The 143,185-nt window shown below is 35.0% G+C and overlaps 10 protein-coding genes across 19 annotated transcripts in view; 6 read left to right on the top strand and 4 right to left on the bottom strand.

The window, feature by feature from the left end:
- Positions 1-21,945, top strand: part of LOC306887741 (COX assembly mitochondrial protein homolog) — a 23,078-nt gene extending 1,133 nt beyond the window's left edge. The window contains exons 3-5 of one of the 4 annotated variants that reach the window (XM_079445735.1): positions 6,031-6,121; positions 7,944-8,088; positions 21,423-21,945. In XM_079445735.1, coding sequence (XP_079301861.1) covers positions 6,031-6,121; positions 7,944-8,064 — 212 coding nt within the window. In that variant the 3' untranslated portion in view covers positions 8,065-8,088; positions 21,423-21,945. Of the gene's footprint in view, positions 1-6,030; positions 6,122-7,943; positions 9,163-9,886; positions 10,441-14,948; positions 15,546-21,422 lie in introns of those variants that run through there. The other 3 variants (XM_079445737.1, XM_079445736.1, XM_079445734.1) reach the window with 3 other exon arrangements.
- Positions 11,689-27,995, bottom strand: LOC306887732 (5-azacytidine-induced protein 2-like). The gene is given in 9 exon segments (XM_079445723.1): positions 11,689-13,489; positions 13,491-13,621; positions 21,446-21,576; positions 22,049-22,110; positions 23,351-23,493; positions 24,514-24,613; positions 24,700-24,816; positions 25,980-26,202; positions 27,887-27,995. Coding segments are annotated over 8 exon segments (1,062 nt in total). The 5' UTR covers positions 26,196-26,202; positions 27,887-27,995; the 3' UTR covers positions 11,689-13,327.
- A 3,157-nt stretch (positions 27,996-31,152) lies between these two features.
- On the bottom strand, positions 31,153-35,954 carry LOC306887737 (nuclear receptor coactivator 7-like). The gene is made up of 6 exons (XM_079445728.1): positions 35,803-35,954; positions 35,536-35,664; positions 34,660-34,812; positions 33,788-33,883; positions 33,581-33,654; positions 31,153-31,864 (listed from the first exon to the last, which is right to left on the bottom strand). The coding sequence occupies exons 1-6, from the start codon at positions 35,869-35,871 to the stop codon at positions 31,729-31,731; spliced, it is 657 nt and encodes a 218-aa protein (XP_079301854.1). The 5' UTR covers positions 35,872-35,954; the 3' UTR covers positions 31,153-31,728.
- Positions 35,955-57,367: 21,413 nt separating this feature from the next.
- Positions 57,368-68,529, top strand: LOC306887726 (cytosolic non-specific dipeptidase-like). The gene is made up of 12 exons (XM_079445715.1): positions 57,368-59,096; positions 59,184-59,291; positions 60,370-60,513; positions 60,611-60,773; positions 62,140-62,228; positions 62,309-62,506; positions 63,437-63,521; positions 63,590-63,750; positions 65,653-65,817; positions 66,685-66,826; positions 67,904-68,051; positions 68,130-68,529. The coding sequence occupies exons 1-12, from the start codon at positions 59,094-59,096 to the stop codon at positions 68,200-68,202; spliced, it is 1,479 nt and encodes a 492-aa protein (XP_079301841.1). The 5' UTR covers positions 57,368-59,093; the 3' UTR covers positions 68,203-68,529.
- A 1,113-nt stretch (positions 68,530-69,642) lies between these two features.
- On the top strand, positions 69,643-86,351 carry LOC306887714 (WD and tetratricopeptide repeats protein 1-like). 3 transcript variants are annotated; one of them, XM_079445686.1, is made up of 17 exons: positions 69,643-69,881; positions 71,117-71,250; positions 72,423-72,506; positions 74,173-74,219; positions 74,297-74,408; positions 74,496-74,683; positions 75,958-76,140; positions 77,323-77,417; positions 78,660-78,775; positions 78,858-78,933; positions 80,073-80,157; positions 80,267-80,440; positions 82,510-82,745; positions 82,836-83,004; positions 84,163-84,355; positions 85,331-85,507; positions 85,608-86,351. In XM_079445686.1, the coding sequence occupies exons 2-17, from the start codon at positions 71,185-71,187 to the stop codon at positions 85,632-85,634; spliced, it is 2,028 nt and encodes a 675-aa protein (XP_079301812.1). In that variant the 5' UTR covers positions 69,643-69,881; positions 71,117-71,184; the 3' UTR covers positions 85,635-86,351. The 3 variants fall into 3 exon arrangements, with proteins under 3 accessions (XP_079301812.1, XP_079301814.1, XP_079301813.1); XM_079445688.1 differs by having other exon boundaries at positions 80,270-80,440; positions 85,331-85,663; XM_079445687.1 differs by having other exon boundaries at positions 85,331-85,663.
- Positions 86,352-90,193: 3,842 nt separating this feature from the next.
- On the top strand, positions 90,194-96,521 carry LOC306887740 (transmembrane protein 222-like). 3 transcript variants are annotated; one of them, XM_079445731.1, is made up of 7 exons: positions 90,194-90,348; positions 90,879-90,963; positions 91,043-91,074; positions 91,709-91,805; positions 92,028-92,158; positions 93,926-94,011; positions 95,968-96,520. In XM_079445731.1, exons 1-7 carry the CDS (start codon positions 90,230-90,232, stop codon positions 95,982-95,984), a joined length of 567 nt encoding a protein of 188 aa, XP_079301857.1. In that variant the 5' UTR covers positions 90,194-90,229; the 3' UTR covers positions 95,985-96,520. The 3 variants fall into 3 exon arrangements, with proteins under 3 accessions (XP_079301857.1, XP_079301858.1, XP_079301859.1); XM_079445732.1 differs by lacking the exon at positions 93,926-94,011 and having other exon boundaries at positions 95,968-96,521; XM_079445733.1 differs by lacking the exon at positions 93,926-94,011 and having other exon boundaries at positions 90,199-90,348; positions 92,099-92,158.
- Positions 96,522-99,999: 3,478 nt separating this feature from the next.
- On the top strand, positions 100,000-102,706 carry LOC306887852 (trophoblast glycoprotein-like; the record flags this gene model as incomplete). Its single annotated transcript, XM_079445851.1, has 2 exons — positions 100,000-100,244; positions 101,095-102,706. 2 exons carry the CDS (start codon positions 100,000-100,002, stop codon positions 102,026-102,028), a joined length of 1,179 nt encoding a protein of 392 aa, XP_079301977.1. The 3' UTR covers positions 102,029-102,706.
- A 3,246-nt stretch (positions 102,707-105,952) lies between these two features.
- Positions 105,953-113,192, top strand: LOC306887731 (keratinocyte differentiation factor 1-like). Of its 2 annotated transcripts, XM_079445722.1 has the most exons (5): positions 105,953-106,203; positions 107,024-107,128; positions 108,852-109,894; positions 110,388-110,465; positions 112,517-113,192. In XM_079445722.1, the coding sequence occupies exons 3-5, from the start codon at positions 108,871-108,873 to the stop codon at positions 112,567-112,569; spliced, it is 1,155 nt and encodes a 384-aa protein (XP_079301848.1). In that variant the 5' UTR covers positions 105,953-106,203; positions 107,024-107,128; positions 108,852-108,870; the 3' UTR covers positions 112,570-113,192. The 2 variants fall into 2 exon arrangements, with proteins under 2 accessions (XP_079301848.1, XP_079301847.1); XM_079445721.1 differs by lacking the exon at positions 107,024-107,128 and having other exon boundaries at positions 105,962-106,203.
- Positions 113,193-116,357: 3,165 nt separating this feature from the next.
- LOC306887736 (nuclear receptor subfamily 0 group B member 2-like) lies at positions 116,358-118,025 on the bottom strand. The gene is made up of 2 exons (XM_079445727.1): positions 117,514-118,025; positions 116,358-116,788 (listed from the first exon to the last, which is right to left on the bottom strand). The coding sequence occupies exons 1-2, from the start codon at positions 118,016-118,018 to the stop codon at positions 116,547-116,549; spliced, it is 747 nt and encodes a 248-aa protein (XP_079301853.1). The 5' UTR covers positions 118,019-118,025; the 3' UTR covers positions 116,358-116,546.
- Positions 118,026-126,709: 8,684 nt separating this feature from the next.
- LOC306887715 (polyadenylate-binding protein 1A-like) lies at positions 126,710-137,038 on the bottom strand. 2 transcript variants are annotated; one of them, XM_079445690.1, is made up of 16 exons: positions 136,726-137,028; positions 136,399-136,610; positions 134,640-134,833; positions 134,445-134,560; positions 134,002-134,141; positions 133,460-133,554; positions 133,237-133,374; positions 133,056-133,151; positions 131,504-131,776; positions 130,602-130,692; positions 130,384-130,494; positions 129,456-129,604; positions 129,091-129,175; positions 128,272-128,402; positions 127,139-127,234; positions 126,710-127,042 (listed from the first exon to the last, which is right to left on the bottom strand). In XM_079445690.1, exons 2-15 carry the CDS (start codon positions 136,589-136,591, stop codon positions 127,145-127,147), a joined length of 1,902 nt encoding a protein of 633 aa, XP_079301816.1. In that variant the 5' UTR covers positions 136,592-136,610; positions 136,726-137,028; the 3' UTR covers positions 126,710-127,042; positions 127,139-127,144. The 2 variants fall into 2 exon arrangements, with proteins under 2 accessions (XP_079301816.1, XP_079301815.1); XM_079445689.1 differs by having other exon boundaries at positions 136,399-137,038.
- Positions 137,039-143,185: the final 6,147 nt, after the last annotated feature.

Genomic DNA, 143,185 nt, shown 5'->3' with positions numbered 1-143,185 from the left:
ATGCCATCAGCCCATTTTGTGTCATGGTATTTCTGCTGCTGCATGTTAAATTGGACATTAGGCCTTGATTTTAGAAAAGCCAACTTTTAAGTAAATAGATCTCTCATGTGCATACATGCTCTTTTTTATTCATAGTAAGATGGCAGTGATGCACAAAGGGCAAAGGTTATATAAAACTAGAAATTGTAATGCATAAGCAGGCACATGTGAATAGTTTCTCAACGGCACAAAAAAGTTTCTTGTGTGCATGCAAAAGTCACTTAGAGAACATTAACGTAAAAAATAAAAATATTTACATATGACTATAATATATACCAAATATAAAGCTGAAAATAATGCTGCATGAATCATGTATGTTAAATATGGTCTGAAAATCTAAAGAGAGGTTTGGAAATTTGACCCTGCATGACCCCTGCACAAATTCATCCTCACCTGACATCATCTCGCTCGGGTTTCCTCTCATTCTCACCGAGCTAAACTCCACACATAATAGCAGGAAACGGGTGACGGGTCACAAACCAGCTGGCTCTGATGTAGTAGTTAGTGAGCTGCTCGCTGTCTCGTATGAACCCTCATGAGAGTGTGTGAGCGTCTGTGATCCCTCAAAAGGCAGCTGATGAGGTTTCAGAACAGAGCGTTGGGTACTAAATATACAAACATAATAATGCATCAGGTGACTTTATGGGTGTCTGTCTGAGAAACAATGAAAAACACTTTCCGTTGACCCAAAGTGACCCTAACTGGATTCAATACAATTCACCAAAAATCACACTATGGAAAACAAATTAGAGACTTAAACAAGTAAATCCAAATCTGGGTTTAGAAAATTAATCGTAAACATCTTTAGTTTTAATTTTATATAACTAAACCTGGCTAAACTATAGAAGCTGACATGGCCGTAAAAAAGGAGAGAGAATTTGTTTTAAGAATAGGTATATATATATATATATATATATATATATATATATATATATATATATTAGTGCTGGGCAACGATTAATCACGATTCAAAATAAATCCAAAATAAAAGTTTTTGTGTACATAATATATGTGTGTGTACTGTATATATATATATATATATATATATATATATATATATATATACTTACTTACTTTACTTTACTTTTGTCATTTAGCAGAAGCTTTTGTCCAAAGCGACTTACAAATAAGAAAAAGTAACTAAAACTAAAAAGTTACAACTCTATAAATACTATCTACCCACATATTTAAGAAAATAAAGAAATTAAATAAAATTAACACATGCATATAACAACAACATTTCAATAATAAACATATCAATGAAAAAATTAAATAAAAAGCGATACTACTATCCCTTGGTGGAGTCGCACGGTAGAGTTGATGGTCTTCACACTAAGAGGGCTTCACACGACGACTGCTGCGACCGCTGCCGCGGTATAATAACCTTTATTATACCAAACCAACAAATGATCATTTCAATTCAGCTGGACCCACTTTCCTGTTTATCAACTACAAATGGCCAAGCAAGTGCACACACTGACAAGATACACGAATACATATATACATACACTTGCATATACACCAAACACCAGTGACTTGTACATAAGGGTACTGTCATTTTAGACACGTCCAAAACTGTTGCAACAGATGGAAATACAGTTTGTAAATACATGAATTATGCTTCCATCTTTGTTGCCACAGTTTTGGACGTGCCTTCTTCTGTTTTAAAGAAGGGGGTGTCCCAACACTTTTGTCCTTATAGTGTCTATACAAGTCATTGGTGTTTGGTGATGAGTTTTCGGCTCAGGGTCTGCATTTAAAGTCACACCGGAGGTGTTCAGCTGGGATCAGGACTTGGCTTTCTGCAAACCAGTCAAGTTCTTCCACACTGACTCAATCAATCATGTCTTTTTGAACCGTGTCTTATACACAGAGACACTGTCATGTTAGAATAGAAAAGGGTTCTGTCCAAACTGTTGCTATAAAATTAGAAGCACACAATTCCCTAGAATACCATTATATGCTTCAACATTAAGATTTGTGCTCATAGAAATTGCTAAAGTAGTCAAACATGTTCATTAGAAGGGGGTGACCCAATACTTTTGGCAATATAGTGTATATATATATATATAGAGAGAGAGAGAGAGAATATCAAGAACCATCTAACAGTATATGTTACAATACAAATATTTATGTCCTAAATTCTGCACTTTCAGATGTTCAAATTCACAGGCTTTAATTTTGGCAGAATATTGGCCGATAATAAAACATTTTTCAACTATGAATTCCATTAGTTTTTCAATTTGCTGTGTTTCGCCGGGCCACGTAGAAACATAGAGCTGAGTATCATCAGCATAACAGTGAAAGCTAACACCATGTTTCCTAATGATATATCCCAAGGGTAACATGTAAAGCGTGAACAGTAACGGCCCTAGTACTGAGCCTTGAGGTACTCCGTACTGCACTTGTGATCGATATGATACCTCTTCATTCACTGCTACGAACTGATGGCGGTCAGATAAGTACGATTTGAACCATGCTAATGCACTTCCACTAATGCCAACAAAGTGTTCTAGTCTATTTAAAAGAATGTTGTGATCGATAGTGTCGAGCGCGGCGCTAAGATCCAGTAGAACTAATAAAGAGATACAACCACGATCAGATGATCATTTGTCATTTGTAACTCCGATGAGAGCAGTCTCAGTACTATCATACAGTCTAAATACTGACTGGAAATTCTTACATATACCTTTTTTCTCTAAGAAGGAATATAATTGTGAGGATACTACCCGAGTGTGTGTGGGGCAGTGTTTGCTCTCAGTGACTGTGATTGTGACTCTTGTAGTGGAGTATTTCTCCTCGCGTGCGCGCGCGCGCGTGTGTGTGTGTGTGTGTGTGTGGAAACCCCCTCCTGACGTTTGTTCATGGCTTTCACACCTCTGCGCCGCAGTGCTGCAGGGACGAGTGTTAGCGTGTTCTGCACATGCATGACAGTCTGATGAAAGCGCTGGCTGGAGTCGTACTGAGACCACAGCGAGAACAAGCCTCTTCATTCTGCAGAGCTACTTTACTCTCAGAGATTCAGATGTTCAACTGCCACATTTGATCATGAGCTTTGATCAGGCAAAGTCAACATGCGCTCATGAGAGCATTGATTGTGTTTAATACACTCATGAACTTATTGATAAGGTTACGTTGTTCCAAAGAAAATCATGTTTAGAATTTTTCATCAAAATGCGATTAACTTGCTCTGAATGCTTTTAGGGTCATTCAGTGTTGACTCAACCAGAGGTCTCTGGCTAAAAACTTAAAATATGCATGGAGAGAAATACATAAAAATAAACAAGATTATTAAAATATTAAATGTTGTATATTTACTGAGTAATCCACTGTTTTGTAGAGGAGGGTCAAAATGACCATTTTCACTTGGGTCATTCCGTGTCAAATCAACCACATTTCAGAAACTTCCCCGGCTCAATTTTTTTATTTTGCTAATATTTGATTTTGCTAATATGTATAGTGATGAAAGCCAAAATATTAAATGGCATGGATGAATATTTAATGAGTAATCCACTTTTTTGTAGAGGGGGATCAAAATGACTATTTTCACCTGAGATTCAGAGCCAAATTATAGGGGGTTAAAATGACTTCAGAAAGATGGCAGCATCATAATGTTATTTTTACACAGAGATTAGTAGATCTATTAGTAAAATCTGTTGACTTTTGCAACCTTTGTTGCATTATGTGCCAATGGTGACCATTCAATAATGGGGAAACAGCACATTTCACGTTTTTTTTCTCCTAAGTTTGCAGGCCTGTAACTCAAGAAGTGTTAAAGATATCTTAATGCCCTTTTAGATATTGTGTCTTAGCAAACTTCTCCTTTGGTATCTTCATTTTTAAAGCCCTAAATGGTTCGGTTCCAGAGATATGAGGATCTCAATGCAGCTGTATGTCCAGATTTTTTCATTTGACCCATTTTCATTGGTTGAAAACCAAATGTTGGTCACATTGCACACAGCTGATACTTTTTGTATTCAAAGAAGAATATATAATGTTGAATTAGAAATGTAACACGTTTCCCTCAATCAAAACAACTGCATACAACATGCCTCTCTGAGTGCCAAAGTTTGCATGGCTGTAACTCAAGAATTATTAGAGATGTCTTAATATCATTTTAAATTCTGGGTTCTTTTGTAATTTTCATGTTTTATGCCCCGTATGGTTCAATTCCAGAGATATTGGGATCTCAAGGGGGCAACATGCAGTTAATACTGAACTCTTGGTAGCTTCAGAAGCTGTTAAAATGAACAAAATCCCTTCTTCCAAATATCCCTGAAACTGATTCAAATACAGAATCACGAATAGAATGCTGAGAGCAAGTTAATGCGCTTCAACCTGACCATTTCAGTGCATTTTTAGCACTCGGCGAAGTCTGTTCTATGCAGTCGTTTTGATACAGGGAAACAAGCTACATTTCTAATTTCAACATTATTAATTCTTCAGACATTCCCCTTCAAATATAATAAGTATCAGCTGTATATAAAGTGAACTACATGGTTTTTTTCACCATTGGGTAAAACTCAACAATTTAGACACAGAGCCGCGTTGAGATCCCCATATCTCTGGGACTGAACTATATAGGGCCTTAAAAATGAAGATTACACAAGAAAAGTATGCTTAGAAAGAGCACCTGAAATCATAATCATATCATCAGCTTTGGAAAACTGATATTTATGGCACTTGGACAGGTGTGATCTATGCTATTTTTTGACAAAAGGAAAAAGATACATATCTAGTTTAAACATTATTTGTTCTTCAGACCTTCACCCTTTAAAGAAAATAATTATAATCTGTGTGCAAAGTGACCCACATTTGGTTTTTGACCTCTGAAAATGTGTACAATTTACTCTTTTGAGCCATATTTAGATCCAAATATCTTTGTAAATGAATAGAGCCTTAAAAATAAGGATATAAAACCTATAAGATATTAAGATGTCTTCCTTCAGAAAAATAATAATAATTTTAACTTTAACAATGCAACGATTTATTAAAATTTTAACAATAATAGTGTCCGATGAAACATTTTTTTCAGAAATTCTTTGTCTCTCTTTTTATATATTTTGGATTCTGTGTTTGCATAAAACGTTAATAGTTTAATTAATATTTTAAAAGGCAATCAGTTCAGAATTCAATGATAATAGTGATATTTCTTAAAGATATATTGTCAAGACTAGTGACTAGTTTTAGTAAATTATTATTATAACTCATCAGTAATATGTGGCGCTTAATGCCATATTTATTTTGCAGGTGCGGTTATGAATTTATAACATTACATGTATACATGTAAATGTATTTTTAGGACATAAATATATATTTTATTTAATTTTTTATGTTAAAACAAAAACGTTTGCCGCTTGTAAATTTTATTTGTGAAAATGGCATGAGATTTTTATGTCAACAAATATTTTTTTATTGTTTAGGCTATATAATTTAAAAATTATGTATTGTTTTGTATGCAATAATCAAATTTACACATAAAATAGCTGATTTGAAATCCTGATTTTACATATGTAATGAATGCTCACTAAAATATTTAAATAAGCATAAATTCCAATCAATCTGCAAATGAGCCAAACGCTGTTCAGTTCTTAAGGATTGTTTTCTGGATTTGACCGAGACCGCCTGTGTTTTACCCTTTATTGTAGTGAGGGACAGAGACACATTAATATCAGCTGAAGTGAGTCGATGGTCTCTCAGATGAGTCTTTATCTTCATGTTTATGCATCAGATGATCTTCATATGTATCAGATTAGTCTCACGCTCCTGCTCTCTGGAATTGGTTTTGCTGGATCTGCTCTGCATGCAGATGAAAGCAGTAATGACAGAGATGTTTGGTGAGCTTTGAGACACTGGAGAGCTAATTAATGTTTGACAGGAGCAGACCCTGATAACAGAAACTGCAGCAGCCTTTTCACACACCTTCATTCAATCAATCAATCAATCAGTCGAAGGTGTTTTGAGAGAGAATCTTGTGTTGTGTGTTTGTAGAGTTCAATCGCTGCTGTAAGGACGCCGGCTTCTTCATGGTGTTCCGGTGTCGAGAGGAGAACGCCGCTCTGAGACAGTGTCTGACGCAGCAGTGAGTCTCTTCATCATCAATACAGCACAGCTTCTCATCATCAACTCTTTCAGGGGAAAAAGACACAATGGTCCCGTAAAAACAAACAAAAACATTGTAGTGTATCATATCATTTTGTGCCTATTTTATATTTTTGGCACTGAAATGTAAAAAAAAAAAAAAAAGAATTTGATATATATACACGTTTTGTTTAGTTTTTTGCATGTAATACATTTTATTATAATATAGCTGGATATAATTTATTTCTGGCCCACACCCACCAAAGTTTGGGCACCTGTTGGTTCAGAGATCCTAAAAACTGGCATGGTTAAGAATAAACTGAAATGTAAAAAATAATTTAAGTAAATGTGATTGAAATTATAAAAAAAAAAAAAAAACTAAAATATACATTTCAATATAATATAGAGAATTTGATTTCAAAAATAATTAACATTTTGTTGTTGTTTTTAAAACATTTTAAATTCGTCCCACAATCAAGTTGATTTTTTGATGTTGTATTAAAAGGTTTGGGCATTTCTGGTCTAGTTGGTGTATTTATCCAGAGATCCTAAAACATTTCTAAAACAATATAAGTGAATTTGATTACAAAATATTTTTTTAAATAAATAATAATAATTATTATTAATAATAAATACTAATTTAAAGCAATTTTATGTAGTGTAATATTTTACATTTTAAATAAGTACCTTTGGTCTAGTTGGTGCATCCTAAAAAATAGCATTGTGCATCATTCACAGGCGGAAATATTTGCAGAAAAATTATTTTTTATTATTATTTTTAGTATCAGCTATTTGTTACATAGTTTTATTATTTTAGTTAAGCATTGGAATGGCTTTGTTTTAAAATATGAAATATTTGAAAAGCTTTTGTCTGCCAAATTGAAGTTGAAGATCTTCATAATTGTGTGCCGAAGTTTCTTAAAATATCTGCTATTTTGGCCTTTTCTGACATGACAAGGTTCAGGTTGACACGTGGTGGTTTAACAAAAATATATAAAGATAATTTCATGATTTATTCATTCAAAAATATATCTACCATAAAAATCAGGTTTGAAAACATGGTTTATTTAAACTAAATCCTGAATCTTTTTATATCAAGTTAAAATGGTCCAGTTGGTTGATCCTAAAAATGCCTTATTGAAATTGCTAAAAGTCATTAGTTTTGTGTAATGTATTATTTTTTATTATTTTCATGATGTTTCAAAGTCTCTCAAAATATCTGGTATTTTTTGGGCACATGGTCATATCAAATAAAAATTGAGAATTTCATTTTTATTTTTAAATAAAATTTCATTTTTATTTTTCAACATTCATGAAATTAGTAACAAATAAATAAATGACCATGCATATTATGTTTGATGGTTCATTTAATCATAATCTTGAAACAAAGATTCGTATAAGTGTTTAGTCTAGTTGGTGTATCATCCAGAGATTCTGAAAATGCATCATTAACAGGTTGAAATTCTTCCAAGAAAAAAAGCATAAAGCAGTTTTGTATAATCAATGTTTTATCAGTGATTTATGTATTTTATTATGTTATTAAAGCATTAGCTGGGCTTTGTTCTAAAACATAAAATGATTGTGATTGAAGTTTATATTGATTTATATTTCAATGATATATATTTAGTTGTAGACACAAATATTTAAATATTTATGACAATATATTATTAAGGTAATTTCATGTTCACAATTTAAAATTCAAGATATTTGCAAAAAAGAAAGAAAATTTGGCATGAAAATCAAATGAGAAAAAGGTAAATTTGGATAGAAATGTGTTTTCTGATGTGTGGTTGTGTTCTGAAGCTGTTTGTGGTTTGGCTCAGTTATCAGGATCCAGCGTTCTTCGAAGAGTGCAAACAGGAGTATCTCAGAGAGAAACAGGAATACGTACAGACAGGGATTCCAGCCAAGAACCGGAAGCAGAAGCTCCCCACCAGCATGTAGATGCACGTGATGAAGAACACTGCGGTGAGGATGATGATGAAAATCATTTCTGGACGTTTTTGGAGACGCTGTTGTCTCCGATGGACGTTCTCTATGTCTTGTTGGTTTATATTCATGATTAGCTCTCATAAATCATCACTGGCACCTAAAGCCTAATAAAAATTCATAGAGAATGTTTTTGAATCACATCAGATGTGTATCGTCCCACCGACCCCCGGGGAATTACTGCCTCAACCTCAAATCAGACGGCTGCTTTTTGTTTGTTTTGTTTTAAAATACAACCTCGGAGTTATTCATGATGCTCGTGTTTGGATGATTTTCAATCAGTTTGTGCTTCAGATTCAGGAAATCAAGTTATTCCTGGAGGTTCTAATTGAACGAGTGTTCACTTTCTGTAGTTGAGTGTCTAGCACTGTAGCAACACTTTATTATTTTAATTCAAAATATAATCATATAAAGAACTGGTGATATTGTGAACGTTTGATCAAATATGTTAAACATATATATATATATATGTGTGTCCCTGCAGCACAAAAGCAGTCATGAGTAACACAGGTATATTTGTAGCAATAGACAACAATACATTGTATGGATCAAAATTATACATTTCTCTTTTATGACAAAAATCATTAGGATATTAAGATCATGTTCCATGAAGATATTTAGTAAATTTCCTACAGTAAATATATCTAAACTTCATTTTTGATTAGTAATATGCATTGCTAAGAACTTCATTTGAACAACTTTAAAGGAGATTTTCTCAATATTTAGATTTTTTTGCTCCCTCAGATTCCAGATTTTCAGATATTGTCCTATCCTAACAAACCATACATCAATGGAAAGATTATTTATTCAGCTTTCAGATGATGCATAAATCTCAATTTAAAAAAAATGGACACTTATGACTGGTTTTGTGCTCCAGGGTCATATATATATAAAATTTGAGGTCAGTAAGATTTAATGTTTTTAAGAAGTCTGTTCTGCTCACCGAGGCTGCATTTATTTGATCAAAAGTACAGTAACAAAAATTGTAAAACATTTATACACTATATATAACTGTTTTCTATTTGAATGTATAATATATTCCTGTGATGTGCAGCTGTATTTTCAGCATCATTACTGCAGTCTTCAGTGTCACATGATCTTCAGAAATCATTATAATATACTGATTTACTGCTCAACAAACATTTCTGATTATTATCAATGTTGAACACAGTTGTGCTGCACAATATTTTTGTGGAAACCGTGATACATTTTATTTAGGATTCACAGATAAACAGCATTTATTTGAAATAGAAACCTTTTTGAACATTATAAATGTCTTAAATTGCTTAATGCATCCTTGAAAGTATTCATTTATAACCTTCCTGAAAATAGTATAATGATAATGAAGCCATATATATAATTATTAACGTTAATTGTTTATGAAAATGTGATCCCCATAAAAGCTTGAAATATTCATCTGGATTATACAGATGCAGATGTTATACGGATCGTTTAATAAACCGTGTGCCATATGAATATGAGACAAGAAACAATCTAACACTCAAAAATAATAGTTTGTTGGTGCTGAAGGTCATAAGAGCATCAGATACAATTAATATATTCATCCTTCAAATGCAAAGTTACAATAATTACATAAGTTATCATCACAGAATCACATCTCAACCCTCCACAGATACAGTAACATCACATCAGACCTTTTAATAACCTTCACCCTTAAACTAAACGTTCACATTAATTCATTTATTGAATAATTTCAAACTTTTCAGGATTAATAATCCTAAAAATAATCTACTGTACATTGCATTTTGGTTCACAGATCTGTCGCAGTAGAGCCGAGCATGTTTCATGTCAAATCAGAGGTTTCCAGAGTCCATCTGCGGATTGGCTCTCCGTGATGAGGATTGTGGTCACATGACCGCTGTCAAATCAAATCGGCAAATGCATTACAAGCTTTTAAACACAAAGTCTGGCCTGTAGCACTATTATAAGTTTATATACACATACAATCGATTTTTCATCATCTTTGTGCTTCACATTTCTTTGAACATGACAGAATGCAGTTGGTATCAAGATGAAACGTTTTACTGTGATCTGTGACAAACCCTCGTCCGTCTTTAGAAACACAGGCTGCTTGTGTCTCTGCACATTATTAATGCCTTTAACATCTCAGATTTGTATAGATTTAGAAACATCTTTGAATGCAAAAATTACTTTAAATGATGCATCAGTGCGCATTATTATAAAGAAAAAAAAGAAACATTGTTTTTGTAATCATTCATCAACACGGAAAATTTAGAAGAAACCCAATCAGATTTGATCGATTTCTGATTAATAAAATCCAATTTTCTTAATAAATACTCATCGGATTACAGAAGTAAAATGGCTTGTTTCATGTGGACTTTAAACAGGGTTCCCACAGCTTTAGTTTCTGATTTTTCAAGAATTGCGAGAATTACAAATACAACGTGGAATGAGGAGCTAAGCAAGGCAGCGAGCATCAGATCAAACGCAACAAGTGATTAAAGACATTTTAAGAGAATGTCAGTCAACATAGCTGAAAAAAAATTAAATGCAATCACTAGTAATATGATTTAGAGGTTTATCACTTTTGACCACTAGGTTATCAAATTGATGTGGCATAGTCAGTGTGAGGTGACAATGACACACAACATTTGGTGTCAGTATGCCGAAGCTTTGCAGAGATACAGCCTCAGATGCAGTTTGGCAAGATGCCAGCAAATTCGTTAATGCGGTAAACGAAAACCATTCTGTCTATCGACACAAAATCCATAAGCTTTTGCCAGCACAACCTGAAGATGATCTGACTAGAATTTGGTGAAAATCAGACCATTGGTCTAGGAGGAGTACAAAAAATTTTTTTCAGAGGAATTGAATATGGCGGACAGGAAGTTCGGCCAATTATGGTATAAACGTTCTCAGCATAATCTAAGAAATCTATCAAGACCAGTAGGCAAAACTATTCAAAAGTTAATAAAAAAAATTTAAATTATATTATAATTGCCCAAAGCTTTCTGAGTACCTTCAGGTCATGATAACGATGACTTCATGAACACACCAATGCATTCGTAAAAAACCCCCCAGTATTTTACGATAAAATTCACAATAGGTGATATGGGTATACTGGGTATCTCTCAATTTGGTATGTTGTCATGAAAGTAAAAAAGTCTTGTGATTTTTGGCCAAAACGTTCAGAAGTTATAATCAAAAATAAAAACTCCTGTCCACTAGGCGGCGCCCTGCAAAAACTGTGCAGGTAACCTCAGATCATTGTTGTTATAACACCAAGTTTGGTTTAAATATGCTAAAGCGTGGTGAAGATACAGCCTCACGTCCATTTTGGCATGCTCTTCGTGAAACTCGTTCACACGTTATTTTAGAACGGTTTACTAATAAATCATAACGTTTTGTCGACTTGGTCTGAAGATGATCAGGTACAAACTTCGTGAAAATTGGAGCAATGGCCTAAGACGAGTTAGAAAAGAAGAAGATCTTTCAAAATACTCAAAACGGTGGGAAAATTTCCAAAATTACTTCATATGGTGCAATCAAATCGGCATGAGCCAAGAAATCGGAGGATTTTTTTTTTTTTTTGAGGAATTCTGAGAAATTGATTTTTTCAAAGAAAAACAAATGTTTCTAGGCCTTTTATTCAAAAATGATTAGCATAAACACGAGTGCAAATTTGAGCTGTTGGTTTGAGTTAGAGACTCCAAACTTAGTGTGATTAATGTTGAGACTGTCCTCTATCTTTGTGCCAAATTTCACATCTTTCCCACAAGACTTCCATAGCGGAAGAAGAAAGAATATGAAAACTAACGGATACAACAAGTGCTTGGACCCTAAAAAGAGCAAATCATTTACTACAGAAAGACTCTTTAACAGAGAAATTTCCAGGCTGACTGTGAGACCCTGTTTAAAGCTAAATAACTTGCACATACACACCTGCCGCCTACAGATCGCTTATTGACTAAATCTAAACACTAAAACATAGTTTTCTCTGATTTGAACAGCAGTATGGTACGGGCATCAACACACGACAGATGTGTTTCTAAAGAAACAACCTTCGAGGAGTGCTTGAGCTACTAAAACCTTCCCTTTACACATTCATAAATACAAGACAGGATCCGTAACGCTTAATAGGATCGACTCGACCCAGGAGATGGACACAAGCCTATAGGAGACAGTGAATCACAATTTTAGGTCAGGAATAGGGTTGGGAATCCAAAATCAATTCCAATTCCAGAATCGGATACTTCAAATCGATCAAAATAGTATCAATTCCTGTGTGTGCATCTTTTTTTTTTTTTTAAGGTGGCGTAAAGGTGCTGTTAAAAATGTATTTTTCTTTGAATCATTCATTCAAGAGATTCATTCAAAAACATTGATTCATTCAGTAATGAAACAAGTCAACCTTGAGTGAGTCATTGAATCATTCCATTCATAAATTCCAAGAGATTTTTAGTTGTCTAAAGTTTTTTTCTTCAGAATTGTGAGACAACCACAACCTCCATTTAAGAGTTGCAATTTATCCAGAATCATGCAGCTCTATTTTGCACACAAACAACTCTTAATCAAGTCCAGTTTTTGCAAATATATCTGACCCTGCAGCACAGAAGCAGTCATCAGTAACACAGGTATATTTGTAGCAATAGCCAACAATACATTGTGTGGCTCAAAATTATACATTTCTCTTTTATGACAAAAATCATTAAGATATTAAGATCATGTTCCATGAAGATATTTAGTAAATTTCCTACCGTAAATATATCAAAACTTCATTTGTGATTAGTAATATGCATTGCTAAGTTCTTCATTTGAACAACTTTAAAGGTGATTTTCTCAATATTTAGATTTTTTTGCTCCCTCAGATTCCAGATTTTCTAATATTGCCCGATCATAACAAACCATACATCAATGGAAAGATTATTTATTCTGCTTTTAGATGATGGATAAATCTCACTTTCAAATAGTTGGCCCTTTTGACTGATTTTGGGGTCCAGGGTCAAATATATGTTTGATATCTAAATGTTTGACTTCATTTTTGGAATTGAAACTGGGAATCGATGAGAATTAATCGGAATGAATAAAATCCAAACGATACCCAACCCTAGTCAGAAACGCGTCCGCTCAAGGGTTTCTCCGTCCCAGTCTGCTCGAGGTATTTGCTCATCCGGGATCATCCAGAGAGGGATGTGTGTGTTAAGGCAGGCAAGGTGTGGAGGGCCGGGGCCGGGATTCAGTAGGGTTGGGCCCAGTCGCCGGCGGGGCTCTTGGGCTTGGTTTGGTCCCAGAACAGAGCATCGCTGAGTCGGGGAGGGCTGGGGAAGGACCAGGAGCTGTCGTCCAGCGAGCTCATGCGCAGAGGGGGATTGAGCCGCAGGCCGGGGCTCCCCAGCGGGGGCCGGACGTGGCATGGGCCAGGGCTCCTGGGGGCCGTCGGGGGCCGAGGCCAGCGGAGGCGCGCTGGGAGGACGAGGGACGCTGCTCCTCTGCACATCATCCAGGCACTGCACTGGAACAGTTGAAGCAGCTGAAACCGACAGTCTCTGGATTTATTACACAACTCAGAAACTCCCACAAATACACTACAGCTTCAAAACATGCTGCCTACTGAGTGCACTCACAACAGCCTGACTAACTGATATCAAAACATGCAAAGTACAATGAGCATTTTAGGTAGTAGTAGCATGATATCTAAAATAATAAACACACACACAATTGTTTATTTTATATATGTTCAATAAATAATTTGATTTATATAACACATTTACATATTTTCATAATTATGTCTTTTATACATTAGTTTAAATTATAGGTTTGTATCTATCTATCTATCTATCTATCTATCTATCTATGTATGTGTGTGTGTGTGTGTGTGTGTGTGCGACCCTGGAGCACAAAAGCAGTCATGAGTAACACAGGTATATTTGTAGCAATAACCAACAATACATTGTATGGATCAAGAATAAGTAAAGATCATGTTCCATGAAGATATTTAGTAAATTTCCTACCATAAATGTATCAAAACTTCATTTTTGATTAGTAATATGCATTGCTAAGAACTTCATTTGAACAACTTTAAAGGAGATTTTCTCAATATTTAGATTTTTTTGCTCCCTCAGATTCCAGATTTTCAAATATTGTCCGATCCTGACAAACCATACATCAATGGAAAGATCATTTATACATCAATATTGTTATATATCTTCACTTTATTTATTATTTATCCTTTTTGTATTATATATATATATATATATATATATAATCTATTATTTCCTCCTACATATACATTGTACCTTATAATATACATAATAGAAAATAATAGATTACATAAATGAAGTCTTTTTTATATATATTATTTTATATGTATACTGTAATGTGAGAAAACAATAGATGATGCACATAACAAAAATATATTAATATATATATATATCTTATATCAAAATGTACATATAAAATGTAAAATACTTTGTTTACACACATATATATATATATATAAATAAAATTTAAAAAGTTGATTTTAATAAAAAGTAGTTTATTTTACATGTATACTGTAATGTGAAAAAATAATAGATTATGTAAATGACGTAAATATATACACACAAATTTTTATTTTGTTTATATAAGCTATTAGCTATATAGCTAACATATCTATATATATATAGATTACAATATGAATCAATTATCTTTTTTACTTTATTTAAAACAGATTAAAAGATAAATACATTTAAATAATATATAACTAATTAAAAATTTACTATTTTATATACATAAAATAATAGATTATGTAAAATTGATTATGCCTCAAAACAGGCTTAAATTTGTTTAGTGAAACATAATTTCTTCTTTTCTTGTAGTTGATGATGAAGACTCACCTGGCTATAAAGATTGAAATCAAACCAGATCACCAGTGAGAGCGAGCACTATTTTTACCAGCACAGATGGCGAGTGCAGTAACATAAACACGGCATGCATTACTGCGGCCGCTCCTCGGAGACGCACAGATTCACACACATCACTAACTCTCTGCTTCTCATCTCAAGAAACAACCAGGGGCTCATTTGAAAACTGATTATGTTGCTGATCTCTCAGAGGAATATAAGGGCTATATCTTAAAGAAAAGACACATTTCCTCACGCCGCCGCCCGCCGTCTCCACATTCAATGAAATAAACATGGAGCTCTTCCTCATTTTTAGCACTCATTCTAATTTGCACCTCTTGCTTTTCCTCTGCGACACACAGAGACTACCAACAATCCCAGACAGACGAGAAGCACACACACACACACACACACACGATGACAGTAATATAAAGCGCTGACCTCACACTGAATCTACAACACATGTAGTTAAATGATCTTGTGATGTGACTTGTGCAAATCAATACAGACAGATAGCAGAAGTGTTTATTCTTGAAGTCTGAAAAGTGCATTAAAATGGCCTTTGTTTAATAGCTCAGGTGTGTGATGTATGTATATCATCCTGCCTTATACTTTTCATCCTTTTACCGATATGCTACCGATATTATAGATACACTATTCTATAAAAGTTTGGAATGATTGAAGATCATGTTTTTGAAAGGAGATTTGCTGCTCAAGAAACATTATTATTATTATTAATGTTGAAAACAGTTGTGCTGCCAAATATTATAAGGAAACCGTGATACACTACCATTCAAAAAGTTTGATACACTACCATTCAAAATACATAATTATAATAAATTGCAATTCTGAGTTTATATGGTTACGAGTCTGACTCAGAAATTACAAGTTTCTAGAACTGTTAACTTGCAACTTTGAGAAAAAAGTCAATTATGAGATGAAAGTTGCAATAACCTTTCATTTTTTTCAATTCTGTGGCTGAAAAAAAAAAGTGTAAGAAAAGGACAATTGCAATATGATGGCGTTTTAGTGCCACGTTAAAAAATAAAAATCTAAGATTACGAGAATAAAGTCGAAATGTTTCGAGAATAAAGACGAAATTACAAGAATAAAGACAAAATTACGAGAAGTGGAAATTTTTCGAGAATGAAGTGGAAATGTTTCAAGAATGCAGTCAAAATTACGAGAATGAAGACAAAATTACGAGAATGAAGACAAAATTACGAGAATAAAGACAAAATTATGAGAATAAAGACGAAATTACAAGAATGAAGACAAAATTACGAGAATAAAGACGAAATTACGAGAATAAAGACAAAATTACGAGAATGAAGACAAAATTACGAGAATAAAGACGAAATTACGAGAATAAAGACGAAATTACGAGAATAAAGACGAAATTAGAAGAATGAAGACAAAATTACGAGAATAAAGACGAAATTACAAGAATGAAGACAAAATTACGAGAATAAAGACGAAATTACGAGAATAACGACGAAATTACGAGAATAAAGACAAAATTACGAGAATGAAGAAAATTACGAGAATAAAGACAAAATTACGAGAATAAAGACAAAATTACGAGAATGAAGAAAATTACGAGAATAAAGACAAAATTACGAGAATAAAGACAAAATTACGAGAATGAAGACAAAATTACAAGAATGAAGACAAAATTACAAGAATAAAGACAAAATTACGAGAATGAAGACAAAATTACGAGAATAAAGACAAAATTACGAGAATGAAGACAAAATTACAAGAATGAAGACAAAATTACGAGAATGAAGACAAAATTACAAGAATGAAGACAAAATTACGAGAATGAAGACAAAATTACGAGAATAAAGACGAAATTACAAGAATGAAGACAAAATTACGAGAATAAAGACGAAATTACAAGAATGAAGACAAAATTACGAGAATGAAGACAAAATTACGAGAATAAAGACGAAATTACAAGAATGAAGACAAAATTACGAGAATAAAGACGAAATTACAAGAATGAAGACAAAATTACGAGAATAAAGACGAAATTACAAGAATGAAGACAAAATTACGAGAATAAAGACGAAATTACGAGAATAAAGACAAAATTACGAGAATAAAGACGAAATTACGAGAATAAAGACGAAATTACGAGAATAAAGACAAAATTACGAGAATAAAGACGAAATTACGAGAATAAAGACAAAATTACGAGAATAAAGACAAAATTACGAGAATGAAGACAAAATTACGAGAATGAAGACAAAATTACGAGAATAAAGACGAAATTACAAGAATGAAGACAAAATTACGAGAATAAAGACGAAATTACAAGAATGAAGACAAAATTACGAGAATAAAGACGAAATTACAAGAATGAAGACAAAATTACGAGAATAAAGACGAAATTACGAGAATAAAGACAAAATTACGAGAATAAAGACGAAATTACGAGAATAAAGACGAAATTACGAGAATAAAGACAAAATTACGAGAATAAAGACGAAATTACGAGAATAAAGACGAAATTACGAGAATAAAGACAAAATTACGAGAATAAAGACAAAATTACGAGAATGAAGACAAAATTACGAGAATAAAGACAAAATTACGAGAATGAAGACAAAATTACAAGAATGAAGACAAAATTACGAGAATGAAGACAAAATTACAAGAATGAAGACAAAATTACGAGAATGAAGACAAAATTACGAGAATAAAGACGAAATTACAAGAATGAAGACAAAATTACGAGAATAAAGACGAAATTACAAGAATGAAGACAAAATTACGAGAATGAAGACAAAATTACGAGAATAAAGACGAAATTACAAGAATGAAGACAAAATTACGAGAATAAAGACGAAATTACGAGAATAAAGACAAAATTACGAGAATAAAGACGAAATTACGAGAATAAAGACGAAATTACGAGAATAAAGACAAAATTACGAGAATAAAGACGAAATTACGAGAATAAAGACAAAATTACGAGAATAAAGACGAAATTACGAGAATAAAGACGAAATTACGAGAATAAAGACAAAATTACGAGAATAAAGACGAAATTACGAGAATAAAGACAAAATTACGAGAATAAAGACGAAATTACGAGAATAAAGTCAAAATTAAGAGAATAAAGTCTAAATGTTTCAAGAATATAATGTGTAGACTTTTTATATTGTGAAATCTTTGTCGTGAAAAACATTTTTTCTTGTAAGTTATTTAAAAAAGTTAAACTTTCATATATTTTAGATTCATTGCATGCAAAGTAAAACATTTCACAAGTTTTTTTTATTAATTTTGATGATTATAGCTTACAGCTCATGAAAGTCAAAAATCAGTATCTCAAAATATTAGAATATTTACATTTGAGTTTCAATTAATAACCATCTCTACAGTATAAATTCAGGATATCTCTTGTTCTTTGAAACCACAATAATGGAGAAGACTGCTGACTTGGCAATGATCCAGAAGATGAACATTGACGCCCTCCACAAAGAGGGTAAGTCACAGAGGGTCATTACTGAAAGCTGTGGCTGTTTACAGAGTGCTGTATCAAAGCATATTAAATGCAAAGTTGACTGGAAGGAAGAATTTGGGTAGGAAAAGGTGCACAAGCAACAGGGATGACTGCAAGCTTGAGAATACTGTCAAGCAAAGCTGATTCAAACACTTGTGAGAGCTTCACAAGGAGTGGACTGAAGCTGGAGTCAGTGCATCAAGAGTCTCCACGCTCAGACGTCTTCAGGAAAAGAGCTACCAAGCCACTTCTGAACCAGAGACAATGTCAGAAGCGTCTTACCTGGGCTGTGGAGAAAAAGAACTGGACTGTTGCTCAGTGCTCCAAAGTCCTCTTTTCAGATGAAAGTACATTTTGCATTTCATTTGGAAATCAAGGTCTGGAGTCTGGAGGAAGAGTGGAGAGGCACAGAATCCATGTTGCTTGAAGTCCAGTGTGAAGTTTCCACAGTCAGAGATGATTTGGGCTGCATGTCATCTGCTGGTGTTGGTCCACTGTGTTTTCTGAAGTCCACAGTCAACGCAGCCATCTACCAGGAAATTTTAGAGCACTTCATGCTTTCTTCTGCTGACAAGCTTTATGGAGATGCTGCTTTCATTTTCCAGCAGGACTTGGCACCTGCCCACACTGCCAAAGGTACCAAAAGCTGGTTCAATGACCATGGTGTTACTGTGCTTGATTGGCCAGCAAACTCGCCTGACCTGAACCCCACAGAGAATCTATGGGATATTGTCAAGAGGAAGATGAGAGACACCAGACCCAACAATGCAGATGACCTGGAGGCCGCTATCAAAGCAACCTGGGCTTCCATTACACCTGAGCAGTGCCACAGGCTGATCACCTCCATGCCACACTGCATCGATGCAGTAATTGAAGCAAAAGGAGCCTCTACCAAGTATTGAGTGCATATACAGTAAATAAACATACTTTCCAGAAGGCCAACAATTCACTAAAAATGTTTTTTTTAATAGTCTTATGAAGTATTCTAATTTGTTGAGATCGTGAATTGGTGGGTATTTGTTAAATATGAGCCTAAATCATCACAATTAAGAGAACCAAAGACTTAAACTCCTTCAGTCTGTGTGCATTGAATTTATTTAATACACGAGTTTCACAATTTGAGTTGAATTACTGAAATAAATGAACTGTTCCACGACATTCTAGTTTTTTGAGATGCACCTGTATCTTACAATAATGTGTTTTTTCATGCTCTTTAATGTGGCATCACAGATCGCTGTATTCGCTTCAGTTTAAGTGAGTCAATCATCTTTCCGATTACAATAACGAGACATTATTTTCATTATAAATTAGGCTATAGTACTCTTTTTTCATGCCTTCTGATTTTCCTTCACGTTTATATTTTGCTATAAACTTGAAATAGAGGAAAAACATATAATTTGTATTTTGTGATAAAAATGACGGAATTTGAAAGCTTATATTGAAAACAACAAAGCACTATATTATTTTCAAGCATACTGTCCCCGCGAGTATGGCACATGGTATGATTTCTGCTAATAATCCCACATATGTTTATAGTGTATTAAAGAGTTAAATAAGAGAGCTACAGCGCCCCCCAAAGGAAGGTGGATTGAGTGTGTGAGCTGATGTCAAGACAAACAGTTCCTGTTCAGTCTGTTAATAAATATCATATTCTTAATATTAAGCTGTTCCTGTGAGTCCTTAAAATTAACTCTTGCCTTTATTCTCGTAGTACTTAGACAATTTTTTTAACGTGGCACTAAAACGCTGTCGTACAATATAAACGCACAGTTCTCAAAAGATAAATCTGAATTGTGAGATAAAAAAAAAATAATAAAAAAATTGCCTATAACATTTTTTGGCGTAAAAAAAAAAATAGAATTGCAAGATATTAACTTCTAAACAAATTCTGAGGATAAAAAAAATCTGAAGTATTAAGTAATCACGATTACAAATGTACTTAAAATTGCAAGATATAAACTCACAACTCTGAGAAAAGAAAATAACTGGATTGTGAGATAAAAAGTTGCAATTACAAGTTTATATCTTACAATTGGAAAATATAAAACAATTCTCAGAAGAAACATTCAAATTGTGAGATAATTTTGGGATAATTTCCTTATTTTTTTTATTCCGTGGTGGGAAAAAAATAAAAAACAAAAATGCAAGAAAAATGAAGAATTATGAGATCTAAACTCACAAAGTTTATGATTTACAACTACGAAACTAATGAGAAGAAACATCCAAATTGGAAGACATAAACTGAAAAAATGTCAAAACTGAGAGATAAAAAGACACAATTACATTCAGTTCTTTATTCTGTGGCAGAAGCAAAAAACTATTTTATATATTTTATACTATTTTAGATAAATAAATGTATAAGTGCACATTAACACACATTAATCGCGATTAAAAGTTTGTTTACATAATATGTGTGTGTACGGTTTATATTTATTATGTATATATAAATACACACATGCATGTATATATTTCAGAAAAATATATTTTTATACATTAAATAGATTTATCTATAATATAAATTATATGAATATAAATATAGACATGTAAATATTTTCAAAATATATACTATGTATGTGTGTATTTATACATAATAAATATACACAGTACACACATATAGATTATGTAAACAAACTTTTAATCTGCATGTGATTAAATCTACTACTTATGCATTTATTTATCTAACACACATACTTAGTTTACATTTCGAATTTGCGCATAATATACCTGTACATACAAAATTGTCAATTTGTATATTTGTATTCCCTATTTACCTGTTCTACTTTTATCCTTTTATTATCCTGTCACACTGTGGAAGTTTGTCACGAATAGAATTCCTCGTATAATAAACATACCTGGTGATAAAGCTCATTCTGATATTGTTATTCTGCTGCAGAAAGCTTCAATGACTAACAGAAGTTCTCTGCTTGTTCTTATGTCAGTGTAAGAGCGCTGGTGAGCTCACCTCGTCTGAAGACGGGCAGTGCTGGTCTGTCTCTCATCTTCCTCACCAGCTCCGTCTGAGACCGAACGGCCGACTGCAAACGGGACACTTCACTGAGGACGTCCTGATACGACCGAACGATGTCCATCGCCCTAAACACAACACAAATCAAGCTTTTACTAATAATACTCACCTTTATGCTTTTTAAGTTGAGCTATTGTTAACGTGATGCAGCATGCTTGTGTATGTAAGGGTTATTTACAAATGTCTATATAGTTTTTATTTTTTATTTTAGTTAGTTATATAACAGGTTTTACTATACATATGAAATATTTAAGAAATACTTAAAAAAAAAAAAAAAAAAAAAACTTTTGACTGGAAGTGTATGTCTTCACTATAAAAATGCCAAGAAATATAGAAAGAAAAAAGTGTTTCTATAATTGTAGGAAGCCCTCCCTTGAGTTACATTGGTGAAAATGAAATATGTGCCCATTTTTTGAATGATAAATGTCATTTCGTTGATCATCTCATTTTTGTTACAATCACCCCCTCTAGTGGACACCTGCAGCACGGCAAACACCATAAAACAGGAAAAAAATCTGCAAAAATTAATGTCATAAATACCTGACGTCTGTCAAAACTTCATGAGACTGATCTTCATCAACTACACAGTTTTCAGAAACATCCTGTAAAGAGAAGAGTACCATGACACGTGTTATTTTAAATAATAAAATGTATATATAAAAAAAACATTATTTTATATATAAATATGAGCCATTTATTTACAATGTTACACTTTATTTAAAATAAATTGTATTCATAAAAACGTAAAATAAATTTATTTTATATATATATATATATTAAGATACAAATAAATGTACATAATGTATTATTTTAAATATACATTTGCAACTTGTTATATTTTATTATATATATTTTATTATATTTATTTATATTATATATATTTTATTAAATAATAAAGCTTGACATTAAATTCAGCATGTGACGTGCCTGTTTCAGCTGCAAACATGAATTAGACTTTTCATCATGCGATTTGTTGGTGAGACAAACTTTGATGTTGGCATGACAAAAACCTGCTCTGAAAGTCTGATCAGCCATGAGCGAAGGTGTAGCGCAGGTGTAGCAGGGGAGTAAGATAGGTGTAGTGCAGGTGTGTGGGGGGGTGACAGGTTTAGCAGGGGTGTAGAGTAGGTGTAGCAGGGGAGTAAGATAGGTGTAGTGCAGGTGTGTGGGGGGTGACAGGTTTAGCAGGGGTGTAGAGTAGGTGTAGTGCAGGCGTAGCGGTGGTGTAACAGATGTAGTGCAGGTGTAGTGGAGGTGTATCACAACTGTAGTGCAGGTGTAGCAGGTGTGTAACACAGGGTTAGCAGGGGTGTAGTGCAGGTGTAGCGGTGGTGTAACACAACTGTAGTGCAGGTGTAGCAGGTGTGTAACAGGGTTAGCAGGGGTGTAGTGCAGGTGTAGCAGGTGTGTAACACAGGGTTAGCAGGGGTGTAGTGCAGGTGTAGGGGGTGTGTAACAGGTGCATCAGGGGTGTAGGGTAGGTGTAGTGCAGGTGTAGTGGGCGTGTAACAGGTGTAGCAGAGGTGTAGGGTAAGTGTAGTGCAGGCGTAGCGTGTGTGTAACAGGTGTAGTGGAGGAATAGCGTGTGTGTAACAGGTGTAGTGCAGGTGTAACAAGGGTGTAGCATAGGGTATTGTAGGGTAGTTGTAGCGGGTGTGTAACACGTATAGCGGGGGTGTAGGGTAGGTGTAGTGGAGGTGTAGTGTGTGTGTAACGGGTGTAGTGGAGGAGTAGTGTGTGTGTGTGTGTGTAACAAGGGTGTAGTGCAGGTGTAGTGTAGGGTATTGTTGGGTAGTTGTAGCGGGTGTGTAACACGGGTGTAGCGCAGGGGTGGAGACGCACCTGTCCGGCCCTGCAGAGCTTGTGCAGTGCATCGTTCTCTAACTGTAAGCGCTCCAGCTGCTCATGCAGAGAGTGGATCTTCATTTCACTGCCGCGTCTGTCCACCTGCCAGTAATCGGTCGTATCCGTCAGACTCTTCATCACTGACAGGAGAAACACAGCATTATACCAACTGCTGAACTGCAATATTCAGTGCAACAGGCCATACTGAATATACACAATATACTATGTGTTAATAATTTGTCGACGTCATCACAGCCTCAATATGTCATATTTCATTTTAAAGTACTTTAGTAAAAATGTATTTGGCTAGATCGTTACGGTTTTATGCATGGCTATACCAGAATAAAAATGATTAAGTATAATTTTTGTGTTCATTTGCTGAGAAAGTTAGTTATTTAAACTAGGTTTTTTACTAGTATTAATACTTTAATATTATTTTACTAGTAACATATAAAATTTAATTAACAATTCACAACATAACGTTTTTACTAGCCACTCTTAATAATTTAATAATTCAACAACATTTATTTTACTAACAACAATAATTTAATAAGTCAACAACATAATATTTAATACTTTAATCATGTAATAATATTTAATTAAAAATAATAACATTTAATTTTAATCATTTTAAATTGATTTTTTTTATACCTTTTTACTAATTTTATGCATTTACTGGGAAACATCACCTAATTCCTACCCTATTTTACAACAAATATTTAATATTTTACTAGTAACAGTTCATAATATAGAAATAATTTATTAATTCAACAATCTAATAACATGATATACCTTAATATTGCAATAATAGTTGATGATAACTGAATAATACTTAATTTAATATAATTTAATTTATTGAGAAACAGTGCAAAAAACATACCTTAATTATTTTAACTTAATTTTTTACTATATTTTACAAAGAATATTTAATATTTTACTAGTAACATTTAATCACATAAAATAATTTAGTAATTTAATAATATAAGAAATATTTAATACTACTACTTAATCACTTAAAATGTACTATTATTTAATAAATGGATAATACAGAAAGCATTTGCAGCTACATTATCCAGGGATTTTGTACAGTATGCTCTTCAGAAACACTCGTGATTGTGTTCTATTGACTCAATAAAGCGAGATTAAAGGCGAAACGTCACCTTGGCTCGTCTCCATCTCTGATCGGAGCTGCAGAAGCTCCAGCTCTTTGGCCTGCAGCTGCTCCGTCAGAATCCTCTCTAAATCCAGCTTCTCTTTTTTCTGGAAGAAAAGGCAGGAATAAGTTTATTATCTGCACTCGTGAGGGTTTGACTATCAAACATGAGGAGGCTGAGCAGCTGAAGTACCACTTTATTGAGCTCCGTCTGTAAGTCCTCCTTCTCCATGTAGATACCGCGGTACGCACTGAAGGCTTTGTTCATGTACTGTGGTCCTTCAGACGGAGGCGCTTCAGGACGGAAATGCTGTGGAAAAACACACAAAACCACTGAAAGCCTGAGAGCCGAATCAATGCAAAACAGATGATTTAAACACATCACAGCAGGAATAAACATCTTTTAGTGAATGATCCACATAAATGCTTGAACATGCTTTATAATAATTCCAGCTTTATATTTCAGTTTTCAGACCCTTGTGATCACTGGCTCCAAACATGTCAACTTTTGCTTAACTAAATAAATAAATATTTGAACTCCGTTTTATGGTATTTTACTAGTAATATTTACTAGTGACATTTAATAATATAAAATATTTTGATAACTCAACAATAAAATATTTAATATTTTATTAGTAACATTTAATAATTTCACATAATAAAAGTAATTTAATAATTCAACAATATAGTAATACTTAATAATTTACTAGTACCATTTAATAATATACAATAATGTAATAATTCAATATATTATTTAATATTTAACAAGTAACATTTAATGCTAAAATAATTAAATCTGACAAAATAGTCATATTTAATCATAAAAATGTAACAATTCAACAATAAAAATAAATATTTTACCAGTAAGATTTAATAAAAATAATTCAATAACTGAACAATATAATAATGTTTTAATTAATAAAAGTACTTTAATAATTCCACAATATAGTAATTTTAACATTTTACTACTAACATTTAATAAACTAACATAATAATGCTTTTTTTATATTTTACTAGTGATATTTCATAATTTATACAATAAAATAATTTGATAATATTAATAGGAATAATTCTGATTATTATTTCAATAATAAAATATTTAATATTTTACTAGTGACATTTAATAATGTAATAGTTAAATCATTGAAAATATAATTTGTAATATTTTAGCAGCATAATTTATAATAGTATAATAACAATTATTTTAATAATACAACTATAGCTATTTTAATCATGTAAGAATTTTTAATAATAGCATATTCAATGTTTCAATAATAATAAAAATACGTAATGCCATGATATTTATCTATTTAATAATATTATAATTATTTAATCGTTCAAAAATGCGATACACTCCACAGCAAAACAGATTCTGTGAATAGCTCGTGTAAATGCTTCTCTCTCCTCAGTTTCTAACTCTAATCACTGGCTCCACAGACGTGTTTCATCACAAAGCTTGACAGCGAGACAGACCTTGTCCTCCAGCTGCTTGACTCTCCGGCGCAGCAGGCCGTTCTCCTTCTCCGTGTCTCGGAGTCTCTTCTTGATGTCCTCGTAGGCGGTGACCAGAGCGAAGTGAGACGCCACCGACTCGTCTCCAGAGCACATGGACACGGGGCTCTCGGGCGGCCCATACGCCGTCTCATGCTTCAGGATACAGATGTCATCATCCACCGCTGGAGACTCCATACCAGAGCTGAGGAGCAGTCCAAACACATCGCATTAGGCCTGCATTCACTCGCATTCAAAATAAACGTTTGTGAACCTGGACCACAAAACCAGTCATAAGGGTCAATTGAGATCTATACGTCATCTGAAAGCTGAATAAATAATCTTTCCATTGATGTATGGTTTGTTAGGATCGGACAATATTTGGAAATCTGGAATCTGAGGGAGCAAAAAAATCTAAATATTGAGAAAATCTCCTTTAAAGTTGTTCAAATGAAGTTCTTAGCAATGCATATTACTAATCAAAAAATGAAGTTTTGATATATTTATGGTAGGAAATTTACTAAATATCTTCATGGAACATGATCTTAATATCCTAATAATTTTTGTCATAAAAGAGAAATGTGACTGCTTTTGTGCTGCAGGGTCATATCTGTGTGTGTACTGTGTTTATTTATTATGTATATATAAATACACACACATACATGCATATATTAAGGAAAAACGGTTAGATTTATATATAAAATACTTATGTTTACATATAATATACATTATATACAAATATTAAATATATGTATGTATATACACAAAAAATATATTTTTAAATATATACATATATGTGTGTGTATTTATATATACATAATACATATACGCAGTACACACACAGATATATGTAAATATAAACTTATTTTATTTTGTCACATTACATACACAATATCCACCAAATACACAAACAGTGTCTTTTATATATCAATTTAAAAAACTAATTTCATGATATTACAGTAAATATTGAGTAAAATATGTGTGACTTATTTATTGATTTGCAATTTTGTTTAGGTCTTGTTAATTGTATTATATATTTTTTATTCTTGATTTAATTCACTTTTTATGTTTTGTGCTTTGAGCTGCATTTTATGCATGAAAGCTATATTTTTATTATTATTGGCCATCAGTTTAGAAAGTTGTGGCTGATCACTGAACAATATTAATACTGTAATTGTTTGTATTATCATCAAGCAATGGATAAAACATTTATTAATATTTCTAAAGAACATGTAAAAACATTTGTGTTACACTATAATATTATATCACGCACCGAAACATGCTTCAATAACAAGAGTTTACAGTAATGTGTCAAACATTTAATGCACAATTATTATTATTATTATTATACTGGCTGTTAGTGCTGATATTGATGGATCAGATTAATAATTAATATTTGTACTATTTTTAAAAACAATCATTCACAATTATTTCTACAGAACATCGTTATATTATATTATTATGAACACTTTAGTTTGGCTGTGCCACATTTGACTAAATGTCTGACCTAATCTAGCCTATAATAATAATTTTGTAATATATTAATTGTATAATGCCTTAACTATGAAATATACTCCAGTAATATAGTACTATAATATAGTATTGTGTAGTACAGCATTATGAAACTAATCATAATTGCTAACAAAACTGATATCGAGTAAAATATGACAATATTAGCACACATAACATGTTAATATGAATATAAACTATGAATATAAACTAGTGTCTTTGGTTAAAGTGAAACAGAAACCGCTTTGAAAGCAAATGAAAATAAAACCAATGTTGAGATGAGATGAAGAGAAAGCAGAATATTCCTCCGAATCCGCGTGTTTCTGCTCATATGCTGCTTTATGATGATGTTTGATGTGAAGTATGAGAGCAGCACTCACCGGACAGCAGTCAGCGCGGACAGCAGACACCGAGACGAGAATAAAGCATGATCGAGACAGAAAACACACTAAACAACAAACACTCTCCAGGAAGTGCTTCTCTCCGCTCACTGGACTTCCGGCGGAAACAGATCTGCGAAGCCAGACGCTTGATCCGTAATTCCGAGAAAATCGATTTATTTTAATGATAAAGTGATTAATGATGAGTTTTTTTCAGCGTGCAGTTACAGGAGTTTGAGACACAAATAAATAATCAATAAATAATATAAACAGTAAATACAGACATAACAGATTTATAAAAAATAACATTAAATAATAAAACAGTGTAAGTTTGTTGCGAGGAAACAGATAATCATGATAACTGCTTCAGTCTTTAGGTGATTATGAAAGACACTTTATTACATATTAACTAGTGCTGTCTAATTCATCAAGTTTACATAGTGTGTGTGTTCTGTGTATGTTTATTATATACACACACATACAGTAGGTGATATTCATATAATTATATTTCATATATAAACATAACATATTTTTCTGAAATATATACATGTGTGTATTTATACAAAATAATAATAATTAGTAATTCTATAATAGTAGGCTAATAATAATTTCTGTTCAATAGTTTGTAATATTTATTGTGATATTTCTAGTCTACTGTATTTGTTATAATGTGGAGCACACAACACTATTATACATTATTTATTTAACACACATATTTATTTACATTTCTAATTTGCACATAAACCTGTACATGCATATCTGTATATTATTATTTCATTACCTGTGTCCTGTCCTGTTTCTGTCTCTCTGTTGCACTGTGGAGCTTGTATGTGTTAATAAAACTCATGCTGATTCTGATTCTCTTCTACTTCTAGTGACTAGCAGGTCCCTTTTAACCACGAGGTGGCGCTGCACACAAAACAAACAGCCATTAAACCAATAGTTTTGCCAAAAATGTAAATGTGCTGTCCTTCAGTTCATCTAATTATATCAGTTCATCTAATAATATCAGTTCATCTAATTATATCAGTTCATCTAATTGCTGTCTCAGCAATGGATGCTCTGCAGTGAATGGGTGCCGTCAGAATGAGAGTCCAAACAGCTGATAAAAACATCACAATAATCCACACCACTCCAGTCCATCAGTTAACATCTGGATGTGTTTGAGCTTTTGTGTTCTCCAGATGTTAACTGATGGACTGGAGTGGTGTGGATTATTGTGATGTTTTTATCAGCTGTTTGGACTCTCATTCTGACGGCACCCATTCACTGCAGAGCATCCATTGCTGAGACACTGATGCAGAGACACATCTCTACAAACCTGATGAAGAAACAAATGGCCTAAGAATGAACACATTTACTATAATTGTTGGTTTTCAGGTGAACTGTTCCTTTAATGGCATTGTCAATGGTTTCCCAACACACATTCTTCACAGGCTCACAGTTTCATAAAACATAAGAGATTTATTCTGACATAGTTTGTATGTTTTGCGTAAGGGTGTAATGCACCTTATGAAACAAACTCAAGCTCTGAGCCCAGTGTGTTTGTTAATAAGCCTTCAGAAGCTCAGAGCTGCTTCTTCCTCTGAATGCTTTCTTAATGATCGACTGATGTAGGGGTTCATTGGCATATAATACAAATTAAAAATTAAATGACAGCAAATGAAATGAACACTTATTTTATACCTTTAAAAAAAAATCATAAAAATAGAGTTTTATGCCAAAAAGTTTCAAATGTTAGTGTTTGGCGGATATGGTTGATACCTTTAAATATAAATAATTTCTGCAGTTAAATTCATATCTATTATACAAAATATTTACTAAAATAATTAATAATAAATCACTTTCAAAAAGTCACTTTCACTTTCAAATGAAAATGATTTGAAATAAAACAGATTGAAATAAATAAACAGATTTATGCTTTGGATTAAGCGTTTTTCAAAAATAAAGATGGATAACATTTTATTTTAAGGTGTCATAATACAGAGTAATTACCTAATTAAGTACTTACATCTACATAATTACAGTAATTATGCAGATGTAAAAAGCAGCTACTGTTACACACATGTATCAGACTGAGTGTTACACAGATACTTCTGTAACCAAAGGATTGTTACATATGTGTTGCAGACTTCATACAACATCATTATAAATGCACAGACATAAGCTACATAAGCAAGTACTTCATTAGGTAATTACTCTGTATTATGACACCTTGAAATAAAGTGTTACCTAAAGATGTTAAAATCATGAATCAAAAGAAAGTAAACTCAGTAATCTGCTAAATCTGTGTTTACTGGGAATCATAATCTGCTAAAGAGCAGGTAATGCTAATCTCACATACACCTCACAATAAACATAATTATATAAATATAAATATAACAGAAAATGGCATATAGTGCTGCCTCAGATCTTCAATGTTCCCATTAAGTTATAAAAATGCCATTCTGAATCTTCAAAATGTCCAGTTTTTAAATGTTTTTCAATGTTATCATTTTGCAAATGTTACTTTTTAAACAAGTATATTATTAAAAAAAATGTTAGATGAACGTCCAACTAAAATGTTCCAGGAAAAAAGTTATTTGAATGATGTATAAATGATGTTTAATGTTTTAAAATCTGATAACTTTGAACAAATATTCTTTAAGCGTTACTTTTGAGAGAACCTTGAATGTTCTCTGTTTGATGGGAAGAGTTTGAAATCAAGGATTTAAAGTTATTAAGCGATATATTGCTTAACCACTACATCAAATATTGTTCAATTTGGGAACCAAAAATGTAGGGTTTTTCCCCATTAAAATCAATTAAAGGTAAAGTGCATAATTTACTCTTCCTCAAGCTGATCCACACATTTATGAGTTTCTTTTTTCTGTTTAACATTAAAAAACTATTTCTGGGAGCCACTGTAAAAAAGCTAAAGTTAAGAAAACTTAAAAGTTTAAGGAAACCAGCTTCAGCAGATTTTTCTCAACTTGTTTGTCTTCAGTTTATACAACAAAAAGTTGAGAAAACTCAAAAATCTGCTGAAGCTGGTTGCCTTAAACTTTTAAGTTTTCTCAACTTTTAATTTTTTACAGTGTATATATGGGAAAAAAAATACTATGGAAGTCAATGGGGACCAAAAACTTTTTCAGTTTTTCTTTTTTTGAAAATTCATATTTACATGAATGCATTTGGCAGACACTTGTATCCATTGCATTCAGTCTATATACGTTTGATCAATTCATGCATTCACTGAGAATAAAACAATTACTAAACCAGAAAATCCAAAACAGACAGAGTTTAATAAAAAAACACGTTTTATTAGAAACCCCAAACCTAGAAATGCAGCACCAGCACTGCATGACCAACACAAAACCACAAAACAATTCAACATGTGATCACAGATATTAAATAGAGTAAAAAACAATAAGTAGTAGTACAATCACAATCATAGAGCAAACCATTTTTCCTTTTCAAATCCTTTTTGGACACAAATCAGTAAACCATTCATCCTCTAAGTGCATTTTAAAACACAGTAAAGACACTAAAGTGTCAGTAGTACTCAAGGGCTTTGTTTCAAATCTAGTGTGCTATGTTGTCTACATAGGTAGCATGCTTGAGGAATGTGTTCAGGTCCCATCAGGCCCCTGGAACACTTACAGTTACTGGAAACGGGAACTGAAGCCTCGACTCCTGCCTCAACATGTCTTCTTTATTTACTGTTCCTTCATTTAGCAGAAGCTCAGAAGCCGCTCGCAAATGAGGAACAGATCAGGTTCTGTTGAGGTGAACAGACGAGTCGCGGCAGCTTGGCAGCTGGAGCGTGTTGTTGTTATCAGCAGTGTTGAACTGGTTTGAGCTCAGACGAAGCTCCACACCTCCAGATCCCGAACGGTGAAGTCGTGATGGAGGCTGAGAGGACGGTTGCAGAAGGTGCTGCATGAGTAACTGGAGCCGCGATACAGATCAGAATCCAGCCACAAGCCAAACGGACCCCTGAACACCGAAAAACAACAGAGCATTCATGCATTTTGGTAGATGCATTGCATTTAAACTATATGTGAATCTGGAGCATCAGTAGCACAGGTATATTTTTAGCAATAGCCATTGTATGGGTCAAAATGATCGATTTTTCTTTTATGACAAAAATCATTAGGATATTAAGTAAAGATCATGTTCCATGAAGATATTTTGTAAATTTCCTACTGTAAATATATCAAAACTTCATTTTTGATTAGTAATATGCATTGCTAAGAACTTCATTTGAACAACTTTAAAGGAGATTTTCTCAATATTTAGATTTTTTTGCACCCTCAGATTCCAGATTTTCAAATAGTTGTATCTCAGCCAGATATTGTCCTATCATAACAAACCATTAAGCTTATTTATTCAGCTCAAATTGACTCTTATGACTGGTTTTATGGTCCAGGGTCACATATATGCTCATGCATTCATTGGGAATTTCTACATAAACTAGTCATATTTAAATAATAAGTTTATATACGTTTTTTTTTTTTTTTTTAATTGCCCCAGTTTCACAGACAAGCTTAAACTAGTCCCAGACTAGAATGCATGTTTGAGCTGTCTCAAATGAAAATATCTTGCTCTGACAGATCTTAAAATATGTCAGTGTCATTGTTCTGTGTCAAGATGCACACCTACACACTTTGCTTTGAAGGCATTTTTGTAGAAGTTGCTTAAATGTCTTAATTTAACTAAGGCCTAGTCCTGGCTTAAGATAAGCCCTGTTTGTGAAGCCAGGCCATAAACTCAGAATTCTGACTTTTTGCTATAAATTCCTAGTTTATATCCCACAATTCAGATTTTTTTTTTCCGCCACTGAATAAAAAACAAAAAAGGAAATTTCAACTATTTATCACACAATTCCGACTTTTTCTTCACAATTCTGAGTTGACTGTATATCTCACAATTCTGTAAAAAATAAATAAAATAAAATAAAATGAGAGTTATAAACTCAGAATTGAGGGGAAAATGTTGCAATTACCTTTTTATTTTATTTTATTTTATTTTATTTTATTTTATTTTATTTTATTTTATTTTATTTTATTTTATTTTATTTTATTTTATTTTATTATTTTATTTACAGGCTTCCATAGATATGAGCCTGAATGCTTTTTTTGAGCTCTGTAGTAAAAATCTTTAAGTTTTGTTTTCTAAAAAGCAGAAGCTGAGATATGATGTAATATTGTGTTCAATGGAAGGAACACAGTATTACACGTTCCAACATTTGAGGTATGTATGATTTAAAAAAAATGCTTTTATTCATCAAGGATGCCTTTACACTGATCAAAAGTAACATTTTGTTATAATATAACATCATAATGTTATAGTAGATTTCTACTTCAAATAAATGCTGTTATTTTGAATGTTCTATTCATCTGTGAATACTGAAAAATAAAATGTATCATGGTTTCCATTCAAATATTAATGTTTTCAACATTGATAATAATCAGAAATGTTTGTTGAGCAGTAAATCAGTATATTATTATGATTTCTGAAGATCATGTGACACTGAAGACTGGAGTAATGATGCTGAAAATACAGCTTTGATCACAGAAATAAATTACAGTTTAACACATATTCACATAGAAAACAGCTGTTTTAAACTGTAATAATATTTGACTATTTTACTGTATTTTTGTTTAAATAAATGCAGCCTTGATGAGCAGAAGAGACTTCATTCAGACTCACCCTCCTCCTCCCATCTGCAGAGAGTCCAGGAATCCTCTCACAAAGTAGGAGTTTTCTCCACTCCAGCGGAAGATCTGCAGAGGAACCAGAACCAGACTCAGAAACAGAACCAGACTCAGAACCAGAACCAGAACCAGAACCAGACTCAGAACCAGAACCAGAACCAGAACCAGAACCAGAAGCGTACAGATGATCAGTAACTCATACCTGAAACTCTGGACTGAAGCTGTAGAGGAACGTCTCTCCCGTCCCGTAGCAGTAGCTGCTGACTTTGAACGGGTCGGAGGAAAACGCTCCAAAAACCTGAGGATTCACAGCAACAGATTGTTTTATCAGATCAATTTAAGTAAATTAAAATTTATTTACATTTTACATTACGTTTTAGTTTAAAATTTTGATTTATTCTTTTTTAATATGTCTATAAACAGTAGGTTTTATTCATTTTATTTCAGTTTTACTTATAAGCACATGAAGTTAAACTAAACAACATGAGACAATTAATTTAAAGTAAACAAAAAAAGATAAATTACATTTTTAAAAATTGTATTCATTATTTATATTTATTGTATTAATATATACTTATTTATATAACATTTTTATCATTTATTTCAGTTAATAATTTTTTTAAGCACTGCAATTCTATAATAGTGTAATTTTATTTAAGTATATTAACCCTGCTTGCAATGCCAAGATCATGGGTTTGATTCCCAGCAAATTTAAATTCTTTGGATAAAAGCATCTGCCAAATGCATGAATGCAATGGTTAAATGTAAGATATATTTTGTTTAGCATTTATTAAATACTGTAAATAGACTTGGCTTTTCTCAAAAAATAAATAAATAAGTTCCAAAACTATAATTGCTTAATACTAGATGAAATACTGTTTTTGTGATCTTAATTTATACAGTTTAAACACAGTTGAAGTGAATTGATATAAATGCACATATTCTCAGTTTGATTGATGCTGCGTATTACATGCATAACACATGTGCACCTGTCTTCTAATAAACCTGCCATTGCATCACACTCTATCGTAACTGCTTTAAATGCATGAACGTAAATGCATCTCTTGGCTGTACCTGGTTGTCCGTGTCTTTGATGACCATCAGGACGGGTCGGTCTAACTCTCTCATCTGTCTGTATAGTGTTGTCAGGCTGGTGCCGTGCTCCGCCGTGCTGTACATCAGCTTCCAAGAGTAACCCTGCGTCCGCGCCGGGATGTGATTCATCAGCTGTGAAACACACATCAGCCGATCATCAATTACACTGATGCATCAGGCACTTTCAGTACATTCATTTCATCAATGCATATTTCAGTGAATTCATCACATATACACATTACTCTCATGCATTGGACAACGTGACATACAGTTCATTTTAACAATGCATGCAATGCATATATGTGACCCTGGAGCACAAAACCAGTCATAAGGGTCACTTTAGAGAAACTGAGATTTATGCATCATCTGAAAGCTGAATAAATAATCTTTCCATTGATGTATGGTTTGTTAGGATCGGACAATATTAGAAAATCTGGAATCTGAGGGAGCAAAAAAATCAAAATATTGAGAAAATCTCCTTTAAAGTTGTTCAAATGAAGTTCTTAGCCATGCATATTACTAATCAAAAATGAAGTTTTCATATATTTACTGTAGGAAATTTACAAAATATCTTCATGGAACATGATCTTAATATCCTAATGATTTTTGTCATAAAAGAGAAATGTATAATTTTGATCCATACAATGTATTGTTGGCTATTGCTACAAATATACCTGTGTTACTGATGACTGCTTTTGTGCTGCAGGGTCACATATTTCAATTCAGCTGTGAGCATTCATCACATATACACATTATCAATCAGTTACTCTCATGCATAACGCAACACACAGTGGATTCATTTCATCAGTGCATGCAGTGTATATTTCAATGAATCGTTTCATAAAAGGCACTTACTTGTTCAAGATGATGCTCGGTCAGAATCTGACTGTGGTCTATTAAAACGGGCAGCAGGTCATAAGACTCAGAGTCTGCGGAGCTACAGACGCTCGGACGCCGCTTGTTCTGCTGTTTCACAGTCACGATCTGGAGGCAAACAGAGGAGAAACATCAGTTAAAACGCATGCATGTTCCTTTAGTTTCTCTTTCTCTATCAGAGCGGCACGTGCTCGTTTCCCATTGAATCCCACAGGGATTATAAAACACTCATTCTTCAAAGCTCACCTCCACAAACGGCTCCTCAGATTTATTGGCATAGTATAAGATCTTAATGCTCTGCTGCACTGGCCTCATGTTGACTGATCTGCTGAAGTCTCTGGACTTTCTGAATGTGTTTGACAGCAGCCGTGAACAGTGTGTTTCTACAGTGTTTCTCCACCCGTGGGTTTGCCCCCAGCTCACATTTCAACTGAACTCTCGTTTTACAGAAAGAGCGACAGAAGAGGAAGACATGCCAAATATGGGCTGATAGAAGTGTGTCGCTGCTCGCAGGAGAAAGTTTTTACCTCCACCACTGGAAAATACTTCATCGCTCACAAAATATCATGCATTTTCTGTGCATTCGTGTTCTTTCTCTGTTTTCTTTAATTGGAAATAATGAATGGAAAAAGACTCAAACAGTAGAGAACGACTCTAACGTCCAGTGATACTGTAGCATCATTGAGATACTATTAATAATATATATATATAATATAATATATATAATAGTATACTACAATATCACTGGATCTTTTATATTTTCTGTTTTAATTTTAGTTTTGACAAATTAGTATTCTTATTAGTCTTTTAATAATATGTCTGTATAGTTTTTATTAATTGTTACTTATGAAAATGAGAAATGCAGTAGCTGAAGAATTTGTTTTATTTTTTTATTTTATTGCAGTTTGATGAAAAAACATGTCGCCGCTCGCATTTAGGAGAGGTTTTCTTCCTCCACCCATGGGAAAGTACACGCAGTAATTCATCTTTTTAATATCTCTAATGTCGGTGATGATTTGTATTTCTATTAATGCATTAGAGGTGAAAGATCAAAAAGCTGGGTCGTTCTATGTTTTAACACATTTCTTCAGAAATATTATCTAACACATATATTTTGTGCACCATGATTTTCAGTTTGCTTGTAATTGCCTTTATGTCCTGTATATTACTGTTTTTACAGAACTGAGTCTCAATATGTCAAGATTATCTTATTTCTACAATCTAAATACCTTAGAAAAACCGACTGTTTAAATCAAATTTTCTTTCGAAAAGGAAAATATTAAATTTTATTCATGTGCAGAAACATTCTGTCAACCGTTAGTAACCAAACACAAAAAAATGCTTAATCACAAAACCATATGACAACCATGAACAGTTTCTTTTAGGATTTTGTGCAAATAAATATACAAATTTGAGGTTAACCTGTCAGGAAAATGACTTTGATTGGCCAGACAAGGCAAAATGGTGAAATTTGAACTAAATGCATGGCTGACACACTCGATTATAATTTTTAGTTTAGCCAACTTGAAATTTTAAGTTACTCAATGTTAATTTAAGGGACAACTGGAATATTTCAGATGACTAAAAAAAAATGTAGGCAGCGGGGGTAACAAATTATTTTAAGTTGAAACAACTTTTTTCTTTTTTTTTTACGGTGTGTGTGACTCCACCAAAACACACATTTAATGAAAGAACATCTCTGAGCAATACTGAACTGACCTCAATGCATTTCATTAAATGGAACTAAATGTTGACCTGTGTAGTTGTTTTATCATGTTCCTTTGCTTTTATTATTGCAACAGAAGGAAATCAGCTCAAACCCATGCTTCTGAACGGTGAGCATGCAGCATAAATGACTTACCTCCCAGTTTTTGGAGGCGGGATTTCTGAGGAAAGAGTCGATCACATCTGCATGGACCCTGAGGAAGTCTGGTTTGCTGCTGTGGATGGTCTCTGGAGACGACCGGCTGAAGAACGTGCACAGATGTTCCACACTAAAGGGAAGCAGAAAACACGCTTGAGAACCCAAGCTTTGGTTTGCTTCATCCACAAATCATACAAGCGTTCACTAAGATGCAATGCATGCAAAGCCGTGTGTGTTTTTCTGACACAAACCGACCAAATGCATTGACTCTGACCTCAAAAGCTCTCATGTGAAAGTGCTATCGGTTCATGCATTTAGTCGAAAAATGAACGCTATTACTGGAAGTTTACAGTGCATGCTTTTACAGTCAGACTTGAGTTACGCAAGTCCTGCTTTCCCACTGTTACTGTGCCAGCACGCATGTGAAGGAAAGAGAAAGCAATCCACAAATAATCCACATGCTGTGTGAGAAACCGTAACTGAGGCCTTCACTAGAATTCAGTGGAAAAGAGCCAAAAACTGTACGTAATGCACATCCGAGCCTATTCATAGCGCAAATGCAAAGATTTCAAAAGAAGAAAAGATAGACAGTGTGTGCTGCCATGGTTATAAAACAGAATTTAAGAAGTGTGAATCTGAATTGAATTTTAAGTATAAATGAGTTCATATACCACTGAAACAATTCATTTATTAAATATAATAATAATAATAATAATATAATGGCTTTTAGATACAAACTTCAAATAGATTTCTGGAAATACCTTATATATGAGAACATGTTTATGGGTAATTCAAAACAAAACACAAAATGCAGTATGAAAAACTGCACTTGCAGAAGTTACAGTAAATTACTGTACTGTCCGTAAATTACTCACATGACACTTTTAAATATAAAGGTTTCAAAGGGTGTTTTTACAGTTTCGGCTTCAGATTTTCCTGCTTTCATTGAAGCTCAAGATGCGAAGAAAGACAAATACTGAGTCATTCTCAAACCAGTTGTATTTTAGTATCACTTATATACTATTATAGATGTTTTTATTCATTTTATTATTTTTATTAAAAATTAATTTTATTTATATATTCTCAGTTTATGTTTAAATTTGTTGCATTTTTAATGTTGATGTTTGTTGTCATTTTTATTTATTTAATAATAATAATTTATATCAGTAATATTTGTTAGTAATAATGAATAATTACATTATTAATTATTAATAATAATTATATAATTATTAATAATATTATTATTATTATTAATAATGATTATTAATAATCATTATTATTGTTAATTATATTATTATTATTATATTTCTTTACATATTTATTTTATTATTTATTTATTTAGTTTAGTTAGTTTTAGCTATTTTAGTACTTCAAGTTACAGTTTTTGCCTATTGCTTACACACTAAAACCGAATGCTTAGACCAAAGCCTCAATACCTAAACTTCTTGTAGCATAGCTTAAACACAGTGTCAACTTTGCACTTTGTTTGCAATTCTATAATACACTTACTGCGAAACACTACACACGTTTTCTTACATTAGACGCTTTGTTCAAAAATGAAATCACCTGTTATCATTGGGAAAACACTGTTCAAAATGCAAACCTCATCTGGCAATTGTAGGCACTTACATACACACCTGAACACACTTGCACAGGAAACAGATCACCAATCGGTCTGAGTCTTAGCACTACAAATAGGCCTCAGGTGAGCCATTTTGAGAACTTTGTAAGCATGGAGGCAATGAGAATCAGAGTAAGAGGAGGACAAAGAGAGAGAGAAGCCAGACGTGGAAGAGGACGAGGACCAGTGCGGAGACGTGTATCAGATGACATCAGGGCTACTCTGGTGGACCATGTGATAAATCATGGCCTGTCCAAAGAGTCCCCCCTAACCTCAGTAGCACCGATAATAAGGACATCCCGACTGGAGAACAGGTATATCTTCAAGTTTCTACTCCAGACTGGACCTACTGCATGTGTCACATGATTCTGTATCATATTACAGTATTACTGTACTAACTACACTATACAAAAATAGGTAGTGCTGTGAAGTATATGTAAAGGAATACCATTGTGATGTTACAGTGCTGTGTACAGTTTGAAAGTACAGTATGTGAAAAAGAACCTAACCAATGACATCTTGTGGTAGCATTTTCTACAGAATGGTTGGACGACCTCCTCAAGGTGGAAGGAAACGGCTCTTCACTCAACAACAAGAGCTTGCCATCTTTGAAATGGTGCGAGAAAATAATGCAATCCGACTTCGTGAGTTGCAACAACGCATAATTGCAAATAGAAATGTATTCAACAATATCAACAGGGTCAGCATTTCTACAGCAAGTCGCATCCTACAGAAACATAACTTCAGAATGAAGCAGCTGTACAGGGTGCCATTTGAGAGGAACAGTGTCCGGGTCAAGGATCTGTGCCATGATTATGTGCAGGTATGTGTCACTTTACTTTACATACTATATACTGTGATGTGGGAATGAGGGTTTATGCTGCCACCTGCCTTGCCTGTAGCTTGTATACTGACCCAACCCAGCCCCTACTTGTGTGAAAATATAGATATTGTAGTTACTGTATGTGTTTTCAGGAACACTATTCAATATTTTCTGTTACAGACAGTTCTGGATTTTGATGCCGGCGAACTGCCACATGAGTAAATGTCCCTGGGCAGCGTGGGGGAAATATCACCTTGTGTGCTTCAATTAGTGTCCAAGGAGTCCTGCATCACCATGCCCCTCTAGATCCCTACCATACAGGACAGATCATTGCATTTCTAGATGCACTACATGCAGGACAGACCACAGCAGCCCAGGTTTGTTGTCATCTGGGATAATGTTAGCTGTGGTCGGAGATTGGTTCAACAACCATAACCATGTCACTTATACCTGCCCCCTTACAGCCCCTTCCTAAATGCAATCAAGGAATTATTTTCTGTGTGGTGGTGGAAAGTATATGATCGGCACCCACACGCCTGCATGACTCTTCTGCAAGCAATGGAAGAGGCATGCGGAGACATTGAGGTGGGATCAATCCAAGGGTGGATTCGGCACACAAGGCCATATTTTCCCTGATGCCTATATAGCCCGCGAGGACATCGCCTGTGATGTTGACGAGGTCTTGTAGCCAGATCCAAACCGAAGGAGGGATCCATAAGCCCCCCACCACACACACACACACACACACAAACACACACACGCACACACACACACACATACACAAAACTAGTATATATATTTTTTTTCCCCAATACCAATTTATCCAGTAATTGTTTTGTTGCTAAATTTGATGATTTGTGATTAAATTTTTCTATATTTCTGTAAGAATGATTGTTTTTTTTGTAAAAACTCTTGTTTGATTACTGCAGAAATTCTGCTTTTGAGTTTTACAGAAGAATGAGTCTGAGAAAATGACAATAAAAATAGAAACACAAAGACTGCAGTGTTTTATATGAAGCCCATCAGTGTGTTGCTGGTGATATGAAAGAGTAATTGATATGGTGCTTGTGTGTATGGTTTTGTTGCAAGACTTTCATTTTTAGAAAGCAGTGTTAAGTTTTGATTGCAGTGTTTCAGTTTGGCATAGATGTGAGTTGTTAATGCCTCAAATTGAACTCAACTTCTGACAAAATAGAAGCATTTTCACTCAGAATGTTTGGAAACAAAGAAATACAATGAACACAGAACTTAATTTCTTGATTTCCCCAAAGAAGCTTTCAGTGAACAGCTCTTAAAAGAATCAGTTTTTATTAGTTTGAAGAGCACTTTAATGATTGAAAGATTCTTCTTCCCCTGTAAAGAACCTTTAGTGCAGTGAAGAGATTTGAATGGATTTGTGGAATCATCAAAGCTGATAAACAAGCTTTATTTTGGATTGATTTTGGATTGCACAGTGATTGTCGGTGATGACGATGAGTTACTTACTCTGTCACGCTGTACACGGCACCCATGCTGATCAGAAGAGCTCAGACAGAAGATGATGTAAATCCACACGGCCTCTCGAGCTCAGCGCTGGCTTTTATACCTGCATCTGAGCTGAGATAAGCTGCTTTCTCACAAAACCCTCCCAGAAGGTCCTTCAAGGCCAGTCCATTTCACAACTGGGTTAGAAGAGCGGGTCACACATTAACTCTAGCGGCCAAAGAGATAAAGTCCTATCTAACGTAACTCCACGAGAAGGAAATATCAGCTACTTCTGAGCACATCATATTTCATGTCAACAATAAACACCTGATTAAACACTGTTTGCAGCAGCGGTTTGTCCTCAGCATGTGAGTCCTGCATGTGCAGCATTCTCCATTAAACCTGGATACAGATGGAAAGCTGCAGGATTTGAACATTTGAAAACAACAAGACGTTAAATGAAGAAGGTAATCAAGCAGATAGCGCTCTTTATCTGTGATTAATCAGATGAGTTTCACTGATCATGTGACTATTTCTACAAACACTTTCCACTGAAGCTCCAGATGCGAGACACACTTTATGTTATTTTAGTATCACTGATATGCTAATATAATATATATATATTTTAAATATTTTGAATCATTTTATTACATTTATTAAATATTATTTTTATGTGTCTTTTAATTTTAGTTAAATTTGGGTTTTTTTTGTCATGAATATTTATTCACATTTTTAAATTTATTAGTTTATTTATTTTTAATTATTTTAGTACTTCAAGTTAAACTAAATGAAAATGAGAAATATCGCCTTGAAAACTAGACAAAGAAATATATATATAAATATATATATTATAATATATATAAATGTATTTATTTATTTTATTCTTCAACTACATATGAATTTAAAAAAAAATGCTAAATAAAAGTATACTCACTGATGGTCTCAAATTACAATAAAAACTTAATTTTCCTCTGAATGCAAACATTTCATTATAATTCAGAATTTTTAGCAACATAAATCAGTTTTTGGACTTTTCTCAAGCAGAATTTTTTAGCTAAGTGTCGATTACATTATATGTTTTATTTCGGTTAGCTTTATTTGTTTCAAGTAACACTTTTTTTAGTTTTACTTTTAGTTAAATATAATCTATGCTCATTTTTAAACTTCTGACAAAATTGGTCATTTAAATACGGCAAAAGAGAAGCATTTTCACTTGCGAGCTCGAATTTTTGAAAATAAACAAATGAAATGAATTCAGCATCACTACCACAAGAAAAACATTCAGCGCTTCCTTAACAGTAAAACAGTTGCATTTACCTTAGGAGACACCGCTCCATTATTACAGGATGATGATGCCTTTGGGATTTACAAGAAATAGAAAGTTATCAGAATGACGTCAGAGAAAAATGAAGGCAGTTTGGCCAAACCCTAATAAGACTTCAAGGAAAACCACAGTCAAAACCTGCTAATACGCAATCTTTCGAGATAAAGGATGTGCGCAGGTTTATTTTTCCAGATTACAGCCTCAGTGAAGGCTCTTGTGTTAATGCTTCAGAAACAGCATAAGTGGGGAATTTCTGCAAACCTACACAAACTGACAGAAAGTGCAGATATAACACAACACAAACACACACAGACTGATATAAAAACACACACTAGAGCTCAGATACACATTTCTCATGAACAAAAGCATTAGAAGTGATGTGAACATGGTTGATCACATCATCAAAGAATTCTGTGAAAGTTGATGTGAACAACAATTAATCCAGCAATTAAGATGAGAACATATCATTTTCTTGATTTTCTTTTTAAAACACAACCAATCAAATTGCCACACTAATTCATCAGTGCTTCACACTAACTCCTCACATGTGCAAACACTCTACTCTTTACTTAGCACCAGCCAATCATGGCTTTAGAAGGTCAATTTATAGGTTTTGAAGAATAGCTGCAAACAGAGCAAGGGGTGTTGAAGGGAGAGCCAGAGGACGAGGAGGAGGAGATCAAAGCGGAGCAAGGAGAGGAAGAGGATGAGTCGGATGGGGAAGGTGACGAAGAACAGGAACAAGATGAGATTAGGGTTACTGAAATTGATCATGTGATCAACCGCGGTTTAATGATGAGAGAAGCTGGACAGACAGTCGGGTATAATTCAAATCTTTAGAAATGAGAACAGGTATGTACAATCTAATATAATGTAGACATGTTCTAATGTACCCATAATAGCTATTTCAGCATAACATAAGGGATACTATAAAACATATATTTTAGCATTTATTTGGCCACAGTCTGGTGGGATATCATACTGCACAACAGTAAGAACACATTCTGACTATATTGTATAAAATAGTATATTATACTGCAATTTGTTACAGATTCACCTTTTTCAAAATTATGTTTGGTTTCTGTCCATCTACAGATGGTTGATGTATTTCTTTTCTTTCGTACTGTGTGTAATACTGTATTCACAAATGCTTACAGTAAAAAAATTAATATAAATAGTTTGGTTTCAGTCTTGCTTTTGTGATTACCGTGAACTTTGCAACATCTCTCTGCCAATTACTTTTAATCTTGTACAGAAATGTCCATAGGAGCTCATAAAAGAAGAGCTTTAGGTTTTGAAGAACTGTGTATATGACATATCCAAAAATATATTATTAAGGCTAAAGTGTTTGCAACGTAAGACAGATGTTTGCTTTTGAGATGTGTTTGTGATCTTTTGACTGCAGTGAGGCATTTTGCATTTTGTGTGTGCAATTCTTGGATTTGTGTGTTAAGTTTTGAAAAAAAGAGGTACATTTTAGAAAATGTGTGTAAGCAGTTGAAAAAAAACTGTAAATATTAGGGTAGTAAAACCTGAAAATTTTGATATTGTGGAGACTGGCCTGCAGCCCCCACGAGAGAAAGATGATTTAAGAAAGTAAATGATGTTTATCTGAAAGTGTAAGAATGCAAACAGGTTTTCTGTAAGGGTTGGGTTCAGGGTTGGGTTAGGGGAGAGAAAATATTGTTTGCTCAGAATAAAAGTAATAGAAGAGTATGAATTCACAGAAACCTAGTGTGTGTGTGTGTGTGCGTGTGTGCGTGTGTGCGTATCTGTGTGTGCGTGCGTGTGTGCATGTGTGCGTTTTTGTGTGTGTGTCTGTGTGTGTGAGTGTGTGTGTGTGTGCGTGCGCGTGTGTTTGTGCGTTTTTGTGTGTGTGTGTGAGTGCGCGCGTGCGTTTTTGTGTGTGTGTGTGTGTGTGTGTGTGTGTGTGTGAGTGTATGTGTGTGAGAGAGAGAGTGCGTGCGTGCATGCGTGTGTGTGTGTGTGTGAGTGCTTGCGTGTGTGTGAGTGCGTGCGTGTGTGTGTGTGTGTTTTAATATTGCTGGCACTGCCATATTCACATTTCAGAGACAAATAGGATCAAGTGGACATGCCAATACATATGAAATATGACTCTTGACGCACTGACTCATGTCTGCTGTTGTAAAGAGATGGAGTTAGAAAGAAAATTTGATGACGTTTATCTATGTTTAACATCTGCTGTTATTGATTCTCAGTGCTTCTGATGACGTCAAAGACCTTTAACCTCAGATCAGACCCAAAGTAACCCACATCCAATAAACCAATCCAGTCATTAATGCAATATGCTTACAGTTTGTTGACATTTTCTGTTCACTTTCCCACTTCATCAGAATTCAAAATGTAAACACCTCATTATAGACTTCAAAATCCCATGTGTTTGCTCTTTCTCCTTCTCTTTTTTTTTCTGCTTCACAAAGCTCCATAATTCCCAACAACACCAGCAATACAAGATAATGAAGTTGTTGTTTGGAATTACTGGTTTAATCCACAAACAAAGGCCTTGAATGATGTGAGAATAAGAGTTAGCAGAGCAAACTTGTACGGTGTGGTTAGGAAATGAGAAACTCGTGGTGGTTTGTGAAACTAACTTCAGCAGAACTGCAGTCGTCTTCCTGTGGAACCAGAAGAAAAGTACGGCCAACACGAAACAACCATAAACCATCATCACAAAACAAACCCAGTGGGGCAGATTTTTTTTTTACGGTTGTAAATAAAACAAATATTATTGGAGAACATTTTACAAGAAAATATTATTTCAGTTTTTCTACTTCAAAATTGTTTATTTAATTCTACTTGCCATTTGTTTGTGATTATTTGTGAAATTTACTAGCAATCTCTGAGTGAAAATCACCAAACAGTGTCCATTGTATATGCACTGTAAATGTGAAAAAAAATCAAATATAACACTTTATCTGTTAAAATGAACATTAGCTGATAATATACTCACTCTCAGACCGTCCAAGATCAGGATGAGTGTGTTTCTTCATCAGGTTTGTAGAAATGTGTCTCTGCATCAGTGTCTCAGCAATGGATGCTCTGCAGTGAATGGGTGCCGTCAGAATGAGAGTCCAAACAGCTGATAAAAACATCACAATAATCCACACCACTCCAGTCCATCAGTTAACATCTGGAGAAGACAAAAGCTGAAACGTGTAGCTCATTTTGTCTGTAGTAAGCACCTGGTTAAACTAGATTGCGGCTGGTTAGTCAATAAGATGCAGAATTTTGCACTGAACTGCTGTCTTGAACACAATTGTCCCTCATTTTTGTCAGTAAAGCACTGATGTAATGGCATTTTAATGTCTTTCAGTGATGCGATGCACTGAGTAAAGAGGTGTAAAACTAATTTAAGGCTGTAATTGCTGGGACTGAGGTAATAAGTAATGATGTTCAAATTGGTCAAACTACCTGACCTACTTTATTTAAAAAAATTGGCTATACTGTAGAATAACCGCAGACAAACAAATCATCTATTTCTTGCTGAGGTGAGAAGTTTCCCAGTAGATTTCTCTTTCACGTCTATGTGAGCCTACAGTAATTTCCCCTGTAACCACGGTAACCACTACACAGTCAGATGTTGCTATAGTGATTTGTTACATCTTAAATGGTTACATTCATTTTACGACAAAACACTTCTCCGTAATAATAAAGATGTTTGGATGGAGAGCACAGATAAGTTAACAAGACGATCCAGATGTGTGGATTGAATTAGCTTAGAAGTACACAAAAGTTTGAATAATTAGGATTTTTAATGTTTTTGAAAGAAGTGTCTTCTGCCCACTAAGACTGCATTTATTTGATCACAAATACAGTAAAAACTGTGAAATATTATTACAATTTAAAACAGCTGTTTTCTATGTGAATATGTCTTAAACTGTAATTTATTTCTGTGGTCAAAACTGTATTTTCAGCATCATTACTCCACTCTTCAGTGTCACATGATCTTCAGAAATCATTCTAATATACTGATTTACTGCTCAAGAAACATTTCTGATTATTATCAATGTTGAAAACATTAATATTTTTGTGGAAACAGTGATACGCTTCATTTTTCAGGATTCACAGATGAATAGAAAGTTCAAAAGAACAGCGTTTATTTAAAATAGAAATCTTTTGTAACATTATAAATGTCTTTACTGTCACTTTTGATTGATTTAATGCATCCTTGCTGAATAAAAAAATATATATATATATATATATATATATATATTATTTAACCTGAATTTTACGGTAAATGGCAATGTATTTCCACAAAAATATGGAGCAGCAATGGCTGCTGAAAATTCAGCTTGCATCACAGAAATAAATTACATTTGAACAGATATTCACATAGAAAACAGCTATTTTCAACTGTAATCATATTTCACTGTTTTACTGTATTTTTGATCGAATAAATGAGCAGAAGAGGCTTCTTTGAGAAAATCTTAATTCTTTCAAACTTTTGCACAGTAGTGTAGGTTCAGAATAGTGCATGTTTTAAAACACATGCGTGCATGCTTGTTTTTTGTCTGTGGTTATCTGAAACATGAGTGTTTGAGTCACTGAATCAATGCAGTTCTCGTAGTCTGAGTGCTGGATAACAGTTTCAGAGTTAATGTTTAGCCGGCCGGATTGTGCTGCTCATGCGGCACATGCAGGGCGTTTATCACGAACCATTAAAAGCCTGCCATGAAGCAACTCTCAATCATTTATAGACACTTCACTCCAGACAAGTATTATATAAACTCAGCACTCTGTCTACAAATCATGCATCAGCTGTAAATCCGAGCTCACGCTTTGGAAAATGCCAGTCAGTCTTTCCAAATATGGGGAAAGTGATGCATGGGTGCTTTTTACATTTGAAAAGGTGGGCAAGAGACACCTACACTGTTTCCAGCAGAGTTGCTTTAGCACACTGACCTGATTTAGTTTCCTGTCTCAAACACACAGCTAACATTCAGTATAATGAATGAAGAGGTATCATATCGATTACAAGTGCAGTATGGAGTACCTCAAGGCTCAGTACTAGGGCCGTTACTTTTCACGCTTTACATGTTACCCTTGGGAGATATCATCAGGAAACACGGTGTTAGCTTTCACTGTTATGCTGATGATACTCAGCTCTATACTTCTTCACGGCCCGGTGAAACTTATCAATTTGAGAAACTTATGGAACACATAGTTGATATAAAAAACTGGACGATGAGTAATTTCTTACTGCTAAATTCTGTTAATTATCGGCCCTAAAACCCCACATGTAATAACCTAGAACACTATCTAACACTTATGTAACCTCGAGGAACCTTATGGAACATATGTAACCTCGAGGCTATATTATTGTAATGCTTTATTGGGTGGTTGTTCTGCATGCTTAATAAACAAACTCCAGCTGGTTCAAAATGCAGCAGCTAGAGTTCTTTCTAGAACCAGGAAGTATGACCATATTAGCCCGGTTCTGTCAACACTGCACTGGCTCCCTATTAAATATCGTATAAATTTTAAAATCTTGGTAATTACTTATAAAGCCCTGAATGGTTTAGCTCCTCAGTACTTGAGCGAGCTCTTATCACATTATAGTCCTCCACGTCCACTACGTTCTCAAAACTGGCCATTTGATAATACCTAGAATATCAAAATCAACTGCGGGCGGGAGATCCTTTTCCTATTTAGCTCCCAAACTCTGGAACAATCTACACTTTTCGGGAAGCAGACACACTCTGTCAGTTTAAATGTAGATTAAAGACCCATCTCTTTAACCTGGCGTACACAGAACACACTAATACGCTTCTAATATTCAAATACATTAAAGGATTGTTAGGCTGCATTAATTAGGTCAACCGGAACCGGTAACACTTCCCATAACACCTGATGTACTTGTTACATCGTAAGAAGATTGACATCTACACTAATATTAGTCTGTTTCTTTCTTATTCCGAGGTCACTGCAGCCACCCGATCCAGTTCGTATCCAGATCAGATGGTGGATCAGCACCTAGAGATGACCTCTACAGCCCTGAACATCAGCGGAGACCAGGACACCTAGATGAGCACCAGAGACAGATCCCAAGTGAGGACCCCGTCACTGAGGTTTGGTTCCTTGCCGCTGTCGCCTCTGGCTTGCTTAGTTGGGGACACTTCATTTCCAGCGACCTGATTGCACAGATACTATTTAAACTGAACTGAGCTGGACGATGACATCATTCAATTCAATAATGAAATGCCTTTAACTGAAAATGTAGTGTTTAATCTTGTCATCTTACATTATTGACACACTGTTTTCCTATTTTGATATTGTGCAGTTGCTTTGACACAATTTGTATTGTTAAAAGCGCTATATAAATAAAGGTGACTTGACTTGACTTAATGCACTTTTACAAATCTTTATGATGCATTTGCATGAGTTGCATTTTCTCATTCTGATTCTATATTAAAAAGCAATATCTACAAAACAGTCCACTGTTTTCCTGCAGAACTGGGCTGTAAACTTTTTTTTTTTTTAATGTTTAAAGGTTTGACATATTGCATTATGTCCCCTATATATTTAAAATCATTTATTTTATACCAAGTATAGTTCAAATTTATTAACATATGTGTTCCTGCAGCACAAAAGCAGTCATCAGTAACACAGGTATATTTGTAGCAATAGACAACAATACATTGTATGGATCAAAATTATACATTTCTCTTTTATGCCAAAAATCATTAGGATATTAAGATCATGTTCCATGAAGATATTTTGTAAATTTCCTACTGTAAATATATCAAAACTTAATTTTTGATTAGTAATATGCATTGCTAAGAACTTAATTTGAACAACTTTAAAGGTGATTTTCTCAATATTTAGATTTTTTTGCACCCTCAGAATCCAGATTTTCAAATATTGTCCTATCCTAACAAACCATACATCAATGGAAAGATTATTTATTCAGCTTTCAGATTATGTATTAATCTCAAATTCACAAAATTGACCCTTATGACTGGTTTTGTGCTCCTGGGTCACATATTTACTGACCAATAACTCGAGACTTACTGATATAAAAATTATAATTAAACTTTATTCGGCATATTACTTTTGCACAATGCACTTTTCTTAATATTAAGCCTAAAATGTGTTTTAATGTCACTTTTGATGAGGATTCTAATGATCTTTGAATAATATCAGACTTTAAATGCAAAATATTTAAAGTGTCCCTGCAATAGTTCCACTTTAGCACAATAAAATATACTAAGCATATCTTTAATTGGACTTCAGTACTAATTCTGCACAATTAAAGTGCATTAAGTACAAAATTAGTTGCTCCAATTTAGCAGACTTTAAGTATACCAGTTTAGTACACTAAAAGTACAATTGCAGGACATTTTGATAAGTACATAAATATAAAAATGTATTTGTAGTATACTTAGCATGACAAAAAATTGTCATATATTTATTTTTCACTATAGGGTCTATTTGACTGAAATGCTTGTATTGAAATATTTTCCTCTACCAGTGATATGAGTATAACAAGGACCACAAGAAGGGCATCAGAACAAGAACTTAAACCAGTTAAGTTAATTTTAAAACAGTCAGAAATGAAGGGAACCCACTTGCAATGAAGGATTTTATTCACCAGCTGTCAATCTTAAGATAAATTGATTTTATTAATGAAAGCATTGTTTATGATAACTGCCATACAGTGCTTCTCAAAGCTGAGGCTGTGTGTGATGACTGTAAAATATGTATTTTAGGTTAGTGGCACATTTTGAGTCTCCGGCCTCAGGACGGGTCTCTACTGAAGTCCAGGTTAAAGTCGGATCAGTTAAAGTTCAACAGACCGTTGCTATAAAGAATGGATTCGCTGAAACGGCAAATTTACTGCTGCGATGAGTTTCCAGTTTCACACCAATCAATGTCCAGGATTTTACATGCTGCCCTGAATACCTGACTCTCATAAAATCACTTTACAAAGACTGCACACACCGTAAAAGTGATTTGCTGAGGTTGTAAATAAAACAGATTATTGGAGTATGTTTTAGTCTTTATACTTCAACATTTCACATGAATTCTGTGCTACTTCCTGTCATTTATTTTCAGTGCAAAGAGCAAATTCTAGTTCATAGTTGAGCATAATAACTAAAAAATGTATATTACTTCCACTACTTTTTAAAGGGTCGTTCACACAAAACACGTTTTTCCATGTTTGACCGTCATCTTCTGCATGAAATGACGTTGTTTATTTATTGTCCCAATAAGGTGGCATCCGTTTAATAATTTTAATTAAAACTATAATTTAAACTCAATACTTTATTATTGCATACTGTTTTATAATCCACTACAATACTGAGGAGCATATAATTGCCACTTTTTGCAATAAGTAGTATAAATAGCAGAAAATCCATTTTAACAGTGTAAATAGAATCTATAGCTATTTGCAGTGGAAATAGCATATCGTTAAAAAATGCTGCTATTTTCACTTGGTCTAAATAGAATCCAAATTACACAAAAAAAAAATCACTCATTACAAACAGGGTTGCGTTCAGCCCAGACAAAACGGTGCAAAACGTTTATTAAAAGGAAACGGTGGTGCGTTGAACATCCTGTTCTGATGACGAAAGCAGCTGAGAAGGCCATTCTTTGTGTTCTTTCTGAAGAATTTTCGGAGTCTGATGAAATCGGTATAAATACGTGTTTAATGCTGCAAAATACGCTCGATGTTACAGTCACTTGCCGTCCAGAATAAAAGAGAACATCCCAAAGGCGTGAAGGAGTGAAGGATGTTTGAAAAGACAAACATTTCAGATGAAGGATAATCCACTTCTTACCTCCGAGACTGTGTTATGATCAATGACCTTATTATTTTTATTGTGAGTATTAGGCTTATTATTATTTCTGATCACTGTTGTTGTGCTATGATATTGTAATATTTACCATTATATAATCAGAGGAGCATAGAAAAGTTTATGAAAGTGTCACTCCACAATACAATAGCAAAATATATAAATATGTATAGTATTTTAATGTTACATTAATCAGTGTCTAGCACACCTTCCTAAGGAAAGGATATGGACCAGAAGAAGACATTGCAATTACTACATGATATTTAGACAGACTTAAAGAAGTTCCAGATCTATACTTGTGCTCTCATTATTTCAGTTATTTTGTCTTTAATGTAAATAAACATTTGTCTTCAGGAAAAACAAAAGAAGGAAAGCACCAGGCCCAGACTGTGTGTCACCAGCCTGCCTAAAAGCCTGTGCTGATCAGCTGGCCCCATCTTCAACAGATCTTTAACAGATCACTGGAGCTGTGTGAAGATGGCAAACCGGTCTGTGGATGATGCAGTCAACATGGGACTGCACTTCATCCTGCAGCATCTGGACAGACCAGGGACTTGTGTGAGGATCCTGTTTGTGGATTTCAGCTCTGCTTTTAAACACCACCATCACGGACACCCTTCAAAATAAACTAACTCAGCTCTCCGTCCCCACCTCCGTCTGTCAGTGGATCACCAGCTTCCTGACAGACAGACAGCAGTTAGTAAAACGTGGTAAATTCACATCCAGCACTCGAACCATCAGCACTGGAGCTCCTCAGGGCTGTGTTCTCTCCCCACTGCTCTGCTCCCTCTACACCAACGACTGCACATCTAAAGACCCCTCTGTCAAACTCCTGAAGTTTGCAGACGACACCACACTGATCGGCCTCATCCAGGATGGTGACGAGTCTGCTTACAGACAGGAGGTTAAGGAGCTAGCTGTCTGGTGCAGTCTTAACAACCTGGAGCTGAACACGCTCAAAACTGTGGAGATGATCGTGGACTTCAGGAGAAACCCCCCTGCTCTCCCCCCACTCACCATCATGAACAGCACTGTGACTGCAGTGGAGTCATTCAGATTCCTGGGCACCACCATCTCTCAGGACCTGAAGTGGGATATTCACATTGACTCCATTGTCAGGAAGGCCCAGCAGAGGTTGTACTTTCTTCGCCAGCTGAGGAAGTTCAACCTGCCACAGGACTTACTGAAACAGTTCTACTCCGCCATCATTGAATCCATCCTCTGCACTTCAATAACTGTCTGGTTCAGCTCAGCTACCAAATCTGACCTCAGAAGACTACGGAGGGTAGTCCGGACTGCTGAGCGAATCATTGGTACAACCCTCCCCACTCTCCAAGAACTGTACTTATCCAGAGTGAGCAAAAGGGCTGGTAAAATCACTCTGGACCCCTCACATCCAGCACACTCCCTCTTTGAACTGTTACCATCTGGTCGACGCTACAGAGCTCTGAGCACCAGAACAACCAGACACAGGAACAGTTTCTTCCCTCAGGCAATCCATCTCATGAACACTCAATAAATAAACGTAGAACACACAACTATAATACATTATCCATTCACCACACTCACTTATTTTATTTTTATTTTCTCATTTCTAATTTGCATATACTTGACCTGTACATACATAGTTGTCTGTATTATATATTGTGTTTTTGTTGCTTTGTGCATTGCCTGTTTGGATATTTGTATATTATTCTTTTATTACCTGTGTCCTGTCCTGTTACTGTCTTTCTGTTGCACTGTGGAGCTTCTGTCACTACAACAAATTCCTTGTATGTGTAAACATACCTGGCCAATAAAGCTCATTCTGATTCTGATTCTGATTCTAAACATGTGCAAACAATATACTTGCTCTTGTGAATTTATTTAGATGTTAATTACATTTACTTACAAATTCATCATCATCATGTTGATATGCTATATTGTTACTATAAAACTCTTATGACAAACATGTCTTCTAATATCTTCAATAGTTGTGTATACGAGCTGCAGCGACACATTTGTAAACGACTTCACTTGGACCCATTGTGCGATCTGTGTCTTTAATACCAAAAATGGTTTATATACATGTTGCTGCTGATTGCCTGATATTTTTGACACACCCACCAAACAAGACAAAACATATATCGTTGCACACCGTTTCCAGGAAACCTGTCGTTCAACCCGGAAACCGTAGCAAAAGGTTGGGCGCCGGTCTGAGCTTGAACGTGCCCCTGGTTTGCTCCTGGAACACCCCCCTATCTGCCATTGGTCGGAGACACAGATAGCCCCGCCCCTAAACTCACACCATTGGCTGAGCTGGTGTTACTGGGAGAGATGCTTTAGAATCATTTACTTTGACTCCCTAGCAACCACCCAGGCCACCCTAGCAACCACCAAAAGCCTTGCAAATACTGAAAACTTTCAATATGGGAAAATTCCATTGTACAATTCTGTAGCTGTAAGTTTACTATACCAAAAAAAAACTATTTATATCCCTATTTATAATGTTTCTAAATTTATATCCAAAGCTTCTTTTAAAAGTAATGCATTACAATATTGTGTTACTCCCTAAAAAAGTAACTAATTGCTTTACTTAGTTCATTTTTTGCGTTATTTTTTTCTCATCTGCATGGGCTGGCTTGTTAGTTTATAATATAAAAAGTTCTATTTTTGGCAAATGTAAACGCCCTTTCACACCAAAAGTTAAATGAATAAGCCTCAGGCTGAAGGAAATGTAAATTCACATCTGTACAGTAGAGGTTTTGAGGAATACTGAATCTCTTTTTTGAGTAAATGCATGTTGAAATTTAGTGTGTAGAATTGTACTGCAGCAAATTCATCTTTTTGTGATAAGTTGTGATTGAGCAGATACTCAGCAGGATTTGAGTTTAAGAATAAAAACTTCAATAAGTAAAATACAGATGGATTGTAATATGTAAGTCTAACAAAGATTATAATGTAAAAAACAATAAAAAATAAAAGCTGTGCTAGTAACTAAACGCTGAAATTAAATGAGAACAATACATAACGATATGCAAATATTTGACTAAAGAGAAGAAACTGAAGTTCAAATTAGAGGGGAAAATGAAGATGTGAAAAAGGATGTGAAATCGATGGAGAAAGCAAGTCTGTCATGCAAATCTGAGTTGCATGAAGTTAACTTGATATTTAATGTTCTATGTGGCAGGAAATCACCTGCTGAAACCTTTCATTTTAAATATGGTAAAAGTTGATTATTGGAGGTTTCTAGGTCAGTCAGGCACAGGATAAACCGCTGGTTCTCCTGCGGTTTAAACAGATTAGCTCTATCTGTTCTGAATGAGCTTCCTCTCACATCTAAACGGAGCGTATAACATCGCATTCAGGCTGTGAAACAGAGAAAGTGAACACAGACTCCTGCTGAAACAGGAACAGGCTTGAAACATACAATAGACAATATGTGCAAGACAATAGACAATAGGGACACTCTTAATGATGCATATCATAAATAACTTCTGATCAATTTAATGCATCCTTGATGAATAAAGTATTAATTTCCCATTTAAAAAAAAAAATAATGCACTCATGCTTCAGATACAGACATCCAAAAACAAACATGCAAGCATGCATTTTAAAACATGTGCACTATTCTGAGCCTATACTGTGCAAAAGTTTGGAATAATTACGATTTGCTCATGTTTTTACTGTATTTTTGATCAAATAAATGCAGCCTTGGTGAGCAGGAGAGAGTTCTTTCAGAAACATTAAAAAAATATACCAAACTATTGACTGGCAGTGTGTGTATGAAATAAAAAATAGAATATAATGAGAAATGAAAGAAATATAAAGGAAATATACACCATGTTGCTTCATTGCAGCATAAAAAGGCATGAAGTAATAAAAGCTGGATTGTAGATGATGATTATCTGCGTTTCTCAAGAGCCCCATCTTGTGGTTTTCCTCTAAAACAACAGCACACTTCACACAATTCTTAAAGGACCTCGATGTTAAAAGCTTTGCTCCAAGTTAATCTCTTTCTTGACTAATTCCAGTCAGAATTCCAGAACTAACCTTACTCTAGTTTAATCTCAAAGGAATTCAAAAAACCTGATCTCAAATGCAACACATGCAGGATTTACTGATGCACACAGAAACTGTAAGTTATTATTTGTGTATATTCTGTGTGCACATCTAACATGCTGGATGCACAAGTTAAAAGGAACGGAAATATTTCACAAGCTGTGAATTAATGGCACGCTGAAGCTGTCAGCACAATTAAAGAACAGTTCAGCGTTGGTGCTCTAATTAGGCCCCCTGTGATTAAAGTACAAACTGGCTTTAATCATTCTGATACAGTGAATCAGGAACACATCAGTTTGCTTGCATTTTGAAATCAAATCTTCATCATCATCATCTATATTTTTAATACCAGACGAGTAGGTCAAGCTCATTATACACCGTGTGCAGAATTATTAGGAAAGTTGATATTCTGGTCATTTTTTTTTTTTCAAGCACATTTTACCAAATCCAAACCACATCAATATTAATAACTACTATTGATTTTATATTTAATCATTTATGAGTGATCTATAATTGTCCATGAAGGCTGGAAGTGAAAAACTCCTTAGGTGTGCAGAATTATTAGGCATGCTTTCTTTTACAGATAAAATGAGCCAAAAAAGAGATTTAACTCAGACTGAAAGTCAAAAATGATGAAATGCCCATGAGAAGGATGCAATAATAGAATCAGCAAAGTTAAGGCATGACCACTGGACAGTGAAGTGCTCATTGGGTCAGCACGGTCAGAAGAAAATAATTTATCTTCCAGAATCTGGCAGTAAACTCATTTTTAGTCAATCTCTGCAAGACAGGCTTTTCAGGATAGGAGATGGAATAAAAATGAGCTCCTAAAACTTCTGTAAGATCAATTCTGTGAACAGTTACAAGAGGATGTGATGCTGGTCCTTCAAGATTCACTCACAACTTATCTGTCCATAAAGCCTATAAAAAACAGTCTTCATGTATTTCACAACACTTCAGCATGGTGGCGCTGGAGTCTACATGGTTCCTGATGGTTTCACACCTAATTAAGTTCACCTTAATTCTTAATTCTTTTGCTGTCTTTTCTTCTCCACGTGATTTGTCTGACCGTGCTGACCCAATGAGCACTTCACTGTCCAGTGGTCATGCCTTAACTTCACTAATTCTATTATTGCATTAGTATTGCATCCTTCTCATGGGCATTTCATCATTTTTGACTTTCAGTCTGAGTTAAATCTCTTTTTTGGCTCATTTTATCTGTAAAAGAAAACCTGCCTAATAATTCTGCACACTTGAGGAGTTTTTCACTTCCAGCCTTCATAGACTATTATAGATCACTCATAAATGATTAAATATAAAATCAATAGTAGTTATTACGATTGATGTGGTTTGGAATTGGTCAAATGTTCAGAATATCAACTTTCCTGATAATTCTGCACACGGTGTAGTTTGACAAAGGCTTTCTATGGCTGATTAGACTTGAGGATTTCTATTTGATTATCAAGAAAATATCTAATCTATTGCATCAGCACTTATCAGCATTGTAGCGATTTTAGCATTTTAGCGACACTCTGAACACATTAAATGCACTGGCAACATTATTTAGCAGAACCCTAGCAACCACTTCAACACCTTGGCAACCTTGTAGCACAAAGCAGAACTGATTTCAAACACAAGGCTTCTACTATGAAAGACTGTAAATTGCAATTCTGAGAAAAAAAGTTAATTGTAAGATATGAACTTTTACTCACAATTTTGAGTTTATATCTGACAATTATGACTTTTTTCACAATTCTGAGTCTATATCTCGCAATTATGACTTTTTTCACAATTCTGAGTCTTGTGGCGGGAGGAGCCAACGACAGACACAGTGGGCGTGGCGTCAAGCCTCGGAGAGGTTTTTATTAAACAATATAATCAAAATAAAGTGTCCAAAGGGGGAAAAGTGTCCAAAATAAACGGGGATCTGGTGTCCTCGTCGTGCTGCGGGGCTGTGTAGGAGGGCAGTGTTCAGGAGGGAAGGGTCCAGGTAAGGGGCGGAGTCCGGCGGCCGCACGCGCTCCCGTCTGGAGGTCCCGGGGCGCGGGTGACGGCGGCTTCTGTGGCGGCTTCGTCCAACTCCTTCATCCCCGGGTGCTCGACGGGATTCCACGGCCCGGCGTCCTTGCCCGACGGCCGTATCGCGGGTGCAGTGTCGGCCGGACTGCGGGTCCGGCCGCTCGCGTCTCTGACGGCGGCAGGTAGTTCCCTCTACGCTCCCTTTCCTGGACCCACGAGGACACCAGCGTGCATGCACGGGGAAGAGACCGGTCTCACGAGGAGAGGCGCGTTCGGCATTTAACGGCGGCGGTGATGAGGCTCTATTCACGTCAGGTGCGCCTCATCACACGCCGCCAGCCCTGGCTGTTTCAGCGCCCCTCCTCTCTCACACACCCACTCCTGTCGGGAGCCTGGTGAAGGGCGGCGAATATGGGACGGGGTGGTGATGATGGACAGGGGGGAGGCAGCCGACTCGTCACAGTCTATATCTCGCAATTATGCCTTTTTTCACAATTCTGAGTCTATATCTCGCAATTATGCCTTTTTTTCACAATTCTGAGTCTATATCTGACAATTATGACTTTTTTCACAATTCTGAGTCTATATCTCGCAATTATGACTTTTTTCACAATTCTGAGTCTATATCTCGCAATTATGACTTTTTTCACAATTCTGAGTCTATATCTCGCAATTATGACTTTTTTTAATCTCAATTATGTCTTTTTTCTTGCAATTGAATTTATATTTTACAATTAAGTTTTTTTACTCGCAATTTTGAGTTTATATGCCGCAATTTAAAAAACATTCTTGCAATTCTGAGTTTATATGCCGCAATTATGTCTTTTTCTCTGAATTATGACTTTTTTCTCGCAATTGAATTTATATTTCGCAATTTGGATTTCAACTCACAATTCTCAGTTTCTATCTCGCAATTTAGATTCTTCATGCAATTCTGAGTTTATCATCTCAAAATTCTGACTTTACTCACAATTCTGACTTTTTTTCTCAGAATTCTAAATTTATATCTCAAATTAAAAAATTCTCGCAATTCAAATTTTTTTATCTCGCAGTTAATTGTTTCTCAGAATTGTGAGAAAAAAGTCACGATTACCTTTTTAATTTTTTAATCCCATTGAGGAAACAAGCTTCCGTATTCTTCTACATAAGCTTCAAACTTTAAATCTCTTTTCAAACTGCATCATATTCAATTCACAGAAGGCCTAACTCCAACGAACCTTCCCGTCAAGCCAGCGTTCAGACATCTCAAGTTGTCTAGTAAATGCTGACCTTTGTCTTTTCATCAGTGATTTGTCCATAAGTCTTTGAGCTTTGGAATGCCATTGATCTGCTCCCATACTGAACTCAGCGTGAGGTTTGCTCAGCCTTGCTTTAGGGATTGTGTTTGCCAGAGAGAATTCATTTTGGCAGCTATAAGCTGTTTTTTTCCATGCTAAGAAGACTTCAGTGACCTTATCTCCACGGGAGGTGCCTAAGATGAAAACTATTTAACCAGCCTCACTAGCAACGGGACGGCATTGAGCTGTTTGGAAGCTCCTCGTACCAAAGCAAAGCATCTAGATATGGTAGGTCAATTCATTTCTCTTAAAAGCCTTACTCTGAGAATAAGAGTAATTCAGTCTTCAGCTCATGACTCTGTTTGCTCTCCACAGATGAACAGCATTAGTTTAGTCTGTCTTCTTCTGTGCTCGAGAGTGTCTTCCTTCAGATTCGAGGAGTTGACACAATATGTGAACAGCCATGAAGAGGATTTTATCGAGGTATTTCTTTTTTGCACTGCATAAAAATGCTTTTCTTACTTCGATTTTATGTCTTGTTTTCAGCAAAATATCAAAAAATCTTAACTCAAGAAGGACTTTCTCGACAAGTAAAAATGATTGTCTTTTTACAGAACAAACAAGTCAAAATTAAGTGAGTTTTTGCTTGAAACAAGCTAAATAATCTTGTTTCCTGTTTGAAATCACATAATTTTGCTTTCCCCATTGGCAGGTTATTTAGCTTCTTTCAAGCAAAAACTCACTTAATTTTGACTTGTTTGTTCTGTAAACAAGACAATCATTTTTACTTGTCTAGAAAATCCTTCTTGATTTAATTTTATATTTTGGCTGAAAACAAGACAAAAAATAAAAGAAAAGCATTTTTTTCAGTGTGGGATGTTACTACAGTATAATATCTATATATAGTATAAGGATTGATCTCGTGTCCAAACTCAGTGACAGCATCCATCTGCTCTCGTGACTTCATCACGATCTTATCTCAGCTGTATATTGTAGAAAATGCAGTTGTGTATTTGAGCTCAGATAAGACTTCTCTCTTTATTTGATGGTTTAGTGTCGTTGATGAAGAAAGAGTCCTGCACACGACACACAGACTCAAATATATTATATTGTGGCCATGAATTAAGAATTTGTCCCCTTGTTTTATGAATCCATTCCTTCATTTTAGCTAAATCATGGCCATGATTTACTATTCCTTCCCTCGTTTTAGGAAATTGTTCCGTCGATTTAGTAATTAGTTCCCTTGTTTTAGTAAATTGATTCTTAATTTTAGTAAATGTTTCCCTTGTTTTAGTGAACTGTTTCCTAATTTTTGTAAATCCTTACCTAATTTCAGTAAATGGTTTCTTAATTTTAGTAAATCGATCCCTAATTTTTGTAAATCCTTCCCTGATTTTAGCTAATTGTTTCCTAATTTCAGTAAATGGTTTCCTTGTTTTAGAAGTAATAAATCAAGGAACAGCCATGATTCACTAAAACGAGGAGCTGATATTGGTGCAGTCCTTCCTCGTCTCAGACTCCGTTCAGACAGTAATGGTCAGTTCTGCTGAACCTGTTTCAGACTCTGAGGCAGTGGGTCTCTGTGGAGAGCGACTCCAGCGATGTTACGAAGCGATCTGACTTACACAGAATGATGGAGATGACGGCAGAGAAGCTCAGACTCATCGGAGGAAGCGTGGAGATGCTGGACGTCGGGATGCAGGCGGTCAGATCATGAGCTGGATAACCTTTGATTAGAACAGCTCTACTGTTAAACTACTGATGTCGATCAAGGTTAACCGTGGTGTCCGTCTCTCACACAGCTGCCCAATGGAAGCAGCATTGCTCTGCCTAAAGTGGTCACAGCTCGCTTCGGTGAAGATCCCAGCAAACGCAGCGTCTGTGTTTACGGTCATGTGGATGTCCAGCCGGCCAAGAGAGAGGACGGATGGGCAACAGACCCTTACGAGCTCACAGATATCGACGGTAACCCTGAACCCGTCTCACTTCAGCATTATGAGGTTTACTTTAGTCATTTAGCAGAGGCTTTTATCCACAGCAACTTACAAATGAGGACAATGCAATCAACAAAAGAGCAATGATCTGCAAGTGCTATAAGTCTCAGTTAGCTTAACACAGCACACATAGCAAGGGTTTTTACTATTATATAATAATACAAAGAAAACAGATACAATAGAAAAAGAATAGAGCAAGCTAGATGCCTTTTTGCTTTTGTTAACTGTATAATAAATCAAAATAAAACAGAGTACAAAAAGATTAGAGAAGCTACTGTTAGTTTTCATTTTAATTTTTTAAAGAAAACAAGTAGTTAGTAAATGAATGGAGTGCAAAAAATTAAGAATAGAATTAGAATAGAGTTAGAGCGTCAAGAGGTACTTTATGAGATACTAAAATAGTTTTGTTAATTTTTTAATTTAACTTTTTATATTTTCTGTTTTCACTTTAATTTTAAAGTTTTAGTCACTTTGTTGTGTTTCTGTTACGTATTAGCTTTTTGTCTACATGCAATAGGAAACTAAATATGTCTAAATAGTCTTTATTAATTTTTATATTTAATGTACTTTATTAGATTTTATAATATAGTATATTTTATATATAATATTTTTAATATTTTTTTTTCTTTTATTGTTTTAGTTATTTTAGTACTCCAAGTTGAAATATTGCAACTAACTGAAATATTTATTTATATATATATATATATATATATACATAAAAACATAAAATTTATTTGTAAAATGTAAAAAATATATTTTTTTATCAGTATTTTTTTATATTTTAATATATTTTATTTATATTTTTTATTTCAGTTAACATTTATTTAAAGTAACATTTTTTTTATATATGGCTTTATATTTAGTTATTTTTGTGCTGAATATTAAACTAAAAGAAAAAGAGAAATGGTGTCTTTACGACTAGCTGAAACACTTAAAGTTTAATTTTATTTCAAGTAACAAAAATGTTAATTTTAGTGCTAAACGTTAATGAGAAAATGAGAAGTGTTCTATTGACGTCTAGCTGAAATAAGCTTACGTTTTTTTTTATATCTTATTTTATTTCAGTGAATGCTTATTTTATTTATATTTATTTATGTATTTTATGGTTTTAGTTTTGCCTGTAACTTAGTTCCTTTAATTGCATATTTTTAGCTTAGACTCTTTTAATTATCAAAACTGAAATACCATGAATAATCACTTTCACAGCCGTCATCATTTTGCCTCAAGTCTGTCAGAAACAGCAGATATTTGCCTCAAGAGCTTTAGTGAACAACTGTCTAACAGTTTGAGTTTGTGACCTGTAAGAAAATCAGAAGATAATATGATTATTTTATTAGGAAATCTCTATGGAAGAGGAGCATCTGACAATAAAGCGCCGGTGTTGGCCTGGATTCATACGGTGGAGGTCTACAAAGCCCTGAACATCGTAAGACTCGATGAAATCAGAAGAAATGCAACGGGTTTCATACTGAGCTTCTGTTCAGTGCTTGATTGTGTTTGTTACAGGATCTGCCGGTGAATGTTAGATTCATCATTGAGGGAATGGAGGAGACCGGCTCTAACGGCCTGGACGACATGATTGTGGCTCAGAAAGACTCGTTCTTCTCAGATGTGGATTATATCATCATCTCTGACTGCGTCTGGCTCAGCAAACGCCCGGCGCTGACGTACGGAACCAGAGGAAACTGCTACTTCTTCACTGAGGTCCAGAGATCAAAACATTCAGATGGGTTTAGTTTGATTACAGCAAACGCTATATCTCATACATGTGCATGAACCTTGTATTATGGTAAAGATCTGGGTGAGATCGTTATGTTGCAGGTCAGAGGGACCCTAATTAGATTCAATACAATTCCTCAAAAATCACACTATAATTAAAAAAAATAACAACAACAAAAAAACAGCTAAAAACAATCAACAGTTGACATTTATAGTTTTTAAACAGTACAAAAATAAAAAATAAAAATAAAATATATATGATTTAAAAAAAATGGATTTAACACTTTTTTTTGTAAAAAAGATTATTTATATTATTTTTTATGTAACTTTTTTTGTTTGTTTTTTACAAAAATGTGCCTGAAATAAAAAAAATATTTTAATTAAGTATAATATGATGTACTAAAATAAAAATATAATTATAAAAAAATAATTAATTTATATATATATATAGTACATACTACGAAAAATTACAAAAAATATACAACAAAATTCTTAAAACTATTAAAATAAAAAAAGATTCAAAACATTTTGAAAAAACTATAATATTATTTAAATTATACTAAAATACTGCAACACTGATTCGATTTCCAGTGAATTAACAAGAATGAATGGATGAAAATGAACACAATCAATACAGTGTAAATTTCATTGGATAATATCCATAATCATCATCATCTGCTAAATGCATAAATGTAAAGTTCAGCTGCCTTTATCCATGAAATATGGGGTCAAATTGATAGGTCAACAATTATTTCCGACATCTCAAAACTCAATGTGGGTTAAACTGACTTGCAACACAATATATGAAGTTTGTGGAGAGTAACCAGCTGCTTCATGTATGATGTGAGAAGTGTTTTTGGGTTTAGATGCACAGCAGTGCTCGTTACACACCGTGTTTCTCTTGTGATGACACAGGTCGAGGGACCCAAGAAGGATTTGCACTCTGGGCTTTATGGAGGAACAGTAATAGAGCCGATGACGGACCTGATCGGCATCTTAGGTGCTTATTAAGCCATTCGACTCTTTACTGCAGATGTTTATATGAAAAACACTAGCTTTGTTCCTCAGATAAACTCATCAGCCCCAGCGGGAAGATCCTGATCCCCGGCGTTAGAGAAGCGGTCGCACATCTGTCTGACGAGGAGTGGAAGATGTACCAAGACATCGAGTTTGACCTGGAGAGCTTCAAGAACGAGATCGGCCTGAGCCAACTCATGTACAGCAACAAGGCAAGAAACACAGCTCTCGAGTCATACACTGAAGAAAATGAATCTGTAAAATAACAGAAAAAGGACTGGCAGCTCATTACACATGACATTATCCATTACGGATATTTCTGTTAACTCTAAAACACAATGCATTGAAGTGTGAAATTAAGAAAACTGGTAAAACACCTGTAAAAAAATAAATACGGAGAAATTCCTTCAAATTATACAGTATATTGTGCTCTATTTTTACAGATTTGTTTTAGAGTGAGAGATTTGTGCAAGGAAAACCTGCTTTATATTATTTAGAAATCTATGGTAATTAATGTATTTTCTTAATTCTTCACTCCATCAGGTTGACATGCATTTTATTTGAGGTTACAAAACTTTTTTTTTGTTTTAGTTAAACTACACTGAAATGAGAAATGCTGCTGAGCTAGCTGAAATAAGACAAGTCGTTTTATATTTATTTTTATTTCAGTTTATTTATTAATTCTGTATGGTTTAGTTTGTTATTTTAGTAAAGTTAAGTCGAGTCGAGCTTTATTTAGTACTAAACGTTAAAGTAAATGACTGACTGATATAAAATAAGATTAACTTTGTTATATTTTAATTTTGTTTGAATTAAAGTTTTTTATTTTTCCAAGTAATATTTCTTTATGGCTTCAGTTTATTTTAATACTGTAGAAGTTAAGCTAAACGAAAATGAGAAATGTAGCTTTCACAATTAGCTGAAATAAAATATGTTAAATTTTTGTAACTTATTTTACTTACTTACTTACTTTTGTCATTTAGCAGACGCTTTTGTCCAAAGCGACTTACAAATAAGAAAAAGTAACTAAAACTAAAAAGTTACAACTCTATAAATACTATCTACCCACATATTTAAGAAAATAAAGAAATTAAATAAAATTGACACATGCATATAACAAAAACATTTCAATAATAAACATATAAATGAAAAAATTAAATAAAAAGCGATACTACTATTTATATTTTAAAGTTTTTTATTTTTATTTGAAGTAACCAAAATGTTATTTATGGCTTTTGTTTGAGTTATTTATTGCTAAACGTTAAACTTAACAAAACTGATCAATGTTGCCTTGATGACTAGCTAAAATAAATTAAATTTACATTTTTGTTTATTATTTATTTTATCTCAGTTAATGTTTATTTTATTTCAAGTAACAAAAATGTTTTTCATGGTTTTAGTTTTAGTTATTTTAGCACTAAACGATATCTAAATATCTAAATTTTATTTCAGTTAAAGTTTTTTCTTCAAGTAATAATTTTTTTATGGTTATAGTTTGTTATTTTAGTAGTAAAAGTTGTAAAATAAATATGTAAAATAAAATAATAAATAGCTTTTTAATATTTTATTTTATTTCAGTTAAAGTTTATTTTATTTCAAGTAGCCTAACATTTTTCATGGTTTTAATTTCAGTTCATTATAACTCTGTTTGTAACTTATTTACCTCAATTGCAAGTATTTAGTTTAGACTTTGGTTTAAATGGCTTTTCATCGTCAAAACTGAAATAACATAAACATTTCTCAGACGTGATCATTTTTTCCACCAGTATACTCTCTTAAAAATAAAGGTGCTTAAAAGGTTCTTCACAGCGGAGAACCATTCAGTCAGAGAACCTTGAATCTCCTTGAAGAAGCTCTTTCTTAGCTTTTTATAAGATGTTAAAGATTCTTATTTAGACAAAAAAGGTTCTTCTATGGCATCGTGAAGCACTTTTATTGTTAACAGCAGATATTTGTCTAAAAAGCTCTTTGCTAGCAATAGTATAGCAAGTACAGTAAAAATGCAAGGAAAAAGATGGCAGTTTTTAAGGGACAGTTCCTCACTTACTCCGTATTCAGGTTTTGTGCAAGGAAACCCATGGAAATACATGTTTTCCCCTTCTTGGCTCCATCAGGTGGATCTTCTCGCCCATCGCTGGCGTCACCCGACCGTGTCGATCCACGGCATCGAGGGCGCTTTCTCCTCGCCGGGCACCAAGACGGTCATCCCGGCCAAAGTCATCGCCAAGTTCTCCATCCGCCAGGTTCCTCACATGGATCCAGCCGTGGTGGAAAAACAGGTGAAGCAGATGAAGCTCATTTTAATGTGTAGAGATTAGGGATGGGCGATATCTTATCGTTTGCGCTATACCAGTAAAAGTTCTCCCCACGATAAGAATTAGTCTTCCTGCGATAATAACGATAAAGTCTAGTTGACACATTTCTGTGTGCGATCGTGCGGAGCGACATAAAATTGAGGAGTTGATTGCACAAAAAACAGGCGATGAATAAATATACTAGATACAGTTTTGCATGCGTATGAGCCTGTTGTCCAACAAAGATATCATTTATTAACATGCTTTAGCTCCAAATTAACTTCATAGCATAGTCGAGTGATTGAAATAACTTGTTTTTGTGACCAGACATGGTTTCCAGAATGATAGTATTATATACAGTGATAAAGGCTGTCGATTAGCATTGCATTATATATATGCTTTCCTTATAATACATACCCAAGATTGCTTGAAGAACAGATAAACCATATATTTTGTGCAATCGTATGTTTATTGTCTTCAGGTTTCCTCAGTTCATCAGCTCTGTCTCTGTTGTGTGTTTTATTCAGCGATACCTTTGTCTATATTAGGGATTTAATTGAGGATCATCAGTGCTATTACTTCTGTGATGCATATGAGTTTCTGCGCAAGAGCGCCCTCTGGCTTCCAGTATGAATTAAACAGTCATTAAATGACGCGTGTACTCAGTAATAACCATATTTTGGGTAAAAATAGGAAAGATAATACTTTTCTCTAAAGAAACAGGATTCCCTGAATTATCGTCATTGATATTGTTATCGCAATAAATACCAGAAATATTGTTATGTATTTTTAAGCCCATATCGCCCATCCCTAGGACTGTTGATGTTATAAACGATGCTTTTTAACCCCCAGGTGTCTGATTATTTACACTCGGTGTTTGCGAAGCGCAAGAGTCCCAACAAACTCAACGTCACGATGGTCATCGGAGCCAAACCTTGGCTGGCTGATCCCAAACATCCGCTGTATGAAGCCGGGAAAGCAGCGGTCAAGAGAGGTCCACACACTTCACTTCTGCTCTGAATCCCAGTCTCACGTTTTCTCTATTAAGTTCTTGCATTGCAAATGATGTAATTAATACAGGGTCTCTGACTTTTGTTCTGATTTTGTTTTTAAATACTTGCAAGTAATTTAGAACGTGTTTAATAATCGGTTTTCTTTTAAACAAACCAAGTTCCATATGGAGAAAAAACGCATGGGAAAAACCTTTCTGGACCGGCAAAAAATACAATTATGCCAATTTATATAGTCCTAATTGTTTCATGGGTTCATAAATTGAATTCACATAGCAGAAATCAACAAAGCAAGATTTATTAAAGAGTGTTATTTTAAAATCATTCAGATACTATTATATTTTTATTAATATTTTGAATGTTTTTTTGTCATTTTATTGCATGTTTTTGTTATTTTTATTAGTTTTTTTTTATTCTATATAGTTTTTTTCATCAAAATCTTTTATTTATTAGTTTTAGATTATTTTAGCACTAAATGTTAAACTAAGCAAAAATGAGAAATGTTGCCAAGGCAAGACCTGGAATTAACTATATTTTTATGTACGTCTACATTAATTTTTATGAATTTTTATTGTATTTGCAGTTGTTTTAGTACATCAAGTTAATTAGGAATTAAAATGAGAAATTGGCAACTAGCTGCATTAATTCATATTAAATCATATTAATACAATTTTATTTAAAGTAATGAAAATGCTTTAAAAGTTTTAGTTAACTATAATAAACTTTTTCACTTAAGATTTTCATATAAAGTGACAAAGTACAAAAGTGCACAAACAAAAAAAGTGACATTTCAAGTAAAAAAATATAAAAGTGCACAAAAAATACAAGTAAAAGAAACGTTACTTATAACATCAAATATAATTTGTACTTAAAATGACTTATTTGAGCTAGTCACGTTGTTCCTCAATGGCAAGGTTATGAATTTCTATCGTAAGACATGTTGTTTCTCAATGGATCTCATGCTTTGAGCTTGCTTGGAGTGTGTGTGGATTCCTACCTTGAAAAACACTTGTGTAAGCAGGATTGATGAGAGACGTTGAGCATCACTGTGTGTCTCGTAGTGTTTTCCGTGGAGCCGGATCTGATCCGTGAGGGAGGCACGATTCCCATCGCCAGAACCTTCCAGGACGTCACAGGCAAGAGCATCATCATGCTGCCCATCGGAGGCTTCGACGACGGCCTGCATTCACAGAACGAGAAGATCAGCAGGTCCCTGGAGCTTCTGAAGTCTGTTGGGGTGCTTCTCTTCATGCAGATTCATTCACTGTTCAATGTCTTATTTTTCAGATACAACTACATCGAGGGAACCAAGCTGTTCATCGCCTACCTGCATGAAGTGTCTCAGATCAAGAAGTACTGATGTGAAGATCTGCTGCTGTTCTCTGGAACAAACAAACATCTACATTACTACATTAACAAATATATTTCTCTGTGCCAATGCATTTTGACATTTTAATGATGCTGGAACAAATTAAACAAGTGTTTTGCAATGCATGTGCAGTGGTTTTATTTGCATTAACCTCTGAGAGGCTGCATTTATTCACTTGGTTATGTCTAGTGACTTGTATTTTGTAATTGTGCCTTCAGGAAGTGCCTTGAGAAGATTTTAAGGTTGCCAGATATTCCTTCATAAACGTTCAATACATATTTGAGTTGCGTTCTCATAAATACATTATCTTTATTGTAATCGATGTGAATTAAATCTTTGAAGTGCACGGTTTGATACGTTGACAAGTTTTTAAAATAATGTAATTAAAAAAAAAATAATTATTTATGCTGCGTTGCAAGGTGAATATAACGCAGCACAATTGCATACATGTAATTAAATAATGTACATAAAATGAAGAAATAAAATAATATACAAAACCAGTCAAAAGTTTTTGAACAGTAAGATTTTTTATGTTTTTTAAAGAATTCTCTTCTGATCACCAAGCCTGCATTTATTTGATCCAAAACACAGCAAAAACAGTAATACTGTGAAATATTTTTACTATTTAAAATAACCGCTTTCTAGTTGAATATATTTTAAAATATAATTTATTCCTGTGATTTCAAAGCTGCATCATTACTCCAGTCAATAATACTAATATTCTGATTTGCTGCTCAAAAAACATTTATTATTATTATTATTATCAATATTGAAAACAGCTGAGTAGAATTTGTTCAGGTTTCTTTGATGAATAGAAAGTTAAAAACAGCATTTATCCGAAAAAGAAATCTTTTGTGACATTATAAATGACTTTATCATCACTTTTGATCAATTTAAAGCATGCTCGCTTAATAAAAGTATTAATTTCTATCATTTCTTTCCTTAAAAAAATAAATTATACCAACTCCAAGCTTTTGAGTGGTATAGTAGTGTATAATGTTACAAAAGCTTGTTATTTCAGATAAACGCTGATCTTTGGATCTTTCTATTTATCAAGGAATCCTGAAAAATAAATATTAAATATTGTTTTAAATATTGATAATGATAATAATAATAATAATAATGTTTATTGAGCAGCAAATCAGCATATTCGAATGATGTCTGAAGACTGGAGTAATGATGCTGAAAATACAGATTTAATCACAGAAATAAATTAAAGTTTAGCAGATATTCACACAGAAAACATGTTTTATAAATAGTAAAAATATTTCACAATATTACTGCTTTGCTGTATTTTGGATCAAATCAATGCAGGCTTGGTGAGCAGAAGAGAACTGTTTAAAAACATTAAGAATCGTACTGTTTAAAAGGCTTTTCCTGGTGTTGTATATAAAAGGAATGATTGTAATATAAGATCAAGCCGAACGCGTCAGAGTGTGGTGTTTCCGCGGATCTGGCATCCCGCTGTCAGCGCTCAGTCGAGGAAGCTGCTCAGTAATCTAGCTACAAAATCTCACCAATGCTTCATCACAACTAGTCCTTTACTAGCTGTAGGCGTTCTTCAGCGGTTAGTTAAAGCATTGAAATCGAATACTGAAAGCAAAGTTGGGTTTTCAGCGTAAATATCGCGTTGCCGAGCTGCGCAGAGAAAAGGCCAGACAGACTCTGAGGTAAAACGATATTACTCACACTTCAGCGATATGTGTTTATTTTTAAACAAATCTTGCTTTAAACAATCTGTAATAAGCAGTAAATTGCTGACTGCTGTCAGAAGTGTCTGGTTTTGTGTGAATGTGTAGTTTTGAGGTGTCGCTAGTCGGCTAATGCTAATTGTTTATGTTTTGGTGATCGCGTCAAGTCAGCTGACAGTCAGATTAATCACATTTTAATTCAGATAAATACATTTATGTGCTGTAAACTCATTTATTAAGGCTGATTATAAAGGTATAAGGCCTGCTTGGTAAACTACACTGAAAAAGAGCGTATTGTGGATATCACTATATACGCATATACTGTGTAGTGCTTTAATAATTCCTCAATAATTCATAAAAAGTTATGTTTAAGGAAAGCCAGTGCAGGTGAACAGGGTATAAATGAACTAATAGATCTCACCATACTTCCCCAGCTTATTGATTACAGTATTGCAGACATTTTTAGTTTGACAGATGTTCTGAAATGTTGTTTAAATATGTAAATAATCCAATATCTAGTTAAATATGCATAGATTTCCAGAACAGGAATCTGAATATTGTATACAATCAGGTTATGCGTTTTTTTTCTTGAATGAGTGAGTGAATGCATAAATCAGAAAATACTGTCAACAGACAAACAAACCATGTTTTAGGAGTAAAATGTCCTATAAATGAGTGTGAATGAAACCTTCAGTAAAAGCCTTCAGAATATAGAGAGGAATAAAAGTGTAAAGTTTGCGGTGTGTAAGAGAAGATTTTTAATACGGATTGGAAATTAAATCTACAGACGTTAGATAAAATAAACCTTTAAATGTGTATTTTGGATGTTTTCTTTCCAGTAGTCTGAAGACATGGTATGTAAGCAAAATATCACTGAGAAAAATACTGTAAACAACTATAAGCTCATGTTAATTTTGGTGCATGTAAGCGAGAAAAGATATGCATTGCAACTCTACAGAATGAAATGATGTATTTTTCACTAAAATGCATATTTTATTCCACTAGTCTGAAAAAAAAAAAGCTTGGGAAAAGCCAAATAGCATTAAAAATCTCAAAATTGACAAATGCATGAAAAAATGCTTTGCCTGTGGTGTCTTGACACAAAAACTGTTCAAAAAATCAAACTTGTAGTTATTATACATATGCATTGAGAACTAACTGCTAACTAACCTCAACTTTTTCTCCAAAACAACATGACCTGCTGTTGTGTTCAGCGCTCCAGAAGCTCGGCCTCTCCGAGAGGCTTGGATTGCACAGATGATTGCAGATCTTTGGCGGCCTGATGACGTGCTGTGAGACCATGTCCCTGCGGAACGTCACGAGTGATCTCCTGCGCCGCCAGATCCGGGTGAGCAGCGTTCATAAACCTCTTTATCTTAGAGCAGTAGTCAAAGACTTCAGACACGGAATATCCTGTCAAATGGAAAAGCCTCATTCATTCAAAATGTAGGGCTGCCCTCAACTAAAGATTTTTCTGGTCCACTAGTAGTCGTTCATTTTAAGCATGTGTCGACTAATTGCACGTTTATTAATAAACCATTTACCATATTGAACCGAATATAGGACGACCCTGATTATAAGACGACCCCCCTTTTTCCGTATGTACCTTTTGGAAAAAGGCTTTTTGAAAACTAAATCTTGCATTTTGTTGAGAATATATTTTTTTTTTCTTAAATTATTTTCGAATTGCATATTTTTCCTATTTTAATAAAAAAAATTCCTATTTCAATTGTTTTGAAAGTATGGTAAATACTGGTAAAATGTACCAACAATCACATTTTAAAAATATACACTTTTAAAGCTTGCATCAGCGCAGAAGTAATGATTATGAATGTGTCAGAGAAAAACAGCAAGGAGGCAATATTAACATGTTAATATTTTATATAGTGTTTAGTGCTTTCTTTGTTTTTTGTCTTAAGAGATGAAGTCTGTGACACCGACTCGTTTTCTCCGCGTAGTGGAGCTGCTGTATGCATGTTTTATACGGATTACATAATCTGAGAATATTTGTATTCCATTTAAATTGGTTCATTTGAAAGTAAGCTAACACTTTATTTTGTCCACGTTAGACATTCTACTAACAGTGAGTAACTTTGCAACTACATGTCAACTAGCAGTCATTAGTAGACTGATTAATATCTTCTAACACTATTTTGATGGCTCCACAACAGACTGACTGTGAGAAACTTTGCAAGTATATGTCAATTTATTCTACTAACCCTAACCTAACAGTATACTCAGAGAGTTAGTAGACATGTAGTAGCAAAATAATGAGAATTAGTTGACATGCAGTTGCAGATTGTTAGTAGAATATCTAAAGTGGACTATCAAAATAAAGTGTAAATATTTAAAGGAATGGTTCATTTGCGTCATTGTTCACTCACCCTCCTGTTGTTCCAAACCCGTATGAACATTAAAGGAGAACGTCTGAAGAATCTACAACACAACAACCCACCAGTTTTGCTGTGTAACGGCAGCACAAGTGTGTGTAACGCTTTCATATCGTGTGTGTGTGTGCAGGAGAACCGGGCTCTGGACTTCCAGAGACACTATCATGTGACCGACCCGTTTATAAAGCGTCTGGGGCTGGAAGCTGAACTACAGGTGATTAATGAATGATTGTGTGTTAACTCATAGTTTTCATGTCTCGTCACACACTTATAGGAACAAAACAGTGTTTTCCTCCATTTCCCACCAGTTAATTTTACCAGGTTTGTACTGAGTACAAAATTACTTGTAAAGTGGCATTAACAGATCAAATTCAGTGTACACCTTACAGATGATGCATACTATATACAAGCAAGCGGATGAGCCCAGAATATGAATGCAACACGCTAAATTGCATGGTTTCGACTTGAAAACCATTATAAAGAAAATGATTCATATGACTTACAGCGATATATAGTGCATGTACAGACAAAACAGCAGTGGTGGAAAAAGTACTGAAAATATATACTCAAGTAAAAGTACCATTACCTTCCAGAAAATGTAGTATGAGTAGAGTACAAGTACTTGTCCAAAAAACTACTTGAGTAAGAGTAAAAGAGTAGCTTATTTAAAAGTAAAAGTCTTAAGTCTCTGGGGTATATTCGTAGCAATAGCCAACAATACATTGTATGGGTCAAAATTATCCATTTTTCTTTTATGCCAAAAATCATGAAGATATTAAGATCATGTTCCATGAAGATATTTAGTAAATTTCTTACTGTAAATATATCAAAACTTCATTTTTGATTAGTAATATGCATTGCTAAGAACTTCATTTGAACAACTTTAAAGGAGATTTTCTCAATATTTAGATTTTTTTGCTCCCTCAGATTCCAGATTTTCTAATAGTTGTATCTCAGACAAATATTGTCCTATCATAACAAACCATACATCAATGGAAAGATTATTTATTCAGCTTTCAGATGATGTAGAAATCTCAATTTTGAATTGAATTCAAAATTGACACATTTTTATAGGGAAATTAGTATTAATTTGTATCAGTGATACTGGCCTTCAGTCATAATAATAAAGATGCCATTAAACAAATATTAAAAATATACTGTCTTAATGTTGTTTGTACATTAATTTGAAGATCGAATGTGAAATTATTGCAATATAAAAGTATATTTAAAAACTTTAATGTTAGGTGGGATTAATCACGATTAATTTTCAGAAACATTTGCGATTAGTTAATAATCGTTTTAATCGCTTGACAGCACTAATATATATATATGACACACACACCCTACTATATACAGTATACATGTGTATGTTTTTATATTAATTTAGCTTTTTTAGTTTGACATGAAGTTTTTTTGTAGTTTTTACTAAACTATGTATTTTTTTAATATATTTCAGGTAATCATTTTATTTCTAGTAACAAAAATGTTTTTTTTTGTGTGATTTTTAATTTTAGTTTCAGTTTACTATAATAACCCTGTGTTATGTATGTTTTGCCCTTTTTAATGTCTGTAATGTAATAGCAGACTTTTTTTTTTTTTACTTAATTTATTTTCTCTGAGGCCCACTTATAATCTTAAATTATTTTTGCACTAAAAATAGTCTAAATTTAGATAATTCATGACAATTCATGCCTACAACTCAACCGGTTTTTGCTGCTGTATCTTTAGGACTTGAATGTAAATGCCCCCTCTCATGTGAGGTAACGATACTTTGCTTTGTCATTTTTGTACTTTAGTTTCAATAAATGTTCTTTTTAGAATAGAGAAGAGGACTATTATATCTCAGGACTGCTCATACTTTGTAATCTCCCTGTTTTCAGGGTCACTCTGGCTGCGTCAACTGTCTGGAGTGGAATGAGAGAGGAGAGTAAGTTCAGTGTTCAATCCCAGAGTTCTTCACGTCTCCGTGTCTCTTCATAAACTCACTGGGTTTGTTCTTTCCAGTCTCCTGGCCTCTGGTTCGGATGACCAGCACGCCATCATCTGGGATCCCTTCCGACACACCAAGCTCATCACTATGCACACAGGACATGCAGCCAACATCTTCTCAGTGAAGGTGAAGTCCATGTCAAGGTTTTTCAGTCTGCATCTAGTAAACATGCCAGAATGTGTGTTCTCATCCGTGAACCGTGTGTGTTTGCAGTTCCTTCCTCACTCCGGAGACCGGATCTTAATCACAGGAGCCGCCGACACCAAGGTTCATGTGCACGACCTGACTGTGAAGGAGACCATTCACATGTTCTCAGACCACACTAACCGCGTCAAACGCATCGCGACGGCTCCCATGTGGCCCAACACCTTCTGGAGCGCGGCGGAGGACGGGGTCATCCGGTACGGAGAGTTCAGTCTCAGTCTCAGACATCATGCATTCTGCTCACAAATCAGGGTTTGTCCCCGGTGGTTTGTGGAGAAACTGCAGGGGTTGCGAATTGATAGAAAAAAATATTTTTATATTATAATCTTTTTAAGATAATCCATCCACCTCACAGGTGTGGCATATCAGGTGGGGTGAGGTGGATGGATTATCTCGGCAAAGGAGAAGTGCTCACTAACACAGATTTAGACAGATTTGTGAACAATATTTGAGAGAAATAGGCCTTTTGTGTACATAGAAAAAGTCTTAGATCTTTGTTCATTACGTTTATAATTTATATATATATATATATAATAAAAAAAATTGAGATTGCACAAATATTTTGAGTTTTTATTATTTTAATTTGAAAGTTTTAGTCATTTTGTTTTGACGTTTTTTTGTGTTCTTAATATGTCTGTATAGTTTTTATTGCATTTATTACAGTTATTTTTAGCAAATAAGAGTTGTTTTTATATATTTTATTTCAGTGAGCATTTATTTTATTTATTTATTTTATAAAATGTTTTTGATGGTTTTAGTTTCAGTTAATAACAGTAATAACTCTCAAACGGGACTTCTAAAAATCTCAAGCTCCAATCAGATTTCCTGAACTAACACTAAGTGGGCGGTTATAAGCCACTGACGTCTGTCTAGTCGTGTTCAGTCTCGCTCTCAAAGGAACAGACTCGAGCCTCCAGCAGAAGTTCAGTCATACGTCTCCTCGAGGTTAACGAGGCTCGTGGGAATGGCTTGTATGCCCTTGAAAACTCTGTTCGAGCCTCTCCAGATGTTGTTGGCTGCAGGCTCGTATGCACCGGCACTGAATGATGTGTGGACATAAAAATCCACAGCAGGTCCCTGATTAACGCCAGAGCCGACATGTGGAGGACACACCAGCTAAAACAGCTTTACTGGTGCTTTTTAAACATAAGGTGCCATCGCAATAGCCAAATTTTGCAGGCAAAAAAAAAGAAATTGAGCTTTTTTACCTAAAGTTCTCCTGCAAAATCTGCATTTCACATGAAATTCCCAATCTTGTGGATTCCTATTGAAATGACTGGATTTTGCTGCAAAAATGGTAAATGGTGCACCTTTACACTTATTTAAATTGACTGTTTCTGGTCTGATTGTGAACAATTATTACAAATGGAAAAATGTATCTGGCATCAAGTCTCTTACTATTCAAGCCTCTGTCATATAGAGACACTTTTCAATCGTTTTCAAGTCTGTCGTCTGTCGTTTTTCCCATCAGGCAGTATGATCTGAGAGAGAGCAGTAAACGATCTGAGGTGTTAATTGATCTGACGGAGTATTGTGGGCAGCTCGTGGAAGCTAAATGTCTGGCCATTAACCCTCGGGACAACAACTACTTGGCTGTAGGAGCCAACGGGCCCTTTGTCCGGCTCTACGACATCAGAATGATCCAAAATCACAGGTGATTTCAGTATTATTAAAGAAATAATTCACTAATAAACACAGAATGTCCATACAAGAAAAGTCTATGGTGATTATTATTGTTCAAATGAACAGACAGACATTATTTGTTAATAATTTTCCCGTCCACAGCAGATCTCAAATCTCATTCGCTTGTGTTCAATTAAAATCTTATCTGCGGCAGAGAGGAAGATTATTAGTGCTTTTTCAATTTTAGATTTTTTTTTTTCTCAGAATTTTAATTTTTTAGTGGAATATTGCTTGAAATATTGTTACTGTATTTTTCTGAAAATGAGCTGCATTACTGAATCGCAATGGTGAATAAAGCCTTGTTTTATTATTAAATTCAGAAATAATGTAAAATACTGGAGATTAAAACAATCTATAATGATGTATTTTAGTTCTTCTCACTCCACAACAAATCCTTTAAATTTAAGGGTATTCGGAACAAAACAGGAATGAAAAGTATAAAATGAACATTAATTTTATAGCATTATTATAAATGTATTAGTATAAATGACTAAAATTGATGTAAAGTGAAACTGAAACTACTGCGTTATTTTAATATCACTGAGATAGTATTATAGTTTATTATTTTATTAATTTTTATTTTTAGATTTTTAGTCGAAGTTTGAGCAATTTTACTGTGTATATTAAATTTTTTTTAAAACGTTTGTATAATTTGTATACATTTTAAATTTAGTTATTTTTAGTGCTGTCAAATGATTAATCGCGATTAATCGCATCCAAAATTAAAGTTTTTGTTTACATAATATATACGTGTGTGTAGTGTGTATATTTATTATGTATATATAAATACTCACACATGAATGTATATATTTAAGAAAAATGTTACGTTTATATATTAAATATACTTATATATGATATAATTTATATTAATATAAATATATACATGTAAATATTTTCTAAATATATGCTGAATGCATGTGTATTTACATATACATAAATATACACACCACACACACATATTATGTAAACAAAAACTTTTATTTTGGATGCGATTATGGACGTTTTATATTATAAGTCGCGACACGTTTTAGATGTGACTTATATTCCAAAAAATACAATACATAGAAATCTTAGTTCTACATCCATGTTTTTATCATTGTGAGGGTTGTTTTCTTTAGTGTGTAACGTTACGCTCTTCTCAACCTTCTTCTAGGAAGTCTATGAGTCAGAGTACCTCAGCCGGCGTTCACACGTTTTGCGACCAGCGGAAATCGATACCAGATGGAGCTGGACAGTATTATGTCGCAGGTTTGTCGACAGTATCGCTGTGTTTCTCATGGATCATCTTCTGCATAGAGACAGAGCGACATGCGTCATAATCTGTAAACCACGCCCACCTGGGGCGAAACAATCCAACGCTCTCCATTGACTTTGTGTTGTGGGAAGCTGCCTCCTTGTCATTTCTGACTTATAACAAAAACCAGAACAATGTCTAAAAGCTGCTGTGTGACGAGGTGTACAGTAAACAAGCTAAAAAACCCACAACTACATTTGTAAAAGCTGTCAACCCAAAAAATTAAGGACCCAAAAATAGAGAACTACGCCCACTGGAGGGAAACGTAATCGGCGGCAGGAAACATTCATTATTTTAACCATGTTAAAGGATTATTTCACCAGCCTATGTGAACCTGAGAGGAGGAGATATATAGAGAAACTAAATTGTATTGGTCTATGTCAGTACTCCTTTTCCTTACCTTCTTTTTGTTTGAGAAATGATCCAACTGAATGGCCCAACGTGAAATTTGTTTCGTTTTTTGGGGTCGACAGCTTATTAAAACATAGTTCTGGGTTTTTTTATAGGGATGCACGATATTGGGTTTTTGCCGATATCCGATTTGCCGATAAATTTCAACTCATTTTGCCGATACCGATATATAATTATTTTTAATTTTGGTTACTTTTAAACAAGAACTTGTTTGTTAGAATTAAATAAACTATAATAAAGTTATTTTATAAAGTTTTTTTTTTTTTTTTTTTTTTTTTTTTTTTCAGAAAGATGCAGTGGTAACCTTAACATTTTATTTTATGATTTAACATTTGTAGGTGGTCTAAAGCAAAGGGTCTAAAGCAAAGACTTTTAGAGCTCATAATTTGATTTAAAAAAAAAAAACATTATACATTAATGAATAAATCAGTATATATAAAATTATTTAATTTAAGTGTCATGTTTGTCATTTTTTTTTTTGTTCATGTAAGCTATTTTGCTATAGTAATGCTAAGATAATGGCTATTTAAAGCCATTATCGGCCGATTCCGATAATGTTGTGGATCCCTAGTTTTTTAGCTTGTTTACTGTACACCTCGTCACACAGCAGCTTTTAGACATTGTTCTGTTTTTTGTTATAAGTCAGAAATGACAAGGAGGCAGCTTCCAGTAATACAGAGTCAATGGAGAGCGCTGGATTGTGTGGGCGTGGCCTACAGTGTGTGGGCGTGGCTCTGTCTCTATTGGGAAAAACACGTTTTACAGATGTTTCCCTCCGTTTGTAGGTCACTTACCTGTGAAGCTTCCTGACTATAATAACAGATTACGAGTTCTGGTGGCCACCTACGTCACATTCAGTCCTGACGGCACCGAGCTGCTGGTGAACATGGGTGGAGAGCAGGTAAACTAGTGACGCTTGCTGCTGATAGCTGCTGCCAAAGATGTTTGATGCGCAGTTACGCAATACTGCTTCCTGTTTGCAGGTTTATTTATTTGATCTGACGTTCAAACAGAGGCCGTACACATTTCTGCTGCCCAAAAAATGCCACACGTCATCGGGTAAGATGTGAATGCTGTCGTAGAAACGGATTTTATTATTATAAATATATTAGTCAGTCATATTACTGCATTTAGGATCATAATAATTACAGGGATGAACGATATAGCTAAAAAAAAAAACATTTTAGGTTTTAAAAAAATAATTAGTTTATTTCTAGTGCTGTCAAACGATTAATCGCATCCAAAATAAACGTTTTTGTTTACATAATATGTGTATTGTGAATTATTTATTATATATATATATATAAATACAAACACATTCATGTATTAATTTTTGAAAAATGTTATGTTTATATGTTAAATTTATTTAGATATAATATAAATAAAAAACATTTACACATACATAATATGTAAACAAAAACTTTTATTTTGGATGCGATTAATCATTTGACAGCACTAATTATTTAATTTAAATTTGTTCTAAATATCTAAGTAGATTAAAAATGTTTAAAATCTTGCAGTGCAAGGTTATTATAGTTTACTAAAACCAAAATTAATACAATAAATAAAAAATAATTCATTTTTGAAACAATAAATACATACAATACAAAAACATTAACTGGAATAAAATATAAAAAAACGTTTATTTTTTTATTTTAGCTAGCTGCCAAGAATACATTTCTCATTTTCTTTTAGTTTAACTTGATGTACTAAAATACAACTAAAGATGAAAAAAACACAACAAAGTTACTAAAACTTTAAAATTAAAATTAAAACGTAAAATAAAAACTATTATTGATAGTTATTAGCTATTATTAATAAAAATATGAATAGAATTTACTATAGCATCTCAATGATACTAAAATAATGTTGCAGTAAGCCCGTTTCCGCCACTAAATGCAAAAAGGTAATTGCGACTTCTTATCTCACGATTCTGACTTTTTTTCTCACAATTGCGAGTTAATATAAAGTCAGAATTGCGAAATATAAACTCACAATTCAGAGAAAATGAAACGGTTTGATTCACAGAAATATATCACTTCATCTTTAACTTACCAACTCTAAAACGTTTTACTACTGAAGTTTAAATGAGAGATGCTACTAAAACATCCGATCTCACTCTCAAATTCACAAATAACGAGACAAAGAGGAGTCGTCTTTCTAATCGTGTGCTCTTGACTCATTTTTGTTCATGGCAGAGGTACAAAATGGGAAGACGACCAACGGTGTGTCCAATGGGATTCATCTTCCTGCTAGCCGCCTCAAACTGGCTAAAGTTTCCAGGTAAGACTGATTTGTGTGTGTAATGCCAACATTGATTCTGTCTCTGTCACGTTCGTGTGATGTTATTACCATCAGAGACTAGTGTGAGCTGTGGTATTTGCATCTCCAGCAGCTCCAGTGATCTTCCTCCTGCTCTGGAGAGGATCAAGCAGCAGGCTAACGATGCGTTCGCACGCCAGCAGTGGACTCAAGCCATTCAGCTCTACAGTCTGGGCATCCATGAAGCCGGCCACAACGCCATGCTGTACGGAAACCGCGCCGCTGCGTACATGAAGAGAAAGTGGTACGATAAACGCTTCCGATGCAGTTAATAAAACATCATATTGTCATGATTTCAACATTGGAAACAGCATGCATCACGTTTATATTTGTGTAGCTGCATCACACCCTTTTGTGCATTAAGGCATGACACTACTGGTGAATAGAGTAGAATTTAATTTCACCAGAACATGAAGTCAAGTTTTATGAAATTATATGTTAAAATGTGCAAATGAGGCTAAATATGCACAAGGTTCAATATTGTGCAAAATTCATAATTGGGTGCAACCGTTAATAAACCTTCGAAGGCAGACCTGTTGTGTTGTGCTAATCGATTGTATTTGTGTTTGTTGAACCCATCTGTTCAAAATTAATTAAGCTTGCATTACCAGTCAAAAGTTTTTGAACAGTAAGATTTTTAGTGTTTTTTAAAGAAGTCTCTTCTGCTCACCAAGCCTGCATTTATTTGATGCAAACTATAGCAAAAGCAGTATTATTGTGAAATATTGTTACTATTTAAAGCAGCTGTTTTCTATGTGAATATGTGTTAAACTGTAATTTATTTCTGTGATCTGCAGCTGTATTTTCAGCATCATTACTCCAGTCTTCAGTGTCACATGATCTTCAGAAATCATTCTGATATACTGATTTACTGCTCAACAAACATTTCTGATTATTATTATTATTATCAATAATTAAAACAGTTGAGTATGTTTTATTCAGGATCCAAAGATCAGCATTTATCTGAAATAGAAAGCTGTTGAGCTTTTAGAGATTAATACTTTTATTTAACAAGGATGCTTTAAATTGATCAAAAGTGATGATAAAGAAATTCTTGATTCTACAGAAGATTTCTACTTCAGATAAATGCTTTCTATTCATCAAAGAAACCTGACGAAATTCTACTCCGCTGTTTTCAACATCATAATAATAATAATAAATGCTTCTTGAGCAGCAAATCAGATTATTAGAATGATTTCTGAAGGATCATGTGACACTGAAGACGATGCTCAAAATTCAGCTTTAAAAGAGTAAATTACATTTTAAAATGTATTCAAATAGAAAAGTTATTTTAAATGGTAAAAATATTTCTGTTTTTGCTGTACTTTGGATGAAATAAATGCAGGCTTGGTGAGCAGAAGAGACTTCTTTAAAAAAACATTAAAAATCTTTGTCCGAAAACATTTGACCGGTAGTGTATTTTTAAAATAATCATGTTTAACAACAGAATTTGTGGTGAAAAACTATAAAATGTACAGAAATTCCACCAATCAGAGATTCACTAAGTGTGTCCAGAGCTCTTTAGCTCCGCCCACTCCCATGAAGCACGGCGAATGACATAATCGCTCTCAAAATACTTGCAAAGAACTTTAAAATATATTGTTTCTATCGATACAACCAACAACTTTAAATAGTTTTAATATTTCTCCATCATTTTTAATTTGAGCATGTCTTTCACTGTGCTTCATGTTATTGTTGTTCTTTCCCTCAATAAAGCTGTTAAGTACAGTGTTGTATCAGTTTTGAATTTTGGGCCTTAAAGGGATAGTTCACCCAGAAATGAAAATGTGGTGTTTATCTGCTTACCCCCAGGGCATCCAAGATGTAGGTGACTTTGTTTCTTCAGTAGAACACAAACGAAGATTTTTAACTCAAACCGTTGCAGTCTCTCAGTCATATAATGGCAGTCAATGGGACTCACGGCTACTGAAGAAACAAAGTCATCTGGGATGCCCTGGGGGTTAGCAGATAAACATCACATTTTCATTTCTGGGTGAACTATCCCTTTAAAATCAAAGTTCATAATGTTGTCATTGTCCTCGCAGTTGGTTGGTTTGACTTTTAGTTTTTTTTAAATCCCTATGGGGAAAAATGAGTGGGAAAATATTGCTGCTGAAAATGTGGGCGGGACTAATGCGCTCTATAAACACTTAAATGCGTATTTTGGCTGTTTTCATTCCTCTAGTCTGAAGCCAAGCACAATGAAAAGCCCAAAATTGAGCAGTGCATGAACAAAAAAGATTTTTCCCTGTAGTGTCTTGCCTTACTCAGTGTTTTAATGTGAAGTGCATGGTTTGCTCTGGTGTTTGTCAGGGATGGTGATCACTATGATGCGCTGCGCGACTGTCTGAAGGCCTTGTCTCTGAACCCGGGCCATCTGAAGGCACACTTCCGCTTAGTGCGCTGCCTGTTTGAGCTCAAGTACGTGGCCGAGGCTCTGGAGTGTCTAGATGACTTCAAGGGCAAGTTTCCAGAGCAGGCGCACAGCAGTGCATGCGATGCCCTCGACAAAGACATCAAGGCGGCCCTCTTCTCAAAAACAGAGTCCTGTAGGTTCAGTCTTGGATCTTGGATAAAAAAATTTTGTGCATGCATTTGAATAATCAGGACTCTCTGCATATTATTTTTCATGCATCCAGCTGACGACAAGAAGGGGAACAGCTCCATCCGTTTCCATAACTTCAGCCGGAAGGAGTCCATCTCGGAGGACGAGATGGTGCTGAGAGAGCGAAGCTTCGACTACAAGCATCGCTACTGTGGCCACTGCAACACCACCACTGATATTAAAGAAGCCAACTTCTTCGGAAGGTCAGTTTACTGACACATTATTCCCTTATAATGAATCAGGTCTGGCTGATATATTTAGGATATGTTATTAATAATATTGTAATGAGTTTAATGCATTTTTATTGTTTCCTGAAGAAAGACCAGTTTCATGTTTCAGAGGTGTTTTAATAGCATCTCTCATTTAAACTTCAGCCGCACACCTTGATTACTTGCACTACATTTTTACTAGTGCTGGGCAATGATTAATCGTGATTAATCGCATCCAAAATAAAAGTTATTTTGTTTATATAATATATGGGTGTGTACTATGTGTATTTATTATGTGTATATAAAGACACACACACAATATATATTTTGAAAATATTTACATGTATATATTTATATTATATTTTATATAAATAAATTTAACATATAAACATAACATATTTTTCAAAAATATATACATATATTTGTATTCATATATACATAATAAATATACACAGTACACACCCATATATTATGCACACAAAAACTACACAAATTTTTACCGTATTTTTCTTTTTATATGGAGCATTCAGAATCTACATGTCAAAAATGGTTCTTTAGTTAAAGTAATGCATTCCTGTAGTTCGAACAGTAGAGTAATGGCACAAGCAACGCCAGGGTCATGGGTTCGACTCCCAGGGAATGCATGACTGATAAAAGCTTGAATGCATTGTAAGTTGCTTTGAATAAAAACGTCTGCCAAATGCATTAAAGAGTAAGTTGACCAGTTTTCAACCAGCTTTGTATTCTTACAATATTGGTACACTTTCTCTGTGAGACCTGCATCCAGAGATCCCTGATTATTTGCCAGCAAAAGTCGCCGTGTTATGCAAAACAGTTTTTAATTAAAACTAAAGATCGAGGATTTGTATTTTTGTAAACTGTCAGATCAACAGATAAACAGGCAAAATTAAAAGTGCATTATCGGTGTTGAAGTTTTGGGCAAAAGGAAACGCCACAGCCTTTTTTCAGATTTCAAAATGTTTCTACTGCATAGACAGTCTATTTTTATTAAAAGCCCATGTTGTCAGTGGTGGATTCCCTCTTTAATATAAATGTAAATAATGTCTGGTATCCACATATAATGAATGTCGTATGTGTTTCTAAAGGAGTATGAGACCGCAGCACTTGATTCGTTTGATTGTCTCTCTGCAGTAAAGGCCAGTACATTGTGAGCGGTTCAGATGACGGCTCGTTCTTCATCTGGGAGAAAGAGACAACGAACCTGGTGCGGATCTTACAGGGGGACGAGTCTATAGTGAACTGTCTGCAGCCGCATCCCAGCTACTGCTTCCTGGCCACCAGCGGCATCGACCCCGTGGTGCGGATCTGGAACCCCAGACCGGAGGTACGAACCGACTCACCGACTCACGATTCACCGACTCACGATTCATTCACCGACTCACGATTCATTCACTGACTCACGATTCATTCACTGACTCACGATTCATTCACTGACTCACGATTCATTCACTGACTCACGATTCACCGACTCACAATTCACCGACTCACGGACTTACTGACTCACGGACTTACTGACTCACGGACTTACTGACTCACGGACTTACTGACTCACGGACTTACTGACTCACGGACTTACTGACTCACGGACTTACTGACTCACGGACTTACTGACTCACGGACTTACTGACTCACGGACTTACTGACTCACGGACTTACTGACTCACGATTCACCGACTCGCGATTCACCGACTCACGGACTTACTGACTCACGGACTTACTGACTCACGGACTTACTGACTCGCGATTCACCGACTCGCGATTCACCGACTCGCGATTCACCGACTCGCTATTCACCGACTCGCTATTCACCGACTCACGATTCACCGACTCACGGACTTACTGACTCACGATTCACCGACTTACTGACTCACGATTCACTGACTCACGGACTCACTGACTCACGATTCACTGGTTTTCATTTCAGTATTCAATTTCGTAATTCATTCTGTTTGATTTGATGCACTGAACTAGGGCTGCAACTAGGGCTGGTTAATCTGTGGGATTATTTATTTGATTAATCAAATTAAAAAAATCCATAAATGCTAAAAAAAAATTTAATAAAATCATTTGAATCTTGTTTTTACAAAATTGTTATTCCACATCCTCCTCAGTGTTGTCCAATGTGCAAATTACAACAAAAACAAAAATAGTGAATATATCCCTGTAGGCAATTAAATGTGCAAAAGAGACACATTTATACAAACCTGATGAAGAAACAAACTCATCCTGATCTCAGATGGCATATCTTTAGGGCGAGTTGATTGCACCAAACGTAACCTGTTTTCTCTCTGATCACCAGTCGGAGAACGAGAACTGTCGTGTTGTGGAGGACATGGATAGCGCGGCTCAAGCCAACCAGAGGCGCATGAATGCAGATCCGCTGGAGGTGATGCTGCTAAACATGGGCTACCGCATCACGAGTCTGAGCAACCGAGGCACCGAGGGCTCAGATGATGAAGAGAGCTCAGACAGCCAGGTTCAGTGCCGCTCCAGCTAGAACACCGCAGTCTTCTGTCTCCACGTCCCGCCTTCGACAAGAGAGCGAAGCACCTTAAATATTTACTTTGTGATTTCAGTTCTTCAACACGACGCTGAGTGAATGAATGCTGCTGCTCCGCACTATGCAGATGGAAGCGAGAAACCCAACTTTCCTCCGTGAGTTTCCCTCGCACAATCCAAGCGAAGTCAAAGCACCTATAAATCAATATCCGCAACACATTTGGCGTGCCGTCAGGTTAAAGCTTGTTTCCAAAGTCCTGCAGCGCTTGGGTCTTTCTAATGCGGGGCTTGCTTTTGGACATGATTTTGTCTCGTTTTGTTTCTTTTCCGAATGAACTTGATCTTTGAGCACCAGAGGACAGAAAATGAGTGTTATTGTTCATAGAAATATGTTTATAGGTCTGCAGCACTTTCATTTGGAATTTATTCTGGAGAAATAAACAGTGTTTCTGTTCGACCCAGACTTGCATTGTGAACGTTCATCAAGTCGGTTTTGCTGGGACTGAAAATGTTTGTTGTTATTGATGATGTTTTGAAGGGGATTTATTATTTTTTTACCTCCTTCATCGGCACGAGCAGGACGTCTGACTGTTGCCCTTTTATCTTCATCGATGAACCTGAGAAGAGAGGAATAAAGTCACGGAGAGAGATTTTTCACAGTTTGCTATGAGAAGAAGAGATTTAACAGCAGTAAAAAGAAACTAGAATCGGGTCTATTTTGGGATATGTGTGTTTGTTTCACTGTGTTCATTTAATTTTGGGATTTCAGTACAGTTTAGTGCAACGTTTAAAAAAAATAAATGACTTCAAGTTCTGCAGCAGCTCTGTCGTTGCTGTCATGATCATTGGTGGGGTTTTTCAGAGGAAAACATGATATATTTCTCATCAACAGCATGGCTTTATAAACGCAGTAATTATGGAGACAAACTAGATTGATCTAATTTCAGACGTAGAGCCATCGGAAGCGCTGAACGCACAGCCACTCTATTTTCCGATCTGTCTCAAATAAAATTAATTTATTTACAAATATAATGTGTGTGGATTTTTTAAAATATTATTTACTTCTTAATTTTAAAATCTAACATTTCTGCTGGTTTCATGAATTTCAATTTAAGACCAAGTAAAGAATTTTTAAGTTTCAATTACCTATAATAATCTTGACAGTAGAATAATAACTTATAAAGTACCTTCTAGGGCTGGACATTATATAAAAAATATCCTAACGATAATCGCCTTAATATCTGATAATATAGTCTATCCCAGCCCCGCCAGAGCGGTTAAACCACGGTTCATTTTCTTAAGGGATTTGTATTTGTGTATTCTTTCTTTTTATAACTTTAGGCCTACTGCCTTTGATGTTTTGTACTGCTAATAAAAAGAAATCAGAAAAAAAGACTCACAAACCCACTCCGAAGTCCCAATCTAACTGCCCATTCACACCAAGAACGACAACTTTAGAGATAACTATATTAGCATCCACACTAATAGACAATATCATCTGTTTATTCTAAGCTGCTTTATATTCATGAGCTGCTTACAGCAAGATTGATTCTGATTGGCTGTCAGTGTTTTTATTGTTCATCAGCTGGAAAAAAAAAGTCGTTCTGAAAGTGATTCCTATGATATCGTTTCTCTGTGCCTTTATCGTTATAGTTGTAGTGTGATTTTTAGAACTATATCTTTATCATCCTTTGTGTGAACAGGCCTTAAATCATTAAATTATTCGCAAGACGTGATCCGGTTGGAGTGCTTCGAATCAGTGAATCATTAAGTGATGTAATGATTTAACTCATTTTCAAAAGCTCAGTTTCACCCATCAATATACGTGCTTTTTAAAATCATTACTGGCGAAATTTGAAAATGAATGGCTGTTTTAATCTGGTTTTTGCTAGAGAATCGCTTGAACTGAATCAGTTTGAATCGTTTGGAGCGATTCCAGCATAAATGACTCACTCAATTGAATCGTTTTTTCTGGTCCTCTGCTTTTCACATCTTCAAGAAATCGATCAAAATAATAAGTTAATTAATGGTCAAAACAATATTATCTTTCAATGGGGTTAGACAAATCTCATTAATTTAAAGGGAAAACAAGTTATTCGTTCTTGTTAGACTCATTTTGATCAGTTTCTCAGAAGACTTCATATGATCATTTCGCATCTTCAAGTAAATGTTTTGATATTTGTACTGAAAAATGAGATGGAAATACTGAGCAAGATATCTTTTTTATTTTGTTATGCAGTGCATGCAACATTTAATGCCATGACTTTATGAATATAAGACTATCTGCTCCAGTTTAAGACCTATTGTGGAAGGGAGAATTAAGATTAAGACCCACAGAAACCGTGTGATGCATTGGTCATATGTTTGTTTTTAACATACGAATGATTGAACACAAAACAACCCATGCAACCAATGGATTTCTGTAGGAAATAAAGTAGAACAAATGTTATTTTGATTTTACTGTATCTACAGCATAGCCTCAAGATTGCAGCTCTGAGGATTCCAGTGCAGACGTGATTCTCGCAGCTGATTGGCTGCTCTGAGGATTCCAGTGCAGACGTGATTCTCGCAGCTGATTGGCTGCTCTGAGGATTCCAGTGCAGACGTGATTCTCGCAGCTGATTGGCTGCTCTGAGGATTCCAGTGCAGACGTGATTCTCGCAGCTGATTGGCTGCTCTGAATTGACGCAAATACATTCGTCGCTGAATCCCTGAGTGCTGCTTTGATGAAGGTGTTATGTTCACTTTCCCTGCCCACAATTATTCAACGTCTGTTTTTTGCTGAATAGTTAGTTTTTCCCCTCCGTGTGATATTCATTTACTGCCGTGTTGTGCTACAAACAGTGAAGCAAGCCTGTGTCCTCTAAAGGCCACCTGGCCTACATACACTAATGAGGAAAGTATAGCGCACATCTAGGCTACATTAGAATAGCAGACTATGTAGTATGTATACTGTGAATGACCTACCACCTACATTTCCACCTTCCATTGCAATTTTAACATTTCTATATTTTGACTCATTATTTGATCAGACTTATAAAAGTTAAAGCTGTTTTACATCAAATTAATCACAATAACTGTATTTATTCCCAAGACGGTTACTGGACACTGTACCAAGTGATTTGTAGTGAATTGTTAGTGATTTTCACCTGATTTAACCCATAAAAATGTGTTTTGTGATTTGGTGTAAATTATTTATTAATTTAATTGATTGTGTTTTGGTATAAATTAAAGTATTTGGGTTGATTCAGTGCATGGTTGTAATAGTTAAAGGAAACTCAAATTAAAAAAGAGATTTAAGAGTTTAAAATAAAATAAGTAAAATATTTCAGCTAGTTCCCAAGCCAACATCTCTCATTTTAATTTAGTTTAGTTTGTACTAAAATGAAATAAAAATATAAATATATATATATTAAAAAACAAAACCTTTCTAAATATTAATAATTGATTTAGTGATGTTAAATAACACTGATGTGTGAAAACTTGATAATTGAGATGTTGATGATGTAGTATATTACGCAACAGTTTCCTGCGCAGTATTCACTATGTAGTAAGCTCTAGTAGTATGTACCACAGTCCACATTACTGTAGTGCAGGCAATGGCCTTTGCTTTAGCAGAATATCTCTCCTGTATCTGCTGGCCTGCTGTCAGAGACGCAGCTGTGCTCCAGTGTTACTCTGTGAGTGTTGTACAGTAACGGAGTCATTAGGATGATGAAGGAGGCCGTACGGTGGCCCAGATGTCCCGCTACAGTAAGAATTAAAGCAGAGATCGCATGCAAGCGTCACTTCAACACAAGCCACATCTGTTCTAACACTCCTGGGATTTACTGCATGGAGCTCGTTTCTTTTACATGGGAAGAAATTATGAATCAATTAAGTACATATTTACATAGGCCACTTTGACCTTCATGATATTACTACTACTTTTTGGACAAAAATAAAACACTATTAGCCTGATATTATATTATATTATATTATACGTGTGATATTTCACTGGCTGTCAATGTTTGATGTTTTGGAGAGAAAAAAAATCTACTTACCAAGGCTGCATTTGTTTGATTAAAAATACTGTAAAAATTGTGAAATATTATTAAAATGTAAAATTACTGTTTTCTATGTGAATATGTGTTAAACTGTAATTTATTTCTGTGATCTGCAGCTGTATTTCCAGCATCATTACTCCAGTCTTCAGTGTCACATGATCTTCAGAAATCATAATAATATACTGATTTACTGCTCAACAAACATTTCTGATTATTATCAATGTTGAACACAGTTATGCTGCACAATATTTTCACAGATAAATAGAAAGTTCAAAAGAACAGCGTTTATTTGAAATGTGACTTTTAGTAGGTCACTTTTAATCAATTTAATGCATCCTTTATGGATAAAAGCATCCATTTATTTTCTTTTTTCTTTTCAAATCAGTATATTATTATGATTTCTGAAGATCACTGAAGACTGGAGTAATGATGCTGAAAATACAGCTGTGCATCACAGAAATAAATTACAGTTTAACACATATTCACACAGAAAACAGCTGTTTTAAATTGCAATAATATTTCACAGTTTTTCCTGTATTTTTGATCAAATAAAAGCTGCTTTGGCGAGCAGAGGAGGCTTCTATCAAACATGTTGTACTGGTGGCGCGCACGCACGCACGCCGTCGCGATGACGTCACGGCGCACAGACGGTGATGGCGGATGTTACCGAGATAGACGCGATGAAGAGCTTCCACGGCGGTTTCGAGAAAATCGACAAAGAAATGTGCCGTTATCCGCACTGCATCGTCTGGACCCCCATCCCGGTTCTGACGTGAGTGGCGACCGGAGCCGTTAACGTGTTCATGTTGACATCTCTAATTGTTGCTATGAAGTCAAGTCAGCTTAATTTAAACAGCGCTTTTAACAACAGATCGTGTCCAAGCAGCTTTACAGCATTAAACAGGACAATAGTGTGTGACTCATGCAGAAGAACCAGAGAAAACACGCAATATCTGTTCAAATATGCTGATTTATATTAGTGCTGTCAAACGATTAATCGCTTCCAAAATAAAAGTTCTTGTTTACATAATATATGTGTGTGTGCTGTGTATATTTATGTATATATAAATACACACACATGCAGTATATATTTATATTTTATATATTAATATGTAAACATAACATATTTTTCTTAAATATGTACATGCATGTGTTTGTATTTATATAAACATAATAAATATACACAGTAGACTTATATTATGTAAACACAAACCTTTATTTTGGAAGCGATTCATGGTTTGGCAGCACTAGTTGTTGTTATTATTGTTGTTGTTATTGTTGTTGTTGTTGTTGTGTTTGCAGGTGGTTCCTGCCCTTCATCGGTCACATGGGCATCTGCACGTCCAGCGGTGTGATCAGGGACTTCGCAGGGCCTTATTTCGTATCAGTGAGTTTATATCTGAGGATTGAGCTGACTCTGTGTTTATCATTGATGCACTGACTACTTTCATGCCTATTTTCCACAGGAGGACAACATGGCGTTTGGAAAACCAACAAAGTGAGTTTAAAACTAGAGAATGTAGCTGTTTCCATCCATAGTTACGAATTAAACTTATGCACAAAATTGGAATATCGCATAAAACAATTGCGAATAAAGCACCGTTTCCATCCAGTCAGTTGAGGAGAACGAAATCATCACTTCCTTAATAACTTGTGCTAAATATCACAAAGAAAAATTTAACTGTGTAATAATTTTTTAATACAATAAATGATGAAACGCGGTCATGTTATCTTATTTTCAGAGTCTGCTGTTTGGGAACACAGTTCTGGGAGTTAATTATAACGAAGCATTTTGACGAGACTTTGCTCTAGCTTTAGCATTTCAGATGCAGTGCAATGAGATCGGCCTGCTGATTAGTCCAGTTTTAAGTCTTTTTTGATGCACATTAAGGAATTTATCGTAGTTTATGCACGTTTTCTTACTGGATAATGCATTTATCCTACTTAGTTGAGCGCAGAAGTTTTTATGCACATTTGGCGTTTCCATCTAGTGTTTTTTTATTTATGTGATATCCCAACATGTGCATGAAAATAGATGGATGGAAACATAGCTTGTGACAGATATCGCCTGTGCATATGAGACTGAATACTGTAGAACTAGTGTGTGACTAATTCAATGACTGCTGTTTCAGGTACTGGAAGCTGGATAAGAGTAAAGTGTACGGCGGCGGAGCGAACGCCTGGGATTTAGCCGTGCATGAGGCGTCCGAGGTGTACAAAACCAGAATGGTCAGAGCTCTACTGTAATGTGTTCTTGTAGGATGAGCATATGCCATTACATTTAGAATGATTTTTAAAACTATATCTTTGTTTTTATCATTATAGTTATTGTCCTTGATTTGAATGAACCTTTAGTCTGTACAAAAAAAACGCTGTTTTGTTTAAAACCTTGATGTTATGCAACCCAGTTAATTTCCACATTTGTACCTGACACTGTTGTTGTGTTTGCAGCACAATCTGTGTTGTGATAACTGTCACTCTCATGTGGCCATGGCTCTAAACCTCATGCGCTATAATAACAGCTCGTCCTGGAACATGATCAACCTCTGCCTGCTGTCCTTCATCCACAGCAAACACGTCAGGTGAGCTTCTGTCTGCGTGAAGTCCGGATCAAATTAATGAAATTCTCTTCTGTTTTTGCATGCATGCATGTTATTGATTCAGTACAAAAGCAGTCATGAGTAGCACAGGTATATTTGTAGCAATAGACAACAATACATTGTATGGCTCAAAATTATACATTTCTCTTTTATGACAAAAATCATTAGGATATTAAGATCATGTTCCATGAAGATATTTTGTAAATTTCCTACCGTAAATATATCAAAACTTAATTTTTGATTAGTAATATGCATTGCTAAGAACTTCATTTGAACAACTTTAAAGGAGATTTTCTCAATATTTAGATTTTTTTGCTCCCTCAGATTCCAGATTTTCAAATAGTTGTATCTCAGACAAATATTGTCCTATCATAACAAACCATACATCAATGGAAAGATTATTTATCCAACTTTCAGATTATGCATAAATCTCAATTTCACAAAATTGACTCTTATGACTGGTTTTGTGCTCCAGGGTCACATATATTTCTGAATGTCATAACTAGTGACATATGCAAGCCTTAAGCTCCACCCCTGCAAGCTTGAACTCATCTGCATACACTTTTGAAAGCCACGCCCCCATATCACAACATCCAATCAGCAACTGATGCACAGAACCAAGTCCCACCCTCTGTTTATTCTTTTCTGTTAAATTGTTGCACTTGGATGAACGTCACAATAAAGAAGAAAAATGTAGCTTTTTTCGTTTCAATGCAACTTTAATTTATATAACGGTAAAAAAATGCATTATAGTTGTTTTGCATTACAACTTGTTTTAGGTCTAATTATTATTTCTCCTTGACAAAAATTAGACGCTTCAGGCTGATGAGATTTTTTATATATATATATATATATATATATATATCAAGCACATTGCCCATGTAAGGGTTTTTAAGGAAATGCAATGAATTCTATGTATATTTCTCAGGTTTTCTGAAGGTAAATTTAAGACTTTTTAAGACCAAGTGAAGAAAATTTAAGGAATAAATTAAAGGGACCACAATAAATCAAAATGCTCCCTAAATGTAAATGTCTTGTATTTGTACTTCAAATTTTAAAAATACAATTTCCAACAGATCCCTATTACTTTTTTATTCATTTTCAAGCTTTGCTCCCAGCTTTTAGAAGTAGTGGAAATAACTTTTACTGCAGTTTCTGATCACACTGCAAAAAAGTGATTTTGGATTCTTTTACTTCAGAAGCAAAATGCTTGAGAATATTAAGTCTTGTTTCATGAGAAATTGGTCAAAATAAAATGAATTTATAATTAAAACAAGAACAAATATCTGCCAATGTAGGCAGAAATATCAACTCGAAGGGAAAACAAGTTTCCATTTTCTATTGACAGATATTTGTTCTTGTTTTAATCATAAACTCACTTAATTTTGTTCAGTTTCTTTCTCATATGTTGAATTTGCATCTGATTTAGGGATGTTTAGATATTAGTACTGGAAAACAGAACAAAATACTGATGAAGATATTCATTTTTTGCAGTGCTTGCAACATTTAGTGCCACAACGTTTTGTTCAGATTTAAGACCTTTTAAGATATTAATTTGAGGAAGGGAGAATTGAGACTTTTTAAGGCCCTGATTTATAATCAAAATCCCCTTGTTGCATCTGCTCAGTGCATTCTGGGATTGCCTTCTCTGTGAAGGATACGCACGATGCAGCCTCAGCTCTTAAAAGTCGTCGTGTCCTTACCTTTGACTGAATGATTTATCGCAGCGGTTTCCCCTTTATATGTCAGTGTTTCTGCTGGGGCTCTCAGCGCTGCGGTGCAGAGGACAGCAGGACGGCTTTCTGCAGAGAGAGAGATGGATTGTGGCTTTCTGTGTAAGATTATCCTTAAAAGTCATCATTTTAATGCAATAGTTAAAGCAAAAAACTATTTGACAATCTGCCTTAGCAAGGTTTCTGTGGATGCTAATAAGGTCATAAGAAGTCTTAATTCACCCTTCAACAAATGAAGGTCTTAAATCAGAGCGGAACGTCTTAAATTCATAAAGACATGGCATTAAATATTGCATGCACTGCAAAAATGAATATCTTGTTTACAAATATCTAAACATCGTCATATCAAACGTCTTTTTTTTCTCACAAAACAATTATCAAAATTGTGTTGAAAAACAAAAAAAATACTGAGGAAGAACATCACTTTGCAGTGTGATCAGAAGGTACAACAAAAGTACATTTTTAATATGCTAATTAGAGATCAACCGATATATCGATTTACTGATATTTTCCCCGATATTTAAGCATTTTACCATAATCTGATATCGGTTTTGTAATATCGGATTCACCGATAAACGCCGCCATCTTGTGGATGTTTTGAGAATTGCGCGCAGGATCACCATTGCAGCGCGTCTGAGGGGAGACAAGACAACAACGGCGTGCAGGTACTTGATTAGTACACTTTATTAACATAACATAACAGCCATTAATGCACAAATTAGATGTATTACATAAATGCCTGATATGTAGTTTATGCAACTTGGCTCTAAGTAATAAGATAATCTGTCAAACCCTGTCCCTATAAAGATGTAACTTTGCCTGAATTAAATAATACAGCCATGAATTAGCACATGTTGGAAAGAAAAGCATTGAATGTAATTCTCTCTCTGTTGTCTATATGCTCATCATTAGTCTCGTGAAGCCGCTTTCATATTGCAGTTCACTCAGCGGTTGATGCTCAAGAAATGCTCAGCACGGCCACCGCATGTAACTTTTAACAAGATTCACTTTTTTGAAGCACCCTGAATTGTATTAACACTTACTATATAACCATTATTTTGCTTATAAACATCTAAATAAATACAACTCTATGAAAATTATTTATTATCTCCACGAGCGATCGCAGTTTGAGTATAGTTCTGTGTAAAGGCATAAACCGCGCTGTCAGCAGCATAATTTAGAACGACAAAAAATATAACATGGCAGTTGAGAAATGCAATAAAATACAATGCTTGTTATATTCCAATATTCCAGAGAATATTATTCCGTGAATTAACATTATCCAGTGAATTATTCTTCACTCTTTAGCCTATTAAACAGCTAATAAACCTACTAAAACTGTAGTTAAAAGTTGATATGACTCCTGTCCTTTATTTATTTTCTCCATTTGAAAACATTAGACATTCTACATTTATTTTGCTTACTGCTAATATTAGTGTTGCTGCTGATGACTTTTTATAAATAAAATGTTTTTTATTGTTGTAATATGAAGATTAAATTTAAGATGAAAGACTGCTAATTCTTAAAACATTTTTTTTTAAATGACTGAAAGGAGGAAAAACCAAAGTGAAGTATGGACTTACTTCACGCAGTCATTTATTTATTTTATAACAGTAAATAAATATCGGTTCTGCATATCGGTTATCGGGCGCATAAACGTGCAAATAATTGGTATCGGCATCGGTTATAAAAAAAGAAAATCAGTATCGGTCGATCACTAATTCTAATATTTGTAAACAGCTATTCAAGCCATAGAATGATTAAAAAATTAATGGAGATTGGCAGGAAGTTCTATTTTCAATCTTTGAAATGCTGCTAAAACAACTCATTGCATTCCTTAAAATGTCTTTACTTACGTCTTAAATTTACCTTAATGAAACCTACATAGAAATGGGTTTGGAACGACATAAAGCTGAGTAAATAATGACAGAATTTACATTTTTGTTTAAACTTACCCCTATAATGTTATGTGCTTCTCTAAAAGGCCAATGTTTTTATCTTCGCTGTTAAAGCGGCTCGTTTGAAGGTCTCTGTTCGTCTCTTTCTCGTGTCCTGCAGCTTTGTGGGGTTCCTGAAGACCTGGCTGCCTTTCCTGATGATTTGTGGGGTCATCGTCACCATCGCCCTTGCTGTCAACCTGCGATGACTGAGTCTGGATGAGGATCTCAGCAAACCCTGAGAGAGATGCAGTTTACACTCAGGATCACGACGAGCCGCGTCTGAATACAGAGACCTCTGAGCATCTAATGACACGAGACACAGACTGTCAGTACCATGGCAAATAACTCAATTACAGGGACTTTTTCCATCACATAAGCTTTTTGCATTTGATGTATTTGTAATATAATCATATCACATACGTGGATGGGGCTAAATGAAACATGGCAGCGGTTTCCTGTCAAAATGATGAGAATGAAGATCATTTTGAACTCTTTGCATTTAAGTTGATTTTCATCAGTTGTTTTAAATGATCCTGAATGTTCACAGGAGTATATTGTTTTACATTAAACATGAGTCTGTAAATTTGCTTAATTTCAGGTTCTTTCCTTTTGATTTTTTTTTATGTACATCTTCATTTATATTATATGACCAAATACAAAAGTATATCCATAATGTTTGTCCTTATTTTTTAATGTTTGTCCTCACTTAAGATGCACTTACATGCACAAAATATAACATTAAGGACGCAAGCACATGTGTTTTTGTAGTTGTAATGGTAAAACAACAGAACTAGCGTTGTTAGTGCAGGATTATGCATTATAAGTGTGGCTTTGGAATATAAATCGCAGCACGTTTCAGATGAAAAAAACGCAACTTTTCTGAAGATTTCACATTTAGGAGGTTTATAACGAGTGGTTCCCTGCATTATTGCAGCAAAACGCGTGATTACAGTACTGAGCCGCAGCAATGGAGCAGCTCTAATGCTATTAAATTAAAGATGATGTACCATAGAGGGGAAAAAAGAACAGTGAAAGTAACAACTTGTAAAATACATTTTATAATATGATATAATATAAAAATATAATTGAAAATAACCGAATGATATACAGTCAAACCAAATATCATTCAGACACCAGATATAATTTTTATTGTTTTACTAGTCGGTGCAGGACACTATAGTTCATTTAAGTTAGGATAGCAAAATAAAGTAAACTGTGACATATTATAACAAAACAAATTTCATACAGTGGACTACCAGTAACATTTATACAAATTTGGGACCAAAAATTATTCAGACAGAGTCTGGGGAAAGAATGTAAGTTCAGATTTACATGAAGCTGGTTGACAGCATGCCCAGGAGACTACAGGCTGTCATTAAGGCTAAGGGTGGCCCGACAAAGTATTGATAGTTCTGTATATATTGTCATACTAACAGCTGTCTGAATAATTTTTAGTTGATTGTAATCCATTACATACCTCTCTATCAAAGTTATCTGACATTATCAAGCTGGATTTGTTCGGACACAGTTTAACTCTGAGTTCTTGTTATATTTTATTACTATTTTTTAAACTATAGTGAATAAACTGTGGTAATGTGAGAAATATTGAAGGCCTCTGAATAAATTTTGACTGTATCTATTAGATAAATTAAGTTAACCAACTAACATTATACATACTCTTTTGGTTTCTGTACCCAATATTTAAAAATGTACAAATGCAATGGAAATATCGGTATCGGTTCTCGGTATCGGCAAGTACCAAAATAAACGTATCGGTATCGGGTGAGTACGGGAAAAAATGGTATCGGTGCATCCCTAATATAAACTGTATGCAATTCTGACTTTTTTTCTCCGAATTTTGACTTTACATCTTGCAATTTTTTTTGTTTCCGCCACAGAATTAAAAATGTAAAAAACAATTTTAGCTTTTTTTTCTCACAATTCTGACATTTAAGAAAAGTTCTGGGGGGAAAAAAAAATTGTGAGAAACTTTATATAAACAATTATGAGAAAAAGTAAGAATTGTACTACATAAACTCAGAATTTTTGCTTTTTTCTCAGAATTCTGAGTTTACATATAGCAATTTAGCTTTTTTTGTTTCCACAGCAGAATTAAAAAAATAAAAAGGTAATTTGGAGTTTTTGCAATTCTGAGAAAAAAATAAATAAAATTGCAAGATATAAACTTACCATTCTGAGAAGAATTTTGATACATAAACTCAGAATTCTGACATCTTGCAATTATTTCTTTTTTTGTTTCTGCCACAAAATTAAAAATAAAAAGGTAGTTTTTTAACTCACAATTCTGATATATACAAATAAAATGCAAGAAAAAAGAACTGAGACCTCACAATGTGAGATATACTCAGAATTGAGGGGGGAAAAAGTCTGAATTGTGAGATAAAATGTTGCAATTAGGCCAACCTTTTAATTTTTTTGTCTTGAAACAATCTTCCATACTTTACTTCATGATGTTTGATTCGTCTGAATGTGTTTGAATCAAATGTGTTTTGTTCATTTTTAGTGGATGTATATAGTCAGGCATTAAGTGCCAACACCATCCATTAATTAACCACAAAAACACAATACTGTCTTCATCTTCAACAGTAATTGCTTTAGCATTTTAAACCCAAAAAACTAATCAACTGCTTTGATTGTAAAGTGTGTTTGTGCATTTTTCTTTACAGCTATAGTTGGGAATTTAATGCAAAGATGAGAATTGTTAATATTTCCCAACAGTGCAATTTACATCTGAACAAAGCACCAGCTGCTCTAGAAATGCTCCCTGTGATCAAAGTGTGTATAAATAGTACGGTATTGACACGCAATAATTAACTTTGGCGTGTATATGCTACGCAATAGGTAAGATTAGGGTTGTGGGGAAAATATATCATATGCACACCAAAGTCAATTTTTGCATATCAATACCACAAGTTTTTGTTTTTATTTGGCGTCCTATTTATGGGTGATTCTTAGACTATGGGCACTTTTATGTTCTTTGGTCATATTTTTAAAAATACATATAATTTTGGACAAATTCCTCTTTCTTTGTCAAACTAATGATAAAACCACCTTAAAAACTTTTTACTACCTTTCTATTATGATTTTTTCATACTTTTCAGTCTTATAAGTGTCAAAATCACAGTTTTCTCCTTGTCGCACACACAGACTTTTAAACTTCAACAATAAAAATACAGTATATAATTAAATAAGAGTATTTTGCATACATGAAATGCTAAGTATTAATTCAAAGATAATCAGTGAAGCTATCTTCCATTTTTTCACAAAAAACTACAGAAATGTCATTTCTATCACACTGCCTCTGTGGTGGAAATGACATTTATGGTTTCAAAACACATGATAAGATATGACCATTGATATGTTTAATGACTTTGTGAATTGACTTTTAAAGACTTTTTCTAATAAATATCTGCTGTTTTTCTACATTCACATTAATTCATTGTCATTTCCACCACCGCGCATTTTAAAAAATATTTAAAAAGTTCTCATGACACATTAAAAATGTATCCACAATTTATGAGATCATGCTCTACTTAATATAAAAATTCAAGTTATTTATTTTCTAATAAGTTCTTACCCAAACCAATGTTAAATTGAACAGAGTGACAGGTGTACAGTTCAGCATTTGGTCTTTGGGCAGTTAATTTATCTCATTAACAAATGTATAATTATTGTAGATTGTGGAAAAACTGGTAAAACGAGTTACAAAAATGATCTTAGAAAATTCTTGAGCGGCATAAGTTATTCTATGTTTAAATAACAGCTGTATATTGAGATGTGGTGGAGATGACATTTGTTCATTGCAGGTCTGAAAAATGTAAAATATGAACAATTTCTCTTGTAATCTAAGTTTGTCCTCTTACAGACCTTAAAACTAAAGTTTTTTTTATTCAACTTCACAAGGCTAGAAGTGCCCCTAGTTGAAGAAACGCCCTTATACGCATTTCCATGAGCCCTGGCTATAGAGCACATATGAACCCAGTGCTGTGGATGCAGTGTATCCAGCTCCGCCCCTCGCTTATATCTCTGAGATCACAGGTGTTTCTGGTCAGTCTGTTAGTAAGGAGCTCCTGTGAAGCATGTGCACTTACTCTGCGCGCGGTGCCGTCAGATGCTCTGGACCGCGAGGATGATGCCGCTGACGCTTGTCTGTATGATGCTGTGCGTCTCGGCGTGCGTCGCGTCGTGTCCGCCGCGCTGCGAGTGTTCTGAAAGGACGGTGCGCTGCGCGTCTGCTGCGCTCCACCGCGTCCCCGCCGCGATCCCGCGCGACGCGAGCAGCCTGATCATCACCGGCAACGCGATTCACAAACTCGATTCCAGCGCCTTCAGCGAACCGCAGAACGCCACACTCCTGAACCTGAGCGACAACGGGTGAGAAACACACTGCTAGTCAACTAAACCCAGCAGTCTACTGTCTGTCTAGACTACAGTAATAATGGGAAGAAAATATACTGTTAATAAACAATCTGTCTGTCTGTCTGTCTGTTTATCTATGAATCTGTCTGTCTGTCTGTCTGTCTGTTTATCTATGTATCTGTCTGTCTGTCTGTCTGTTTATCTATGTATCTGTCTGTCTGTCTGTCTGTTTATCTATGTATCTGTCTGTCTGTCTGTCTGTTTATCTATGTATCTGTCTGTCTGCCTGTCTGTTTATCTATGTATCTGTCTGTCTGTCTGTCTGTTTATCTATCTATGTATCTGTCTCTCTGTTTATCTATCTATGTATCTGTCTGTCTGTCTGTTTATCTATGTATCTGTCTGTCTGTCTGTTTATCTATCTATGTGTCTGTCTGTCTGTCTATCTATCTGTCTGTCTGTCTGTCTGTCTATCTATCTATGTATCTGTCTGTCTGTCTGTCTGTTTATCTATCTATCTATCTATCTATCTATCTGTCTATCTGTCTGTCTGTCTGTCTGTCTGTCTGTCTGTCTGTCTGTCTGTTTATCTATCTATGTATCTGTCTGTCTGTCTGTTTATCTATCTATCATATGCATCTATCTGTCTGTCTGTCTATCATATGCATCTGTCTGTCTGTCTGTCTGTCTGTCTATCTATCTGTCTGTCTGTCTGTCTGTCTGTCTGTCTGTCTGTCTGTCTGTCTGTCCACCATTATAGTCTGTATTTTTGCTCTTCTAACACTAATACAGACTCAGTCATGTGCTCTTGCTGATTTGTATATTGTACCATTTAAAATCCTCGCACTTTCTCTCAATCTCCCAGCATTATGGAGATCGGCGCGTATGCGTTCTCCTCTCTGCTCACACTGCATTCTCTAATCCTGAACAACAACCAGCTGGTTCTGATCCATCCTGAGGCGTTCTCCGTGCCTGGCAGCCCTCTGCAGGAGCTCAGCCTGCGCTCGTCGCTCTATAACTACACGACTCTGACGGACCTCATCACCGCCCTGCGCTGGGGAGAGCTCACCAACCTGCTGCGCCTCGATCTGTCGGGAAACCGCCTCGTCCTCTTACCCCCGGGGATGTTCGCTCCTCTTCCGAACCTGCAGTGTCTGCATTTGCACAACAACTCTCTGGTGGCCATCTACAACGACACGTTCTCTGGCGTCGAGCAACTTCTAGAGCTGGACTTGACCGGAAACGCCTTCAGAACTATCAGCGATGAGGGTTTGCGCGAACTGGAGAGACTCGGTCGTGTGCTTTTACTTTTGGGTCAGAATCCGTATGCATGCACTTGCGAAGTGCAAGAGTTCACAAACTGGCTAAACAGCTCGAAAGTCCGAGTGGGTGATGCAGACAAGCTGTCTTGCGAATTCCCTGCTTCTCTTCGTGGCGCATCTGTGCGGGGTATTAGCGCGCAGGCGCTGGGGTGTTACGGTAATGTTCGCGAAGAGGTTACCGACTTGTCCCTACAAACATCCTACGTTTTCCTTGGATTGGTGTTGGGATTTGTAGGCATGGTCTTCCTCTTTGTTGTCTACCTCAATCGAAAGGATATCAAGAAGTGGATCACAGAAATATATGAAGCCGTTCGAGATGTGCTGGAGGGGTATCATTACCGTTACGAGATCGACTCCGATCCTCGACTGGGGCGCGTTTCACACGGTCAGCAGGCTCGGCCTCGAGTGGACCCGAGATCGGCGCACATCTCTACTGACGCCCATATCACACAGATCCCATCCGACGTCACTCTATAACTGCACCATGAACCATTTCTGTACAAATGTTTGTAGATATTTCTGTTTGTAGCAGAGTGGCGTGCTTGACGTTTTCTAAATAGATCAAAATCATTAGTGGTTGGCATATATCATAAATTAGAAACATGTTTGACTGATAACTGATGCAGTTCCAATAAATGCATGATATATGCTAATCAGTGCTGGGAAGGTTACTTTGGAAATGTAATATGTTACAGATTATAAATTCCTATATTTAAAATGCAATACAACTATTTCAATTACTTTATTAATGTAGCCTGATTACATTTGATTAGCCTACTTTTCTACATTTCTAACGAATGCTTTTAACTGTTAATCATTTTGAAACATGTAAAGCAGGCCGGGTTAACCTTACAGTAGTGCTCAGCACTGATTACTGTCAAAATCCTTCATCACTTCAATTAAGATTATAATCATTTCATTTAAAGCACAGCCACCACAAAATCAGACTTTAGCACCGCTTTGTCTTTCAGATCATTCTGAGGTTAAATACAGATTTCAAATTATAATCATTTAGTAGCTATGATACTGTTTTTGAGATCAAGCTATGACAGGAAACACTGGCATCTAACAAAGCCTTGGAAAAAACAGTTCATCTTAAAAAATAAAGCATATACATAAACCTAAATAGGAAATAAAAGTTATCGGATAAGCATGTGTCCTAAACTCCTGAAACATTGTGTCTCATATTTTAGAGCAATGCAATGCAATTTATGAAAGATATCAATCATATCTGTGTGTGTGTGAAAATATTCAGATGTAACCCCTTTGTAATCGTTAACATAACTGTAATTTAACTACACAGTAACTGTAACAATTAGTTACATTTATTTAGTGATTCAATTGCGTAATTCTGTTATATGTAACTAGTTACTCCCTATCACTGATACATGTACAGTATAATTGGAAAATCCAAAGTCAACAAAAACACAAGGAGAAAGACTGTAAAAGAATATAGAGTGATTATAGGATTACAATATAAAACGACATGCACTCTTAAAAATACAGATTCTTAAGATTATTCAAATGTTCTTTACACTGAGAAAAACTGTGTATTTTAAGCACTGATCAATGAAAGGTTCTTCTATGGCACTGCTGTGAAACACCTTTTGGAATCTTTATTTTTAAGAGTGTGGACTAAAACCCTACATTTACATCTTTATGCTTAAAGTAACATTTTTAAGATTTACGGCAAAAAACTTGAATATCAGTCCGTTTTCATGAGCTCAAAATATCAGTCTGTTGCTAGAGATTATAAGGAGACTTAAAGCGCACTGAATAACTTCTCATGTGTATCTAACCCTATTTGACTGAATTATGGCCTCCATTATATTTCATAACCTGTTCACCAGATTGAAACGCTCCTCTCCATCACATTATTTGGTGCGGCCCACAGCGTTCGCTGCTGCAGATTGTGTCCTCGATATTTCGCCACGGTTGAGGAAAGGAGGGAAATGAAGGGGTGTATTGAGGGAAAATGGGGCACAATGAAGGATTTGGAGTGTAATGTTCCCTGCGAGCACATAGCAAATCTCTCTATGTGCATGTGTGCTTTCTAGAGCCTGGAACTAATGACTGCAATTGATCAAGACCAGACAGCCTATATTAATCTGTGTCTCTGCTTTTGGCAAAGCAATATATTACAGCATGTTTGAAAAACCACCTCTGGCGCACGTGCGTGTGTGTGTGTGTGTGTGTGTGTGTGTGTGTGCATTGACAGTTATGTAGCACAACACACCTAGTCCACATAAAGGACATCTAAAATGCTTCTGTTTCTATCTGAAGCAGTGCATGTAAATAGTGTAGGAATTACATTTACATTATTCAGTATGCATAATTTCACCAAAAATGCTTCATACTTTTCCGAAATGTATAAAATGTTCCATCTGGGGTTCCTACTGCTTTACCTTTCAGTTCATTCAAGTTGATTCATTGATGATGCGGTGTGAGATCCAGACAGATGAGTAATGATTATGTCAGAGATCAATTTTAGAAGAAGGAATAGCAAATTTATTAAATAAATATTAATACAATAAAAGAAGAAAGTTTAAACCAAATGAAGATCTATCTTATTCAATAATTTATACTAAAGTAGAGAGTATTTCTAATGATTATATCTAAGGGATAGAGTAGTGAATATCAGAAGAAAAAGTAGAAGATGCAGTGAGAAGAAAGAGTAAAGAAATGAAGTAAAAGAGTGAAAAGTAGAGAATTAACATTTAGAGTAGGTGCAAGGAATATATATACATGCAGGAAACTTACATCCTCCCAAACTGGTGTTTATGTCTAATAAGAAAAGGTCAAATAATGTTGATTAAGATGTCGACTACAGGTCAGGTTAGGGCAAAAATAGCTGGAAAAGAACATCTAGTAATGCTGATGGCTAATTCTCATAGCTGCAAACTCACAAGAGGTCAGAAAGGTGACATAGTTTCACAACATTTTTGAGAATTTAACATGTAAATGAAGCGTTCTGGTGCACTCTGACAACAAAATAAAGGAAAAAGACAACATATGCTCCAAGTAAAATAAAGTACTTTCACACAAACTTTCTGGACAGTGCAGCTCTCTTGTCATCGGTGTTCATACTTATCTTTGTGAGCAGTGGAGTCAGTTATTTTTGCACATTTTACTGTTCACATTATAGTGTGCATACTATCAACAAACTGTTCACTGCAGAGGAAACAGAGAAGCTGCATCTGAAGTGGCATTAGATGTATTTACACACTGTTTAATGAAGCTGAGGTGCCATAAATGCATTCACAACACAACATTCCAAATGCATAAATAATTTTATAAGATTAATGTTTTTGAATATAAAAGTTAAAAATGTTGGGGAAAATGCAATACTTTTAAATATGAAGCCAAACCAGCAGTAGAGTCATTAGTCATTCATTCAAACAGCTGATTCATTCAGAAACGAGGCGCGAGACTGCTGTCTGTATGAAGCACTTACTGAAGCATTGACTCACTTGATTCCTTCAAAAACATGGATTCATTCAGTATCGAAACACCGCTGTGATGCTCGGAGACAAAAAACACTTCTGCTGTGGCTTTGATTGAAACTTCGTCAGCAAACTTGAGCAAAAACAGTCAATATTGTATTACAAACAAGAAGATATCTTTCAAACATATATAAAATGTGCATAACATATATATTTTGGGGGAATACTACAAATGTTACATCTTGAATATAAATCAAACACAATAAAAGAAACATAAGTAACAAAAAAATCAATAAATCATAAATGAATACATGGGTATGGAAATTAAGAAAAATATAACATCATTGATTATTTGGATGCATCATAAGAATTTTAAAAAATCTTTTTCTAGAGAAGAAATGCTTTATGAAACATTTACATTCAAAATTTCTATTACTTTTTAAGATTTACAATAGTTTCCAGAATTTTCCAGACCTGAGAATCACAATTTTATTTAATTTCCTGATATTTTCCGCAGGTTTTCAATGATTGTGGTAATCCTGTCTGTTTTTTGCTCATTATATTCAGTTTTTCAACCCTGAAGATGTCCATCTCAGATGCTAAGATTGTTGACATTAGATGCATATTTAATTTAAATGGATTGTACTCACATTTTCTTAAGATGTTTTAAGATTTTTTTTAAATGTCTTAAGATTTTAAGATGCCTGTAATACCATAAAGTGATTATTTTTATTGCAAGAACATACGTTTTCCACACTATACTGTATAATACATTTTGCGTATAGTTTTCTATAATGAAATTGTTCATCTATTTTTCATTTTTATAAGTACACTGATTTATTTAAAATCCCATAGTAGGCTATAAACACTGAAAATAATATATTCACGTTATTTGATTTAAAGGAACACACACATCCGCTTAAGGGCGTGACGTCACAGCTTACCTGTAAGTGGGCGTGGCCGCAGTACCTGTAGCCGCAGGTGAAATACGGCACGGCGGGGCGAAGGAACGAATCTCACCGATCAAAGCTTTAGTGGGAGCCGAATCTGACCAAATCGACCCGTTTGAGCCGTTTTCAGTCAGTGGATCAAAACTAAGATCGATGAAGTGGAGGTTATAACGCGGCAGAAGGAACATATTTCACTCTCGGGCTACTTCCGCGATCTTGAACGCTCAAAACAACCGAAGGTTTCCTCCGAGCCTATGCGGTAAGTGACACCTTGACAAACCATCTGCTCCGAGAACGCTTTCGATCAGTGGATTGATCGTTTGGCCGCTTGCTCTGGAAGTAAAGGGACTTTCCAATGGATTCTAGTTCTGTGAAGTCCATAAATATTGCTGAATACAGACGAGAACAGTTTGAGGCTGTTAAAAAAAAGACTAATGGAGCATTTAATATTGTCTGGACAGACAAACTGCATTTTCCAGTGTATAACATGCCTGCCCTAGTGTATACTCAAATTACTTTCTGAGAATGTATTCTGGGTTTTTCTTTCCCATCCGCTTTATGCAATATTATTCACAAGAGTTTCCTCAAACTTATCTAAATCTATATCTATAGCGGGATGGATGACATGTTGCTTTCTGAGAATTAGTGACATCACAAACACATGATTCTAGACTCAGAACGCAATCTTTTGAGTCAAACACTGATTGTATGAAAGGTGAAGTCACAAGGGAGTGTATCTTAAAAATAACTTGATGATCGAGTAATTCCAGCCCACCAAAGAAAACCCTCTTTACTAAATTTAAACATGCTAAACTATTCAAAACAAAGGCTCTTAATTGGCATATTATGGTTCCATGAAAAACCCTTCCAATGCACAAAAGGTTCTTTGGAGAACCCAAAATGCTTCTTCCTTGGCATACCTGTGAAAACCCTCTTTTGCAGCTTTTATTTGTAAGAGTGTAAGAAGAGCTACATAACATACAGCTTGTATTTTTCATGTGAAATATGACAATCCTGACTGCTACAAATCATGTTGACATTTTCCAGGCTTGCCTACATAACCCTTGTGTGCTATCTAGATCCAGATCAGCTGGCTGTTGACATGCTTCAGATGCCTTTAGCAGCACAACACATGCAGACACAGAATGAAGCTGTCCACTCTGTGGTATTTTGACCCAAATATGGTCAGTGGTATACTGATGCAATGTTGATGATGAATTAATTTCATTATTTGATTTCTCCATCATCATTACACGGTTGACCGGTATTATTGTTATATCTCCAGGCTTGAGGAAGTCATTGTGCAATAATTGAGAAATCTGAGAAATCTGACACTTTGAGGTTGTATATTCACTAAAAACTTTGATCAGTTTTCACTCACTGTTTATAATTATTTATATTATTTTTGGCTCAGTTTCTGGAACTTGGCTTTCTTGTTTCTTACATCTTTCATCTAAATAGTAATTGCAGCAGGATACATATTCAAAAGTTTGGGGTCAGTTCATTTTTCTTTCTCTTTTAAAAAATAATAATAATACTTTTATTCAGCAAGGATGTTTTACATACATAAACAGATAGTAAAGACTTCTAATTATCAACACTCATAATAAATCAGTATATTATTATGATTTCTGAAGATCATGTGACACTGAAGACTGGAGTAATGATGCTGAAAATACAGCTTTGATCACAGAAATAAATTCTGTTTTAAAGTATATTAAAATAGGACACCAATTTTAGGAATTGCAATAATATTTTAAAATATTATAGTTTTTTCTGTATTTTTAATCAAATAAGAGACTGCATTATAAAACGTAAGAAATCATACTGATCCCAAACTTTTGAACGGCAGTGTATGCACTTTAATAGCTATAAGCCATAATGATAAAATGGTTAGGAGAACCGGATTGAGAATTACAAACTACATTAGAAGAGCACATAAACATCTACATCACAATTAAATGGTGAAATCTACAAGTGTGCTCATAAGCTGCTTAAATTGCCTGGTTTCAATCAGATGTTTGTCTGTCTGTCACTGCGCATGTAACTTGCATCAAACCCGAAAGCCATCTTTTAAAAAAAAAAAGCCTAAATTACAAATAATGCTGTATTTTAGTCATGCACGCAACGTTCTGCAAAAATAGGCTCAGCACATCTCTGCACACAGGTACGATTGTGCTGCTTTCTTTATACATGCCGTATGAGCGCTGCAACCTGTTAATGTGTCCCTGCAGCACAAAAGCAGTCATCAGTAACACAGCTATATTTGTAGCAATAGACAACAATACATTGTATGGATCAAAATAATATTTTTTTCTTTTATGCCAAAAATCATTAGGATATTAAGTAAAGATCATGTTCCATGAAGATATTTTGTAAATTTTCTACCATAAATATATCTCAACTTCATTTTTGATTAGTAATATGCATTGCTAAGAACTTCATTTGAACAACTTTAAAGGAGATTTCCTCAATATTTTGAAATATTTTTACTTTTATTTAATTTATTTTTTTTGCACCCTCAGATTCCAGATTTACATAGTCAGCATTTGAAGTGGATCAAAAAAGTTAATCAAAGTTGTCCTAAGACAAGAACGCATTTTGGTTTTAGGACAACTTTGATGAAAGGTTTTGATCCACTTCAAATGTTAACTACTGTAGTTGTATCTCGGCCAAATATTGTCCGATCCCAACAAGCCATACATCAATGGAAAGCTCATTTATTCAGCTTTCAGATGATGCATAAATCTCAATTTATAAAAATTGACCCTTATGACTGTTTTTGCATATTGCATTCATTTATAATATTTGCATATTAACATATTGACACTGTTCATGAAACAAGCCTAAGAAGCAATGCTTTGTCTCAGCTCTTGATGCATTAACGTCCATCCTGTGTTCCTGCAGGTCCTGAATGTGGTGAGTTATGCCTGGCCACAGCACAGGATCACATCACAAGACGCGTCCTCATAGCTCAAGCCGTTCTAGGGCCGATGGCTACAGGCAAAACCGCACCTACTCCAGGGACAGCAGCACCAGTCAGGAGACCTACAAGGAGAACTACAGCGAGCAACCTCGTAGCATAGACTCGCAGTTCCCCCGTAAAACCCATTCTCTCTACACCAATGGACGAGGCTCAGAAACCCTGGGCTTTATCCCAGGCTCCGCCGACTCGCCTCAGGGTACGCAAGCCTGCGGCTCATGCGCCTCTCTTGGCTGGAGTGGATGCAAAGCTCTGCTGTGCTGCATTCTGACTTGTGGGCTTTATGGGTCTCGCAAACCTTGCTTGCCGGCCAACGAAAGCTCCACTGACCACCCTTTAAAAGCCGAGCCAGAACCGAGGAAGCCTAATGGATTGGCTCTGTCCAATCCTACATGCGGCGTAAGCCTCGAACCGAGCAAACCGAGGCAGTTGCCAAGCTCTGGCAGCTTCAGGTACGGCGACGTTTATTTTGCTGGCAAGAAAGTGGAGTACCCTGTAAACTCCGAGGTGCCTCCAAGACGGACCAGAACGGCTGGGAAAGGCGACAACAACCTGCGTCCCATCAGCAATACCAGTATCTACTCAAGGGAGGATTTGGATCTAGACGACCTGGATGACGGCGGCACTGATATCGACTCGCTGATCACTAAGAAGCTTCTGGAACTTTATAAAATGCACCAGATCGAGCAGCTTGCCAAATGCACATCCGACGTGTCCTTCTCCCGGAAAACCAATGAGATCAGCGATCTGATCAACAGCATTGCTCAGGACTACAACTTGGAGGAGCAAGAAGCGGAGTGTCGACTGGTGCATGGCGTCATACGCATCAGCACCCGCAACAAATCCTCAAAAGGTTACAAAAGCAAAGACTATAAATCGCAGGATGCAATACAGCATACTAACGGGAGGAGGGATGGAACGCTGCCCGACAGTGGGAACGAGACCATGACCTTCACCTTTAGTGATGGTAAGTAGGGTATTTCATTAAAGTAAAGCTTGATCTAGCTCAGGACTGTTTTGATTATCATAGCCCTATAAGGTATTTTAAGAGAGAGTGTTGTGAATAAAATAGTTTATCCAAAAATAAAACGTCTTATCACTTACCTTTATTTACTTACAAAAGGAGATGTTAGGCAGAATTATGTTTAGTTTTTCTTCATATTTTCATGTGGAATGAAAGAGTTTCTCATTTTGTGTACCAAATATATTTAATTGTATAATAATTGTAATTACATATGATTTTCAAAAGCTGAAGTGATTAACTTTATTTGTTAGAATATGTATAACTTTGAATGATCAAAGTCTACTGATTACTCAGTGAATTAATCAAGGATTAGTCGATTAACCGTTCTAATAATTGTTAGATTAAATAATAATTTGTTGCAGTGATGCAGATAAGAGTGTCAGTAGGGCACGATGATGTTTGAATGTGTTTTGATGCTATTTCTCTTTCCCTGAAGACGAACCTGAGGTGCTCGTGTCAGAACTGACACCGTCAGATGAGCTTGCCCGAGAGATGAGAGGCAACAGTGGGAAAAGTAAGCATCTTGGTTCTTGCTTCTTACACTTTCTGGATGGCTTGAAGTGAAAAGATAATGTACCGCCATGGAGCCATGTTAACACTAGCCATGGTGGATTTGCACCCTGAGGATGGCGTATTCTTTTCTCAACGCTCTATTGTATCGGGTCCATTTCCAGACGTTTCTCACTCATTCTCTACTGTCGAATTGGCATTCCTGTGTTTGATCAATGCCCCTCAAAGAATAATGCCCTCACCCACCCGTCCCGTCTGTGTAAACTGTAGTTGCAGGGCCTGAAGCTTCTGACAGTGAACACTGAATATTCTCATCTCACCTTACAAACGCTCTTGAGGGTCCTTCAAGCAGTTTATACAGTATTCCTCCATATCGGATCACATCTACCCTTCCTCACATAATAGTGCTGCTCTCATTATGTAACTTGTCTGAAGGTCTCACTTTTCTTGCGCTGTGAAATCTTTCCATGTTAGAGACGTGTGCAAATGAGGGGTGGCGCTTTATGAAACGCCTAAAATTGTATTTCCGTGCTATTGATTATTTTGCAGGTAAATAATGACGATGAAATAAACATCCAAAGCAAACATGAATAACTGGTCTTCAAAACAGATATTTTTTAATATTGAAATGTAGTTTTATACAAAACTAGCCGAGTTTTGCTTTGTCGTATTGCCGTTTACACCTGCTGTTTTAATCCATCTCTTTTGACCACTTTCCTGATTTCTTTGAGGGGGGAGTCTATGAGTAGGTGTATGTATGAGCTTTCAATCTTATTTTGCGAAATAAGCTTGCGCAATTTCCATATTAACGCGAAAGGAGACAACGTAAAACAATACCGTGAGCAGCAGCTTTCATTGTTGCTTCTACGCAGAACGCTGTGGGTTTGTGTTAGAATTAGGAATGGTAAGAGGAAATCTTCACCTTCAAACCAAACGTATGATTTCAGACGGTTTTAAATCCCATTAGTGCGCTTCAACAACATGTCCTGTAATATTTAGGCAGAGAAGAGGTGGTCTTTTGTGGCTGTTGGTACGCATTCGACCACATGAGCATCTACACTACGAAATCAATCCGGTCAAATGGGTTTTCGGCTATCTCTGGAAGTGGTCAAAAGTGGACAAGCTCAAAATGTTTGAGACCTGTTTTCAGTGTTGGGGAAAGTTACTTTTAAAAGTAATGCATTACAATTTTGTGTTACTCCCTAACAAAGTAACTAATTACGTTACTTAGTTACTTTTTAAGGAACGCAATGTGTTGTTACTTTTTATATCTGGGCAGGGTTTTCTTGTTTGTTTTATTTTAAACTTATTTTATAAATGTAAAAGCCCTTTCACAACAAAAGTGAAGTGAATCCAGATCAGGCTGAAGGAAATGTAAATTCAGGTCTGTACAGTAGAGAGCGCCACTCAAACAAACAGGAGAAGAAAGTTCAACACTATTAATAACTAAAATGAAACACAAATTATTAGTATAGTTGACTTGGATCATCGAAAGTCATTAGCAAAGACATTGGTTAATAAAATGGGATTAATTTCCTGATTTCTCTCAACATGGCAACCCCAGAGCTGTCGGTCAGTACATGGGGAAACTAAGTAAATAGCGTTACTTATTTGAAAAAGTAACTCGGATATTTCCTTATAAATTAAAAAGTAGTGTTACTTTACTGCTTACTTGAAAAAGTAATCTGATTACATAACTAGTGTTACTTGTAATGCATTACCCCCAACACTGTCTGTTTTTAGCTTCGTCCACTGGTGATCGGATCGACAAAAACATCTTAAAACCAGGTGTAAACAGGGCTTACGTTACGAATCTCCAGCCACACAGCGGTCGCTGCCAAATCAAGAGTCTTGCTTTTGGTTGGTGCTACAGATGATGCCAAACAATGATAAAATTCACATAGGGGCATTTCTTTGCCACCGGACATCCATGGCCCATTCCCATTGAAATTTCGATGATTCTACATGACTGTCCCTTACGACATTTGCTGAATGCAGAGTTGCACTCTACAAGGTTTAAAGTCCATAAAGTCAACATGTTCTTTTCCTTCACAGATTACTACTCGAGCTCGGCCACAGACTCATCAGGGGCTCCGCTGCTGCGCTAACACGCCAGCTGTTCCCTCTCAATTATTACTGCCTAACTAGTGTTCATCTCTGTCCTTGCGCCCCGCTCATATTTCAGTGAAAGCAGTTATTATGCTAAGGACAGTTTGTGTTTGTCTGAATGCCCGAAGACTGCTGTCGTCCCACAGCTTCTGTCATGAGTGTAATGAGGAGGAGTCTGTTGCAAAAAAACAATGGTTTCCTACTGCCCTTGCCAGAAGCCATGCGGATTGTTACATAGTTTCCTGACCAGACCATTGGCATCAAAGGGTATCTAAGTATTGCTTCTAATTATACTTGTAGAGACTGTGGTCCTAAGCGGTGATGTATCTAGTAAATATGCATGTATTCAGCACTGATTAATAGCAACAATGAGACTTAAACTAGTTGCTGTTCATCGGACTGCTTTGCTCTAGTAGCCCATCCTTCAAGTGTTTCCTCAGATGAACAATTTGTCCAGCTTGTTCTTTGTTTAAACGATTTAATGCAATTCTATGTTGTTTTGGGACTGTTTGCTGTCAGCCACATCTGTATGGTGGAACGTCCGTTTTGAAATGCTTTGTACAGATTTTTTTTTTTTCATCTCCAACTTTTTTGTATTGAAATAAAAAGGGAGTTTCCTCTCATTTTCTGTTTTTATTCATCGCCGTATTAATGTAAACTATATGCACCATTATGTCTGTTATACTGAGTGTTGATTTAGAGCACAACTGTAGTTCTCTATCAGGTATAACATATTTCCACTCATACGTGTTCACCACAGAAGCATAGCATTTCTCTAAGATTGCATTGGTGTCCGCCTCCTCCCTCGGTTTCCCTCAGGTCACTGTGCTATGAACTTGTTTGGCTGGTTTGACAATAGAAAGGAAATAAAATCCTACTGTTTGTTGGAGTTGTTCATTGCGGAGGAGGGGCAAACTCCAGAGAAAATTCCCCTCGCAACGGTTCTACTGTAAAAACTAGCTACTCCGCTTTAGTCACCATAATTAGTGATATCTAACATATAGTTTTTATGGATTAATGGGAAATTACTAATCAGCATAATAATGGTTTTCTTTTTGGATTGCAAACCATTTCGGACCCAATTAATTACAAAAAAATTGCATCTTTCATAAGTAAATATTTGGTCAGAATAACAAAAGTTCAGATGTTTATGTAAAATAAGATTGAAAACCCACATGAAAAAATACTATACTGTTTTTGAACCATACTAAAGTACTTGAGCTTGCTGTGGTAATATAACAACTATATTAATATAAACTAATTACTTTACCCAAGTTTTCTACAACAATAGGGTATATTACACTACAGTTTACTGTAGTAAAAACTGAAGTATTTATTATGGTTCATCAGTGCACTATAGTTAATAGTACTATTCTATATACAGTATAATACACTTTAGTATGGTTCAAAAACACTAGTATTTACTATTAATTACTATAGTATTGTTTCATGTAACAACCATTTCATTTTTGGGATATATTGATACTATAGTAAAAGTCATGTCACTGCAATGCATTGAACTGCTGTTTCAAATGGTTATCCTTCTAAAATACATAATTTCATGTACTATGTTTTTTTTTTTTTTACAAGATAGTATGCTTCAGAAATCAAAATGTTTTTTTTTTCTTTTTGTTGGTGTTAATCATCACAAGAGGGCACTATAGTACACACTATCTAGAGAGGAATCTACAGCTGGAGCCACTGATGCTATAAAGACCAAGAGTTGTGTTCATATGCATTTCTGTGTATGGTCAGTTCAGATATTATAATATTATGTCTTTAGTTTGTGTACAAATCTATACATCGATTTAGCGCTATTGTATAGTTTTTGTAAAGAAAATGTCCAGACATCCAAACTTGTACAGAGCACTAGTACTCAGGCCATACGGAATAGCATACTACAATACTACTCATTCTGCAGTATATAACATAATATATGACCCTGGACCACAAAATCAGTCATAAGTGTCAATTTTTCGAAATTGAGATTTATACATCATCTAAAAGCTGAATAAATAATCTTTCCATTGATGTATGGTTTGTTATGATCGGACAATATTTGGCTGAGATACAACTATTTGAAAATCTGGAATCTGAGGGTGCAAAAAAATCTAAATATTGAGAAAATCTCCTTTAAAGTTGTTCAAATGAAGTTCTTAGCAATGTATATTACTAATCAAAAATGAAGTTTTTATATATTTACGGTAGGAAATTAACTAAATATCTTCATGGAACATGATCTTAATCATGTCCTAATGATTTTTGGCATAAAAGAGAAATGTATAATTTTGATCCATACAATGTATTGTTGGCTATTGCTACAAATATACCTGTGTTACTGATGACTGCTTTTGTGCTGCAGGGACACATATGTACACATTCTATGCAGATATGCATACCCTTTGTCCATGCAATGCTAAAGACTTGTATGCAACAGGTCACACTATTCTACGATGGAATGCAAATTGTAACACAAATGTGGATTTTTTTTTTCAAAATGATAACTGGATGCTATTCTCTAACATGTAGTGTTTGAAACGGTTTATAATTGCAAAAAATGCTATTTAAAAAAATGCAGTGTGCAGTTACAGTGTCCTGGCCAGGGTTTCCGAATCGCCTAAAATCTCTGGGTTTTGACTTGTTTTTCCTTTTGAGTTGCTCTCTATAGTCCTCATACATTCAATCTCTATAGTCCTCATACATTCAATCTCTATAGTCCTCATACATTCAATCTCTATAGTCCTCATACATTCAATCTCTATAGTCCTCATACATTCAATTGCTTTGACCGTTCTCTGTAGATCCCGCATCTACTTTCAGTCATTACCTTACAAAACCAAAACCTGGACATTTTATTCACTCTCTATATATTTATATGCTGCTCAAATGTATATCCTGACATCACTAAAGCGACTGTTTAATGTAATTTCTCGTAAGTCAATGGCAGAGCAATCATCTGCTATAAAAACAAATATGCAGGAACGTACTGTTCAAACAATGCATTCACCTTTGTGCCTCTGACCCTGTAGTGTCTTCCTCTGGGTACACACATAGCAGCAAACACAACTTGTTTTATTACAATTACGCAATCTTTCATAAAATAAACCTCTAACACTGACAAAGCATGAGGCTGCAGAAGCCAATGTTTGCAACGCTTGGAGCAAACATGGTTACGTTTGGAGAGTTGTGCAGTGTGCTCTATGGTATAAAGCTTATTTTAGCAACTGGGTCATTCCATACGGTGCATGCACACTAAACATATTATATACTGCAGAAATACTGTGTAGTTCATGAACTATGAACAGGTTCCACATAACATTACACTTTAACATGACACTTTTAAAAACACTAAATCTACTGTTTTAGCATTTCAAATTAAATCTTTTCCTTCAGTAAACGACATTTGCCTTGATATTTGCTTTGATGATGTTTCACATTTTTAAACGTGATTTAGGTGTCCAAATACTTTATAATATGGAGGATGATGTACATTAGTTCAATTGTTTTAGGGTTTCTCTTGTATGCAAGAAATAACATCAAATGTGAGAATTGTTCTAATTATAAGTTCAGTGTTCTTATTTAGAAGTACATGACAAACACACAAGTTTTGATAATACCAACATCTGTAAAAACAGATTTAATTGCAGTATATTTATGAACATACACATGTTTTCCTCTAGCTTTTCTCACAGAGACAATAGATCTTTTCTATAGAGTTTCATCAAGGAATACTTTCACAATCATCCCGTACAAAAAGCTACAAAGGTGATCAATAAATCACATACTCGTGACCTAAATACCATTACAAAGGTGCAGTCGTTTCATTAAACTGTGTAAACAATAAAGATGTGCGAAGGTCTGTAACTTGTCAAATATTTCAAACGTAACCCTTACGCAGTGTGATTTTCATCCAGCGCTCGCACCTCAGTTTTGGAGAAAATAATGCTCTATGGAGAGTCTGTGAGTGTTTGGATCGCTACCTCGAGAAAAGCATCTCGATCAACAAGTCCAGCAGATCTGTCTGACCGATGACCGGCCGAAAGAAGAGCTCTGTGATGAGGCTCGGAGTGATGGTCTTTAAAGCGGACGCGGTGAGGAGGATTTGAGCAAATCGCCCTGGATCTTGTGGATGAAGAGGCACCAGGACCTCCTTCAGAGCGTGCTGAGCTTCATACTGCAGACCCTCGATGAACAGAGACGCCTTCAGACCCGGCACATCTGCAGATGGAACACAATGGCTGAGTGCGTTGTAAAGTGTACGGCTAAACACAATAATTCAGGGTACAAATTATAAATAAAAATAGATAATTTTAAATAATTAAATATATTTTAATAAAACTAAATTATAAATGCATTGTTTAATGTTTAATTATATATCATTTTAATAATTAAGTCATTTTAAATATTGAATAAAATATTAAAATAAATAATTAAATATTTTTTTTTTATTAAATTAAATTACAATCAATTATTTATTTACAAGTAATTATTTATAAAATTATACATTTTAAATTAATTAAATAAATCATTTTAAATTAATATAAATTTAATTAAATTACAAATACATTATATATAATTATTTATTTGAATATAAAATGATTTATTAAATTAAATTATAGATAGATATAATTTAATAACTGCTAAATGCTATTACAAGTAGTCATTTATAAATTAAAATTATAATAATTTATAATAAATTATAACTTTTAAAATTAAATAAATCATTTTAAATAATTACAGGTATTTTAATAAACTTAAGAATACTTAGTTTATAAAATAATTATTTATTTATATAAATAATTATTAAAATAAATTTTACATTATATATATATATATTTTTTTTTTTTTTTTTAATGTAGTATTTGATACTATACCTTCCATTTAAATATAACTTAGTGACTGAATGTTACTGTGCAACACAATGCTGGTTTTGGAGAGCGTACCTGGATTGAATATGACGGTGCCTTTCAGATAAGCGTACTCCTTGGGGCTTAAATCCAGGCTCCAGAACTTGTTGAGGCAGGCTTTGAGCGTCTGCACGCCGGCCAGCGTGGGCTGCTCTGGACCGGAGCTCGCCGTCTCTTGGCCGTTGAGCAGGATTCTCTTCAGCATGCTGGGCGCCGGAGAGTCGTGCACCTCGAAGCAAACCTGGTCCTGGGCCAGACCCAGAATGAAGAGCGGCGCCCAGCAGTTCTGCAGCAGAGACAGCTGGTCTTTGGGCAGCAGCTGCTGGAACGCAGGCAAGCTCTTCATGAAGTGCACGGTCTTGACCAGCACGTCCGAAGCTACCGGACACGTCTCGCTGGCCGTCTTCAGACAAACCGTCCGGCGTTTCTCGCAGTGGCACATCTGAGGAACCCGCTGGTAGCTCGACTCGCCTCGGCTGAGGATGTTGAAGAGGATGGCGTTTGACTGGCCATTACCTAAACAATCGCATTCGCAATCCATGTTCTCACCAAACTGCTCTAGAACTCAAACCTCTGAAGCTCCTATTTATAACAAGCACTCCTGAACCTTGACCTCTCAGTCTACATCTGCTGTGAACAAAACAACTGTTTAGCCATTGGGTAAACGGTGATAAGGCACTTCAGCGCAAAGCCACTGTAGGCTGGGATATACTGGAGGTGAGGCAATATTATCTCTGCTGAAGTCATTACACCAGGCCGTACCAAGAGACCAAGGACTCCTCATGTGCTCATTATATGGTCCCTATCACTACAGATGAGCCTATAAACCCACAAACAGAAGAATCCAGCACAGTAAAAGGAGTTCGAGGTGAATGAACCTCGAGGACGGGAAGGATGACTGTTACTTCATCATACAGCTGCCTGAGAAAACCTCTGAAGATTAGAAGCTCAAGCAGACATGATAGTTCACCCAAACATTAACAAAACAAAAAAGAGTTTCAGAAATACTTCATATTTTTAAAAAACCATCATGTCATTCCTAATCTTTCTTCTGTAGAACACAAAAGAATATATTTTGGGAAATTTGCCCGTTTCCACAACTGAATAAAAAAATAAAAAAGGTAATTGCGACTTTTTTTCTCACAATTTTGACTTTTTATCTCACAATTTTGACTTTTTATCTCACAATTTTGACTTTTTATCTCACAATTACGAGAAAGAGTCAGAATTGAGAGTTAATATCACACAATTCTGACTTTATATCTGAAGTTTTGGTCCCTGATATTCTTCAAAATATCTTTGTGTTCCACATGAGTTTTGTTTACATGATGTTTTAAACTTCTAACTTTTTTCACTTCTCACACAATCATCTGAAATGTTCATTTTCAGTTCTATGCTTAAGTGGAACTGACACAGTTAACAGGTTAAAAATATCATTTAATATAGAAAATCCAAAGCCTGAAAGTATTTGGCAGAAGTGTATTTAAAATAAAGATTTCCAAGCTGTGTGGGATTTTCTCCTCTTCCATTATATTGACTTTGTACTAACAATGTCTGGAGGTTTAGCTGGTTAATTGGTTAGTTAATTGGTTAATCGCCCTGCTGGTAGATGAAGTAACTAGGTCATTTTGAGGGAAAAATCATCTTTCTCTATCTTTCTCTATATTTAAAAGTAGCTGTGTGTTCTGATAAAATCAACATTTTTGGAAAGATCAATATAAATCAAATCTTCTGTCACATCATTGTAAGACTACGTTACTATATTACAAATTAATTCAATTTTTTTTTTTAGAACCGTTTATTGAACATTGGCGTTTCATTAATATTGCTGCTGCACTGTAAAAAAATAAAAAAAGTGGGGCATGTAAGTTGTAAATAAAAAAATGACTGGAGTATGCTTTAATAACAAATAAACAATAACAAATAAAATTAAGAAAAAAGAAAACACTACAATTTCAAAATGTCACTTTTAAGTCAATGTGTTCCAGTGATTTTACCACAAGAAGGACTGTTCTTAAGCACAACACTGAGATCTACTCTTTTTCTATCTATACTACCTTCTCGTTTTCATTTGTTTGCCTTTTACTGTTTTCAGACTTTCAGCAGAAAACAAATAGTCTGGCTGATAATTTATCTACAGAAAATCCGTCAGATAAATTGACGTTTGACTGATTGAAAAATCAGTGAATTCTCTTGAATTATAAGTAAATGAACACAAACAAGATTGTGACTCAAACTGTAAAACGGACTCGAATCAACACCGTGAAATATTTATCAATCACAATCAATTGAGCTGTTTTTCTGTAGCGTCACGATCATGTGTAGCTTATTATCTCAGCAGTGCCTAGCACAGAGAACTTAACCAGATAAGCTAATTACTATATTGCTTTGAATCAAATCAACAAGTAGCTACTTACATTTCCATTATTAATATGTTCTCTGCAGACACTCACCAAAGCCAATGACAGGAAATCTGTTTGCTGTTAATATAAATTACTCTTTTGGTTTTAAAACGAATATGAATTGATCTGCAGTATCTCTTTGTCATAATTCAAAGGCGCTTACTATGTTCTTTGTAGGGATGTAACGGTATGAAAATTTCTAATCACGATTATAGTGACCAAAATTATCACGGTTATCAGTATTATCACGGTATTGTTAAAATGTGCTGGAGATGTTCAAAAAGTACCGAAACATAAATCACTTCACCAAGTTTCATACTTAAAAATCAACAAACAGCAAATAAAATGACTTTTTGTTTGCATAATCACTAAAACAATAACATTACCAATGAGGTCTGGATTTTAAATGACAATTTGACTGACACCAGTTTAATAGCATGTTCAAATAAATAATGTAAATGTTCAAATAAAGCTTTGAAAAAGTTTAACATAAAGGTAGACCACACATTTCAGCCTTTAAAGAAAAGGGTTAAATTAAAATGATAATTAATAAATGATTATATGTATTTTACCTGCTCCATAAATAATTCTATATAGCATATATGAATTGTTTAAATGTACATAAGTTTGTTTTTCATCAACCTGTTAAAATTTACAGCAGGTCATGCAAATTTGGTCAATTTTTTGGCCAGACAGAAACTGCACACAGACTGAATGTAAATAAGTGTCTGTAAATCCACTCTCTGGCAGCAGGTGGCGCTTTATACGGAAAAGCTGAATTACAGCTGATTCCTGTGAACTCCGCGAACACTTCCTTTAGGTATTACATGGAGCGAAGATGAGAACAAAATGCCATCAAATCGTTTCTGAAGACAGTCTGAACCTTCAGAGGTACATTCATATAATTAATTCATTGATATATTAATTTGTATAATTCCCTTAGCACTCTTTTAAAACCTCCCAGCTTTTCCGCCCTATTTTCACTCAGAACGAAACTACTGTGCTGCTGTGCGCACGTGAGACTGTTACTGAAAACTCTGCTTTATGCCGGACAGTATTTATTTATCGCGAGTTGTTTAAATCACGGTAATCGAATACGGTTTTAATGATAATTAAAATATGAAACGGTAATACTAACCGCGGGGAATTTTATCATGATTTATCGTCAAACCGGTAATCGTTACATCCCTAGTTCTTTGTGCACTTCAGCAGAATGTCAGATATATTCAATCCCTCTCTAGATGATGAGGATGTTTTGTGAACATGCACTTCGTCACGAGTGGAAAGAGTCTAAATCAGTGTCTGATTCAGTGATTGAATCACAGGTTGTAAATGCGTTTGATAAGCCAGTGTTTATTGAAGGTCGAGACAGTCTGAGACAGACACTGAGGACACTACCTTATCACCAACTCGATAGTAAAAGAGAAATAATAACCGGTCCAGACAAACGAAACGAGAATTTCACTCATTTAAAATAAAGGCCACTAGCTTGCTCTATTCTACCTGTTTGCTTTTATTTATTATATAATAGAAAATACTAAAAAAGCCTTGCTATGTGTACTGCGTTACAGCACTTGCATATCATTGCTCTGTTGTTGGTTTTCAATGCTTCCTCATTTGTAAGTCGCTTTGGATAAAATCATCTGCTAAATGACTAAAAGTAATGTACATTTCAGAAATGATGCAAATGTCAAATACCCATAAACAAGCTAGACCCAGAATCCTAATCTAGAATCATTTAAACAAACATATTGCTCATTCTTTAATAATATGCATGCTATATTCATGAGCTCATGTTAATTGAATAAGTGTTGATTCTAATTCCTTTAAATTTCTTAATTTTACTTTTTAAGATTTTATATTGATTTCTCTTATTTGAATCATAAACTTCAGTTCAGTTTTGCATTTTGTTAGTATCTTACGATATTTTGCATCTCTAGTAAATGCATCTTGATTTAAGGACATTTAGGCCCGGTTTCACAGACAGGGCTTAGATTAAGCCAGGATTAGGCCATAGTTCAAATAGACATTTAAGTCATTTTTTATAAACGTGCCTTAGAGTAAAACATTCCTGGTGAGCATCCTGAGACAAAACACAACCACTGATTTACTTTAAGATCAGTCAGTGCAGTGTCTTTCTATTAAAACAGCTCAGACTTACATTTTAGTCTGGGACTAGACTTAAACCTTGTCTGTGAAACCAGGGGATAGATGTTTATATTAAAAAAGTGAGACAAAAATACTGGAAGATATGTTTTTGGTGCAAAACATGCATCATTAATGCCACAATATTTTATCAGTAGCACAAATCTAAATGATGTTCAGCTGTGTAGTAAAACAGCGCGTCCTAACCTGAGGTCCTCAAAAGTACAGAGTGTGGATGTGTTTCTGGTGTGTTTGATTAGGGACACAGCCAACATGTGCATTTTTGGTGGAACTCCGGGAACAGGGTGAGAAAACACTGCTGTAAACAGCAAAACATGAACAAAGAAGAAGCCACTATAACAATCATGTGCTCCAAATATACAGAAGTTCATGAAACAATCAGCCTGCAAAGAATGCCATCCTGAACACACAATCTAACTTTATCTACATGATTTCCAAAGGTTTCCAAATAAAGATCTACAACTTGCACGGGCAACGGACTGATTTTATCTCATCAGATTGTTTAGTTGGCCATGCAACTTGTTGTTTAGGCTTGGATTTCATTGGTAAATCAATGGCAAAACATTGCAAAACTATTCAAACATGCTGACAGCACACTCAATCCATAAAGATGCGTTCTCGGTGAGTGCAGAGACGTGAATTCCTTCATGTACTGCAAACTCTTTATATTTAATATATTCATTCTGAAAAGGGGATTTGATTTATGACCGTTTGAAAAATCACATTTAACCAATTCAGCTATAAACGTGTATTAGAAAGACAAATAAACCTTTAGAGCAGCATATTATATGTGTCCCTGGAGCACAAAAGCAGTCATCAGTAACACAGGTATATCTGTAGCAATAGACAACAATACATTGTATGGATCAAAATTATACATTTCTCTTTTATGACAAAAATCATTAGGATATTAAGATCATGTTCCATGAAGATATTTTGTACATTTCCTACTGTAAATATATCACAACTTAAGTAATATGCATTGCTAAGAACTTCATTTGAACAACTTTAAAGATGATTTTCTCAATATTTAGATTTTTTTGCACCCTCAGATTCCAGATTTCCAAATATTGTCCGATCCTAACAAACCATACATCAATGAAAATCTTACTTATTCAGCTTTCAGATGATGCATAAATCTCAATTTCACACTTCTGACTGATTTTATGCTCCAGGGTCACATATTTCTTTTGTTGTTTTGATTGCTTCTATCGTCCTCATTTGTAAACCACTTTGGATGAAAGCGTCTGCTAAATGTAAATTTAATAAATGTAATGTTTATTTTAAATGCTACATTCTATGCATGTGACTGCAAACTACAACAAAACGAGGTTTAACATCACAGTTATGTATATATATATATATATAAAATATATAGTGGGTACGGAAAGTATTCAGACCCCCTTCAATTTTTCACTCTTTGTTATATTGCAGCCATTTGCTAAAATAATTTAAAGTTCATTTTTTTTCCTCATTAACGTACACACAGCACCCCATATTGACAGAAAAACACAGAATTGTTGACATTTTTGGAGATTTATCAAAAAAGAGAAACTGAAATATCACATGGTCCTAAGTATTCAGACCCTTTGCTCAGTATTTAGTAGAAGCACCCTTTTGATCTAATACAGCCATGAGTCTTTTTGGGAAAGATGCAACAAGTTTTTCACACCTGGATTTGGGGATCCTCTGCCATTCCTCCTTGCAGATCCTCTCCAGTTCTGTCAGGTTGGATGGTAAACGTTGGTGGACAGCCATTTTTAGGTCTCTCCGGAGATGCTCAATTGGGTTTAAGTCAGGGCTCTGGCTGGGCCATTCAAGAACAGTCACGGAGTTGTTGTGAAGCCACTCCTTCATTATTTTAGCTGTGTGCTTAGGGTCATTGTCTTGTTGGAAGGTAAACCTTCGGCCCAGTCTGAGGTCCTGAGCACTCTGGAGAAGGTTTTCGTCCAGGATATCCCTGTACTTGGCCGCATTCATCTTTCCCTCGATTGCAACCAGTCGTCCTGTCCCTGCAGCTGAAAAACACCCCCACAGCATGATGCTGCCACCACCATGCTTCACTGTTGGGACTGTATTGGACAGGTGATGAGCAGTGCCTGGTTTTCTCCACACATACCGCTTAGAATTAAGGCCAAAAAGTTCTATCTTGGTCTCATCAGACCAGAGAATCTTATTTCTCACCATCTTGTGGTCCTTCAGGTGTTTTTTTGTGTCTTGCACTGAGGAGAGGCTTCTGTCGGGCCACTCTGCCATAAAGCCCCGACTGGTGGAGGGCTGCAGTGATGGTTGACTTTCTACAACTTTCTCCCATCTCCTGACTGCATCTCTGGAGCTCAGCCACAGTGATCTTTGGGTTCTTCTTTACCTCTCTCACCAAGGCTCTTCTCCCCCGATAGCTCAGTTTGGCCGCACGGCCAGCTCTAGGAAGGGTTCTGGTCGTCCCAAAAGTCTGGTGCTCTTAGGAACCTTAAGTGCAGCAGAAATTTTTTTGTAACCTTGGCCAGATCTGTGCCTTGCCATAATTCTGTCTCTGAGCTCTTCAGGCAGTTCCTTTGACCTCATGATTCTCATTTGCTCTGACATGCACTGTGAGCTGTAAGGTCTTATATAGACAGGTGTGTGGCTTTCCTAATCAAGTCCAGTCAGTATAATCAAACACAGCTGGACTCAAATGAAGGTGTAGAACCATCTCAAGGATGATCCGAAGAAATGGACAGCACCTGAGTTAAATATATGAGTGTCACAGCAAAGGGTCTGAATACTTAGGACCATGTGATATTTCAGTTTTTCTTTTTTAATAAATCTGCAAAAATGTCAACAATTCTGTTTTTCTGTCAATATGGGGTGCTGTGTGTACATTAATGAGGAAAAAAATGAACTTAAATGATTTTAGCAAATGGCTGCAATATAACAAAGAGTGAAAAATTTAAGGGGGTCTGAATACTTTCCGTACCCACTATATATATATATATATATATATATATATATATATATAGGCAACACATATTTCAGGTCAAATGCCACAATATCTTCAATTGAATTTTGACTTTATTTTTTTGTACTGCTCCTTCGATGGCCTTCATATTCCACTCTAGTCTTATGAACACGATTCATGTTTCTGATGACAGCATCCTCAATCTATTTATATTCATCTTTTATGAGGGTCATAAGCATGAGCTGCACAGGTGAAGGCCAGGTTAAGATGGTTCAGTTTTCTGTCGGTTGGTGAACCTGTATAACCTGTTTCCCTGTCAGTCTAAGATGAGTAACTATCAGGTGTTTCATTGAAAGGTGTTATTTCATCCTAATAATCCCACAGAACGAGATATATTTACAAATAACGCGATTCCACTCGACTTCAATCCGCCTCAGAATCCCAACTATATTTCGATCTAAAGTTCACATTAACCTTCAGAAACACAAACAAACGTGTCTTCAGCTTAGTAAAAGTAATTGTTTCCAACTCACCGAACATGATGTGAAGATGCAGATATGAAGGCTTTAATATCTGAATGAGCACGTGCTCGCAGGTCGCCTCGCTTTACAATTAATTAATTATTATATTTGTTTTTAAACGTACTTCATATTTTCACAATATCTTAAAGCTGTCCTACAGAATTAAATGTTTAAAAACAAATTTTAATTTTGCATCAGCCTTATCAGACTACTAAGAAAACGTCGTTTTTCTACATAAAACAAAAAATGTTATGTAAAGAAAATATAGCACAATATCAATGATATTTAAAGTGCTTAGTTCAATTTTGTGGCATGCTAAACACTGGTTTCCCAAAATAAACAAAAAAATTAAAGCAGTTAAATGAAAGCAGCCAAAGCTTTATGCCAAAACCATAAAACATCTTTTTACTACTGCTGCCATCTAATGTACAGCTGTCAAGAGATTTAAAACCAGATTAAACATTTACATAAGTTAATTGTGGTTTACTGTAAACACTTTACGGTGACAGAACACAGTTACACGTTTGGGATATATTATTTTAATGATTAAATATTTTAAATAAAGTGGAGAAATCAAATTAATCTGGCATTCCAGACTAATAACACTCTCCATGTTTTACTATCCAATGCCAATAATAACCATTTAGGAACAGGCCTCCATCATGTTTAAATGCAGTAAGTCAATGCTATCAGTGCAAAAGTTGATAAATGAACTCGATCCCAAGCACACCTCAACCATCATGTTCACTTGTAACCAACAACCTTAAAAAAGGCATGCATTTAAGTTCAAAGTCATCAAACCTCTAGAAGAAAAATACTAGAGATCTAAGAAACCATGTGCCAAATGTGATCAACTCATTACTGAAGACATTTAAGGAGTTGAGCTGCCCCGATCTCACCTTCAGGACATTAACCCAGAGATGCACAGCGGTCAAGAGCTCGGGTTATGAACTCAATCACTCAGTGAAGTCATCAGAAGAAGGACATTTTCTACCTTTCACGACTCGGCATTCTCATCATGCAGGTTTATCTGCATTCATTACAGATAACTTCTATGTAAAATGGTTTCTGAGAAACTCATGTGCAGCTCTTTTAAAATAAGAGCACTTTTAAAAATGAACGCAGCTGCTGTGTGTCCAAAGGCTTTCAGCACAACACATGATTGGGTCAAGCTGTTAAATAAAAATAAAACACATGAACTGATGAATGTTTAAAGTTTTATTTATTCAAGCAGTTTAATCCAATGTACTTTTCCAAATGTTCAGCTATCAACTGCCAGAGCATAATTGACAACGAGCATTCATTAAGAGGAATAAAAAGAAAGGAATGTTTTGGAATTTTCAAAATTAAAAGTTTTCTATTTTTTTGTGGGTTTTTTTAATATAATCAAGGTCAAGATTTAATTTCTCAACCTGGCAAAACATTTGGATGTCATCATGTTGGTATTTTTTTTCTGTTTGAGTTTGTTTTTTCGATATTTATTCACTTTTTATTTTACTGTGTCCCTCTTGGTGAAGTCAGGGCTGAAGAGAACCATTCTGGAAAAGGAAGAAAAATATAAAAGATTAGAAAAAATGATTTCTTTAATAGTCAAAAATTGCGAAAGGAAAAATTAATCTGAGTTCTCCGGTCACCTCGTGTTAGACGGTCGGCACAGCGGTGCTGGGGCCTGATTTCTGGGCAGCTTCTTTGGCCTGATGAGCCTGCAGCACCGCTACTGCTTCATCCACCTGGAATAGAACATATTTATATAGAATATTAACCCTTGTGCACCAATTTAAAAAATAAATAAATAATTAAAAGTTACACGGGTTCATAGAGGACAAAAATATCCATGTCCAAAAAGAGTCATAAAAAATTGTTTTTTATGACTTAAGTTTGGTCTCATTTTCCCTTGACAGATTATTGTTGAAGTTAAAAACTTAAAATATTTAAACCAAAAAAAAAAAAAAAAAAAAAAAAAAAGATTATAGGGGTTTAAATTTATGAAAACTATTTAGGAGCAATTTATTTATACACACACACAGTCAAATCTAAACAAGTTGTGTTCCAAATTTGAGGTTGATATCTCAAAAAAAGAGCTTTTAGTAAGATTTTGTTTGGGTGCAGTACCAAACTTTTCCCATTAGACTCCAGCAAAGCGCTGCCAAACAGTTTATGATTCGCAGTACAGTATAATTTCTCTCTCTCAAACATTACAGGCGCACACACATTTTTGCAGAAAACAGGAAAAATGTGAGTATTTGCTTTACAGGCCAAACCTGAAAAAAAATAAATAAATGGCACCATCTCTGGTAAATGTTTTTTAAACATTTTAATTTTGAAGTTTTGCCAACAGAATGAAAGCCTATTAAAAACTGCATCATTTTATAGTTAAATAGCCCTGGGATTAAATATTGCAGTTTTAATGGGTTTCAATGAGGACATTTTTGTCCTTAAGGTCCTGAGAGGAACTATTTTTTGTACCTAGTGTAAAATAGATTTATTAAAAGGAAATGAGGGTGAAATATTAAAATTCCAATAAAAATACACTCCTGTGCCAAAATGTATGCAGTTGCCATTAACAAACAAAATGAAAAAAATTAAAACAAAAGACAAATGTCCATAAGCTTGCAAAAGGATAAAAAAAAAGAAAAAAAAAAGTAATTTTTGGTTTGAGGATGAAGCGCATTCTTTACATTTCCTTATCACTAAAAGTGGTGAGATCACGTCACCGCTATCAGGAAAAACCCAATAACATAAAACAGAGCATCCCATGAGCACTGACCTTTGACCTCAGGGACTCCGGAGACTCCAGCATGTGCAGCAGCTCAGAGTTATCGATCTCCAGCAGCATTCCAGTGATCTTTCCAGCCAGACTGGGATGCATGTTCTGGATGAGCGGGAACAGACGCTCACCTGTGGCAGAAGAGAGCAGGTATGAGACAGTCTATTGAAATTCTATTGACTTTAATTGACATACATTTTAAAATCTGCAACTGACATCAAAAAAAAAAAAAAAAAAAAAAAAAAAAAAAACAGCATGTAAAATGCAAATATAGGCTAGGTATACTGTACATAAAAATAAAATGAGAAAAATCCCATTTTGGTGTATATTTTATATATACATACTTGGATTTAATGTGCAATTTCTAATTTCAAAATTAAAATTGTAAGTACTTGAAAACAAATACTGTCAAAATGTGTCAAAATAAATGAAACTGCACACCTATTCTGACCTATACCAACTAAAGAAAGTGTATTATACAGAGCTATTATATTTGAAATGATTAAAGACATTGCTGACAAATGAGTAGAAGCTAGTGGTTTAAAGGATAATAATGAAGACTGGTAAAGATTTCAAATGACAATTTGTATTTTTAGGGCTGCACTGTGATCCTTAAATAGACTTTGAATGACATCTAATGATTGTAAATATGCCTGACGAGATGTTTTGGTACATGAACTATTCTTGCCATGCATGGCATTTCAGTGTGTCTTCTGTAAATCACAGTAAAGACGCATGACTTATTTATTGCTCAGAAAAACAACAACATGAAACGGGACACATTCTAATACACGAAAAAAGCAAAGAGAATAAACTCACCCAGCATCTGCTTCTGTTCTTGAGGAGGGGCGGCAGCCAGCATGGACGCCGTCAGAGGCTCCTGACCCTGAACGTGGACCGCAGGCTGAACGGGACACAAATACATTAACGTTCAGAAACACTTTTAGTGCAAGATACACAAGCAAACATGCACTGCGACAAATCAAGTCAAATTTTGAAAATCCCGCTTCACTTACACGGTTTCAGAGCAGCTTGACAGTAAATCATTATGTTACGGTTTATAAAATCTTAATATCTTCATCTTCAAAGTCACATTTATCAGATAAGAGCTGGACAATAACACAATAACGGTTACATGAAAATCATGGTGGTAGGAAGAGTTCCAGCAAAAACAAAGCGAGTACCTGTTGCATGGGCACCTGCGGCTGATTGGGCATGTGCTGCTGTGGGTTGCGGACTCCAGGTGCGTACTTGTACTGTGGCACTCCTCTCACCTGAGCTGCTCCTGTGGCTGCACCTGCGCCGGTGGGACGAGGGCCCATGGCCTGAGACGCTGCAGGAACACAGACCACAATCTGGATCAGTCAACTGTGCAGTGTTGCCAAATAATTCAGAGAAAGTTGCTAAAGGAAGGTCAATTTGCTGCTAAAAGTTGCTAAATGAAGTTGTGATGTCATAATATTAAAATATAAATAGCTTTTTAAATGCATTGCATTATTGAACACTTACACATTTTTGAATGATCATAATTTAAGGTATTAAACTAGTAATGTGTATTATTAGTTAGTGTGCTACACTAAGAAAAGTCTGTAAAAATAGGGCACAATCTATTATGTTAATATGAAAGAATTTTCCATATTGTTTTTTTTTACCTGTATTTTAAGTTACGCATTGTGTTTAAGATTACAGGGTTACAATGCTGGATAATGTCCTGGAAAATTACTAGTATCTTTTCCATTTTTCTTACAGTGTACTAACTGATCAACAATCGCAGGTACAAGCTACTAACAAAGTGCATCATAAATGAACAATTATTATTATTTTTAAATTGAACAATTGCAAACAGAAGCTAACTCAACTCAAGTGATGTGTACTGCTAGGCATCTTTGGTTTCCTGTTTTTGTATAATTTGCATGGAAAATTTGTGCTTTTTTTATAGCTTGAGTCACTTAACTGCTAAAAAGGTGCAAAATATATATTTTTTAAAATTGCTACATTTGTTTTTTAAAAGAAGTTGCTTGGGTAGTCTGAAAATTTGCTAATTTAAGAACAAAATTGCTAAATTGGCACCACTGTCGCTGAGTGTATATAAGCGCGAGGGTCATGGCTCACCCATGCGCTGGGGCGCGATCACCCGTGGGACCTGGGAGGTGGGACGCATGGCACCGAAGGTCTGTGGACGGGGCGCTGAGGGCCTGACGGCGTTGGGCATGCCCTGGAAATCTGGAACAGAGATGAGAAACAGCAGTGAAATGAAGTGCTTTGGTGGTCTGTGTAAATGTGCTGGAGGGTGTGTGGGCGGGGCTAAGTATGTGTGGGCGGAGACTCACGCTGAGGGCGGACACCCTGAGTGGCCCAGCGAGGACTGGGGCGGAGCTGAGCGAGCTGACTGGTGGGATAGTAAGCAGCACGATTCTGAGCCTGTCAATCACACAAAGAGAGAGAAACAACCGGTTATGAGTAAAAACCACGTCATGATTGCTGCTAATACACGGTTACTTCCACAGGCAAACAAAAGCTCAGCTGTGTAAATGTAAAGCAATATTAAATGGGTGTTCTGATTAGGGCTGTCAAAGCGCCTGAAAAACTAAATTTGAACTTTGCATTATCAATATTTGAATTTAAAAGGCATTCATTTCAGTTAGGGAGAAAAAAAAAGCCTTTGGTTTCTCCCCCGAGGCCACAATATTACTAATGCACGTTTCTTCAAAAGCAATAAATTAACACGACTATCTTTGAAGAAAGTGCATAACGTTTAAAGTAATGTTTATAAACCATATATAATTAAGATGCAAACATTACCATGATTACAAATGTGATATTGATTTTTCTGTTTTTACAACAGTTCTATAAAGAAAAATAATTCCAAACACAGCCACAGCACTGTTTAGCATCTCTGAGCAACATGATGGTGATTCGTTCCTGAACCTTTAAATAATTGGGTTCAATCGTAACGACTCTTATTAACAGTGACTTGCTGCCACCTGCTGGCAGTTCAATGAATATTCAAAATTCCATTATTTTTTTGACAGCCCTAACAACACACCTTTACACCTGACACAGAGCGGTAGGGGGTGTGTGATATTGACAAAAAATAATCACTCTGTAGGTGTTTGGAATGGTTTTTGCAAAAAATATTTGATAATGTCAAACCGCACATCGCTAAAACAACAATTACGATATTATCGCAGGCAATATAAATCAATCAATCAATCGCACAGCGGTCTCTGACCTGTGGAATAGCGGCCATGAAGTATCCAGAGGGCGGCGCTGGCTGGTATGGGTTGAGGACGGGGTTGGGCACGGCTCTGACGCTGGCCATCCTCTGCATGTACTGACTGGTGAGATGTGCTTGACGCTCCTCCTTCCTCTGAGCCAGAGCCACGTACAGCGGCTTGGTGGCCACGATACGACCGTTCATCTCCGTCACTGCTTTAGTGGCTTCTTCTGGAGACGAGAAGCAGACGAAGCCGAAGCCCTTGCTGCGGCCGCCTTCCATCATCACCTGAACAAAACCAACAACAGAGAGGCTCGAGAGGGGTTTCACTTCAGTTTAACACACACCGGGAGGAAAAACACTGAGGTTTGCTGTTGGGCTGGATATTAAACCACTCAAGGAGCACGGTTTGTTTGGATATCAGAAAAACATGCATATACATACAAATATGTGTGACCCTGGAGCACAAAAGCAGTCTTAAGTCACTGGGGTATATTTGTAGCAATAGACAAAAATATTTAATCCAAATTAGTAAAATTGATTAGTAATATGCATTGCTAAGAACTTCATTTGAACAACTTTAAAAAGGCGTTTTTCTCAATATTTAGATTTTTTTGCTCCCTCAGATTCCAGATTTTCTAATAGTTGTATCTCAGACAAATATTGTCCGATCATAACAAACCATACATCAATGGAAAGATTATTTATTCAGCTTTCAAATGATTTTGAAAAATTGACACTTATGACTGGTTTTGTGGTCCAGGGTCACACATACATATTTTTTTATTTTTAAAACATCAACTGATGCTGTAAAATATACAGGGAACCCTGTCTAGTCTAAACTACTATATTCAATACCTCATTTTATTAATTTTATACACAATTTCAGATTTTTATATTTAACAATATTAAAGGTTAAAAAGGTCACAGGTTAAAATGTCTATATTATATTTCAACTGCTATTTACTTTTAAATATATACATATAAATGTCCTTGTTTTATTAATACATCATTTTATAATTTTTTTATATAAACATCCTGTTGCTACGTGGATATGAAAGGATAAAATGTAGAATACACAATTTATAATAATTTATAACCAACTGCTACGTAATTTTAGGTATTTATACATAATAAATATATGTAATATTAATAGACTTTATATTCTACACATTTTGAGATTTATTCATAACGATAATAAACATGCAAATAAAAATTGAATTGCATTGAATTTATGTTTCTACTCAATTTGTTGATGAAATATAAACATTCAAATATTTGCAGTAATAAGAACTTGTTTTTAATTCAAGAATTATTAAAATATTTGTTTGAATTTTCATGATAAAATTGACCTAATTTGAAAGAGGAGAATGTTTTCTCTAAAGTATCGAAGCACAAAGCTTTTTGTGATTATTGGATAGCAAGCATGATCTAAAATAATGTTTAGTAAAATGATCATGCAACAAGAGGGAAAAAAAAGGCTAAGAGATCTATCTTGGGATTTAGGAATGGATATGGATTCGTTCAAATCAATCAATCTTGTCATTCAGCCCTAGTTAGCTCATACCTTTGCACTGGTGATGGTGCCAAACGGAGCAAATTCTTTACGCAGACGTTCGTCATCGAGGCCGTCGTCCAGATTTTTCACGTAAAGATTGACTCCCTGTTGAAAATAAGAATTAAAGTTCACATACAGACATCAACAACCCTTTAGCGCTCTCATCTGCATCATCTCCACCTCATGTTACCTGGTAGCGAGTCATGCGGTCCTGCTTCATTTGCTCAAACTTGCGCTTGAGCTCGGTCTGACGCTCTCCCTTCTTCTGAGCGCGACCCACATACACCTGCTTCCCGTTCATGTCTTTTCCATTCATCTCATCCACGGCCTGATGACCAGAGGAAACATGTCAGGATACAACAACACTGCAGTGACCATTACAAAACCACAGAGACTTCACACGCAACGCTCACCCTCTGGGCGTCCTCGTGCCTCTCAAAGCTAACGAAGCCGAAGCCTTTAGACTTGCCGCTGTCGTCAGTCATGACACGGATGCTCAGCGCTGGACCTGCAACCACAGACAAACACGTCAGATCCCATTCACGCCACAAGATCAAAACATCTACTAGCAGGCAGGGTTACTACAGTTAACTAAAACCAAAATCATTGAAAAAAAAAAAAAAAAAAAAAAAAAAAAAAAAAAAAGTTGATTTTCCCCCCTGCTGTACTGAAATCATACCGAACCGTGACGTTAAAACCGAGGTACGTACCAAAAACAGTCATATTTGTGTACCGTTACACCCCTAATATACATGCATGTATGTATATTTATATATACATAAATATAAAAATATACACAGTACACACATATATTATGTAAACAAAAACTTTTTGGATCCAATTAACCATCGTTTGGCAGTATAATAATAAAAAAATTATGTGTCATATTTTAAATTAATAAAAATTATGATATCTAAAATAAAAAAAAAAACACTGCTCGCAGTAAAACACTCACCATATTTGCCGAAAAGTTCCCTCAGCTTCTCATCATCCATATCTTCTCCGAAGTTCTTGATGTAAACGTTGGTGAACTCTCTTGCGCGGGCGCCCATCTCAGCCTCACGCTCCTTGCGAGACTTGAAGCGACCGACAAACCTTTAAGATGCAATAATTCACCTTTATTATTCCGAATATTTAGAATTTTTAATCAGCGCCATAGCATCAAATCCTATATTCATGGCAAAGAAGATTTAAAAATAATAATAAATACAATTTAACACTTTAAAAAAAAAAGTTATATAAAATCTTGCAATTTAATAATATTTTCCAAGGGAAATATTTTGGATGTAAAAAAATAAAAATAAAATACCATACATGACGTTTGAGAGATATTTAGCATGCTTCACTCCAAACCAAACACGGTTTAGTAAAATGCGGTTAATAGAAATACACACTTACACTTTGCGGTCATTGAGCAACATGCCGTTCATTTTCTCAATGGCTCTTTCTGCGGCCTCATGGGTCTCAAAGTGAACAAAGCCGTATCCTTTAGAGCCGTTCTCATCGCAAACCACCTTCAGAGAGAGAACAGCAGCACTGAGCACGAGCACAAACACCACAAACATGCGTCTCACTGCAAACACTCGTGTTTACCTTGCAGGACAGAATGTTGCCGAAGGCAGAGAACGTGTCGTAGAGGGCTTTGTTGTCGATGGACTTGTCCAGATTCTTGATGAAGATGTTTCCCACGCCGCTCTTGCGCAGAGACGGGTCTCGCTGGGACCACATGATGCGGACGGGCCGGCCCTTGATCACGTCAAAGTTCATCGTGTCCAAGGCACGCTCGGCTGAAACGGAGTTAAAAACATGAGCGTCACGAGATCGCCAAGCATGCGCAAACACACAAGGAACTTATCCCGACACCTCCAATACATACTAAATTAACATAAAACAAACATCTGTGTATATAAAATATACTCAAACAATAAAAAAACATTTTATATAAATAAATATAAAAATATAGATGATAAAAAAACAAAATGAAGCCATTTATATAAATATTGTAAATGAAATGTATATTTTTAATAAAATAAATTAAATTATCTAAAATACAAATGTAATAAAAAAATATGCAAAACGTACCCAAGTTGTCAAATAAATTATAAAAACTAATTGGATAAGAGATATATATATATATATATATATATATATATATATATATATATATATATATATATATATATATATATATATATATATATATATATATATATATATATATATATATATATATATATATATATATATATATATTATATATATATATATATATATATATATCTTCACATTATGTTTTTATGCATTTTATATTCTATATTTGTATATTTATTTATATTTAAGATGTATTAAGATATATCAATATAAAACCATTTATAAAATGAAAGATATAACACAATGTATACAAATATTTAAAAAATATAAAATGATGTGAAACATGTAAAAATATAAATAAATGATCATTTATATAGAATATATATTTTATATAAAATGTATAAAAAATTATTGAATATAAAGAAAATGATATAAAACAAACTAAATATACGATATAAAATACAAAACTTAAATATATAATATAAACAAAGTCTAAAATATATATTTCTACAAATTAAAAACTACATATACAGAAAAAATATATATACAACGGACAAGTTAAAGTATATAATACGAATACATAAAAACATTGTATATTTTTACATTACATACACGCACGCACAAACACGCATATACACACGCAGACACGCATATACACACGCAGACACGCATATACACACGCAGACACGCATATACACACGCAGACACGCATATACACACGCAGACACGCATATACACACGCAGACACGCATATACACACGCAGACACGCATATACACACGCAGACACGCATATACACACGCAGACACGCATATACACACGCAGACACGCATATACACACGCAGACACGCATATACACACGCAGACACGCATATACACACGCAGACACGCATATACACACGCAGACACGCATATACACACGCAGACACGCATATACACACACACAGACACGCATATACACACACACAGACACGCATATACACACACACAGACACGCATATACACACACACAGACACGCATATACACACACACAGACACGCATATACACACACAGACACGCATATACACACACAGACACGCATATATACACACAGACACGCATATACACAAACGCACACATACACACGCATATATACACATAACGTTACACACACGCATATATACACATACACACACGCATATATACACACATAAAATTATATAAAGAGTATGAATAAAGAGTAATATTAGAGTATTCCCGTGTCTCTCGGGGTCTGCTCACCGTCGGCGGGCTGCTGGAAGTTGACGTACGCGTAACCGAGCGAGCGGCGGGTCATCATGTCCCTGCACACCCGGATGGAGAGGATGGGCCCGGCTGGACTGAACTTCTCGTACAGCATGGCTTCGGTCACGTCCTGGTGCAGATCCCCCACATACAGAGAAGCCATCGGGTAACTGGGCGCGCTGGGGTTCATCTTCACACGGAACACGGACCTGATTGAACACACGCGAACGGCCTAACAGTTACACCTCAACTGCTCGCTTTCGATTACACGCTTAAATACTCTTAAAGAACAGACTCAAAGACGAATTAAAACGCGTTCGGTACCGATCTGTCGTCGATGTTTGGACGGTATCGATGATTAAAATCTCCTCAGGCCTACTGCGATTACCGTTAAACTCCTCAAATCTGTCCGCGGAATCCTGCTTCACCGAGCTAATCGGTACTAAAAGTAGAATTTTTGTTGGTGTTTTTTCGGTTTTGTGATTTTTTTTTTGTATTTTTGATTTTTTATATAAGATGTGTGCCGAAGCTCTCAGGCACACGCGCTCTCTCTCGCACCGCAGAAGTTAGGGGGAGAGAAGCGGAAGCACGGCTCTGATAAGAAGGCGTCCGAGCCGGATGTTACGTAACGTTCCTTTGTATTATTACATAAGAGCAGAATAAGAGTCCGCGGGCTGATAGAATAAGAGTAGCGCGATTCACCAATAAATGTAAGAGTGGACTAAAGGTCATGGATTGGTTTGCATGAAGGTCATATATATATGAACCGGTCAGACAAATGCCTTATCATTTCATATCAATTCACAACAAGCGGTTTCGGCCACGTGATGAACATTAATTATTATTATTATTATTTAGTCATTTAGCAGAGGCTTTTATCCAAAGCAGCTTACAGATGAGGACAACAGAAGAAATCAATTATAATATTAAAACAGATCCAAAACTTTATAAATGCTACCTATACACATTTTAAAAATAAAGAAAAATAACAAATGCATACAACAAAATTTCAAAACTTAACACTGAATAAAGCTAAAAACAATTCAAAATATTAAAGAACAAAAGGTATGCGTTTAATAATGATTCTAACATAACCCTAAGCCAAAAACAACAACTATATATATATTAAAAGGGCTATAAGCTTGCAATTCTGAGAAAATAATAAATCCAAATTACCTTTGTTTATCCAGTGGCAGCAGAAACAAGCTTCTTTTAATAAAAACACAGCTCAGTTATGATCTGCAATCAGTTAGTCTCTTTCTGTTTGTTTACTAATACACTATATTCATAATCCTTGTGTAATCTAAAGTGACACGCAGTACAGTATTGATTCTAAATAACACAGTATGCTCTCTTTTAAATGTTTATTTGTGGTATTTTCACCTTTATTACAACAGGACCGCTCAAAGCTGACGAACTGGGAGAGAGATTTTCTTGTCATTACTTGTTATAATGTTTTGGCAATATTGTACTTTAATGTGGAAAATGAAGTGTGGGATTAAACAAAACATTAAAATATAAATGTCTTGCAAAAAGCAAACCAGAAGATTTATGCATTTTATTTATAGTTGCAGAACAATGTTTTTTAATAGACATTAATGCCACTGTCTGGATCGGAAGAAGGCCCCGGTCTGAAAGACAAAGCCCTCCTGATCTCTGTCTCACTCAAGACAACACACCCATCTGAGAGAAACAGACGCTTCACACCTCTTCCTTTACTCAACATCCCTCGCTCATCCAAGGCCCATCCAAACCTCCTTTCTTAATCAGAGTTTATTATAATGCACCTACTCAAGCTTGATGTGCTCTGAAAGGTCTCTGTGTGCCTGGTAAAAGAGCTCATTCTCATAACAAAAGGACAGAGGGCCATCGAGATTAGAAAACACTGAAGACAGACTACTCCCAGGTCTTTCACACCAATTACCTCCTGTATGTAAATCTTCCCACAGAAACTCACTCACATGCAACCCCCCAAAAGTGATGGGCTTAACCCCTGCAATAAACAAACAACAGCATTTGGTAACTTTGGGGTTCTTCTGGAGCTCGGGGGAATCTGCAAACAGATAGTCAGTCTATATAACACCGCAAACGGACTAAAGCGATGTTTTAGAGCTCCGGCTAACACATTGGCATTAGTTATGTATACTTAATGGCTTTTTCCGTTTAGGAAAATTGAGATTTATGCATCATCTGAAAGCTGAATAAATAATCTTTCCATTGATGTATGGTTTGTTATGATCGGACAATATTTGTCTGAGATACAACTATTTGAAAATCTGGAATCTGAGGGAGCAAAAAAATCTAAATATTGAGAAAATCTCCTTTAAAGTTGTTCAAATGAAGTTCTTAGCAATGCATATTACTAATCAAAAATGAAGTTTTTATATATTTACGGTAGGAAATTTACTAAATATCTTCATGGAACATGATCTTAATATCCTAATGATTTTTGGCATAAAAGAAAAATGATAATTTTGACCCATTGTTGGCTATTGCTATAAATATACCCCAGTGACTTAAAACTGCTTTTGTGCTCCAGGGACACATGTTATTCTAAGTGTATGAGAGAAATCACGGCCTGATTATATAAAGTTGCATTAGAAGAAGTGAAGCTGGTCAACTAGGTTCTGTAGTAATGGTCATGACCTCTGGTTAGATATAGTCTTACTTTAATTGTGTACGGATCTATGGGGACTTATAAAAGTATTCTGTTATGAGCAAAGTATGGCACGGGCCGTGTAGGATATTAGCCAATCACCTCTGTCTAATGACCAGGACTGACGAGTTTGTGGAGGTATATCAAACAGATATAAGACTCAAAGTGCTATAGAAAACTGAATGAATGACTAAAACAAAGTAAAAGCTAAATCCATGATTCACTTAAATCACTGAAAAAGCAAAGTGTGTAATGTTGGACACTTCATGCTCTCGTCAGCTTTAATTGAAAGTAAATGAGATAATAAGTGATTGCATCACTGTTATAAGCTCCGGTTCCCATAGAAACCTGAGGCTAGAGCAGCTGATGCTTTTTTAGCACTATTTGATCATAACATTCATGGGGCAGTTCATTTCAGATGTTGTTGCTGATTTGAAATATATTTAATTGTGACTCCAGCGAGCAGTTCTTGAGATTTCAGGATCCTCCCATTCATTTAGATAGGACTTGGTCTTGTTTGAGCTGCAAATATGGCCACAGAGTGAACAGACTTTCCTTGACTTTAGCTTGACCGGATCATATAAATTCATTATTTTAATTTTATATTTCTATGATTTAATTTTTAGTAAGTTTATGTTATTTTTTATTTAATTTACATTAAGCTGTTTATTTTGATTGTTTTTAGGTCAAGGTCATGTTTATTTATATAGCACCTTTAATAACATTATTTCTGACCAATGTGCTGCACAGTAACACAATACAATGATAAAAATATACAAAGTTTAAAAAATAAATCAACACAAAAAACATTATAAATAGACCTGAGAAAAGAGATACGTTTTCAATTATGATTTGTATTTATTTATTTCATTTTTATGCAATCAATTAAAGATGGAAATCCTGTCATTTACTTCCTCTCCTCTCATTCAATAGAAACTTCTCAGTTTTCACTAAAAACATCTTCATTTGTGTTTCCAAGATGAACCAAAGTCTTATAGGCTGAAGAAGCTCCACTCATATATATATATATATATAAATATACCTGCATGTCATGTGATGCTTCACCAACATCAGAGAACCCTGAACATGCAAATGTGATACTTAATAATTAACTTATTACCTTAAAGGGGTCATGAACTGCCTTTGTTCTTTAATTCGTCCTGTTCCACTTACAATGTTATCAAGATTTTTACATTACAATCAGCATCAAGTTTCAATGATTGTACAGAAACTGAGTTTCAAAAACAAACACCTTTGACTAAACTTCACTGGAGACTCTTTTTGGCCAGAGACTGATATATAATTATATACCTTCATAATGCATTCGTTATGTATTGAACATAAACATTTCTAAAAATATATTTATTTTTAGTTAAGAGAACAAATGCAAATGTTTTAAGCCCCTTAAAATACACATCATTTATTTGTATTTTTCCTCCTGACTTATTTTTTAAAAGTTACACTGAAAAAAATAATTGAATTTACTACATTTTTTTAAGTTAAGTGGTTGCAATCAATTTATTTTAGCTGCTGTTAAATAAACACATTTAGTTGACTTTCAACATATTATTTTAAATTAAGTTTGCAACCACTTACCTTAAAAAAAATAATTAGTATTATTTTTTTTTCATTGTATGCATGTAAAAAAAAGTGATCTTTTATCTGTTTTGGGACATTTTGACCTAGGTATGTTAAAAATACTTTTGTAAAATTATCTATAAACTTATGTTATGGTCAAATGCCTTTGTAAAATATATATTTAGCCTTTTCCTGAAATCTCACACACTTTAGGGACTGAATTTTGTTGATGAACATGAATATGAACCATTGCAGCATGACCAGCTGATCACTTTTTAACATGAAAGTGAAAGTTTATGCAAGTAAAATTAATGTATTTTGTTTGAAAAGTTTTCAGAGTAATATTAATATTGTTTTGATAGAAATAAATGTGTAGGTTTCATGAATTTTGACTATTTTTGAGCATTTGAGTTGTAAATTTATAGAAATGTAATTTAACTCCATTCATTCCAATGGGTTTAATATACTGATAATTCTCAGATTATATATTCTTATAAATTACATACAATATTCAAATAAGTGTTTTGGTGTGGTTGTATTGAATTTCACTGCAAAAGATGATTTTCTTCCTTAGTATTTTTGTCTTGTTTTCTAGTATAAATATCTAGAAATTCTTGAATCAGGATGCATTTACTTGACTAGTAAAATTGCTTATGATTTTCAGAAAATATTATTATCCAAATTTTGTTAGTTTTTGCTTAAAACAAGTAAAAATATCTGCCAATGAGGTCAGAAAAACTATTTTGTTTAGCCTTTGAATTAAGACGATTTTTTCTTAGCAGATCTTTTTACTTGTTTTAAGCAAAAACTAACAAAATTTGGATAATAATATTTTCTGTAATATTTTCTCATTCACTCATTAATGACTGCTTGCTGCTTTTGTTTTAGTTGAAAATATTAAGACTAACGATTCTTCGGGTCCAAACGGACTCGGAATATGAAAATAAAAGTATAGAGATTTTGGATGCATTATGAGGGTTGATATAAAAGTAGTTTTAGGCACTGGGGAGTTGATTATTAATGACTGAAGTTGATGAACGCGCACCCGAGCGAGCGGCAGGTGAGTCGATCTCTGCAGACTCGGATCGATTGAACCGAACCGAGTGATCTGAATCGCTCGAACAGCATGGCTTCAGTCACGTCCGGCTCCAGATCGCCCACATACAGCGAGCTGCTCACCTTCATCTTCATCTTCATCACAGACAGATATCAAATATCGATGCAGAACTCAGAGCGTCCGAGATTCACGCAGAAAAACGCTTGTAACGATCAACGAATCGGATTTAAAAGATTCGGTCAGATAATAAACATTCCGGTTATGATCATCATAAAGTTTAAATAGCAATATCACATCAAATCACTGCGTGCTGCACATATGACGGATTTATTTATCATAATATTATAATGTACTAGAAATAAACACAAAGATTTTAAAGCAAATGTTTTATTGAATCCTTTAAGATTGTGTTGATTTTCTTACAGAGTTTAATTTTGTGCTCCACTGAACAATAAATGTCCAAAATGAAATTTTAAGTGATCTATTTAATTAAGGACCGTTTTTAGTGTTTGAAGGATTTTATAAGCCCCATCTTAGTGTTATTAAAATATTTATATATATTTTTTAAATCACTTTTTTCCTTCAATGCAATTTTATGTTTACACACACACACTCTCTCTCTCTCTCTCTCACACACACACACACACACACACACACACAGACACACACACACACACACACACTCTCTCTCTCTCTCACACACACACACACACACTCGCCCTCTCACACACACGCACACACACACACACACACACACTCGCCCTCTCTCACACACACACACACACACACACACACACACACACGTTGGTTTATGTGGTTTATGGGGACTCTCCATAGGCGTAATGGTTTTTATACTGTACAAACTGTGTGTGCTATTGCCCTACACCAACCCTACACCTAAACTTAGCCCTCACAGGAGACTTTGTGCATTTTTAGATTTTCAAAAAAACACCATTTAGTATGTTTTTTAAGCCTTTTGAATTACGGGGACATAGGCAGTGTCCTCATAAACCACCTTCATATTGTAATACCTCTGTCATACCCATGTCATTATACACATTTGTGTCCTCATAAACCACATAAACATGCACACACACACACACACACACACACACACACACAGACTCACACACACACACACTCTCTCTCTCTCACACACACACACACTATAAGCCTCATCTTAGTCTTATTAGAAGATGCATTTTGACATTTTATGATTTTTTTGTTAAACCACGTTTTTGTTTTTATTTACTATTTTACAAAAGTGCAATTCTAAGTGAACTATTTTTCCATTTTATATAATTTATTTCATTATATACACTGCCATTCAAAAGTTTGGGATCAGTATGATTTTTAATGTTTTTAAGGGAGTCTCTTCTGCTCATCAAGGCTGTATTTATTCCATCAAAAATACAGAAACATAATGTAATATTGTGAAATCTTATTGCAATTTCTAATATTGGTTTCCTATTTTAATATACTTTAAACTGTAA

Source organism: Barbus barbus, assembly GCF_936440315.1.
Source record: "Barbus barbus genome assembly, chromosome: 21".
NCBI classification, from domain to species: Eukaryota; Metazoa; Chordata; class Actinopteri; order Cypriniformes; family Cyprinidae; genus Barbus; species Barbus barbus.
This window is presented reverse-complemented; position numbering and strand designations above follow the sequence as displayed.

Bases quoted from the DNA above. Each gene is read 5' to 3' on its own strand.
- LOC306887737 (XM_079445728.1), bottom strand. From the start codon at position 35,871: ATGAGGCCAGTGCAGCAGAGCATTAAGATCTTATACTATGCCAATAAA. The intron at 35,665-35,802 runs GTGAGCTTTGAA...GTTTGCCTCCAG, and splicing joins CTGAGGAGCCGTTTGTGGAG to ATCGTGACTGTGAAACAGCA. The intron at 31,865-33,580 runs GTGAGTCTGAAT...TTCGGTGTTCAG, and splicing joins CTGCAGATGGGAGGAGGAGG to GGGTCCGTTTGGCTTGTGGC.
- LOC306887726 (XM_079445715.1), top strand. The intron at 63,751-65,652 runs GCAAGAAACACA...TGGCTCCATCAG, and splicing joins AACTCATGTACAGCAACAAG to GTGGATCTTCTCGCCCATCG. The intron at 65,818-66,684 runs GTGAAGCAGATG...TTTAACCCCCAG, and splicing joins CAGCCGTGGTGGAAAAACAG to GTGTCTGATTATTTACACTC.
- LOC306887714 (XM_079445686.1), top strand. From the start codon at position 71,185: ATGACGTGCTGTGAGACCATGTCCCTGCGGAACGTCACGAGTGATCTC. The intron at 72,507-74,172 runs GTGATTAATGAA...CCCTGTTTTCAG, and splicing joins GGCTGGAAGCTGAACTACAG to GGTCACTCTGGCTGCGTCAA. The intron at 80,158-80,266 runs GTAAGACTGATT...TTGCATCTCCAG, and splicing joins AAACTGGCTAAAGTTTCCAG to CAGCTCCAGTGATCTTCCTC.
- LOC306887740 (XM_079445731.1), top strand. From the start codon at position 90,230: ATGGCGGATGTTACCGAGATAGACGCGATGAAGAGCTTCCACGGCGGT. The intron at 91,075-91,708 runs GTGAGTTTAAAA...CTGCTGTTTCAG, and splicing joins GCGTTTGGAAAACCAACAAA to GTACTGGAAGCTGGATAAGA. The intron at 91,806-92,027 runs GTCAGAGCTCTA...TTGTGTTTGCAG, and splicing joins AGGTGTACAAAACCAGAATG to CACAATCTGTGTTGTGATAA.
- LOC306887731 (XM_079445722.1), top strand. From the start codon at position 108,871: ATGCCTGGCCACAGCACAGGATCACATCACAAGACGCGTCCTCATAGC. The intron at 109,895-110,387 runs GTAAGTAGGGTA...CTTTCCCTGAAG, and splicing joins GACCTTCACCTTTAGTGATG to ACGAACCTGAGGTGCTCGTG. The intron at 110,466-112,516 runs GTAAGCATCTTG...TTTCCTTCACAG, and splicing joins GAGAGGCAACAGTGGGAAAA to ATTACTACTCGAGCTCGGCC.
- LOC306887736 (XM_079445727.1), bottom strand. From the start codon at position 118,018: ATGGATTGCGAATGCGATTGTTTAGGTAATGGCCAGTCAAACGCCATC. The intron at 116,789-117,513 runs GTACGCTCTCCA...TTCCATCTGCAG, and splicing joins CACCGTCATATTCAATCCAG to ATGTGCCGGGTCTGAAGGCG.
- LOC306887715 (XM_079445689.1), bottom strand. From the start codon at position 136,591: ATGAACCCCAGCGCGCCCAGTTACCCGATGGCTTCTCTGTATGTGGGG. The intron at 134,561-134,639 runs GTAAACACGAGT...CTCTCTCTGAAG, and splicing joins GCAACATTCTGTCCTGCAAG to GTGGTTTGCGATGAGAACGG. The intron at 127,235-128,271 runs GTCAGTGCTCAT...GTTCTATTCCAG, and splicing joins CGGAGTCCCTGAGGTCAAAG to GTGGATGAAGCAGTAGCGGT.